This window comes from Opisthocomus hoazin, chromosome 8, assembly GCF_030867145.1.
Source record: "Opisthocomus hoazin isolate bOpiHoa1 chromosome 8, bOpiHoa1.hap1, whole genome shotgun sequence".
In the NCBI taxonomy this organism is placed as follows: Eukaryota; Metazoa; Chordata; class Aves; order Opisthocomiformes; family Opisthocomidae; genus Opisthocomus; species Opisthocomus hoazin.
Genome location: NC_134421.1, coordinates 36,585,179 through 36,729,357, shown reverse-complemented (window position 1 = coordinate 36,729,357; position 144,179 = coordinate 36,585,179). Strand labels below are relative to the sequence as shown.

General features: G+C 38.5%; 2 protein-coding genes and 1 long non-coding RNA gene across 7 annotated transcripts in view; 2 read left to right on the top strand and 1 right to left on the bottom strand.

The window, feature by feature from the left end:
- USP15 (ubiquitin specific peptidase 15) overlaps positions 1–46,469 on the top strand; it is a 71,411-nt gene extending 24,942 nt beyond the window's left edge. For 2 of the 3 annotated variants that reach the window (XM_075427849.1, XM_075427851.1), the window contains 18 exons: positions 4,727–4,872; positions 7,363–7,424; positions 16,282–16,365; positions 23,280–23,424; positions 33,767–33,940; positions 34,285–34,443; positions 35,141–35,365; positions 36,987–37,070; positions 37,161–37,255; positions 37,433–37,621; positions 38,471–38,586; positions 38,705–38,980; positions 39,294–39,364; positions 39,728–39,843; positions 42,898–43,047; positions 43,491–43,594; positions 44,177–44,265; positions 44,566–46,469. In XM_075427849.1, coding sequence (XP_075283964.1) covers positions 4,727–4,872; positions 7,363–7,424; positions 16,282–16,365; positions 23,280–23,424; positions 33,767–33,940; positions 34,285–34,443; positions 35,141–35,365; positions 36,987–37,070; positions 37,161–37,255; positions 37,433–37,621; positions 38,471–38,586; positions 38,705–38,980; positions 39,294–39,364; positions 39,728–39,843; positions 42,898–43,047; positions 43,491–43,594; positions 44,177–44,265; positions 44,566–44,751 — 2,471 coding nt within the window. In that variant the 3' untranslated portion in view covers positions 44,752–46,469. Of the gene's footprint in view, positions 1–4,726; positions 4,873–7,362; positions 7,425–16,281; positions 16,366–17,132; positions 17,761–23,279; positions 23,425–33,766; positions 33,941–34,284; positions 34,444–35,140; positions 35,366–36,986; positions 37,071–37,160; positions 37,256–37,432; positions 37,622–38,470; positions 38,587–38,704; positions 38,981–39,293; positions 39,365–39,727; positions 39,844–42,897; positions 43,048–43,490; positions 43,595–44,176; positions 44,266–44,565 lie in introns of those variants that run through there. The other variant, XM_075427852.1, reaches the window with a different exon arrangement.
- A 13,157-nt stretch (positions 46,470–59,626) lies between these two features.
- Positions 59,627–63,316, bottom strand: LOC142362137 (uncharacterized). Its single transcript, XR_012764699.1, has 2 exons — positions 63,049–63,316; positions 59,627–60,202 (listed from the first exon to the last, which is right to left on the bottom strand). It is a non-coding gene; the product is annotated as an uncharacterized LOC142362137 (long non-coding RNA).
- Positions 63,317–63,406: 90 nt separating this feature from the next.
- MON2 (MON2 regulator of endosome-to-Golgi trafficking) lies at positions 63,407–140,463 on the top strand. Of its 3 annotated transcripts, none has more exons than XM_075427689.1 (35): positions 63,407–63,627; positions 78,978–79,041; positions 83,356–83,483; positions 84,313–84,444; positions 88,731–88,860; positions 89,410–89,507; positions 90,171–90,296; positions 91,050–91,244; positions 91,984–92,108; positions 92,495–92,634; positions 94,660–94,813; positions 97,534–97,766; positions 98,919–99,000; positions 99,698–99,879; positions 101,115–101,227; positions 101,672–101,776; positions 102,031–102,111; positions 102,199–102,272; positions 102,351–102,441; positions 103,754–103,855; positions 106,099–106,209; positions 106,989–107,164; positions 111,786–111,948; positions 112,452–112,745; positions 113,468–113,666; positions 115,334–115,962; positions 120,593–120,736; positions 121,278–121,295; positions 121,561–121,689; positions 123,807–123,997; positions 132,461–132,521; positions 133,825–133,948; positions 134,767–134,974; positions 135,805–135,887; positions 137,954–140,463. In XM_075427689.1, exons 1-35 carry the CDS (start codon positions 63,517–63,519, stop codon positions 137,998–138,000), a joined length of 5,043 nt encoding a protein of 1,680 aa, XP_075283804.1. In that variant the 5' UTR covers positions 63,407–63,516; the 3' UTR covers positions 138,001–140,463. The 3 variants fall into 3 exon arrangements, with proteins under 3 accessions (XP_075283804.1, XP_075283802.1, XP_075283803.1); XM_075427687.1 differs by having other exon boundaries at positions 137,757–140,463; XM_075427688.1 differs by lacking the exon at positions 121,278–121,295 and having other exon boundaries at positions 137,757–140,463.
- The last annotated feature ends 3,716 nt before the right edge of the window (positions 140,464–144,179 follow it).

Sequence of the window (144,179 nt, the reverse complement as noted above, 5' to 3'; positions counted from 1 at the left end):
GCTTTTGGTGTGTAAGAAGTTTTTTTTTTTCACGTTTTTCCATTCATATCTTTCATTAGCCAACACTTCTTAGTCATATATATGAAGAGAAGAGTTTATTACAAAACATAAGAATGAATTGAATTTATATAGTACTGGCTAAAGGTGACCTAAAAAGGCAATATTCTTTGGTTTGTGAAGTGGCAGACCAGGCACAATCTTTTACAGTAATGGAGTCCAGTATTAAACTTTCAGCCTATCTTTATTTGTAGTTATTTTGCCTACTCTTTGAGCATTGTGTCATTGTTTAAAAATGTGTTTTGATAATATATTTGTCTCTGAAAAAAGCAGTCAAAACATATGGAAAGATATTGCTGGTCATATAAAATCAATTTTTGGTATATTCATGAATGTGTGTCTGAGATGTCTTTCAGTCAGCTGCATTTATGCAGTTAGAATTGTACTTTATCTTCTTGGCACTGTGTGCCCAGCCATTATTCTTTGTTTACGTTCTTTAACAGCAGTGTAATTTTTTTCAGGGTTTGCTTCTCTTTACATTATGGATAGTGACTTATATTTGCTACCGTTTAATTCTTTGCAGATTGCTTGCTTTTAAAACAGAATCACTTTGCTTTGTTAAATTTTAATCTTTAAGTTAAACAAGTAATCATCAGCTTATATTAGAATAATAACTTCAAAATTACTAAATTTGTCTTAGAAACAAGGCTTCAGTTTTCTATGTTAACTGGCCTTTTTGAGGTCTGGTTTAACTTGGGAAGACTTACTTCATTATTCTCTAAGTAAACCCAGAAACTTAGAAAAAACAATTTAACATTATCCTTCCCTGAGGACCAAATACAAGCTATTTTGCAGCTATACTGAATTTAATTGCATCATTGGAATTATAGGTGATGGATGAATTTCTGGTATTTGCTTTCTCTAATCAGAAGCAGGGCACTTTGGAATGGCAGTTACTTGGAGATGTATTCATTTTTTCTTAGCAGAGAGAGAATTACAGTTATGAGAAAATTGTCATAAAGGATAATGAGAAATGGTCAGGCTCACTGGCAACCCCTTCCCAGACACTGGCCTTACTTGCTTTCCTAAGATACGGATGATATGCTCTTGAAAGCCTGAAAAACTTTCCCTTTCCAAGGCTGAATTTTCTCATGCAGAGCACCAGGCGGGGACATCCTAGCCAGGACATCCAAAAGAGTTTGTATCTTCTTTTAAGAGTGAAAGACTGACTGATCCCTGAGGTTTTTCTCTTATCATCCATTAATAAGATGATGATTCTTTTTTTTTTTTTTTTTTCTCCCTCCCCTCTCCTTAGCTTAAGTATATTTAAGTTAGTTCTGGAATTCATCCAATATGTAGCAGAGATGCTCGTTATATCAATAAATAATATGCAAGAGGAGTCTTATAGAATCTTGATGATTTTTCATCCTTCATTGTGTATGCCAGTAAGGGATGCATTTTCATTGTGGTTACAGAAGACTTGTAGTACAAAAGGGTCAGTATCCACCCCATTGAAGTGAGTGGACATAAGGTACTGTGGTCTTTTCAAGAAGTTTTAATTTTTCTACCCACCATCATTGATGATGTAATTTACTGCCCTCAAAAGATCAAGACCAGACCTTTCTTAATGCACATAAACAGAGAAAGTTTTGAAACACCTTAAATACTCTTGAGCACAGTATTATATTCAGCTACCAGTCTTCAGGTGTGTGTTATTCCTGGAATACCTTTACTTTTCCATTAAAATACAAACTAAGCTAAGCTGTATGTCAAGAAGTTAGTACAAGGTAGGAAAAAATAATTATAAAGGGCAAACCTAATAATGACAGTCATTTTCTTGTGTTGGTACTAGAAACATCTGTGTTCTTTGGACCTTCTTGGGAATCTCCTACAATTCAGGGCTCTCACCTTGGAGGCAGTGTATATTAACTTTGAGACTGACTGATGACTTACTCTTGTGGGGGGTGTTTTTTAATTCTAAACAGAAAATGAGCTAGACAATAGAGGTAGTTCAGGCAGCATTTCATTCTAGTTACTGTTGCTGATTCTAGAGAACATCGGAGCTTCTGAATGAAAAATGAATTAATGATCCGTTCACGAGTCTTAATCATATGAAAGTATGATAACACTAAGTCATCAGCTAATGTATAGGCCTTTTCTACCTTTATTCAAGAGTTTTACAAACCACAAAATGGCAGAAAGACAGTCTATAGCCTCTGTTATGGACAAATAGGAGTCAGGTTGTGTCTGCAATGCCACAAAACAGTTCCAAAACTGAGCTGATAAACTTTGTAGATTACACCAGTAGCTCTGCATCTAACAGGGTTTTGGACTTTTGTTAGTAAATTATAGTGGCAAATGGCTTTGATTCATCTTTCCCTTTTTGCTGCAGAATAAAAGAATGTAAAACTTGGTGCCCTTGAGGAAAATTTATTCTGAGATCTGTGATTAGCACTTTCCTTCTTTAGGATGCTGGATTACTGTTTCATAGTACAGATTATCATTTTACTACAGTTTCCTTTAGCCAGTATTTGTGATAACCGTGGCTCCTAAAGGCTGGTGCTTACTTGTATGGGGATCCACTGAACTACTCCACCATCTCGTCAAGATTGTTCCATGTAGTCTTGCAAAATAGTACTTAAATCATGCAGCTGTTTTTTTGGAGGACCTATCTGACTTTTAGCGATATAACATATATCACATATGGGATCCGTAACCTTTAACTCTCAAATTGAACTACCTCAGATTGTGGCTGTATATATAGCTGATGGAGTGAGAGGCATCTTTAAAGGGCAGTTCTTCCTGTCTTTTTTAGACATCTTCCTAGTACTAATCATCTCATGCGTGGAATGAGTATAAACCTACTAGAGGAGAATCCAGTACACAATATGCCTCAGACTGTACATATTTGAAAGTAATGTTGTTATTTGTACTGGAACAGGCACTTTTGCTTTATATCAGAAGCCAGCACTTCAGTGATACTTGCTGGGGGGTGGGGGGAGGAATTATAAAGTGTGCATTGGTTACATTCATGGAAATATATAAAAGAACCTTAGTTTCACGGTCTCATAATTAGTATAGTAGTCAAGTGGAACTTTTGCTTTCCCAGAGTATTGAATGTAATGTATAGTCATCTGATAGGATTGATGCTTCCAGTCACATAACAGTTCTGTTAGTGAAGCTGGAATATGTTAAAAATTAACATAACCAACGTTAATGTAGTACTCGTGAAGAATTTGAGCTGCAATGCTCAAGTAATTAACTATCATTGTATTGTCATTGATGAATATGGATTTTTTTAAGATTGTTGCTGAATAGATTCTTACGTTCAAATACAGTTGTTTGAAATAATTAGTTGAGAATTGATTCAGACAGGACATGATTTAAAAAAAAAACGTCAACAAATCCTGTAACAGCCTATTGCCTTGTTTGTAGCACCTAGCTTGCCTACATATCATCTCTATTACAGAAACAGATGATCCAGTCTAACACTTGCTTTTGTACTAAAATGTGTGTTAACTAGCATAGAAGGAAATTATATTCGGTTGCCTACAGTATCTGCAAATACTGTGTTGGCCAGTTGTCATGCATTTCACAAGCCCATGGCTGGATTTTTACAAGGTGCTTTTAAACGTTTTCGCTTTTTATATTTAATATAGTGGTTGATATTAGAAGATAAAATAATGACCTTAAGTAAAAGGCAGGAAAGGGAATTCTAGAGGAGCTAAAACAGTGATGTTTTATCTTGAGACTTCAGGGGAATGTCTCTCAAAGAGCTTACAGTGCCCATTTTTATAATTGTGTTTTCAGTGATCATTAGGAAGAAACTAAGCTGCATTTCTTGACTCCTGTTTTGTTTTCTGAGTTAGCTGTTATGAGACTTGGTTGCCATTGGGCTTTATGAATGTCCCAATTAAAAAAAACCCAAACATGTAAGTTAGGTTGCTATGGTATAGCACTGCACATATTAGTTCAAATTAAAGAACTCTTTAATAAACTCTACTTTTTTGTAAGGAGAATGGTGTTAATGATGAATTTCTTAAATTCCAGTTGTAGACAATAGTTATACTATAAAAGTACATAACACTGATCATATTTCTGTCAGGTGGAGCAGAAGCTGGTAGACCTTTTTAGGTTAATTCTTTCAGAGATGTAAAATCTTTCATTGTCCTTTAAATTTATGCATTTCAGGTTTACAGTCTTTAATTTCTGTGAGCATGTAAATTAAACTTTATGCATGCATATTGTGGTTAGTGCTAATTGCACTGGGAAATGGGTAGTAGAAGAATGAAAACCAAAATTGGTTTGATTTAGGGAGAGGAACAGAATGGCTTGCCCTTCCTGCACCTGGTTTTGCTGCCAGGCTTGCTTCTAATCGTTCTCTACCCACCCATACAAGATGGGTGGGTATACCACACTCTGAGAAATTAATAGATGGGTACCTAGGTACCTCCTGTCATCTGTTATTTATCAGCTCATCTTAATTTGGTCTGCTTTGCGTAGAGATTCAGGAGGGAATAAAATAGTCCTTTGACTGTTTCCATTTTAAAGACAAGCAAACTAGCAACTTCCTGCTTGTCCTACAAAGTGATGTGGTTGCTTGGCAATTTCTACAGTTTCATTCATATTTTGAGTATAAGAAAAGAGTAGGTGATTCTGATGCTGTATGCGGCCTTATACTGTTTGTATAGTGAAATGCTAAACTTGTGTTCTCTCCCTTTCAAAACAGATACAATTGAAAAAGAGATAAGAAAAATCTTCAATATTCCAGGTGAAAAAGAGACCAGATTGTGGAACAAATACATGAGTAATACTTTTGAACCTTTGAATAAACCAGACAGTACCATACAGGATGCTGGCTTATACCAGGGACAGGTACAGTGTAATATAATTTCTTTTTTAATACTTTTTTTTTCTCATGAAAATATAGCTGTACTCAGTGAATTTTCCCTCTTTTTAAATGAAAATTGCCTCCTAATAGATTGTGTTAGAAGTAGAGGATTTTATAAACAACTTCATCAAAATAAAAGTAGTCTTCAGGTGTATTTTCAGGATTAAAGATGATTTTAACTCTTCTGATGAAGTAGAAGTAAATGAATGTAACATTACTGACTTGAATTTGTTAAAACCTGAAATAAAAAAATATTCCTAGGATCTGGGATATGTTCCTATAACAAAACCCAAAATTTAAAGAATTCTTTAGATACTCTAAAAGAATCGTTTCTTCTACTCTAATTCTACTGTCTGGATTTCAGAAAGAAATTAATTAAAAAATTAAAAGATTTCAAATAAGATCTATACAGACAAAAGAACTTGAAAACCTGCTTTAGTGTGAGACTACGGCATCGCTTTATAATGACTTTATGGGAGGATTTCCTGCAAGATAATTTTTTTACCTTTGCAGATGAATATAAAGAAAAATATTGGATGTTAAAGCTACACAAATATAAATGCAAACTGATTGAACAATTTGATCATTCAAATAACTTTTCAGATTATAACATCAATTCTTTAGTCTTCAAGTACAGTTGGATGATTTTTCAACAGCTGTAGTTCGTGCTGTTGTGCTACAAATATGAATAGATGAAATTTGATGGCAGTAATTGTAGGCGAGATTATATTAAAGTCTTTCCTTCTGCCTTGAAATACTTGACTCTGACCTACTCACCAGCAGTATTTATGTTGTGCTTCAGTTTTCTTTTGTGGCATGGTGGGTGAGTAATCAGCGCACCAAAATAACAGCTTGAACTGTTGTGCCCTTTAGCTTCATGCTGCACACTTAAACCCTCACACAGGTAATTTTAACAATGCAGAGGTCCTGCTGAAGAGTCCACATCTCCCATAAAAGATTTGCGTCAAAGAGGTAACTTGCAGATTGCCTCTGTCCCAGTGAAACATTAACTATGAAGCAAGCATGGACTAATATAGCCATAAGAAGATCTCTAGGTGACACGTGTACTTTCAGCAAAACAAATATTGTTCAAAACTGAGTTTAACCATGGTTTCTGAAAATGCTAAATGTTGTGGTAGACCATGTGTGTTTGGTCAGTTGCACTTGCTGACACACAAGGTTATTTTTCTTGCTGAGCCTCCTAATGTAATAATAGTTTTTCTATTACAGTCAATCTGACCTAGTAGTCATTTTTTGCTGTGTAATTCTAAACTATGCATGTGATTGAGTAAATCAATGTTTTGAATTTATCAACTGGATTCTAAAGTGAGCCTTTAGGTGTTCCATTGATCTTTTAAGTCTAAATCTTCCTTTTATTTAGTATTTTTTTAGAGCCAGTGGAAGGAAATATGGCAGAATCTGTCTTACAGCATTCATGACCAAAAATAGAAGACTACTCTTTTCCAGATAGAAAGCAGGTCATGATAGTAACCTGGTTTTCATTGTCATGTCTTAGTGTATTCAGACTGAATATGTGACTACGTCTTCAAGTGCAATGACTTAACATAAAGTTTTGAGCATAAGTACATACATGAATGTATGTGACTCTGTAGATGCATACAGGTGTCGCATGGCAATTATTTAACATCATGAAACGTCAGTGTACAGTTGCACAGAATTAGCTGCATTGGAAATTGAGAGTTAGATTAGTTTAAATACTGGAGTTTAGTTGCCGTTTCAGATGATCTAGGCTGTCCCAGCTGTCAATCGAGGAAGGCATGAGCTTTTTGTAGGTCCTGTGTCATATCTGCCAGCATAGGGCAGATATCTCAAATACCCAAAGGCGTTTCAAATGGCACTTGATGCCTGTGTTTAGGACTGAGTGTTCTGTACTCTCCCTTTTGTACCAATAACAACTTGAATGAAATTAATTCCATTAGCCAACTGTCCCATTGGAAAATATATTATTAGATGAATGCATTTGCAAGAAAATACGGGAGTAACCAGACAGGTATGAATTTAAGAATATCAAGGCAGAAAATGGTGTGGTTTGTGGTTTTTTTCCCTACCAATCTGTGGTGTGTGTGAGGCAAAATTCCTTTAGGAATTTCCCTTCATTAACAGGGCTGTTGTGTAGACATGTGATTTCTGTAGATTCATAGATGCTGTTTAGACATTGCAGGTTGTCTTCTGACCTCTTTGAGAAGGAAGGTCTTGCCATTTTATCCATGGATTGCTGAGGCATAGAAATATTAAGTGTCTTACCCAGAGTTGCACAAGTTAAGGTGTGGGGAGAAGAAAGTGAATAGAGCAAGAGGAACGTGCGATGTAATTGAATGGAATGTTCTTGAACCTCAGGGAATAGTAACTTAAACATCTCAATCACATGTCATCAAATACATGAAAAAGATTGGAACAGAAAGCGGTCTACTGATACTTTAATTTCATTTTTCTTATTACACTTCTTGTGTTAGGTACTGGTGATAGAACAGAAGAATGAGGATGGAACGTGGCCAAGAGGTCCTTCAACTCCTAAGTAAGTTGTGAATTTCAGTCATGTTATTCACTATAGCTCAACTATTTTCATGTGTTATTTTGCTATGGAAAAAGAAAACGTTTTTAACAGTGGCATTTTATTTTGAAAATCAGCCTTCAGACGTTTTAGCTGAAAATACACCAAACAGTGTGTTATAAGCGCTGCACATTGTAGAACATGACATTAGAATGGTGAATTCCTGCATATACATTGCTTAATTTTGTTGATTTCAGCCAGTGGTATACATTATCCTGCTTAAAAATAGAAAAACAAATCCATAGCAGAAAACTGTAAAACTTAGCTATTTTATTGAGATTTCTTTTTCAAAGCATAGCGTGTCTGTTAGGTGAACATAGATATATGTATGTTGTCAGTATTTTTCTTAGATGTAAATGCTTTCATGGACAGCTTGTCCTTTTTATCTCCAGAGCACAATACTTACACATAAACATTATTTAAATTGCAGTCTACATTACCAGCATGTTGATTTTGTTCTTTGTTGAGCTGTCATCAATTAACAGAGTACAAAGTTCTTTTCTGTTCTTCCTGCTGCCATTATCAACAGCACCTTGATAATGGCAAGTGAGTAGAAAGACGTGAAAGAAAGTGTAGTTTTTCTCATTTAGATGGATAAACTTTAAAATATTGTTTCTAGAATCTAAATAATGTTCTATTGGTTTTGAAGAACAGCTGGAACTAGTTACTAGTAAACTAACATGATCTCAGCCTTACAAATAGTTAACTGTTTTTTTCCCTTTGTTGGCTGGTTCTTGAGCATATCTTTCATTAAAGGTTCTTGAAGTTCCTTTTATTCCTTGTGATATTCTTCATTCATGTAATTGAGGTTCATTGTTGTTTTAAAACTTTGTTATAGTATCATTGTTTATCATTTGAAGGACGGAGATTCTTTATCTTTGGTGTTTTATCTCAAGCACTTTTATTAGGGACACTAGCTGCTATGAAGTTGCTTAATGAAGTCTGAATTCAAAGTAAGCCTAGTATGAACAGTATGATCCTGCTTAGCAAGATGTTATGACACAAAGCATTGAGAATGTAGAGCAGCAGAAAGAGTGGGATGCAAAAAACTTGAAGGTTGATCTCTGACCTCAAAAAGCATCAGGTAGAAATACAAATTCTGAGTCACATTTAAAATGTGGATTTTGAAGGTTGAAAGAATTTAGATAACTCAATGTCATGGATTCTTTTGGAGGTTTTGGTAGGAGGATATTCTTCGTGATTGTACCAGCATTTATTCTGCAGAATTTCCATTCCATTTCATGGAAGGCATTCAGGAGCAGTATGTAAATTAAAGAATACCTCCTGGAAGATGTTTGATCTGGGGACAAGTAAAATCATAATTGAGAATACTGGTGGCAGAAGACACTATAAGTAAACCAGCAAATGAGGATGAATAGTTTTCCTGTGAAGCAGGGGTATTTTTTTGAGGTTTGGCACCTATCAGAAAGATTGATTGAAATTTGGTATTCAAATGCATTGTAATGCTGAAAGGTTTGCAAAATTTAGTGGATTCAGATAGAAACTATCAACAAGCAGTAATGGGAGCAGGTTTTTACATCTGTTTAAAACTTTATGAAAAATCTAATAAATGTTTAATAGGGTAGAAATAGTAAACACTTGCTTTTGAGTCTCCTGTGTCAGATGCATTAGGAGTATTAGCTTGTCATCACAAATAGTATACATCCAGATACCTTCCTACAGTACTGTTGTTGGTTGCACACTGGTCTCGCACCAGTTCCTGCTGAGACTGCCTCTTTGTAGTGCTTGTTTTAGAAGAGTACAAGTTATAAACGTAAATTCTGAAGCCAAGGAATAAAATGCTGTATTTAGAAAGGTCAAAAGATAGAATTTTGGAAAGTATGAAAGGCTTGTAATACTCAAAAAGGGCAGGATCATTTCAGAAAATCAGCTAAGCTCTTCACAGAATAGTTGAGGTTGGAAGGCATCTCTGGAGATTCCCTGGTGCAACCCACCTGCTCAGAGAAGGGTCACCTAGAGCAGGTTGCTTGGAACTCCATCCAGTCAGCTTTTGAGCATCTCCACGGACGGAGGTTCCACAGCTACCCTGGAAAACCTATTCCAGTGTTGGATAACCCTCACTGTCAAACAACATTTCTTCTATTTAAATGCAATTGCCTGTGCTTCAGTTTGTGCCCACTGCCTCTTCTCCTTTCACCGGGCACCACTGCGAAGGGTCTTGCTCCACCTTCTTCATTCCCCCCCCCCGGCTGTTTGTACACATTGATCAGATCGCCCTGCAGCCTTCTCCAGGCTGAACAGTCCCAGCTCTCTCGGCCTCTCCGCCTAGGTCAGATGCTGCAATCCCTCAGTCACCTTTGTGGCCTCTTACTGGACTCTCTCCAGTATGTATGTCCCTGTCTCTCTGGTAGCGGGCAGCCCAGAAGCGCACCCAGCTCTCCAGGGCTGTCTGTCTCGCCAGTGCTGAGTGGAAGGGATGGATCACGTCTCTGGACCAGTCAGCAATCCTCTTCTCCACGCAGCCCAGGAGGCTGTTGGCTGTCTTGGCCACGAGGGCACACTGCTGACTCATGTTCAGCTTTTTGTCCACCAGGACCCCGGGTGCTTCTCTGCCGAGCTGCCTCTCATCAGGTCGTCCACCTCCGCCCCTGCCCCAGTGTGTACTGGTGCCTGGGGTTATTCGTCCCCGGGTGCAGGCCTTTGCATTTCCTTTGATGGAACCTCAGGAGGTTCTTGTCTGCCTATTTCTCCAGCCTGTCGAGATCTGTCTGAATGGCAGCACAACCTATGTTGTTACAGTTGAAAATGAGAGATAGTAAGATGCTCTGCGCATTTTCCCTGCCTCTTTGTTGTTAGCAGAAGCATAGCAGCAGTCTTTGTATTGATTGCTTATTTTTTGCAGTTTTTCTTTCTTCCTGCTGCAGGTGATGAACATTGGTATTTTTTTTTATGAGAAACGTGTTAAAGGTTTGAGGATCTTTTTCTACTGCAAGAAAAGAAAATATTTACTTTGAAAGTGACATATTTGGGACCTCAGCTCAGGATAGGAAGGAACACTTTCGATGGTTATAATTCTGTTTCTCTTGAAAGTGTGTTGAATCGGTGAAAAGATCGATTATCAAAATAATTCTCTTCTGATCAAATTAAGAAGAAATTATTTCAAATTTGAGATCCTTTTTATGTACGATTAGAGACACTGCTGTGCAACTTAGAATTTCAGCCCTATGTCCAAACTTGTCAGTGTTTGGATTCCTTTTATGTGTACTGTTCTTGTGACTTCTGAATTTACTTTACTTTGGAAGTAATTGCAACATCTGCTGTAAAAAAACTGCTAAAGTTTAATGATACCTGCTATTGTCTCATATTTTAATGCTGCTTAAAAAGGTGGGGGGTTTTTGTCTGAAAGTATCTGAATATAGTGTACATTCTTAAAACGTACGCAGGGTGAGTCAGGCTTAGGAACAGGTAGATTGTTGGCTCTTTGAGAGGTTCTGTTTGTGTCAACCATTTATATCAGCTGATGGGATGTTTGTTGCTCAGGAGGCTTGGCTTCTGTGAAACTTTTTCTAGGGAGCTCATAGTGACTTCTCCTAGAATGTCTTTACTGTCGTCTGCTCCCAAAATGGATATTACTTAGCATTAATGGGCAGCTCTGCAGAAAATTGTGGTATACTAAATTCTCTGTGAGTAACTGTCTCCTCAGTGTCATACATGTGACAAACTCTAAACATCCAAAAATCCCAGTTGCTTTGGTAACTTAGTTGCTGCTGATTCCAGTGCTTGAGTGAAGACTTGTGATCTGTGTGCAGACAATTTCTTTTTCATACCTGTAACCTTCTGCGGGAGGTTATTCCACAGGCAGAAGAACAACCAACCAACCATAGTTGAATGGTTTATTATCATCAAGAGGATATTTTAAACTAAGCTATAAAAAATCTAGGGTTGTAGTTCAAGTAACTTAACTTTACTACAAAATCAAATTACTTGTGTTCATGAAAAACTGTTAAACAATTAAAACCTTTCACTGAATCTGATTATAAAACTTGAGACAAGGAGAAGGAAGGAGCTTAAGTTTGAAGTTCCACAAATTGCCAAATGAATAGCAGGAACAAGGTTTCTATTAGATTTCTATTAAGAAGTTGTTACCTGTTTATGTGCAAATATAAAAACAAGTTAGAGAAACTTAGAAATAAGCCATTAACTACAAACTTATTTTCTTCTAATTTTAGAAAAGTATTGTTTGCTGTTTTCTCAGAAAACTTAATCAAGTGTTAAATCCGTTGATCCATCATATTCTTAAAAGATGCTTCTTATATGGTAAAAAACTTAATAGTTTTTAGTCTATCAGTATACGTGTGTATATGACAAAAGTAACAGATTTAATTCTGAGGCCTTTTTTTTAGACTTCACTGTGGAATAAATCATCCTAATCAAATAGCTGGCTACTTTGTATAGTTTACAGATGGTCTGCTGTTAACTTAAACAATTTTTGCAGGTAAAAGGGAATACATTGGGTTGGTTTTTTTTACCATACAAAAATTTTAGATTGTGCATATTCATAGTTTTTTCTCCTTGTAAGAGTGATTTTTTTTTTTCTTACAATATTTATCACATGGTAAGTTTTTTTCATGATTTTTTTTCTGGTTCAAAACTGTGTACCTTTTTATCTTGGAAAAAACACTAAAGGCTCTTACTTTCTTACCTGATTCTTTTTTGTTTCTGAGCTGGATCTTGTAATGCTTTTAAGAGAAAAAAAAAAATTAATAGAAGATGCGTAGCTATTCGTTTTGAAATAATTTAATGCTTGTGTATCGAAGTTTTTTAGGAAAAAATATCCATGAGTCTTCAGAAGAAAAACTGTGTGTCTACTGAAATGAAAAGTATTATCTTTAACCAAGAGATTTAAAATCCGTTTTTTTCCCTGGAGCAGTTGATGTGCAGACAAGTGTGCCTTTCTATGGACTTTGCTGTAAGACAAATAATTGTAGAGAATAGAGTTAGCTGCAGATTTACTCTGATATCTTAAATTGTAAAAGCAAGAGCTGTTAGAGCTTGTCTGCCAGTGAAGAGCTGTGCCGTTCACTGAGGCGTAATAACTTGTTAAACTGTGGTAACCGTGTGTCTGAGCCTCTCTGGGTAAACATCAAACATTGGTAATGTACAACAGACATTTTCAAGTTAGTTTAACAAACATGTTCATTAATATCAGTTAATGCGAGGTTGAGAAACTCTTAACAAATGCATGCCCTGAACATTTTTTTTTTTTTTGATGAATGGTAAAATATCAGCCTTTCATGCACACCCCCAAAGAAGCATGACTAGCTGAATTTGTTGGTTTTTTATATGAAGAGAATACTCTAAACTGAAGTAGGTTAAACATTCCAAACCTTGCTTTAAAATACTAAATTGTATGTTAACCTGATTATAACCACACCTTCACAGATCAGAGTCCTTGAGGACGGATGGACCTCTCGAGGTAATCTCATCCAGTCCCCCTACTCAAAGCAGGGGCAGCTGGAGCAGGTTGCCCAGGATCATGTCCAGGCACATTGTTAATGTCTTCAGGGATGGAGACAGGACAGCCATGCTGGTCAACCTGTTCCAGTTTTTGGCCACCCTCACTGTAAAAAAGATTACAGGTTGGTTTTTTGTTTTCTGTTTTTTCCTTTTTTTTTTTTTTTTTTGTGAACATCATCTTATGTTCAGATAGAATTTCACGTATTGTGATTTATACCCATTGCCTCTTCTCCTTGCAGCGGGGACCATTGCAAAGGGTCTTGCTCCACCTTTGTCATTCCCTCCCATGGGGTATTTGTACACATTGAAAAGAATGCCCTGGAGCCTTCTCTTCTCCAGGCTGTCAAGGTCTGTGTGAATGGCAGCACACCCATCTGGTGTACCAGTCCTTCCTTCCAGATTTGTGTCTTCTCTAATCTTGCTGAGGCTGCACTGTGTCGCAGTGTTCTGGTCATTAGTAAAGATGTGATGTTAGAAAGTATAGGACCTAGTACTGAACCCTGGAGTGTACCGCTATTGACTGGACTCCAACTGGACTTTGTGCCACTGATCAAAATTGGCTGGGCCCAACCATTCAGCTGGTTTTAAGTCCATTTCACTGTACACTTACATAACCCGTGCTTCATCTGCTTTTCTGTGAGGATCTTACAGAAGACAGTGTCAGAAGCCTTATGAACTTGAGATGGACAACATCCATTGCTCCCCCCTCATCTGCTAAACTAGTAATCTCATGATAGAAGGCTATCAGGCTGGTTAAGCAACATTTCCATTCCGTAAATCCATGCTTACTAATCCTTGCCACCTTCTTGTCCTTCATATACCTGGAAGTAGTTGCCAGGATTATTTGATACATCACCTGCTGTGGGATTGCGATGAGGCGGACTAGCATGTAGTTCCTGGATCTTCTCTCTTGCCCTCTGGGAGATATGAGTGCCATTTGCTCTCTTCCAGTCTTAAGTAACCTCTCCCAATAGCCGGGACCTTCCAAGAATAAGCAAGAGTGCCATCACAGTAACATCAGCCAGCTCCCTCAGCAGTTGGTGCATCCCATCAGGCCTTATGTCTTCATATCAGGCCATGCCCATCATGGTCTTGTGTATCACTACAGTAAAGGTTATGTTTTAACCTGTCTTTTGCTGGACTGTTAAAACACTAAACTAGAATAAACAATTTTGTGGGTTTTGTTTGTTAGTTCATAAAAAGTTCCCTTTCAGAGTTATCTGTTACATAGTTCCTGCTGTTTTTCCAGCTGTGTTGAGAATTTGGTTTACTCTTCTGCATGTGAGAAACAAGTCCACTTTGTGAATATTGGTTGTTTTACAACCAGAGTTTAAAATTTATTATTTTTGTCAAGCAACTAACTGTATTCTTTGCACTTCTTTCTGTGCTGTTTTAACACCACAGTAATACATACTGAAGTTCGTATACTACTAAGAGAATATATACTTTGTCTTAGAACCTTGCATTTAAAACATAATCAAGTTTTCGTTGCACATTTGATTACTTGTTTTGTCCCAGGAGATTCCCACGTCATTGGAGTTGTTTTACAAGTACATACTTTTGGTCATTCTTTTTGTACAATTTTAGAGGCAGAACAAGTATGACAATACATTCAGCATTAGCACTTAACTGTCTTTTCAGGTTGTGTTTTTTTTTTAATCCTTGTTTTGATCTTACTTTTTTTCTCACAAGTATTGAAATATATTAAAAGCTGTAAGAGCTGTGAATGAATTCTGTTCCTCTCTGTACACAGCATTTAACATTGGATGCAGCTGTAGGCAAGCAGAAAGGCTGCACACCTCAGAGCAGTAGGAATCTCTTACTGTTTTATCATTTTGTATTTGATAACAAATGCTGTCACAGAGTACAACTGTTGATGGTCATCTTCTCTAAGAATGGAATTAACTTAGTTTTAGTTTTCGGTGGAAACCAGACCTTTATTTATGTAGCTTATTGCACTTTGTTGTAATTTTTTAGACAAAAATTATACATTGAGTTTTAATACTGTATTGCATTTGAATTTAGTTTAAATTATATAAAAGCTTCAAATTTTATTTGAAAATGTTAATTTCAGTTCAAAATGACTCAGTTCAAATAGCTGCTTCTAAAATATTTACATGTATTAATATGCATAATTTATCTTTTGTCTTGAATTTGAGTAGGTTTAAACTGACTTCAATTTTATATCTTTTTTGTGGACGCAGTCTGTGCATTTTACTTCTCTGAAGTTGTTCAAAGAGGAGGATTTAGATTGATAAAGGAAATCTACAGGAAAGCTTTATGAATGTTAGTCATAATATTTTAAAAATTAAATAACATTTTCTTCTCATAGTGATGTAGCTTTTCTTTTGGAAAAAGTTTAGTAATAAAAAGTTTAAAATAAATGTTAACATATACTTGGGAAAATTCCCCTTGTAAAAAATGTTTATCTCCTCTCAGAATTTAGTTCATCAAAGGCACTTAAAAAAAATCCTCAGCATGCAGATTTTCTTCTCCTAATTTTGCGATACGTATTTCAAAGCTTTCCAAGGACGGCTGGAGGTTTTTGCATCCCAGTTGGAGTTGCATAGCTCCCACAAAAACATGAGGATGCGTAAATTCCTTTGAGTATTCAGAGCCTTTTGCATGGTTCCCTGTAAGATTTGCTCAGAAAAAGAAAAATACACTGCAAGATAGTTGTATATTGTATTTGTTATATTCAGAGTGTCTTTGTGATTAAAATGATCAGTAGTCTTATATTTCAAAATAGCCTTAAAACAATGGGGATGAGTGATCATGCTATTATGGCAAAGAAGATTTTAAAGGTTATTGAGTATTGTGCATAATGTCCTGAAATTTTTGTAACATATTGATAAGACAATTTTAGTTAAATGATTTCATGCTGCTATTAAACTAACCTTGTAGTATTGTATATCTTAATCATTTTTGTTTCTTGTCTCAACATCTATTTATGATTAAATGAAAAATTCATAAAATTTCCATGTCAAAAACTACATTCTAGGTTTTCGACCATCAAAATATCTATAGTCATATTATAAACTGAAAACAATTTGTAGCAGTGGCCTGTGATTTTGTTTGTTTGTTTGTTTGCTTGCTTTTTGTTTTTGATAGCACTATTTCTTCAACATGATGTGGAAGTTTAAAGTACTGTGAAGCATTTCAAGTTTTAAAAGATGGCTTCTGAGGGCTGCATGCCCTGGGTATTTTTAGTGCTTTGCCCACTTTAAATAAAAATATTTCTTTTCCATGCTTGCTTATATGCATTGTTCATTTGTCACCTTTCTTTCGCAGTTTTTAATATCTCAGCATTTTTATCTAATTTATGATTTTCATATTTTTAAAGGTCCCCAGGTGCATCCAATTTTTCAACTTTACCAAAGATCTCACCATCTCTATCAAATAATTATAACAACATGAACAACAGAAAGTAAGCAATATACCTTAAAACATTATTTAATTTAATCACCCCAGTGTGACATAAACAAATTTTGATGTTTTATAACTCCTAGCTTAAGGATTTAGATTTGTTTTGCAATGTTTGGATTGTGAATTGTTACCAGTCAGTATTTCATAGTGTAGGTATTGTAAAGCATAAGATCAGGAAATGAAATGCAGTTAAAAATGTTTGGTAACTCTTAGTCCTCAGTAGAGCAGACACTAAAAAGAATGTTGAGCATTGTAAGACAATATATAAAGACTTCATTTAGAGTTTGTCATGCTGAAAATACATTGTCGTTGTTATTGTCCAAATGGACAACAAAAAAAGTATGAACTATTTTACATTTATGGCAGTCAGATTTTCCCTTATTTATTGATGCTAAGGTATTATAGCAGCATATGTGATATCACACATTGATTTGAGACCACAACAGCTGAATTGCTTTAGCTATAATGGTTGTCATAGTGATTATAGCCATTGGTTAATTATCAGCAACTTAACTTCTGTGTCTTAGTGATGGAAGATTGGAGAGGGAGAGTCTGATAGGTGTGCTTGAATACTGCAAAGGCTTCTCACTTTTAAGGGTTTTCTCCTTTGTGTTCCAAATCAGAAGTTTAATAAAGAATGTGATAAAACTCTAAAAGAAGAGCTTTCGTATTCCAGTGGCCAACTTTGTGTGTAATCTTTTTTTGTTGTACACAACTGTAAAAAACTTGGTGAATATAGAAAAACATGGAATTATTTCGCTTTAACAGATAATGGAGCATCTTTCAAATGCTTGAAACGAGAGAGCACTCATCTTTAATGCAAGCTGGGGGAAATTGAAGAGGCTTATTCTTACAATTCATTCAAATTTAAAATATTTTTCCAAACATGCATTTTGTGATCAAACATGAAGATGTTAAATATTTAAAAGGTGACATAAATATTAAATATCTTATACAATATCTTCCAGTTAAATACTGCATTTATCAGAAGTGATTTTTCCTAAGGGGTGAACTGTCACTTGTGCTTCTACCAATTGTGAGTAGCCCCAACTCTCACTGTTAAACAGTTGAAATCCATGTATTTAACTGCAGTCTATTGTACTCTGTGTGTGAATGTGTAGTAAATAAAAAGTATATTGTATCTATGATTGTGTGAAAAATTACTTGACCAGAGCTGAGCCTCCAGCTGAGAACTAATCTCTCCTTCCCCCATTGCTTATGCAAAAGACAGTTGTAATGCCAAAACCAGTTAACAGTTATTTTTCCGAGGGAACCACCTTTTTAAATCAAGCCGGCAAGGCTTGCTTTTATTTTTTTCTTCTTTTTTTTGTTGTTCTTTTTTTAATGTTACCTTCTCCCTAGTGATGCTGTAGTTATTTTTAGGAAGCACTTATGAAAGCTGTTGCTAGCTCTTGCAGCTTTTCAAGATAGTTTCTTCATTTGCTTTAGCTGATTTTATTTATTTATTTAGTGGTTTTTTGTTTTGGAACAAAAATGGGAGCTTTTAGAACTTAAGGTAAAATTGTGGGATTTTTTGTTTGTTTTTAATTTGAGGTTTTTCAACAGAAATACATGTTTAAAAGGAAGTGATACAAAACTTAGATTTGATAAGCAGTTGGTCCTTGAACTGTAACTTAAACATCTGTAAATCAGGTAGTAGGTACATGTTCTCTATAGTGTCATGAAATACAAGCCATTTTTCTCTTGTGACTCAAAGCACTGTATATCTGGATGTTACGTAAGGCAGATACTCAGTGCAGAAGTATATGGTTTTCCTTACAATGCAGTAACCCATTTATGATGAGTTTAAATATTTTAAAAAGCACAAATGTATAATTCACTATAGTCTTTAGCAGCATTTCTGTCAGAATACGTTTTAAGATGAACTGGTGCAGTAATAGAGACATCGTATCTGTTAATACACTATGTACTTTAAAGTACATACTGTTGTATTAAGAATTTTTGGCTTCAAAAGGTAAATGGAAAGATATATCTCTGTGTTTAACTGTATTGTAACATTCTGGGTTAAGATCAGTTTCTTCCTATATTCTGCTTTTCTTACAAATACGTCCTTGTCTAAGAAAGTACTTCTTTTCCGTTAATTAATGCTATCTTCTTTTCATTACTTAATTAACTATTTATGTCAGCTTTGCCTGGAATTTATTTTCATGTTTCTGCCTTATTGTCTCTTACATTGCACGTTATCTTTAGTACAGTAGCAAAATTATACATTTGTGGCTTTCCAGGGTCCATTGGCTCCTCCATATGGACATGAGATGCTGTGACTCTAAATGAAATACCAGCGTTTGTTTTGAAGATAATTTTAGCTGACAAAGCTGATTTGTAAGGCATAAAACACAAACAACAGGTTGTGTGTAGTAATAGCCATAAATGCTACTCGTTGCAAGCCTGGTTTTGCAATTATTATAGCTCAGCTATAGAGTACAAATTATGTTAAAACTCTGGAAAGTATCGTGTTTCTTTATATGGTACACATTTCTGTAATACTTGTCTAATCCAGGAAGTTTTCTGAGTAATAGCAAGCCTCAAATTTGTAAATATTTGTGTGTTGAGCTAGTCATACACTGGATAACAGAAATAGCTTGTGCAAATTTTACCAGGTCCAAAGCCTTTGTTTCTGTAAATGTGAGTTTGCATTTGGTGGAATGGAGGGTTCCACATAATTGATCATTGATGTTCTTTTGCCTTCACAGGTGATCTTGTTGAAAGAATAACATAGGAGGATTAGCATAATATGTGTTAGTGGATTCAGAAGCGCAGGGAGAGACACGCATCATTTAGGTCTTACTGGAATTTCTGTTTATTGCTATTATAAAGCAATACATTTCATGTCACATGGTATTTTTTAAATTGTGTGGGGAGGGGATTAAAAACAGTTGAATAGGGCTTTTATTTGGGGAATTAAGAGAAAAGTTGTTTTGTTTTCATCATCTGTAACCATTGTTTCAGGCTCCTAAAATGACTTGCTTCACCATTCAGTAGTGCCAGCTTGTCAGAAGACAGCCAGTTAACAGCTTTGTTGACATTTGGTATATTTCAGTATGCTTATTTCAGGTATAAATGTTAATTACATCACCTGTACAAACAGTTTCTTCATGTTGCACCTGACACATAGGCAAATATTATGAGGATGGTGGGGGGTTTTTTTATACTTTATTTAAATAGATTGTTATCTTTTGCTCTCCAGGTGATGGTCATGAACAGTAACAAAGACAGTACTCTTTTGTGTAGTGACATGGGCCTCCTGCTGCTTCAGGCATCTCTAAAAATTGATGGAACCTAATTACGGGTTTGTTAAAGTGACTGGTCACAAAAAAACATTGGCAGTGCATTAAAGTGGTTGAAATACTGCAGAGCTCAGTAGGTGTTCCAAACTTTTAATTTTCTGGGCTCATTCTTGCAACTCAGATTCCTTTTGCAGGACCTGTTGTTGGTATACGGCACTCCACTGTCAAATTGTGTCCTTTCTAAAGGTAGTGATGCTTTTCCAAACTTCTGTTCCAAATCCAGACTTCCCAGAACTCCAGCTACACAATGAGTGCTCTGGGTTCATCATCATCTGAAAGCTGCTTTGAAATTTAAAGGCAGGGTACAGACAGTACATACAAGTCATTTCAAATATGGCACATGCAACTCAAAATTTATAGATTTACAGGTAATAAAATCTTGTTTGGAAACCTCCCTTGACCATTTTTACTACTTCAAGAACTCTGTCTAGCTGTTCAAGGATCTCAAGACAGTTTCATTTTTTTCAATTCTTGCCTTATTTTTTGAGCAGCAGTTTCTTCTGAGAGCCATCAGTGTTTTCGTTCTGTCATTGCCCTTACTTGACCGCCCCATTCTAATACTGCGCCTTTGCCTTTCTGTGCATTGTTCCTTTGTTAAAGGCAACTTTCGAAAGGTTTTGCAGGAAAAGCAGGTGGAGTGGGGACACGATATCACAAGTTGCTTTTTCTAGGGCATTTCTGTTTGAATGAAGTTTATGTAGACTTGCATCTTTTCTTGCTTTCCGTTGTTAACCATTTACTACTGACTCTCAATAATACTTTATTTTTTGTCTCAAAAGCATGAAAAGCAGAGATACATTGTAATTTAAATAAAAATAGTTCTTACAGGAAAAAATGAAGTTTGCAGACTGATAAAGCTGTAAAGAGGCATCTCCTGCACAGAGCAGGCACTGTATTTTGCTTGATATGTTTTACTAAAATATAACAGAAACCTGGGAGAAAAATATATGAATAGAACTGACTCACAGAATGAGTGTAATAACCATATTCTCTAAACCCATAAAATATATGAGGAGGCTCAGAGGAGACTGTATCCTCCCTACAACTGCCTGAAAGGAGGTTGTAGCGAGATGGGTGTCAGTCTCTGCTCCCAAGTAACAGGTGATAGGAGAAGGGGAAATGGCCTCAAGTTGCACGAGGAGAGGTTTAGATCGCATATTAGGAAAAACTTCTTCACTGAAAGAGTGGTCGGGCATTGGAACAGGCTGCCCAGGGAAGTGGTTGAGTCACCGTCCCTGGATGTATTTAAAAGATGTGTAGATGCGGAGCTTAGGGACATGGTTTAGTGGTGGATTTGGCAGTGTTAGGTTAACGGTTGGATTCGATGATCGTGAAGGTCTCCTCCAACGTAAATATTTCTATGATAGTAGATTTCTGTGGGCCAGTACAGAAGATGAAAGAGCTCAGAAATGGCTTTCCCTTTTGAAAAGTAAACTCTGACAGTTTGTCCCTTAGAGCAAACCAACACTGGAGATCTATCTGCATTACAGTTATCTTGAATTAAATTATCATGGTGTTACCTAATTTGAGGAGATCTTTCACATGAATGCACTATAGCCAAAAGACACCAATTGTATTTCCTAGCTTTCTGGTGTCCCTCCTAAGGTGGCAGCTTTTGAAGGGGGGAAAGTTGCAAAGAAGGAAAAACAAAGGGGTGAAAATCCCTAGGAAAACTACATTCAATCTGTTTGGTACCCCTACATCTCCTAAATTTCCAGAAGATATTTCTCTTCTGTTAACCATGTGAATAGTGTAATGTTTGAGTCAGGTGAGGAAAGCAGTAGGAAGCAAGCAGGCCTGAAAGTAGGAGCGTATTGTGCATCCTGTACATGTGCATTTGTATTGCTGCTGTGCACTGTTGAGCTGGGTTGAGGGATTGGTTGTGTTGTGGAGGCTGCATTAGCACCAATGGCAAGCCTGTGATTTTTCTTCCTGGGGGAACAAAGGCTTGCCAACTTAAGGGAATTGGGATTGATTGCAATAGTTGGACTGCAGCTGCAAAGGGAGATGGAAGGTAATTTTCTTTGGGGATCTCTGATGCATGGACGAACTAGAGAGTAAATAACGATGGGGAAGGGTTGACCACAGAAGCAAACGAATGGTATGTGGGCCCTGGAGTCCAAAAAGTATCGTGTGTAAACCAAGGTGAAGCATTTAAGCTAGGATTAAGCTGAAAGGGCAAAACTAACTTTACAGGGATTTTTCATGGAGAATGACCAGTAAACACAATGCTACTTACTTAGTTTGGGCGCAAGCCAGAGCGCAGAGAAAGTGTGTGTGTATGGAAAAGGGAAGGACTGATAGGGAAGTCAACTATTGAAAAGAAATTATCAGATCTCAAAGTTTGAGAACAGCAGCTTTATGGACAGTGGAGCTATAAACTACGCAGATTTCTGAGGCTGTCAAAAGAGGGAGAAATTTCCTTCCTCTTCTCTTTAAAATTTTCAGTAAATCCTGTGATTAAAACAAAACAACTGTTATTCGTGAAAAGTGAGAAATTGTGCACTGAGCAGACAGTTGGAATTCAGTTGGATGTGGAGAGTGTGATACAGTTCAGGAATAATGGCTGGAGTCTGCCATTGGGCACTGGAATCCTCAGACTTTCATAATTATAAATCTCAATTATTTATCAGGAAGGATTCTTTGCACTGCGTATTTTACTTTGTCATTCTTAGCAATTGACTTTCAGGTTTTTCTTCAAGTTGATTCTAATGTGAGTAATGCTTAGTGACTGCAGAAATAGTCTTGAACTTTAGCCAAACCTACTGTCACACAGATTTCATTATGATCGGTGCCTGAAATAGTTTAAGAAAGAGTTTAACCTTTCTGGTTGGTTGTTTTTTTCTAACATCTGTGATATTACACAGCATTCTCTTACAAAATACTTTCGCCTTTCTAGTGTTCTCAGATATGCTTACTTCACTGTTTGAGGGTTATTCTGTATTTAGTATTCGCATGATCTCATCTGGAAACAAATTGCTTTAAATCTTACCATTTCACCTATTTCAGTCTTCTCCAGTTTCTCCAACAGATGCATCACAGAGATTTGTAATGAAGTTGTTACAAGGCATTTTGCGCATTCTTTTACCTCTCAAGGCTCTCCTGCATGCTGGATTGTGCTGTCCTAGCAGGGGAGCTATAAATAGACACTCTGATGCAGTGAGGCAGTTATGCCACAGTGGCCTTGGAAATCTCAGCTTTCACCTGTAACTCTGCATTCCCAGTCCCGCCGACCTCACTCTTGCAGTAGCAGGATGCAAAAGGGACGTAAATGATTGAGTGCTGCTGGTGGTGTCTAAAGTCTGAGTGTGTTAAATTTGATGGAGCAATGAAGAATAGAGTAAGCTGTGAAGCTGCTCCTATCAAAAAGGGGTAGGGATATAGTAATTACAGTTATTGCAGTGCACTAGATTTTGATTGTTTGCACAGGTGGCTTTTAAATTTAAATTAATGTTATTACCAAAGTGAAATACTTCTTTAAAATCCTTTCTTATTCACAGAAGTTACTGTAATATTTTTGATCATTTAAGTTTATAAAGTAGTTGTATGTACTAAAGTACTATAGAGTACATGTTTACATTGTGAAAGATGTTTTGTTTTTTTACAGCGTGAAAAATTCAAACTATTGTCTCCCATCATATACTGCTTATAAGAATTATGATTATTCAGAGCCGGGAAGACACAATGAGCAGCCAGGCCTGTGTGGCCTGAGTAACTTGGGGAATACATGTTTCATGAATTCAGCAATTCAGGTATGTACTTCAGAATAAAATGAGCTTGTCTTACCACTTGTATCTTGTTATATTTTGTCAAGTTTGGAAACTAATATTAAAACACTCTAGTAGCAGGATAGAATTAAAAGTGAAGAAATAATAGATCTGTATTGGGATACTAGAAAAGTTGATTTACATAGCTGCATTCATTGTTTCCCCTGTTTTTGCATAGTGGTTAGTGTGAGAAAGAGATCTGACCAGCATTCTACAGGAGTGAAACCTTAAGTGGGATTCTTTGCTTTTTGTAATGATTGCCATGCATGCGTGTCGCAAAAAATACTTTTTCATGTTGAGATGCTGTTGAGAACCGATTATAGTGCTGAAGTGATGACCGGTGAATTTCTGGGCCTTTATTTCTAACTAATTTTCATGTGCTTTTAGTGCACAGGTTAACATGCAGAGAACTTTTCAACGTATTTCGCTTTGACCTTTCCCCTTTGAATAGCTGCTATTTCATGGGTGAGATATTTTACAGGAATGTAATAGCTTGTTTCTTTGCTATGATTGCAAGAGACATACTAGTATACCTAGTATTACTCTTACCAAGACAAAAATAACTTAGTCCTTTTACTTGTAAGTGGAAGCTGCAGTGGTAGATTAATTAATGAGCAGAAAGAGCTAGTAGTTTAATTTCGTTTTGTTTAGTTCCTGGAACTTAGTTTTGTCATCAAAGCAATCTTATGTCAAAAAACTGTAAAGTGTATTTAAGTTCTCATTCACGTTTTTTTCCTGCTGAGTATAAAGATACTAGAGCTTAACCAAGCAAACTTCAGAGTTAATCTCCTTTGTCATCACAGGGGTTCCCAGTTTATGTTTGTGATTTCTTTGGGTGAAATTAAAAAAAAAAGAAGTTTAATTCCTTCTTTTCTGTTTGGGGAAAAAAGTAGTTGCAGATACATTTGTAAACTAAGTTTATGAAGTTGTTGAGATTTCTTCAAAAGAAGAAATACTCCAGACTTTCATAGTCTATGCAGTTTTTCTATCCCTTCTTTCTGTATAGAATCAGAGAATAATTTGGTTTAGAAGGGACCCTGGAATGATCATGGGTCCCGCCTCCTGTTTGCATCCATCACACTAGTCCTGTCACTGTGCACTTCTGAGAAGAGTCTGGCTCCTCTTTTCTGTAGCCTCCCAACTAGGTCGCTGCAGACAGCCACGAGCTCTCCTGTTAGTCTTTTCTTCAGATGGCTCTCAACCTTTCCTTGTGTGTTATTCTCTTGCCCCCAAAGCACGACGGTGGCCCTCCTCCACTTTTTCTTACACTGGGGAGGCCCAAACAGGGCAGTGGTCCAGCAGCAGTCTCACAAGTGACAAACAGAGGGAAGGACTTGCTTCCCATTGCCTCTGGCTGCTATTTCTAATACAGCCCAACTTGCGATTGGCCTCCTTTCCCATGGGGATGCACTGCCCACTCTTACACATTTCTACAGAAAAGACCACTGGGTTCATATTATAACCTGATGAAATTCAACAAGGGCAAGTGCAGGGTCCTGCATCTGGGGAGGAACAACCCCATGCATCAGTACAGGCTTGGGGCGGACCTGCTGGAGAGCAGCTCTGCAGAGAGGGACCTGGCAGTATTGGTGGACAACAGGTTGACCATGAGCCAGCAGTGTGCCCTGGCTGCCAAGAAGGCCAATGGGATCCTGGGGTGCATTAAGAAGAGTGTGGCCAGCAGGACGAGGGAGGTTCTCCTTCCCCTCTACACTGCCCTAGTGAGGCCCCATCTGGAGTCCTGTGTCCAGTTCTGGGCACCCCAGGTCAAGAAAGATGAGGAGCTACTGGAGAGAGTCCAGCAAAGGGCTACGAGGATGATGAGGGGACTGGAGCATCTGTCCTGTGAGGGAAGGCTGAGGGAGCTGGACTTGTTCAGCCTGAAGAAGAGAAGGCTGCGAGGGGACCTTATAAATGCTTACAAATATCTGAAGGGTGGGTGTCAGGAGGATGAGGCCAAGCTCTTTTCAGTGGTGCCCAGTGACAGGACAAGGGGCAATGGGCACAAACTGAGGCACAGGAAGTTCCGTCTGACCATGAGGAAGAACTTCTTCCCTCTGACGGTGACAGAGCACTGGAACAGGCTGCCCAGGGAGGTTGTGGAGTCTCCCTCTCTGGAGATATTCAAGACCCACCTGGACAAGGTCCTCTGCAGCCTGCTGTAGGTGACCCTGCTTCAGCAGGGGGGTTGAACTAGATGACCCACAGAGGTCCCTTCCAACCCCTAACATTCTGTGATTCTGTGATATTGTGTAAATCTGCTTTATAGCCAGTCAGCCCCCAGGCTGTAGTGGTATATGGGGTTATTCCATGGATTTATATAAGGCATCCATAAAAATCTATTCTTGTTTCTATAAGTGTTTTTATAAGGCTACTTGAAGAGAAGTTGAACAGTGCAGGACGTAATTAAATTTTTTTTTTTAGCATGCTGCACGAAAGATGGCTGAGCTGAAAGGGGGAGGGACACAAGTTTTGTAGCATCTGTTCTAAATAAAAATGCTGTATGTAACCTCTCTTGATTTCCAAATTGTGTCATTGTGCTTTGTAAAGGGGAAAAAAAAAAGAATATATTTTTGTGTCTAGTGTGTGAACCAGAATTGTGGTTTAAAAGTTGGATTAAAATAATATTCTTAGTACATAGTGAATTTTTTTTTATGATGCTACACTGTTTTTCAGGCTAGACAGATTAAAAACAAGGGTAATTTTCATTACTTATTCAAACCTTTGTTAAACATGAATTTGCATATATGTAGATTTAAAAGTAACCTTTTAGGTGAGAATTATAAGCATGAGTTACTGCCTTTAGAAATCTTGTACAGCTTAAGAAAGTTCACATCAGTGTCCCATTGTGTTAACTGGATTTAATTCTGAGGTCTGCATTCTAAATCATGTCAGTTTCATTACTTTTCAGTTATATCTGGGGAATCAAGTTTTCAAATAAGTTCTGAGAAACTGTAGTGTAAATCAATAGACACAATTTTGCTGATTCACTAGACAGTGCTCTGGGTAAGAAATTTAGGTGTTTATTGAGCAGTGCAGCTTTTAGTTTGGCATGGTACCTTTAGAGTGTCCTTCATGGTGTGTTTCTTCAAATGCATTATTTGGCAGCTTTCTTAGCAAGGAAGTGTAAACCATCTTTCAGCTTCACCGGCTATATTTCTCAGAGAAAGTGTTGTTCGGAGTTAAACGTTATCTAAGAAATCCATGGAGGTGCTGTTTAGGGGGAGTACGGTGTGTTGTTAACACACTAAGGTCTTGCAGACTGCAAGTTCTAGTGTCGTCTTCCTCTTGCCACCGCTTCTGCCTTTTTTCTAATTACACTGAAAGCATACATTTCTCTGCACTAGTTTGGCATTAATTTCACCTCCTAATATTACTGGAGTAACATTGGATTATTCTGGCTAGAAGTGTAATGCCTGTGGCCGAAGCACTCTGAACACATTTGATCTTCTCTAACCTTGAAAGCAACGAAGCGATCAGCCTGGTTAGTATGTGGATGGCAGACTAGGGAATTCTTCTTGGGATTATTGGGTGCTGTAGGCTTTGACCTGGATGATGGAGCGGAGTGCAGCCTCAGCAAGATTAGAGATGACATAAATCTGGAAGGAGAGGCTGCTACACCAGATGGGTGTGCTGCCATTCAGACAGATCTCGACAGGCTGGAGAAATAGGCAGACAGGAACCTCCTGAAGTTCCATCAAAGGAAATGCAAAGGCCTGCACTCGGGGACGAATAACCCCAGGCACCAGTACACACTGGGGCAGGGGCGGAGGAGGACGACCCGATGAGAGGCAGCTCGGCAGAGAAGCACCCGGGGTCCTGGTGGACAAAAAGCTGAACATGAGTCAGCAGTGTGCCCTCGTGGCCAAGACAGCCAACAGCCTCCTGGGCTGCGTGGAGAAGAGGATTGCTGACTGGTCCAGAGACATGATCCATCCCTTCCACTCAGCACTGACGAGACAGACAGCCCTGGAGAGCTGGGTGCGCTTCTGGGCTGCCCGCTACCAGAGAGACAGGGACATATATACTGGAGAGAGTCCAGTAAGAGGCCACAAAGGTGACTGAGGGATTGCAGCATCTGACCTAGGTGGAGAGGCCGAGAGAGCTGGGACTGTTCAGCCTGGAGAAGGCTGCAGGGCGATCTGATCAATGTGTACAAACAGCCGGGGGGGGGGAATGAAGAAGGTGGAGCAAGACCCTTCGCAGTGGTGCCCGGTGAAAGGAGAAGAGGCAGTGGGCACAAACTGAAGCACAGGCAATTGCATTTAAATAGAAGAAATGTTGTTTGACAGTGAGGGTTATCCAACACTGGAATAGGTTTTCCAGGGTAGCTGTGGAACCTCCGTCCGTGGAGATGCTCAAAAGCTGACTGGATGGAGTTCCAAGCAACCTGCTCTAGGTGACCCTTCTCTGAGCAGGTGGGTTGCACCAGGGAATCTCCAGAGATGCCTTCCAAACTCAACTATTCTGTGATTCCCTGATCTGCTTTGGTATGTAGTCTAGCTTATTTACCTTATCAAGATGTCTTCCTTCACAATTATGTCAACACAGGGTTGTTTATCAGGATAAATCTGGGTTTTTTTTAATAAAACAGTTTACTGTAGACTTCTAGACTCTGAAATAGTTTCCAGTTCAATTCATGTTCTGTTCCAAAAGCTCTGCTTTGGTGCCTGCTAGTCAGTCAGTGCTGAGTGGCATCAATGTATATTCGTTCAACAGAAGTGGAGTTTAGTTTAACCACTGTCCTACTGATCCACTTTTCTCAGACCATAAACCTTTCTGGACAGCATGGAGGCCTCTTAGTGTTCCCATAAGAACCATTTCTGCTTCATAAACCAGCTTCTCTTTGCCCTCATCTCATGTACAGTGAAGATGGTTTGCGTCAGAACTGCTATCATAGTTCCTTGAGGAAGAGAGCCAGTTCCCTGCACATCTTGCTCTCCAGAGTCTGACAAATTTGTCTGAAGGTTTTTGCCCTGTAATGATATTAGGTAGAAGTGTGGTAATCCTGGCAGTTTCTTGAATTTTGTTGCAAGTTCATTAATAGCTCTTTAATCTATAGGTAAGGTTAGGCTTGCCCCTTTATCTTCTAAGTGTTTATTGTAAAGACACCTTTGTTTCTCCAAGTAGGGGCTTTCAGTGTTACAAAGCTCAAGACAACTAAAGGAGAGATGGTAAAGGATGTGTTAGATGCTCTGTGGTACCACAGGCAGCTGCAAGCTGAGTAGAAGGCCAAGAAGGTTAAGATACCATTTCATTTCTCCAAGTGCTGTTGTCTTATCACTAGTTCTTATTAAAAAAATACAATAAATATTAGTTCATTGTTTGGTTGTATTGGAACTTTTGTGTAGATTTTTTCAGATTCTTTTGAAGGGGTATTCTATGTATTCAATTTTAATTCACTTCAGTGCTAAAATCCAAGGCTTGATTTTTATTATTAAGGCCTAAATGTCTGCTTTTGCATATTTGAGCATTAAATACAACAGGAAATACAAAAGGGAGCTTGTGGACTTTATGAAAATGTATTATTATGGATGCTTGAACCCATATCAAGCAAAAGAAAAAAGTATTTGGCAAGTAGATGTTTTATTCACATTCACTTATGTACATGGCTATGTTCTAAGCTGAAAAAAAAAAATAGAAAAAATGTGAATCTCCTGAAGCATTGCTGTGCTGCCACCTGTAGATGTTTCTTAAGTATTGCTTTGCATGTTTGGTGGGATACTGGAGATTAGAGCTTTGTGGGAAATGTTTTTTTTTCTTTTGCAGTGAAAACCTGAGGGTTCACAAAGTTTTCATTTTGTGATTCAAAAATAGGAAAAGAATGAAAGCTAATGTTTTAAGTAAAAGCACCTTTTTTTCACATTTTTATGTTTTTTCCATCAGTGTGATGAGAGCTTTGCAATGGCGTATTTCAGCAGTTTTCTTTCTTCAGAAATCTGAGCAACATTTCCACACAGTTACTTATGACTATGAGCTTATCCAGACAAAACATAACATCTTTCACCTAAACCTGAAATGATTAGGTTTTTAGCGCTCTGTTTCAGTTGTCATAGGCATGGGGAGTTTGGGTTAAAGGGTGTGTTAGCTGAGCGCTTTTCACTAGTCTGCCATTAAGCACTTCAGACAAAAGTAGGATAGACAGGGTGTAAAGTAATTCACTTTTTCACATATTACTTGGATCTTTCTTTCAGTCAGTCAGCTGTTGGTCTTTTATTAGAAGGCCAAAGTATGAAATTTCAGTGTCACTTGCATAAAATTGTTATGATGTAGCACATCTGAAGAACCATGATATTTACAGGAACATTCAATTTTTAGCTCAATTTCATGATCTTTTTGTCTGCTTCTCATTTCCCCAGTCCACTGGCATAATAGGTAATGATGTTTTCTTTGCTTTGAATTTTTATTTTTATCATTATTTCTATGTGATATCCCTTATGGGATGTGGGGAAACGTTTCCTCGTTACCTTAGGATCATAGAATAATTCAGGTTAGAAGGAACTTTAGGAGGTTTCGTAGTGCAACCTCCTGCTCAAAGGAAGGTTTATCCAGTTGGGTCTTGAAAACTTCCAAGAAGACTGCACAGCCTCTCAGCTCTACTGCTTCACTATTCTTACAGAGAAAACTTTTTCCCTATATCCTTAACCTCTTGTTTCAACTTATGCCCATTGTTTCTTGTCCTTCATCACTGTGAAGAGCTTGGTTCCATCTTCTCCTTAACTTCCCTGTAGGTACTAGAAGGCTGCTGTTGGGTCTCCCCGAAAAAGTCTGTTCTGCAAGCTGAAAAAGCCGCCATGTTTCAGCCTTTTCTCACAGCACAAGTGCTGCCAAGCCACTGACTGTCTTGGTGGCCCTTTTCATGCATTTTATTTTCTTCTTATCAGTCAATCAGAGACCTTGCAAAGTCTTTTATGAGAGTTTTCCCATACTTAAGTTATGTGGATTTAGAGAAGCATAATGTGCATATTTTCATTTTTATTTTTCCACCTATGTGAAGGTTTCACAGGACAAGTAGACTTACTAACAAGTATTGGAATTACAGTATTCCAGTGAAGCGACAGCATTGAGAGATCTATACGTACAAGGCAATAAAAATAAAGATTATTCATTGTTCATTTTCCTGTGCATCTTGATGCCTCCCACACCCTACTAGTTACAGCTATGCTCTCTAAACAGTAGACTGTATGTGTCTTTACAGGTGATTAGGTCTCCTTTTTGACTCAATAGTTTAGAATTCTTCCAGGGTGATTGTATGCATGTGTGTGTATGGCAACAGTGCATGCAGTGTTGCATAATACAGTTGATGCACAAATTTTGTGAAACATTGTTTTGCCCAGTTGCATTGTTTATGTAATTTTCTTGGAGGTTGAATATGATCCTGTGATACTGATTGCATAAATAGTTGTTATCCACAGATTTCTCTGCTACAGAAAAATCTTTCCTCCCGCCCCCTTTTTCACAAGTAGTTAGTATGTAACATGGAACTATAATTTCAGTGTTAACCTCTGCCATGGTAAAAACCAATCCTTCTCTTCTGTGGTTTGTCTGATAGTTGGTCTTGGAGTTTCTACATTCTGTTCCATCTTTTTCCATGATCATTTAGCTAAATGACCAGTTTGGGTTCAGAGACTGAGCGCTTTGCAGATGTTTTGTTGACTAAAGAAGGGTTGTGAATACTGCAGTACCTGAAATGTGTGGCATTCTGTTACCTTTTTAGTTCACAAATGGTTTTCTGTGGTTTTACCATATTTATTTAGCTTTTTTGTTTCTATTTTTCTTCATCTGTTGGTATGCTTGTTGGTTACCTATGTCTGTGTTTTAAAACAAACAAAAACCACGAAACCACTAGGTTGAACAGGGCACATAAATTTGATGACTTTGCTGTCTAGTAGATTGTCTTGGTTCTAATAGTTCTTCACATCATGAGAAAATAAGACTGTAGGTTTCCTTTCAAATTAACTTCTGTATGCTTTTCCCCCTGTGACTTTAATCATAGTCTTAAATAGTTCTCCGTTGTCACCCGTTTCAAGAAGTAAACATTCTGTGATTATTTAGCTTTCTCAGTTATGTTGAGAAGAGCAGTGGGTACGTGGCCAACTATATTGGTTCCTTTAGCAGCTACTCTTAAAAGAGTTGTGGCATCTGGTATTTTAGTAAAGATGTCAGCTCTGTATCCCAGAAATTACCAAGTTCAGATAGATGCTTGTGCATTCCAGTACTACCATCAGTGTCATCTTATGTTGGAATGTGGAAATTGTTATAAAGAAAAAGGGAAATGATCTGTAGTAATCTTTCTGACTTACACATACAAATATACATTAATATTCTAAGCAAGTGAAAAAAACCTAATTTATCGGTGAAAACTAAACAAAGATAAATTCTTTTTTTTGGTGAAACAACACATTGTCAGCACATTGTGAAGTGCTTGACTGAGAACCTATAGAAAAATTCACTATTTTTGCATTACTTAATTCCTTGTTCTGGACATTCCTCACACTAAGCTGATCAGCTGAACTGATTTGATCTCCTAAACCAGCCCAAAAATAATCCAGAAAAGTGAGGAGGAAGAATAGTTTTTTGACCGGTTAGTGAGATGAATATGTTTGTTGTGCAATCAAATGAGGATCAGCAGAGAAGGGACAGGACTTCTTAGGGCAGTAGGAGTTGTTGTATCACTCAGATTCAATGTGCAATTTTACCTAAAGTGTAGTTCTACTTGTAGTTAGTTTAGTGTGATTTGCCCTGTGTTGTTTCTGGGTATCTGGTGGAACTTGGTAGTCTATCCATTCATTTAGGTTGATGCTAAAAATAATCCTTTGAAAACTCTGACCACTTCTCTATGGAATTGAGAGACCAAGTGTTTGTCAGCTGCATGGATCAGTTCAGAACAACACAGATCTGTGAGGTGGCGGGTTGGGATCACCACTGCTGGGAGTAAAAGCTCTTTGCCATATGGCAAGAGAAAAATAAGCTTGCTTCGACCCTCAGTGTCCAAAAGGGCCTGTAAGATCAGGATTTTTTTGCAGCGTTGACAGCTCATGAAGGCTTTAGATGAGGAGGGAGGGAAAGAAAGGAGTGTGATTTGGGCATGAAACTCAGCTGTCTACAGCATAAGACTGATCTTGCTTTGTAATATCACACAGGTATGGTAGGCAGAAATAGGAATAACATTTTTTGCCCTGCTCAGTAAAGTTGTCATTCTTCCAGTCTCAATTGTTGCATCTTACACAGTAGCATGTGTGGAGCTAAAATTTTTGTTCTTCCTCTTGTTTGCAGAGAGGCAAATGAGACTGATGAAATATTTGACCTTTATTGGAATCTTTAATAGAGGAAAGATTCTATGATGCTAGAATGCAGACAAGATAGTGTTTAGTGAAGGAACTTCGCTAAATCTATATGCTAAGGCATGGCATGGGCATAATTTCCGAGGGATGGGAAAGTCTTTGTTTAAAGGAGTGTGAGGAGTAGCACACAAAAATTCGTAGTGGTTTCCTAAAATTGTAAATCATACTTCAGTGATTACATCCTGCTCTCTCTCAGTGGTGACAGAAGAGACAAACTGGTACAGAGGAGAAGTCATTATCGCTGTCTAAACCAAGGCCCTTGCTTTCCTTGAACCTATTTCAGCTCTAAACAGCTTCACAAAATGTGAAAGAACATAGGAAAGGCTGCACCAATTCTGATTCAAGGTCGAATCTATCTAGCATAAATTGCTGTCTTCAGCAGCATCCATAAGCAGATGCCTAGGAAGAGAAGGAATAGGTCAAGCATCTTCACCTTCCCTTCCCTCCAACCCCTGCCAAAAAAAATCTGTTTTCAACTATTTGCTGCGTACGTGTTGTTCAGAATGTGGCGTAATTTGATTAATAAGTCCTACAGGCTCTCTCTTCCAAGTACCTATGCAGTCTCTCCTTGAGGCTCTGTAAACTTTATGCATCTAGAACAACTTTCAGGAAGGAGTTTCATAAAGCTACGGTGCATGTATCAAGCACCTTCTTTTGTTTGTTTTGAACCTCAATACAAATTGTGTTGTCACGCTGTTGGCTGGACTACTATGTCTAATAAATTCTCTTGTAAAGCTTTTGAAAAATATTATATGTGCGTAGCTTGTAATGATAGCTGCAGCCCGTCTTGGTTTAAAACCATTATCTGTTTCTGGGAAAGTTTGTGAGGTTTGGTGGTTTTTATTTTTTTTTCCTTGCAGGCACTAGGCATTACAGTTTAAAGTATTGTTCATGGCCGCTTTAATAAAGATCAAACATTCTTTGTTTAGAACTAATTCAAATCACTGTTCTAAAAATTCAAAATTCTGTATTTCTGTTTACAGTGTCTGAGCAACACGCCTCCTCTTACAGAATATTTCCTCAATGATAAATACCAAGAAGAGCTGAATTTTGACAATCCTTTAGGAATGCGAGGTGAAATAGCAAAATCTTATGCAGAGCTTATCAAGCAAATGTGGTCAGGAAAATACAGCTATGTTACCCCCAGAGCATTTAAGGTCAGTAGGGAATTTAACCTGAATGTACATTGTCAGTTTTGGTTTTGTAGTTTAAGTATATAAAACTTACTGAAATATGCAAGAATAAGAATTTGAAATAGTATTTATCAGTATGCAGTCCATTCGTTTAACTGTTGAAACACTTGGATATATATTTAAATGTGTCAGCTCTCCATGTGCTTTGGTCTTTGAGAATTAGCTTTGGCTTCCTGTCTCCATTGAAAAGCTTGTCTTTTATAACTTTATAAGTTTTGCCTTTTCAACTTTCTGCTGTAGCATCTGGGAAGTATCTATTCTTTATAACAATTAAAATGCCAGAAGTATTTGTATTTGGCTTTTTTTAGACACAAGTGGGACGATTTGCACCACAGTTTTCTGGTTATCAGCAACAAGATTGTCAAGAGCTACTGGCTTTTCTCTTGGATGGGTTACATGAGGATTTGAATCGAATTAGGAAAAAGCCTTACATTCAGTTGAAGGATGCAGACGGGAGACCAGACAAGGTAGTGTTGTTTGTGTTGATCGTTATAGTCAATGTTATACATTGCAAGATACTTCTACATGATTGTGCACTGAAAGGTTGGAACACTGACCACGTGCTGCTTTTTCTGAACAAGATTTCAGAAAATAAGCCAAGACCTTATAATGGAGATCTTGGTCAAGTACCTGTGTAAATTTGTGTTTATTTGGAAGATAACTGGCAGGGGTGGGAGGGTGTAAAGGCTCTGTTAAGACTTTTGGTTTGGTTCAATGCTGAATTCAGTTGGAAAAAATAATTTCCATTCTGTTGTTCTTTTATTCTTATATCTATAGTGTGCAGTGTTCTGTCTCTCTCCAGTACTCTTACTTAAGGGAAACTCTTCTAGCATTGAGCTACAAGCATATAGATAATTTCTTTTGTTACGTGTATGAGTTACTTCATATGGCATTTTTAGTTTTATTTGCTTTTGTCTTGCCCCAAGCCACTTGAAGTCTCCCTCAGACTAGGTAATACTACTGGCAGAATCTCTGTCCCAGGAAAAGTATACATCTTTTAACCTGTGATCCTGATAGTAGTAACATATCTTACAGGGTCCTTTGGAGTGAGATTTATGTGTTAGGGTGACAACTGAGAATGTTGTATCAAGTACTCTTAGTTAATAATGCTTACTATTCATTTCCCACTACTTGGTCATAACCTAGGTCATGCTTTAATTACAGGTGGTTGCTGAAGAAGCCTGGGAAAACCATTTAAAAAGAAATGATTCCATCATTGTAGATATATTTCATGGCCTTTTTAAATCCACGCTAGTTTGTCCTGAATGTGCTAAGATATCTGTAACCTTTGATCCCTTTTGCTACTTGACACTTCCATTACCCATGAAAAAAGAACGCACTTTGGAAGTTTATTTAGTTAGAATGGATCCACTTGCAAAGCCTATGCAGGTAAGCCTCTTAGTTTGTGTACAGAATTCCTGATTCATGTGACATTAACAATGAAACTGAGTTCCTTTACACTTCATAAGTATAATAAGCATATCCAACAAGCTTTAGTTTTCTGGTATGTGTTCTGAAGTTCCACTTAGAAGACCTGAAGAAGACTATACATACCTTCTTATATTTCTGTCAGTTTCAAGGATGGTTATCAGTTTCAAGGATGATATTGGTAATTTCTTTATGATTGTGTTAATAAGGCTTCTTAGTCTTTAAATGTATGCCGTCCTCATTTTTTGTGTTAGTGTTGCCATAACAAATTTGTATGGTTATAAAAAAAATATTTATACATTTAATCCAGACAAAATTTCTCAGTTTCTTAGCCTCAAAAGGCAAATATTGGTAATAAGCGGTGTAAATATATTAGGTAGTCCTGAATTCTGCTATGCTATTCACTTAATAGTTAAAAAAATTCAGGTGAGATGTCTTTGTGAAGAGTTTGTCTTTTGCCATTTTTAGGAAAGATGGTATTATATACCTTGGAATGGCATGAAACAATGTGCATGGGTTATGGTAACAAAATCATGATGAAATGGTTCTAGCTGTACCTTATGGGGTAAGCGAGGACAGGTGAAATAAATAAGACTCCGGCAGTTAGGCAGACTTGCAAAAAGGCTTTAACACCTGAAATCAGAGTACAATAAGAAGGAAAGTGGATGAAAAGGGAGTGTTCTCAAAGGCAGCAGGAGTTAAGGAAGTCAAAGATAAAGGGACATGTATTGACTAGTGGGTGATGAGCCTGTTAGAAATTTAATTATTTGTGAGAACAGGTTTGCACAAGGGACACACAGTAGTTGAAAATGACCCTGTATGACATGTGAGATGGTTATGTGGGGATTAGTAGAGTTTGGGAAGAGTACAAGTTCAGTAGAGCTTTTGTGAGTCTAAACAACTGTAAGACTTAAGGAGATACCAAACATATGCTGTAGCTGGCAATTAATTACAAAGTTGTAATACCTTATTTCTAATTAATCCTGTCTTTATTTATTATGCAAATAACAGGTAAGAGTCCTGTGTGGAGTTTCATTACAAACTGCAGGTGTACTGCACTAAGGGGAGCCACAGAGAGGTTTTCTTTGATTGTTAATCATCAGGTTCTCTCTCTGCACGTGAAATTAGAATTCAGTCTTTATCCGTTGCCTGCCATTGCTTTTTTCCCCAGTAATACTGTATAAACAACTTGTGTTGTGTTCCAAATGTAAGAATTTAGTCAATAGCATGCATAGTATTTAAATGCTTAAATGAGTAGGTGCTGTTGAAATATAAATCTAAGTAATTGGTGCTGTTAGTCTTCTTACAGAGAAAGTAAAATAACATAAAAAAGCATTGTATTAACCAATAAATGTAGTATTCGAAGTGTGTGTGTTTGTATGAGTAAAGCTGTGAAGGTAACTACTACGTTTTCAGCAGCTTTTGGAATTTGTGTTGTTTGATTTACATATTTTGCACCTTAAGTTCAAGAATCTGAAAAGTATTTGCATTCAGTAGTATGCTGAACGTGATACAAGCTCTTTGTTTTTTTTTCTCATGCGTATTTGTTCTCTTAAGAAATTAAAGTGACTTTTTTTTTTAGTACAAAGTAGTTGTTCCCAAAATTGGAAATATATTGGATCTTTGCACAGCTTTGTCGTCTTTGTCTGGTGTTGCTGCAGATAAGGTAAGAGTGATTTCTTACATGAAGCACAACAATGAACGTTTTAACACAGATTAACCTGATTTCCTGAGATATACTCTGTTTTCTTTTTAGATGATTGTTACTGATATATACAATCACAGGTTCCACAGGATATTTGGCATGGATGAAAATCTAAGTAGTATTATGGAACGTGATGACATTTATGTGTAAGTAACGATAACATGCTTCATGTCTCTTCACAGTTTGTTTAGTTATTTGGAAATGATTAAAACCTAGACATAAGATAAAGATGAATCTTGGGAGGTTTATTATTTTTTATTTTTCCCTTTTGTAACCTTTTAAATTACAGTTGTCCTTTGTATTTCTGATGGTTTTTCTTTCAGATTTGAAATTGCTATCAATAGAACAGAAGATACAGAACAAGTTATAATTCCTGTTTGTTTAAGGGAAAAGTGCAGGCACACTAGCTACAGTCATAGTGGTTCTTCACTGTTTGGTCAACCTTTTCTCATAGCAGTACCTAGAAACAATACTGAAGATAAACTGTATAACCTGCTGCTGCTAAGAATGTGGTAAGGTTGTTGTTTAAAGAAAAATGTGTTTGTTGTGAATAATGCTAATACTTGGAATCAGTAGGCACTTATTTTTACATGCATTGCTAACAGATTGATTAGATATAAGTACTTAATCTTTTATTTGCTTTCTGTTAAATCTGAAATTTTAGCCATTTGAGGTGTGAACTGGTGTGGATTTTAATTTGTTTTTTGTTAGCATGACCACAACCAAAAATTATTTCAGAAGACAGTAGAGTCAGTCTGTATTGCCAGTTCTGGGGAATTAATTCTGCTGTATACATAGCTGTTTGTTAGGGCTTGGTAAAATGAAAATTTTTTGCCGATTATTCTTCTATGTTTATACCTCCTGTACCTACTATACAACTTTATATACTAATTTATGTTGTAAAACTACATTGTAGACGCTTGCTGAAACTAGACTGGAATAAATGTCATTATGTGGCAGAAATCAGAATCTTATAACATTGAATTTAAAGTTATACTTTATTTTCTGTTGATATAACTTTCTTTGTAAGTGAACCATATACTTTTTTGTGTAAAAAATATGGTTAATGAACAGGTAAAGAACATATTTCTGGACAAACAGAGACTAATACCAAGAATCAAGTTGTATAAAATCAAGTAACTGCCAAAAACTAAGATCATAGACAAGCAGAATTTCAGAGGTACCTGTAACAGTAGACATGTTAGGCAATAAAACTTTTCACTCTGAGTAAGTCAGAAAGGAGTGCAGGAATACAGTACCCTAGAAAGGATTTGCTGTAACCATTTAATTATCTGGTTTGAACAATGTAAATATGTAAAAATCCATTGATGCTAACTATTGCTTTCATTTGTAATATTTAGCCGATACGTAAAAACATGTACTGAAAGTGAAGACACTGAAGGATCCCTACATTGCTGTAAGGACCATGGTATCAATGGTAATGGCCCAAATGGAATACATGAAGAAGGATCTCCAAGTAAGACTGGAGTATCTAAACTTGTTTAGTATTTTGTGTTCAATTTGAAACTGAAGTGAATTCTGCAGTGTCTTTCTTCTGCCTCATTTCTTCCTCCTTCTTCTTGTGATTGTTTCAGGTGAAATGGAAACAGATGAACAAGATGATGAATCCAGCCAGGATCAGGAGCTTCCTTCAGAGAATGAAAACAGCCAGTCAGAAGACTCAGTTGGAGGCGACAATGACTCTGAAAATGGATTATGTACTGAGGATACTTGTAAAGGTCAACCACTCACGGGACACAAAAAGCGATTGTTTACATTCCAGTTCAATAATTTAGGCAATACTGACATAAACTACATCAAAGATGATACCAGGCATATTAGATTTGATGACAGGCAACCTAGGCTTGACGGTAAGTCATGGGGAATAGGTTGGTCAACGTTTGATTCTGATACTTTCTTCTGACTCCAATTCCATAAATTGGTGTTTCATTCGGTCTGTGATATTTGATACATCTTTTTTTCCCAATAGTAAATTCTGTATAAATAATTAATTTGTTATTGTAATTAGCTCTTAGAAATGCAGAGATTCTGCGTGCTTCAGTTTTTCATCTTAAACTCATGCTAGCATTGTTTAATTCATTTTGAAGAGTGTTTGCCGAAAGTGAATACAATTTAATGTAAAGCAAGAAATAATATTAAGAGAAAACATATTTTTAATCTTAGAAAGATCTTTCCTTGCTTTGGATTGGGATCCTGAATTGAAGAAGAGATATTTCGATGATAGTGCAGCAGAGGTAAGCTGTTTATGTTTTTCATCTTTTCCAGCACTAATGAAACTTAAACGTGTAAAGTACAACTTAATGTGACATAAGAGATTGTAAGTCTTCAAAAGAAGCAGCTAGTGAAATTTTTTTCACGTTATTCTTAGTAAATATGTCGCCATAAATAAATTTTGTTTACACATCTAACTAATTAGCAAATCTGAGGCTTACTAATTTGGAAGTAAAGCTGAAGCTGTGAAAAGTTTTTGCTTGAATGGTTTCTGATCAGTTTTTCCATATATAGGAGCTTTGTAGTTTCTGTTTATAGTAAGACGACATCACTAAAATGAGTTTTGTTTCATTTGTTCTCTTAACTCAAGAAATACTTCTCTTTAGGATTTTGAGAAACATGAAAGCGTGGAATATAAGCCTCCCAAAAAGCCTTTTGTGAAATTAAAAGATTGCATTGAGCTGTTCACAACAAAAGAAAAACTAGGTGCTGAAGACCCATGGTAAGGACAAAAATTAAAATCATTGTGTTCTATGGTGTATTTCTAAAAATGTAATGAAAAACACATTTGAACATTAAAAGAGATACTTAATTGATTTCTTAGTGTTATTTTGAATCTTGTCATTTTAAGCATAGTTGGGAATTCTAAAAATGTTTTCTATTTTGATCCGCTGCTTGACTAAAATTATCATATATAGAAGGTTATGTTTGTATGGGAGACAACTAATGCATTCAGAATGAGGAGGAAGGGTAGTTCCGTAAGACACTCTCTTCTGTGTACTGCGATCCACAGAATAATATTGTGCCAAATCCAACGCAGTGGTTGAAACAAATATTCCTTTCTGAGATGAGAAAGGTTGGTGCATACTGAAGGGTTTTTTAATGCAAATACATAACTTGTCTTGCATTGGTATATGAGATAGGGAAGTGCTTAAGCAACAGGTTTCATAAAATCATAGAAGGGTTTGGGTTGGAAGGGACCTTAAAGATCATTTCGTTCCAACCCCCCTGCCATGAGCAGGGACATCTTCCACTAGACCAGGTTGCTCAGAGCTCCATCCAACCTGGCCTTGAACACTGCCAGGGAGGGGGCATCCACAGCTTCTCTGGGCAACCTGTTCCTGTGTTTCACCACCCTCATGGTGAAGAATTTCTTCCTGATATGTAATGTAAATCTGCCCTCATTTACTTTAGAGCCGTTCCCCCTTGTCCTGTCACTACACACCCTTGTAAAAAGCCCCTCTCCATCCTTCCTGTAGGCCCCATTCAGGTACTGGAAGGCTGCTAAAAGGCCACCCCAGAGCTTTCTCTTCTGCAGGCTGAACAGCCCCAACTCTCTTAGCCTGTCCTTGTAGGAGAGGTACTCCAGCCCTCTGATCATCTTTGTGGCCCTCCTCTGGACCCGCTCCAACACATCCATGTCCTTCTTATGTTGGGAGCTCCAGAGCTGGACATAGGACTCTAGGTGGGGTCTCAGGAGAGCAGAGTAAAGGGGCAGAATCACCTCCCTCGACCTGCTGGCCACACTTCTCTTGATGCAGCCCGGATACGGTTGGCTTTCTGGGCTGCCAGCACACATTATCGGCTCATGTTGAGCTTCTCATCCACCAGTACCCCCAAGTCCTTCTCCTCAGGACTGCTCTCGAGCCACTCTCTGCCCAGCGTGTACTTGTGATTGGGATTGCCCCAACCCACGTGCAGGACCTTGTACTTGGCCTTGTTGAACTTCATGCGGTTCACGCAGGCCCACTTCTCCAGCCTGTCAGGGTCCCTCTGAATGGCATCCCTTCCCTCCAGCGTGTCAACCACACCACACAGCTTGGTGTCATTGGCAAACTTGCTGAGGGTGCACTGAGTCCCCCTGTCCATGTCACCAACAAAGATATTAAACAGCACCGGCCCCAGTACAGACCCTTGAGGCGCACCACTCATCACTGGTCTCCACCTGGATGTCGAGCCACTGACTGCAACTATTTGAGTGCCTCCATCGAGCCAGTTCCTTACCCAATGAGTGGTCCATTTGTTAAATCCATGTCCTTCCAATTTAGAGACACGGACAGCATGCGGGACAGTGTCGAATGCCTTGCACAAGTCCAGGTAGATGATGTCAGTTGTGGGATGGGGGATGTCTGTAGCTAATAGAACCTTTCAAATTCATGTTCCAACCATTAAGTTTTTGTCAGAGACTTTTATTCTGATTCATGTTTCTTCCAAATTATGATTGGGAATCATATCTGAATATTCACAATTATAGGATGTTCCCATAAAATCCTTCTTCTCCAGGATTTTTCTAGCAGATAAGAATCCTTTGTCAACACCTGAAGCTCAGAATGAAGTTTGAAAAGACAGTCTGCCACTTTTTATTTTGTGGATGCTTACAAGTTTTGGAGACTTCCAAACTTTGTCACCAGAGATCTTCCTTTATTTGCTCAGGGAAGGGGGATGACTTACAAATTCTCTTTTTTCTGGATTGGCTAGATTATACAACACTGGATAGACTATCTGGGATACCGTATAACTCAAGTATGGTGAAGCGCTTCCATTTTTTGCTGCACATTTTAAGCAGAGTTTTTAAACTACAAAATACAACTACTGCTGAAGTCAAGCAATTGCTACTAGATGTATCTCACCAGAGGTCATTAATCACATTCTTTCTTCATTTGTCAGTTCTTCACAGGTCTAATCTACGAGAGCTCATCATCCTTAGTCCAGCGCTATTTGTATTCCAGATGTTCTAAGCCAGCTGGGAAAACGCTTCTTCAATTGCAGCCTGCCCTTACAGTTCTCCTAATTACTTATCTTTATCTGATGTTCCTTTGGAAAGACACTTGTGCAGTCTTTTTTACTTAAGGCTCATCTCTTTCTTTCCTAGATCCTTACTTGTTAGATACCGAGATGTAGAATATGCACAGGCCACTTCACAGAAAAGTTGGTTCCACGCATTGTTCTTACTTTCCTCCCTGAGCCTTAGTTCTTGAAAGATGCAAGTATGCATTGCAGGGAACAGAAATTTGGAAGTCATGGCCTGTTTAGTACTTGACTACTAAGGAGGCGGGGTTTTTTAGTAAGGAGTTTTTTCAGGTTCCAGTAGTCATTGTTACCTGGTTTTAGTGGTAGGTGAGATGGGGTGGGAGATGGATGAGTTCAAAAATTGAAACTTGGAAGAACCACAGTTGTCTGTTGTTTATAGGTTTTCATAAAGTCAGTTTTCCTGAAGTATTTTCATAACCCTTTGTCTTTTTTTATAAAACATGAGATCTGTTTCTTAACTAAAGATACAGGGACTACTACAGGAGACAAGAATCCTGTATTGGGGGTGCTACTTTTGTGTTTAAGATGCCGTCGAGCTTCACTGTGAGCACGCTTGCACACTAGCACCTCACGTTTTCAACTGGAAGGGATATCAGTGGCATTAGTAACAGAAGATGGAACATGTGTGTGTTTCAGCTTTTGCTCATTCAGTTCCTCCCATGTTACTGGCTTTCTCTGTGGTAGTGTATTTTAACATACACATGAACTGCAGTTATTTAAAATTGATATTTTTTTTTTCTTTTAGGTATTGTCCAAACTGTAAAGAACATCAGCAAGCTACCAAGAAGTTAGACCTGTGGTCACTGCCCCCTGTATTGGTAGTTCATCTAAAGCGCTTTTCCTACAGCAGATATATGAGGGACAAGTTGGATACGTTGGTTGAATTTCCAACAAAGTAAGAAACCTGAATATGTTGGTGCTAGAAGTGTAAAAGGTGGCATGACTGGGACACATGCTTAATCCAGCAATTAGGTAAAATGGTTTTGTTCTTGGTTTCCATGTGTGGATCCAGTAAACACTGATGACAAAATGCTTGTAGGTGAAAAGTATGAACTTGGAAAAATAAGAATAGTAAAGTATGGAAGAACTCTATCAATAGTTTTGGCTAAGATTACTGGTTCCTATTCCACTGCTTACAGAGTGAAAGAGATGCACTGTCAGCATGGTCTGGCATATGTGTTTTTTGTGGGGAATATAAAGTAAAGGGCTCAAAGACCACCAGAATGTGAAATCATTAAAAATATTATTAACATGACCTTCTTTTGGTTGTTTTTTTTTGTTTGTTTTGTGTTTTTTGGGTTTTTGTTTTTTTGTGTTTTTTGTTTTTTTTTTTAACAGTGACTTGGACATGTCAGAGTTCCTTATTAATCCCAATGCAGGGCCTTGCCGCTACAATTTGATTGCTGTCTCCAACCACTATGGAGGAATGGGAGGAGGGCATTGTAAGTTGATTTCAAGTATCATCATTCTACATGTCAGCTTTCTTTCCATGTTTATTTTGATTTAAGTACTGATTGCTTCGAATCAATGGCATTTTTTAATGGTTGAGGGACAATTTTTTTCATCACCTTGAAATGCTCTCACAAGTATTCTAACACAAAAATGTGTATGAAATGAGCTTTCAAGGAAAATTGTAGGTTCTTCTGTACTTCTAGCTATGCATATTTTGCAAAGAGAAAACGTAAGAACTCCGTAAGAGCTACTGTACTCTTAGAACTGATTTTTTCTTGTCTGTCGTTGTACATTGTGCATCTCCTTTAAAGAAGAGAAAAAATCAAATGAAAAATGAGAAAGTGACTGAGGGATTTTATTTTGACTGTCCTTTCTGACTCTACATTTTCTTTAGAATGGGAACGTTTTTGGTTAAGCTTTCTTGGCTTTAAAAAAAAAGTGTGACTATGCCTCATAGTGGTAATAGGGTTTGGTTGGTTACATGTCAAGTGTTTGTCAGTAACAGACTCTAGCAGCTGATTGCGTTACACCTATGAAGATACAAAGTCCTTAGATGTATTTTTTTGTCCTAGATACTGCCTTTGCAAAAAATAAGGATGATGGAAAATGGTACTACTTTGACGACAGTAGTGTGTCCACTGCATGTGAGGACCAAATAGTGGCAAGTACCTTTCGTGTTTCTAAAACTGGGACTGTTGATGATGTTTTCTGCTTGAGGGTGGAAAAATGAAGAGTAAATCATGAACCTTGCAGTAAATTTGTACGTAGCAGTTTGCATTCTTTCAAAGGACAGTACAAAACAAACGTGGGTTGCTCTGACATGCAAAAAGAACTTTATGAAAGCTTCGGATTTCTTTGTAATTTTACCTTGTAGACTTGTAAGAAAAAAAATTTATAACTTGGATTGTAAATGTTTTGTCTGGAGCCTCATGAGCATATATTACACTTCTCTCCTTTCCAGTCCAAAGCAGCATATGTGCTTTTCTACCAGAGACAGGACACGATCAGTGGAACTGGCTTTTTCCCTCTTGACCGGGAAACTAAACAAGGTGCTTCAGCTGCCACAGGCATCCCACTAGAAAGTGATGAAGACAGCAATGAAAATGACAATGATATAGAAAATGAAAATTGTATGCACACTAACTAATGGAAGAACCAGAAGCCATAAAAGAGACTTTCTAACTGGGGATACCTATGGAAAGAGTGAAAATGCCCACCAAATTAAGAATAAAAATCTGAGATGGGGAATTTCAGATAACGGAATGTAAATCTTTATGACATTTTAACATGTGCAGTACTTGAAGTGAAACAATAAAAACTTAAACAGAAATTGTCTCTAATGCATTTACAGTCTTGTATTCACAAGCTATATATAGGAAATCACAAATAAACCCCTTTTAAGTTTTCTGCTGCAGTTCTGATGGATTATGTTTTCTTTTGTTTTGGATGTGAGTTAATAACTAAAATGTTAAATCTGTGGACTTCTGACATTTATTTTCTTAGTACTGCAAGAATACTACTGCCAGGTCTGGTTTCTGGATGAATATATACATGTTCCTTAGGCTGTCACACAGACTATTAAGTAAAAATGTCATAAATATGTAAGCAGTAGTTTTCTTGAAACAGCAGATTTTTGTTTCTCCCTAAATTTTTTTTTTTTTTTAATTCGGTCACAATAGAAGAAATAGCTTGAAAAGGTGTTTTAACCTTTTGTGATATAGTTGAGCATCCAGAATATTATGTTCATCTTACTGCTGCTGTGGAACAGGTTCTGGATTTCATGCTGCATTAACAAAAAAGTTTTTCAATTAAATGTAAGTATCCTTTGTTGCTTGTTGGAATCTACTCTGCAGACATAATTCCTGTTATCTTGCTTATAAGACATGCATAATTCTAATCTGGTGTCAGTCCAAAATTTGAAATTGTGCTGTAAGATCTCTCTCCCCATTTTTTGTAGTTTGACGGCTTGCAAACTACTCAGTAGTAGGGTCCGAGTTAATAGTATTCTGTATCCATAGTAAGGACTGCGTATCAGGCTTAGAGGAGAATTTTTTCAGTATGACCTGCCTTTAAATTGTTAACAAACAAAATGACTTTAAAGGTAGGCCTGTTCATTTTCTTTGTGTGTTCCTGATGGAATTCACCACAGCCTTACAGCATATCTGAAAAGGTAACTCGTTGTAAGAGAATTGGCATTTGCATGTTCAAGTCAGAACCTGTACAGTATGTAAGGCGTACAAACTTTGAATTGGATTTTAGTTATGTTCGGGGGTCCAGGATGCCAAAAGAAGTGTGACAGTTTGAAACATTATTTTAAGTTGCTGCTTTCCCTTTGATCTAGTTGGAAGAATGTATTGTTGATCTGTATACAATACTGCCTTTGAGAGGGGCTCTGAAGTGCGGGGGCACACTTCACATATCTACTACCTGGAGAGTTGCTCTGTGTCCCGCTGCTTAAACAAATAATTTAAAAAAGAAAAAAGCAAAAAGTATGATGTTCTTCACTTGAACTAATCAAATACAATAGGTTATAAATTGTGTATTGTAAATAAAAGTTCACTCTGTGAGTGCACATTTTGGTAAATTATTTATTTATGTTAGCATTAAAAAGTTTTAAAAATTGCATTTGACCAGGATATAAATGAGGTATGTTGGACATGGCTTTGCTTTATACCTTGATATTAAAACTGGTGTTTCATCCTGGTATTTTAAAGCTGCTTTGAGGTTTTTGGTTTTTTTTTAATGTAAACTAACCTCCTGCATGACAGAGGTTAAAATTTTGTCTGCACTTGAGTTCACTTGGGTTTACATTTGAAATGCGCATGTTTATTTATACAGATTTCAATAAAGCTATTCAAGGCCTTATTTAGTCCTCCATTTTCTTACGAATTCTTCTCCCACAGTGTTTGTGTAATGGATGGTCTTTCTCTAAGACTTAGATTATCATTACGAAAATTAAATATGACCAACATGGAATGAGATTAATAGCACTTCCAGAAGACAGTGTATTTAAAAGGGATTCTATCCTGTCATTGGCTCTAAAAAATTTGTAAGGTTGAAAAAAAATGGTTTAATACCATGAAAAGCTATTATATATTTTTAAAAGTAATACGATAACAATAATTAATCAAATGTGAAGATACAAACTCCGAGATGGTTGGTGAAGTGAGGCAATAGATTTAAGATTAGACAAACCATAAGGGGCGGGGTGGGGGGTGATACAAACTTTTGGCTTAAAACTTTGTGTCTAGGTGTGGAATACAGTAACCCAGTACAAAGCTATGCACTAAATAGCTTGGGAGTTTAACTTGCTTATTTTAATCATAGCACTTGAGAGATGAGATTTATCTGTGGAGTAGAAGAAGTAATTGAAGAGACGTGATTATCTGTTTGAAGAACACACACAAAGGTCCCCTTACGTTCATATTCCAGTGGTTTTCCTATATCACGTTAGCCTAGAACTTGCTGGGAAGAACCACGAAGGAGCAAAGGATCTGATTTGACTCATCAAAGTCTCACTTCAGAGTTTGTAGATCGGAGCTTTAATATCTGATAACTCGGGCTCCTAACGCACTTCATACTCCCTTTGAAAATGCAGATATATAGACATATATGGGATCTCATATTTGAAGGAATGTACTTACTTACCTAGTCACAGTTAGATTGTCCAGATAGAGTTTAAAAGGATATTGAGCAAAGTTAACATTTCATTAACCTAGCAAAATCTGTTCCTTGTCTAAAACAGAGACTGATGACGTGTTTAGACTATCTACATTTCTGTAGTGATAATTCAGTATATTAACAGAAAACAAGGAATCTCAAAAAGAAAAACCAGCAAAATTCCTGACCAAGTTTGTTTGTTGGTTGTTTTTTAATAACTTTCTTCTTGGAACAGTGTTACCTGATTCAAAACTTACGTTTGGGGCCTGTTACCAGTAAGAGTTCTCCAGAATGCTGCTTCCATACCTTGGGAGAGAAGGCAAAATTTAATGAGGTCTCTTGTGTTCTGGGACCTTTCGTAAAATGTGGAAATTCTTGAAAAATGGCAGTTAGGAAAAAATTACATAGTTTCTAATTTTTTTTTGTTTTTATTGTTAATTTGGCTTCCAAGATGACACACACTGGGTTTGCAAGCTTCCTAATCAGATGTAAAAATCTGTAAGAGTTCTATATGGCTGTTGCAAAGGTTTCTGGGAAGTCAGCCAAGTTGTGAGTTTCATAAAACTATTATGCATTCACACATAAGATACGACAATTCACCCAGTGTAGACATGCTTAAAATTAAAACTACAGAAAGCATATTATTCTTCACGATGTCTATCAACAGTTATTGTCACTCAACTAGTCATTTATATAGAGAAGAAAGAGTGTCCTGACATCTCCCTATCAGTCACCGCTGATAAAAATCTACAGTATGACTTCTTTTTTCAATTACACGACAGCAAGCTTTTTGATGGCTCTAAGTATCAGCATAAGCCCCAAAACATTAGGATACAGTTAACCTTGTTAATGTGAGAGTTACAGAAATGAAACAGTCGGTGGCAGAAGACAGCCTGCAATTCCCAGTTACTCCACTTTTGTGACAGCAATACATCAAGACCTGGCTGGGAGGGAAGGGGGGGTGAAGAGATACTGCCCAGGACCTCTTGTGTCACTTGGCTTCAGACAGCGTTCTGGATGCTCCGGTGCAGATCATTCCCCTGGTCTCTTCTCAAGTTGGAGTCCTACCTGCCTTCCTTGCACACTGAAGCAAAGTTTGCATCTTACGGTTGAGATGACAGATGAGAAAAACTGTCGGATATTACCCTGCCAGATGATGTAGGAACACCTCCCACATCTACAGCTAGTTGGTAGTGGGGAGGCCATGGTGACCCCTTCTAGTTTTCCCAGCAAGTTTGTGCTGTGTGATGGAGTGCAAAGTATTTTTTAAGTGTTTTGAATTCTTTAAGGGGAGGTTGGTATGGCAGGCAAAGAAATTAATTGGCAAACCCACCAGTTTTCTTCAAAAATGATGCCGCCTTCTTTGATGTCAGACTCTGTAATTTCAGAGTATGGTTTCTCATTGTTTCTAAGTACTAGTTACTTTGACAAAGCAAATCAATATAAACGTAGCGAAACACAATTCAAATGAAAGCTACATTCTGAATCTGCAGGCAAATTGCATTCTCCCCTTCGTGTTTTTTAGTGCTTTTCCCTTGGGGGGCAAACAAATTCTGAAAACACTTCCACTTTCTTCGTTCCAACATTGCGTGCTCCTGAGGCAGGCAGAGAGACCTGTCTTACTGAAAAGAAGTTAGCATGGAAACCCTAGAAGAGTCCAAATGTGACAAATTTGTGAATAATTATCCCATTAACTAGGGAATGAACTGGGCAGCATTAACAGTCATCCTGGGCCAGATAATGCAAAAGCTGATACAGGACTCCAGTGATAAAGAATTCCCATCAGTCAGTATGGTTTTAGGAAAAGTAAGTTCCGGTTTTTGTTATTTTGGGGTGGATTTTTATTATTTTGCTATTGTAGGGGTTCAAAATTCAAAAAGATAATTGATAAATATTATATATGGTGCATCTAGAATTATTCAAGTGCTTGGCACTTAATTATCACATGAAGTATCACACTGTAGCATGATGTGTGAGCACGTTGTGTGAGTGTAGTGCAGGTCACTCAACACGAAGATTAGGAGCTGACCAACAGTCTCAAAATAGTTTCCATTAGGAACAGGCTGCCCTGAGGGGTTGTGGAGTCTCCCTTTCTGGAGATATGCAAGACCCGCCTGGACAAAGTCCTCTGCAGCCTTCTGTAGGCGACCCTGCTTCGGCAGGGGGGTTGGACTAGATGACCCACAGAGGTCCCTTCCAACCCCTACCATTCTGTGATTCTGTAACAGGGGAGCTGTTGGAGAAGTTGTTGGCACTTGGTCTTAAATTAATGTTTTTATTCAGTCTATAAAATATTCGGATCATAGCTACAGAAGGTGTGTTATATCCCAGAAAGTAGCAAGTACCCTGAAATCCTCTGCAGCCCTGGTGGACAAGCAATTCGGCATGAGCTCCCCATGGGAAACACTGGCATAAGAACTTGTCCCTGCATGCATGAGCAGAAATAAAAAGTTAGTTTAATCTTCTAGGTCTGTGGTAAAGATCATGGGAAAATACACCTTTAGAGTTACTACCTGTTAAAAGCTCAGACTGTAATCTGGGAGATATTATGGAAAAAAAGTGACAACGCCAGGGTAAATAAATATGGACTGACAGATGTAAAGAAGTGTTTTATCAGGAAGACTACTCAGAAGAGCCTCAGGGTGTGGGCGGTACCTTACAGGGGAAAAATAACTGTGCAGGGGGTATTGGAGTGGAGAGAAACGCTCAAAGAACTAATGGTTCCAAAACTAATGGTTCAAAACTAATGGTTCAGACAATCTGAAAATGGAGGTAAGCGTGCAAGTCTTTTATGCAAGTCCTCTTTAACCAGGAGAAGGCGGGTACCAGCAGCAGAAGCGGCAGAGGCAGGTGGCGGGACTCTGGGCTGGACGCCAGCCCTGGGCTGAGGGAGGCAGCCAAGAGCTCTGCCTCAGCTTCGACATCTACAAATCTGTAAATACCATGTTCTTCTCAGAGGAACGTTCCTGCCTTTTCAGACCAAATGACACCACTCAAAAATCACTTAAAAGTTTTGAATGGAGGCCTGAATCTGCAGGTATTTGCTCTGAGCTCAGCATGGTTTGAGGGAAGGCCCTCACTCACTTGTGTTATAAGAATTTGCTAACATGGGAATAAAACCCATGCTCTTGTTTTGGGGTAGAAAACGGTGTGGTTCTTCTTCCCTTCCTGTGCCATTGCTACTAACTTAAATCAAACTCATAAAGCCCCACCAAATCCTGTCCAAGCGACCTCTTCGATGTATTGTCATTTCCTCAAAGTGACTCTTCCCCACCCCAGGTTGCTGCCTGAACTGAAACACGCACCTCCCTTTTCCTTCTTTCCTTGCAATGCTGGAAGAGCATCCCTGCTTTTCCATAACTATTTCTGTTAAAACACAATGACCAGTTTCAGACATGTCCCTGTTGAAAAATGCACGGTTCCTCAAAAATGAAAATCAAAACCTACAAATCATGCAATTGAAACAAGGTCTGCAGCTGGCTCTGGGGGCACAAAGTTGTTTTGCAGAACACAATGAAGGGTGTCTGGAAATAATTCAGATGACCTATGCTTGCTTTCAACATCTGTCAATGTTATAAAACGCGTACTGCGCCGTGGGTGGTGTGAAAATGTGCGTGTGTCTCCCAGATGAGGAGGAAGTCTGCAAACAGAAGGGACAGTAGTTACTAACTCTGTGTATCACCTGTACCCATTAAAAGCAAATACGAAGAACATCCCTTCTGCCTACTCAGATGTATGGTTCTCAGTGATACGAAATGCACAGTTTAGGCCTGCTTGTACAGGACTGGCTTCCCTGGGCAATTTGCTCACTAAGAGGAAAAGGGGTTTGGATCCTGTTTGAGTTCTGCTCCCCTCATTCCGGTGGGGAAACAGCAGCTGCCATAAACCCTGATATGATCGGTTACAAGTGAGCAGGTCAATAAAAGTTACACAGAATTGCTACTCTATAGTTGCATTTGCCAAATCCTATAAAACATGTGAGTCACGTTGACTAATTTTGCATTACCTAATAGCTGCTTGATGAATTAAGTGCAGTGTCTAAATAACCTATTTAGTCGGTGAGACTGATGTCCTGAATAACTTTGCCATGTATGACGTGGATCCTGAATGCAACTTGTAGAGCTGAGACCTAAATTCAACACATTTTTCAAAAGTGTACTAGTACTGTCGATAACGGCAGTTTGATTTTCACATCTTTTACTTTAAAAAAATTCTCTGCCACCAATGAGTTTCTGGCCTCTCACACTATGTGAATATTTTTGGGTTTTACTGTAAAATAAAATCATTTAGATAGTAAAATTTTTTTGGTATCCAAAATCTCAATTTAAAAAATATTGTGAATATTTTAGATTAATGAACTACAGTTGGGCAATAAAGACAAAATGGAAATGTTTTGATCAAGCATAACAAAAATATTCAGATTTCTGGTGCCTATAGTACATAATAATCACAATCAACTGATGGGATGGAGACAATAGAACTTTCTTCATAACATATCCTGAATCATTGAATTAACTTCTTTCTAAACAATTGGAGGAACTTAGATGTACATGTTGATTTTTGGTATAGGAAATAATGCCTTAGAAGTTGTCTTCAGGAAAGGTAACCTTAGACATGTCTGTAACATTTTTCAGATAAGGTGGCAAAGATTAAATCAAAAAAGATTGTAGAACTACTTCCTATGGAAAGCATTTGGTTATCCTTTCTCTCTAATCTTGGGATTTCTGTTTGGTTAACATTATGCTCGGTCTGAGATTGTAATTTAGAAAGCTCATTTTTATGATGTAAATTTCTCCCTTAATATCAGGTGTGATGGATTATAATGTCCCTGTTTTCAGTAGCATTTGCCAATATTATTAGAATTTCACAGACATGATATTCTTTCCATGAAATAAAAAGCCCACATAGACATACCGACTTAATTTACTTAACAAATAAAAATCTTTACAAAACTTCTGTGAATTAATGTGCAGTTAAAAGGAAACAAACTAGATTTAAGATTTAAATTTCCATACTCCATTCCAGAACAAACGTATCAAGTAATCCAGTGTGACTCTACACCAGCAGGAGACAAAAGCAAAAGAAGTCATGGCAAAGAGAAAGAAATTGTGCAGACCTGTGAATGTATATAAAAATTATGAATCACAGCTAAGACAAGGGGAGGAGAACGGAAAAGCCCATACCACATGAACAGGAAAGATCACAGAATCACAGAATGTTAGGGGTTGGAAGGGACCTCATGACACCAAACTGGGAGGTGTGGTAGATACACCGGAAGGCTGTGCTGCCATTCAGCGTGACCTGGATAGGCTGGAAAGCTGGGCAGACAGGAACCTGATGAGGTTCAACAAGGGCAAGTGCAGGGTCCTGCACCTGGGGAGGAACAACCCCATGCATCAGTACAGGCTTGGGGCAGACTTGCTGGAGTGCAGCTCTGCGGAGAGGGACCTGGGTGTCCTGGTGGACGACAGGTTAACCATGAGCCAGCAGTGTGCCCTGGCTGCCAAGAAGGCCAATGGCATCCTGGGGTGCATCAAGAAGAGTGTGGCCAGCAGAACGAGGGAGGTTCTCCTTCCCCTCTACACTGCCCTGGTGAGGCCTCATCTGGAGTACTGTGTCCAGTTCTGGGCTCCCCAGGTCAAGAAAAGTGAGGAGCTACTGGAGAGAGTCCAGCGGAGGGCTACAAGGATGGTGAGGGGACTGGAGCATCTGTCCTACGAGGAGAGGCTGAGGGAGCTGGGCTTCTTCAGCCTGAAGAAGACAAGGCTGCGAGGGGACCTTATAAATGCTTACAAATATCTGAAGGGTGGGTGTCAGGAGGATGGGGCCAACCTCTTTTCAGTGGCGCCCAGCGACAGGACAAGGGGCAACAGGCACAAACTGAGGCACAGGAAGTTCCGTCTGAACATGAGGAAGAACTTCTTCCCTCTGAGGGTGACGGAGCACTGGAACAGGCTGCCCAGGGAGGTGGTGGAGTCTCTTTCTCCGGAGATATTTAAGACCCGCCTGGACAAGGTCCTCTGCAGCCTGCTCTGGGTGACCTGCTTCAGCAGGAGGGTTGGACTAGATGACCCACAGAGGTCCCTTCCAACCCCTACTATTCTGTGATTCTGTGATTCTATGATTCTGTGACCTGGTGCATGGGGTTGTTCCTTCCCAGGTGCAGGACCCTGCACTTGCCCTTGTTGAACCTCATCAGGTTCCTCTCTGCCCAGCTTTCCAGCCTGTCGAGCTCACGCTGAATGGCAGCACAGCCTTCTGGTGTATCTACCACACCTCCCAGTTTGGTGTCATCAGCAAACTTGCTGAGCGTACATTCTGACTCTTCATCCAGGTCGTTGATGAAGAAGATGAACAAGACTGGGCCCAGTACTGAGCCCTGGAGGACACCACTAGTTACCAGCCTCCAACTAGACTCAGCGCCGCTGACGAGAACCCTCTGAGTTCTGCCATTCAGCCAGTTCTCAATCCACCTCACCGACCACCCGTCTAGCCCACACTCCATGAGCTTCCCTAGGAGGATGTTATGGGAGACTGTGTCAAAAGCCTTGCTGAAGTCGAGGTAGACAACATCCACGGCTCTCCCCTCATCTTCCCAGCCAGTCATTCCATCGTAGAAAGCTATCAGATTGGTCAGGCATGATTTCCCCTTGATGAATCCATGCTGACTACTCCTGATAACCTTCTTTTCCTCCACTTGCTTTTTGATAACATCCAGGATAAGCTGCTCCATCACCTTTCCCGGGATGGAGGTGAGGCTGATCGGCCTGTAGTTTCCTGGGTCCTCCTTCTTGCCCTTTTTGAAGACTGGAGTGACATTGGCCTTTCTCCAATCCTCGGGCACCTCTCCTGTCCTCCAGGACTTCTCAAAGATGATGGAGAGTGGCTCAGCAATGACATCCGCCAGCTCCCTCAGCACTCGTGGGTGCATTCCATCGGGGCCCATGGATTTGTGGGCGTCCAGATTGCTTAAGCGATCCCTCACACAGTCCTCCTCGACCAAGGGAAAGTCATCCTCTCTGTAGGCTTCTTCTCTTACCTCCGGGACCTGGGATTCCTGAGGGCCTGCCTTGGCACTGAAGACTGAAGCAAAGAAGACATTCATTAGCTCTGCCTTCTCCGCATCCTCCGTCACCAGGACACCCGCCTCATTCAGCAGCGGCCCCACATTGTCCCTAGCCTTCCTTTTACTACTGATGTAGCTGAAGAAGCCCTTCTTGTTGTTTTTTACATCCCTTGCCAGCTTCAATTCCAGGTGGGCTTTGGCCTTCCTCGTCGCATCCCTGCACGCTCTGACCACATTCCTGTATTCTTCCCAAGTGGCCTGCCCCTCTTTCCACATTCCATGGACCCTTCTCTTCCACCTGATCTCTGCTAGAAGCTCCTTGTTCAACCATGCAGGTCTCCTGCCTCCTTTGCTCGATTTCTTTCTCAGGGGGATGCACCGCTCCTGAGCATGGAGGAAGTGATATCTGAAGAGCGACCAGCACTCTTGGACCCCCCTGCCTTCGAGAGCCCTGGCCCACGGGATTCCTCCCAGTAGCTCCTTGAAGAGGCCAAAGTTAGCCCTCCTGAGGTCCAAGGTTTTGATTGTGCTTATCGCCCTGCTTCCTCCATGCAGGATCCTGAACTCGACCATTTCATGGTCCCTGCAGCCGAGTCTACCTCCAGCCTTCACATCCTCAACCAGTCCCTCCTTGTTTGTTAATACAAGGTCCAGCACAGCGCCTTTCCTTGTTGGTTCGTCCACCACTTGCATCAGAAAGTTATCATCGATGCTCTGTAGGAACCTCCTGGATTGCGCTTGCCTAGCTGTATGGTCTTCCCAGCTGATGTCAGGGTGGTTGAAGTCCCCCATGAGAACCAGGGCCTGTGGCTGCTTGCAGCTGCCTGTAGAAGGCCTCATCAACTTCCTCCTCCTGCTCAGGTGGCCTGTAGTACACACCCACCGTAATGTCCCCTCACCATCCTCGTAGCCCTCCGCTGGACTCTCTCCAGTAGGTCTCATGAATGTAATGAGAAAGTAGCTGTAGGATACTAATAAGGAGATGACAGGAGATTTCAAATACATTCTAAAAAAAAGCAGAGTCCTACGACTGAAAAAAAAGCAAATAGTGCAAAAGTCATTAACAGGCGAATGAGAATTAAAATCTTTGATAGATGCGGGTTGCCTTGTAGGGAAAGAAAAAAATACTTTGATTCCTAGCAATGGATTTAATTTCTCAGTGAAAGATGCAGAAAACCACTAGAAAAGAACAATCTAGATGTGATTCTAGCACATTATGAGGACATTTTGAAATAAGACAGTAATAGAAGAGCGATACTATTTTTTTGACAAGTCCTGGAATCTATGTGCCTAAGTATTGAATAATGTCTTGAAAGCAGGAGCTGTGTTAATAATTTTGAGGAACAGGTTTACAAAGGAAGGCTCCAAATGTCCTGAAGAGGAAAAAAAATGAAGTGTCAAGTTCGTTGAAACCTTGCTTTACCTCTGTCAGTAGGGCTGGTCCTGGCCTTCTATGATCTTGCCTGCAACAAAATACGACATTGAAGCCTACTAGACATTTGTATTCCCCATACCTAAGTGTGGCTGAGCTGGTCAGGAGCACAGCCGTTTGGGAAAGAGTTTGTCAATACTCAATACAAGTTGTTCATCAAATCTTCTTAGATCATGGCATGGTTTTGTTAGTTAAGACTGGAGCAGGGAAGTACGGCCCCTAGAAATAAACAGCCATAGGAATCTACTGAGGACCACGCTGCCAAAGGGAAATAAGCTCTCAGACTGGCTGAACAAGTTTCACATGAGCTTCTTAGACATACCACTTAATGATCCATTCAGCAGCTCCAGGGCTTGGCTCTCAGCTGGAAGAGCAAGTGTTCAGAGCTGGAATTTCCTATGCTCCAGCCAACAGTCAGCTGGGAGCGCTTCCATGCACCAGTGTGCAGAGATGGACAAGTTCATCCACCGTGCGCTGGGAGCGGGTTCCGGAAAGGCGCTCCCATTTGTGAAATGCTCCCAAAATGCCAGTCATGGCTATGAAATTGCCACATGTATGCATCCTTGGATACGGACGTACCTACTTGCACCTGACCCAGGATGTAGATACATGCTGTGGTATAGCCCTGCTCTGTTGGGAACACATATTCACACGTGGAGGTGAGCTGTACAGCGCGTTTTACTACAAAGGAAAGCATTTGGCTCTTTATGATTGGATTTCTTTGGATGTCTGCCAGATTCCTTGAGAAGTATGTTCATTCTGTTTACCTGTTTTGACTCAACCTGAGCAACAAAATCTCTTTCAGACTGCTGCTTATAAACACAGTCACACATGCAGCCATACAAATACTTATATCAAGAGCAAAGTCCTTTGAATGAAATGAGGTCTATAATCTTCATAAAGCAGCAAAGATGAGCATAACATGTAACATAAATCAAGGCCTCTGTACCACACAGCAAGCATTTCTTCATCAGGATGTCTTCCATAAGAAATCTCTAGTCCATATGGTTTATAAAAAGCACTGCCTGTAAAATAACAGAGTGGTGACACTTCAGTTATCTTTGTGAACAGTAGTGCGGGCGGCTCTCAGAAGTACACGGCCATACCGAGTCCCTTCTTGGCTGGTCTGAGTTAGCTATAAATTAAGCTGGTCACACCGGCAGTGTAGCCGTGGCAGTGTGAGAAACGAAGAATACCCATGTAGTGGGCTGGCTACTTATGTGAGTGCAGTGGGTATATCTATTTTTATAGATATTTTCTGCAATGCTGGCTACGTAGACAGAGGCCACCACTAATGCACAGGATGTGACATCTGCTCAGTGGATGGAAACTCTCCTGCAGTAACAGTACGGCTCAGCAGCCCCAGGGCTGCAATCTGGAACGATTATCTTGAAGAAGCATTCACCAGAGCCTGGAGAAAGCATCCAGTGGCTTCTCCTCTCTGCTGCAGCAGTTGAAAAGAACTATTTTTACACAGGGGAACACCCTTCTCCTCTCCAGTGTTGTTTTGTGATTAGTAGATTGCCTGTAGGCTACTAGGTGTCTGGAAATATTTCTATCATTCTCATACAAACTGAAGAAGAGGTAAAAAGGAAACGATTAAAAAGATGTAGGCAGGTTTTTGGCAAACAGACGAGAGAGCAGCAAAATAAACAGACTGCAGCACAACACATATTTCTGACATTCTTGACGGGCTTTTTTACGTTACACATCCTGCAGTCAGAAGGGGATACTCGGGAAAAGACTTCTCCCAAGAGTGCAGCTGATCCACCATCCACTGCAAAAGCTCTGGATCGAGTAACACTGCCTAGAACCACAATTACGTTGCTTCAACACATCTCTGCCTTTATTTCTAAACCAAAATCCTTCATAGCAGACATGAAGATTGCAGTAAATTCTCAAAAATGCAGCATCGCTGAAGCTTCTTCACCCTCTGACCGCGACCTCAGGCTGTGCTGATTGTTAAGGCAGTAGCAGGGACAGTCAGTATGGGGTTTTTCAATGGAAGCAAATGCCAAGTAAAATCTCCGTCACGGTTTTGGCATTTCCTATGCTTGGCAGAAAAAATACTATCATGAATGCAGCACATTACACACCATGCAGGTGAAAATCACAGGTGCTGCCTGAATAGATAATAATTCCCTTATCTAATAAATACTATTTATTGTGTAAGGGAATGAAAGACAGATTCAGTCTAACACACAGAGTAAGGTTTGTTTCCCAGGCCAGCCACGCTCTTCCTGTGTGAGCTGGGAAAGTTATTTCCTCCATCCTGCCTCACGCTCAGTTGTAAGCATGAAGGATATGGGAGCTGCTGATAAGATTTTGTGAATATCACGTGTCTGTCTGGTGTTACACTGCTAGCTCTAAGACAGCAATAAATTAATTCAAGCAGTGGACAGCAGTCCTCTCTCAAAAAAGACGCTAAAAGGTTCAGCCAATTCAATTACCAGTACTCAAAATGGCAATGCAAAAAAAACCCCACTGCTTTGAGAATCTGTTTGGACAAGATTCAAGCAGGAAAAATTGGAAAACCAGCTTTGCTGGCTGGTTACACAGGAGTGACAGAAGCATCTGAGCCTCCGGCTGAGAGGTTGGTGTGTCAGCCCTGAAGTGATCGTACTGCAACTCAACAGGGAATCATTGTGAAGTATCTAACACGTGTCATAGGTCTGACATTTTGGACATTGCTACTCAGCATTTTTGTCAGTGACCCTAAAGATAATGTGACATAACTACTGATAGTTTGCTAATGACGAAGAGGATGACTCACTGACAGACAGCAGCTGTGACTGCTTTTTTAGTTGACTAAACAACATAAAATGTGTATTAACTTTAAACATACAAACAAAACGTGTACCAACATGTAAATACTTGCTCACACCTCAACAGAAAGGAACACAGGCTAAACTCACCAGGAATTCACACTGGAAAACAAAGTGTCTTTCCATCTGCTGATAGATCTAACTGCCTCATACAGCCACGTCCTAAAGCAACAAGGGCTTTGCTTCTATTCCAAAAAAATAAGAATACCACGTACTAGAGGGAAGGTTATCGCTTCTGCTTTTAATCCATTTGTGGCCACAACAGAAATACTTTCTTACCCTATTTCTCGTGTCCATATTTTAAGAAGGAGCTTTTGAAGTGTTCACATAGTCAAGTATGTGCGTAGGGCTTCTTTGTGCTTACATACACCAGTAAAATGCACAGGTTTTTATAAAGGACTGCAGGAAGTATTTGGTCTTATTCTGTCTCTCACTCTCTTTTAATTTAAAATTTAACTTTGCCTTTTGATATCACTATCTATGTTCATTCTACTATGAGGCAAAATTTTCTCCATCTCTGAGTCATCTCCATGACTCTCAACTCTGCAGTACAAAAACCCATCAGAGATGTCTGCAAACACCTTTACTTGACCACACAATTGATGATATTTCATATCCCCAAGTTTGTTTAGTACTGTTACTATGTATAGATTCATATCAGTTACAAAAGTATACAGGAGCATCAGTAAAGTGAACTCGGAGGAAAAGCCACGATTCTTCCCATCAGCATGAAACCAGTTCATTGCCACAGTGAAATCTCATCGTTTTGCCTCTGTGTGACGCGGTGACAGAACCCTGTTCTCATAGTCAAAGCTTGCATCTGCATACATCTATCAGGATGGACGACACCTGAAATTAATACAGCCGAGTGCTATCCCATGTTTAATCAAATCAAAAGGACGGACGCACATCATTTGGAATGAACACGAACACTGGTTCCAAGAGGTAATTTAATGAATCACAATAGGTCTCATGAGTATTTTTGTTGGTAATTAGGGCCATAAAGCTACAGGGAATGATTTCAATCACTCACTGCCCATCACAAAATAACACATAATTTAATAACAAAGCAAACAACAATACAATAATTGCAGTGCAATACAAAGTCAGCTTAACAGCATTTTTAGCTTGCTAGTCAAAAAAGTGCCCTCAGAGACGTCCACATACGCTGCTCCACTTTCTGACTGGAAAGCGACTTGAATTGAAACCGAGGCATTTAAAACATACCAAAAGAGGGGTAAGCACTTTTACTCAGGGTTAGGAATACGTGCAATAGTACCTATTGCAATAAAATGCAACTACAGGAAGTCACAGTCACAATCAAACCCGTGTCACTTAACAGGAACCCGGCTAGCTTGAATAGTTTAACTGCTCTGGTTTAGTCTACCTAATAGATCTCCTGAATTTACAAAAGGCGTATATCAAAACAGTGAGAAAGATTATTTTATGTTTAAGAGATGCACCTAAGATTCAGGCACGTGTATAATTTCCAGTTCTTGTATTCGGCAGATCTGAAAGTTTTCAATTCTGCAACCACCTGTATGATTCTTTTCCAAACCCACAAGCAATCTTGCTATTGTTTGGCTGGCAATGCTGAGCAGACCGAGTGTCAAACCTGGGAGTTGAAAAGATATACATGATAAATGTAAATGATAAAAAGTGAAGCATGCAAATATAACACATTTTATCACTGAGATTTAAGTATGAAACACAGAATGGCCTTCAGAGAAGATGGAGACCCCACCTAAAAAAAAGCCTTTTAATTAATAGACATGTTGCTTATTAAAGTAATTCTACACCTAGTTTCATAAGATCCTGAATTACAGCAAATTTCACCAAATTCACAAGTGCTCTGCTTGGTTCAAAACACATCACAATGTATAAAACAGAAATCATGTGATACTAAAAAGTCACAATAATCTCAATTTTAAAAGCAGATGACATTCCCCAGAATACATTGTTACAATATTCTAAGATTAATTTTGCATTCCAGTACCACGAATTGGGTACTACTACAATTATGTATTCAGTTTTGTCTGACAGTTCAAGGAAGGTGCTGTTAATCTGTGGAGAGGACAGTGGATGACTGAAAGCTGAACACCGGGCATCGTAACAGACAACTAAAGAGCTGCAGTATTTTTTTTTATGCATCTCAGCAGACTAATAAATCTAAGATTCTCTAACATAGTAAGAAGAGAAAATTATTTTAAGAACCAAGAACATTAATATCTTTTGCTTATGAGAGGAGTAGTATACAGTCCTTTTCTTCCTGACCTACACAACAGAGCATTGAGCAAACTGAGATTAAAACTGAGTGAAAAGGGTGGAACGCTAGGCAGAAAAGCTTTAAAAAAAATTCTATATGTTACACTTTATGGAGGTGGCAGGCCTGCCACCAAGCTCTTACAAATACAGGAAGCCTGTAGCATGCTCCCCATTCTATGCCACTACACACCTGCAATAAGAAAAGACAGATAATCAGCAGGTACAAGCTAATATGATAAAAATAATTAACATTATGAAATAATGTGCTTTTTATCAATAAACCATCATTTTAAACAAACAGTATAAATTACAACACAAACAATACAGAAAACATTTCTTCCTAAGAGATGATTAGTTTATATTCCATAATATTCATCACTACTCTTCTTAAATACTTGTACAATTTTTTACACAATCCTTAACAAAAAAGTCATACAGCAACAAGTTGTCAATTCTACTCAAATGCAGTAATCATCTGTTCCCTCAGTACTTTGCCTTCAGAAGTCGGCATTACTCCGTGAGGAAGGGTGGACAAATGTACCGCTATGGCTTTGATTAAAAATAGCATCATCTGTCTTTCATACAAGTTAACTTACCAGGCATTCACAACGCAAGGGTAGTGTGCCCCCTCCCCCCCCATCTAAACTTGAATGTTTGCAGTAGTCCTGTTTGGTTAAACAGCAAGATTTCCAGTAAATTTGTACGCACATACAATCTGATACATACTAATTTCCTTGTTTTAAATGCAATTAAACTCTGTTCTTCTTATTTGTCTCACCATCGTGAACAGGGAAATAAGGCCATATGACAGTTTTCCTCATCTTCCTCATTTCGACTACAGGGATAATAATGACAGCGGGATGCTTTAACTCCAGATGTCACATTCAGACAAATTCTACCCAAAATACTTGCTCCCTTTTCGTAAGAAAGGCAGTATTGGAGAACAGTTTACTGACCCGCGTTCCACCAGACGTTTCAGTCATTTCAGCTGAGGCAGACAAGTAAGTGCAGGGAATACCACCAATATGCCCACAGCTCACCACGTACAGTAAACAGGTGGGAAGGTCCAAACAACAAAAAGGAAGTAAACCATTAAAGCTTACCTAGGAAACACCTATGCGTAGTCAATAATTAATTGACTCATTGTGCTAGCAAATCATCCACTTTTCGTATTAAGGTATTTGGGCTGGTCTGTGAATTGCCATCCGGGTTGAAGCCCAGAATGGAAGAACCTGGATGGGAAAATCCCTAGGAAATTGCTTATCGGTTCAGCATGTACAGAGTTCTACTGAAGACAACAGTCTTGGGTTTTGTTTTTTTTTAAGTATGTAAAAATGAAAGCTTTAGAGAATACTCAGACCGATGCATTCTGAAAACGTCACCATGTTGCAGAATCATGGGTCTGATTTTACTGGACACACCAGTGAAATCCTAAAGCCTTCTCTGAAGGCACATAAAGTTTGACCACCTAATTCAATTGTGCAATTTGAAAATGATGTTAAAAATAAAGACCTTAAAATAATAAATGACTTAGAAAGCACTCCTGCACATTTTGCCTCCAAAGCACATGTAAAGACTGCTCACAGGTACAGCGCACGATGCTGTGCCAGCGGGAGCCTTTCACTACCCAACTCGCAATGTGTCTCACAGTAACTGAATCCCAACCTACAAGGAGGGACACTCAAATTTACCAGTAGTTCCTTCCCCTTTTCCATTGCAGGATACACACAAAAAGAAGGTAAAAAGAAATCATAGAATCATAGAAAGTTTTGGGTTGGAAGGGACCCCTAGAGGTCATCTAGTCCGACCCCCCCGCAGCGAGCAGGGACACCGCTAACTAGATCAGGTTGCTCTAGTTAGTGGTGTCTGAGAACACTCTCTGAACAAGAGTGAAGACTTTCACGAAAGTCTGAAGCGAGGCCGTTATTTAAAATAAAAATGGTTTAGATAGTAAGGCAATAAAAATTTTTTCGTCATTCTGATTCTTTGCAATTTTTTTTCCAAGACTCCCAAGTTTAAAAACCACAGACGGTAGAAACTCCAGAATGCTTTCCAGCTCCCCGGGGTTACGCAGGGGCAACGGAACCACGCTGGGATTTACAGCCACAACAACGGGGAAAAAAACAAACCATAATTATTTCCGAGGCCGAGACCCCTGAGAGGCGTCCCGCCGGAGCCGGCCCCCAGCAGAGTTACCTCAGGCGACGGGCACCGGGCTCAGCGCTCAGGCTCCTCCCGGCGCCCCGTTTCGGGTCAAACCCCGTCCCCTCCGTTCCGCCCTGCCTGTGCTCAGCTTCTCAGCGAAGAGGCTTCGCCTGGGGACAGCCGCGCACGGGCCTTCGCTCCCGCAGGAGAACTCCACCACCCGGTGACGCGGGGTGGAGCGGCATCGCTCCGAGCCCCGGCCCCGTCTGCGTCCGGGCGCCGCCTCCCGCGCGCCGCCGCTCTCCCCGCCCCCGGGCCGTGTGTGCGGAAGCGGCCTGACGCGCGGCGCCGGCGGCGCCCGGGATTGTGGGAGCGGGGGGGGCCGCGGCGGCAGCGAGGGGAAGGGGCCGGGGCCGCGGCTGACGGGTTCCGGTGTCGGGCGCAGACGTGTCGGCCGGGGCCGCGGAGCGGGAGGCGCTGCCCCTGCCCGCTCGGAACAGCGCCCGGCCCGGCGGCGCCATGTCCGGGACCAGCAGCCCCGAAGCCGTGAAGAAGCTGCTGGAAAACATGCAGGGAGACCTGCGGGGCCTGAGCCTGGAGTGCCGGAAAAAATTCCCCCCCGTCAAGGAGGTGAGGGGCGGGCTGGGCTGAGGCGGGCCGGGCCGGGCGGGCCTCCCTGGCCGCGGCGCCCGGCCGGAGCGGAGGCTGCCGGCGTGCCCCTGCCCCCAGCCCGCTGCGTCCTCCGTGGCCGCGGGCTGCCGAGCGCCGTCTGTGCCGAGACGCGGCTCTGCCGGTCGCGTTTGCCTGCGGTTTGGCGCTTTTCGTGCGTGGTCGAGGCGGGCGGGGGGCGCGGGCCGGGCTGGCCCGCCTCAGGGAGCGGGGCTGGGGAGGCGAGATCGGCCGTCGGCAGGGGCAAAACGGGGGCAGCCCCGCTTCACCCCCGGGAGAGAAGGCAAAGTTTGGCGTGGCTGTCTCGGCGCCGCGCCGCGAAGCTGGCCCGGAGCGGGCTGGGTGCCGCGGGCCCGGGCGCAGCGGCGGGCGGGCGTCGAGCCAGGCGGGCCGGGCCGGGCCCCCTCGCAGGACTCGGCTCGGGTCGGTGCCCGGCCCGTGTGGCGAGCCCGTGTGGGATTTCCCGCTGTCGGTGTCTGCCGGCGGTCCCTGTGTGGGTCGCCGGTCAGCCCCGGGGTTGTGGGGTTACGTGGCTTTCCCGCGGCAGGGTTCCAGCCGAGGAAGCTCGGGAGACGCAGAAGTTCGGGTTACTTTCTTCTCTTTTTTGAAAAATTTCGTTAATAAGCTCACGCGAGTGGGACTGTAATGTTTCCTTTTCAAACCGGAGTTTGCTCTGTGCGCAGCTGGAGGCTTCACTGAGCTTGACGAGCAGGACTACTTTAACTGAAGGGCAATCACAATTTTTCTCTCTAATTTGAAGTATACATTTTAACCGTGTGTTTCTCTAGCATGACTACACAGTCCATTAACTTTTTCCATGTCAGTAGTATGCCACTTGCCATTTTAAAAAATACTTTTTCTGTACAATAGTAGGAGGAAAAATACTAATATATTAACTCAGATTAAGCTGCAGAACCAGAGACATATCTGGGAAAACACAGTAAGGACTCTGTCAGTTTGGAAGAAAGGAGTTAACGTATGTAATGTGACTTTAGTTCCAGTTAAGTGGTAGCATGTTTAATGTTGTATGAAGTATTGTACACTTCAACAGATGAATTTAAGCTAATGACTTGTTTGGAAGGGTATGAAACATCATGCTGTAGCAGAGCAGGTTATATATGGTTACAGGTTGCAGAGGAGTGCCAGTGTGTGTGAGGAACAGTGTGTGGTCACACTAAAAGAAGAGAAAGTTGTGATCAGTTCTGAGAAGTTGTGTGCGGTCACATGTAAATAAGAAAAAGTTGTGGTCCGTGGAACAGAAATCTGTGTGTGTGTTGTGGAGAGGGGCGGGGGTGCTGCTTCCACTTGCTCTTGTATATTACTCTGTGCCTCTCGGGTAGGTTGTTTGGTCTCTGAACAAGTTTTCCTGCTGTGTTAATGTTTACTTTCTTCAAGATCTGCAAAGGAGATGTGCGATGTAATTCTTAAGCTAGTATTTTTAGTAATGTTTTATTATATTTGGCGTGCTGAAGGTTAGAGTAAGTACTGCATGTGCAGTTCTTGATACTTGTGCAGCATGTTTATCATATTCTCTTGCAAGTACGATTGTTGTGTTGTTGCCTTTTACATCTCAATAGCTATTTGCATAGCTTCATTAAAAACACTTAACAAAGTTTTTCAGTCTTCTGGAGTTCAAGTAGGTTTCTGGAATAGTACTGGAAGGTGTATGTGCAGAGGTGGGACTCTTTCGGCTCTGAGTTGTGGGCTGTTAACAGAGAGGTCTGCAGTGAGAGCAGTCCTACAGTAGGATATATGATACAGTCACAGGAAAAGAGCCTACTTCCTCACTTCTGGAAGCCTTTTTTTTTTTTTGGTTCTAGTTTTAAAGGAAACCGGTGTCCTTTTCTGCCAAACAGCTATTTTAATTGCATGCATTTAGTTTGATCATGATTGAATTTGGCTAGAGTGATCACAGGAATGGCAAGTTCTTCTTGCTGAATTGGAACAGCACCAACTTTTAAAACTGCATTTAAACACAGGCTTTTAAAAACAAATTCCTACTACTAATAATCTCAGATTTTTACTTGCCATGTAGCTCATCACTCCCACATGCAATATAATTTATGAGTTTATCTTGCAGCTGATGTGTATGCTCCCATGTCACTGTACTGTGATAAAGCTATTGAAAAACTCCTAGTCCAATATTAATAGTTATAAGCTGTATCGTGGTTTTTAGATTTGATAGGTACTTTATGAAGGTAAACTGCTTCTAACAATCTTTTCCATTTCTGATCTAATCTAAAATCTTGTTCACAGCCGTTTGTTATCATCAGCTGTTTCTGAAATGATTTGTCTATTCTGTTCTGTTGGTTTTTATATTAAGGCTGTTAAAACTCTGCAAAATGAGTTTAGCTGATAGGTTTGCTGCTGATAAAAGTAGTAGTGTAGTTCTCAGTTCTACTGGTTGCTCAAATGATTAATTTGAGTGAATCCTTTTTTAAGCAATACTGTATGGAGTCAGAAAGTGATACGATCAGAAAAATAGAGCCTGTTTTTTGTGGGTTTTTTTAAAATAGGGTTTTAATTTTCACTTTTTAAAAGTCTTTCTGATCCATACGTTATTGCAAACTAATGCCATACCTATTAGGTACAGCAAGACCAAAACAATAGTACATGATTCTTTGAACAGGTAGGTAGATGACACAGCTGAAGAGCTTTATAGGATTTTTTTTGTGAGGGGTGTGTGGGGTATGGGTGTGTGTGGATGCAGCAGAAAAGGGGATGGCCAGCTGTGGGATCCCACAGACTGTGGTTTTAGACATTATCCTCAGTTAGGAGCTGGAAGCAAGGTCTTAAACCCTTATTGGAAATGGAACTTGAGCTCTTCACTGTTTTAAACACCTTCATCTCATGTTTTTCTGTTACTCCCAAGTCTGTGAGGTTTTCTTAGTAGGTCACATTTATGTGGAAATAGTGTAGTTGTAAGTCCAGTCACTTACAAGAGTGGATTCAGAGGTTTCTGCTGTCTCTTTGATAATCTGTTAAGAAGCATTGAAATTACTGAGTTTTTTCCAATGTTAAGCTTATGATACAAATATGTGGCAAACTTCCTTCCTCTTAGTTAGAGCTTTTAACTAAGAAATAACAGAATGTATTGTTGCCACCAGAGCAATCCACACCTCGTCCTAGCGCTGTGTGGTGAATGCTACCCGAGTAGGATTTTCCTAGGTGGTGCCGCTTAGTACGTTGAGAATGGGAGCAGCAGAAAGAATCTGTGGGTTTGGAATTGTGGTGCTGATGATGTTTGGGGATTAACTGACATCCTAGACTTATTTTTCTTAAGGGTGTGGAGAATAGCAGTTACTGTTAGACTTCAGACCCATGTCTGTTTGTTGCTAGGTGGTTTTTCTGTTTGATACTTCCTCAGATCAGCACCAACTACAGAAGCATACTAAGTGTGAAAGCTATATGCTATGACCAAGGAGTGATTTGGTGGTTATGTCTATGATATGCCAAAACTGTTTATATTGGCAGATGTACAAATAATGACATTGCTGGAAAATGTATTGGTGTTTTAACAATGTGTTTCCATTTCCCCAGTTAGAAAAATACACACCAGCCACGGATGTCGAAGCTCTGAGGGCAAATATAAATTAAACAGTATCGCTTGGAGCTTGAAATGACAGAGGATGAAGCAATCTTTTGATACAGGCATCAGTCGTGCTCATGTTATCTGAAGTAATCTGGCATTTCACCTGGAAAACAATACTACTTGGTCATTATTCTGTTTGTTTTAGTACAGTGGACTCTAAGCTTTGCTCTGTACTAAAGAGCATTGTAATGACTGAATTGTGTGGCGCACGCATAGGGCTTTATAAACTATTTTAACCTGCTAGGAACTGGAGTTCCAATATCCTGTACTGGGTGTGTGGGAAGCTGGCAGTGCTGTCTTTAGTGAACTGGAGTTAAGAATTTTGTCTTACCACAAAACTGAAAATAGTTTAGTGTGCTAAATAGATTACCTGCTGTTTCTTACTACTGAATGAAAATATTGTTTTGTAAGTTGCAGCTGATTTGGTTAGATAATTTCACTGTGTAAGAAACCTTAGAAAGACAAAGGGAGAATATTTATGATTAGAAGAAAGCAGTCAAAAAGGGAAAGAATGTATACCCAAAAAGTTCTTGTCAGCCTGAATTCCAGTCGGATGTAACTTGTTGTTTACACAGATCCAGTCCACCAGTCTCACTTTGTAGTAGGCTTGTAGTCTCTACGTTGACTCAGGTTTTTTCTTTTAAATAGCAGTAAAAGCAAAATGAGCTTAAAACAAGAAAACACATGGAAAAAATCGACACTTGTGCTGGTCCCTGTACAGTTACAGGCACGTTCCTGCTGGTGGGAGAAGGGAAGGGAGAGGGCTGCCAGGGCTGGGGCGGGCAGGGGCTGCATCCTCCCATGGCAGGCCCGGCTTGGCCTGACTGAGACCCATCGTGGGATGGGGTCTGCCCTCTGCTCAGCAGATGTATGATGGATGGCAGGTGTCTGTGTGCTTTGGGATGTTTTGTTGCTGTGGTAATTTGGAATAGTAGGGCTGGAAAAGAAGCAGTGGTCAACTTCCCTCAGCCTGGAAGAGCAGCACGGTTTTAGCTTTGAATACTTTGGTAAGTTGAAGTGCTGTCTTAGACTCCTGAAAGATACCTTTTTGATAGCCTCTCTGTACCGTTTCTTTTCCAAACCTTTGTCTGAAACAGCAGCATCGCTTTTGTTTAACTGTTTAGTGAGTTGTGTATGCCTTTGGCATACAGAAATATTTTTGAAACTGTATTGTAGATTAATTTGCTGTATCTGGGAAGAGTAATAGAATCCAATTTTGCAACGTTATTTTCCCTTTTTTTATAAGTAACTCTACTTGCAGGCATATAACCTTACAAAATTCTTTGGGTAGAAGTTAGAGATTTGAGTGACTTCTGGATAAAGCAAACTTTGAATCATTTCATTCCAGTAGAAGTGGTGTGGCCTAGCTGAGTCAAGAAATGGGATTTGCCCTTTCTGAGGGGCTCTCTGTTGTGTTCTGTGAACACAGTTTTTGTTTATGCATTTCTTCCTTTGGAGTCCACTCCTGGCTGCACTGAGTGACATACATGACTATGACTGAGTTTCATCCCCTGCATTAAATCATTCTCGTTTTGAAATGATATGCTGATCCTGAACACATCTTAGAGCTAATGCCAAAAAATTAGTTGGGAAGCTTGTCCTTTTAGGGCACCTCTCTGATGTCATTGGGCAGCCATATGAAACTAAATATGAGGATGTGTTGCAAAATTTAAACATATGTTAAAAAGATATGGATTAGTTAATTAGGTTTATAATGTTGAAGTGATCATTAGCATTCCTAATGCCACTGGAAGGAACAGTTAGAAAAATTATGTGTGAATGTTAGCTGTTTGTTCTGTAACAGTATTTCAGAAAATCTGTTGAATGTAGTGCAGTACATAAATCTGAGAAGGCTAAGAAACAAAATGAGATGCTGAAATGCCTTGTGATTTGGGTCACTTGATGTGCTGCTGGCATTGAAGAGTTTGAGAGCTCTGCATTCATGCTACTGTTGTAGTAAAAAGATGAGCGGGATGGATCTGGCAAAGAACAGACCTTTGTACATAGACCATTTTCTTAGGAGTAACCAAGTTTTTGGGTTTCCTCCTTTGTTTTTTTTGAGTAAAATGGATTAAATCTGACGCTGTAGCCTACAGGGAACTTAACCTACACTGAAAATTAACCAACCTGGAAAGTTCAGATCTTGACAACGTTAGCTCAGAAGGATGCAAATACTGTAGAGTGGGTTTTTTGTTTGCTGTAGGGGGTATTCACTTAACTGATATTTTGAATGTTCCTTTGAAATAGAGAAACTATGCTCTAAAAAATACATATTGTCATAATTAGGCAGCTTGCACTCAAGCATGTGTTTTGTGGATGTGACTGGAGATTATCCTGTAGCATTATTCAGCTGCCAGCCTGTAGCAGAGCTGGTAACGTGAAGTAGGTGATCCCTAGTATTTCCTGCAGTTCCTTTTATAATTCCTGATCTTTACCAATTGCCATGTCCGTTACCTGCATCTTTGCCATCCATTAATTTGCAGTGGTTTTTATTCAGTGTTGATCTGTGTAGAGTAGTATTTTTTTCAAAATTACATTTCTAAAATTGTACTGTTAGGTTTCTAGGTGACAGTCATCTGTTCAAATGTGTTCTAAGTTTTAAGACTTACTATAAATCCTAAATTTCATGTCATCATTTTAGTCTTTAATAAGAAATGTCACGTCTTCAAGAATGGTTCACATCATGCGTATAGACCTAATTTCTCCATCACGTAATAACTTACAATTTAATGAATGATAAAATTAACAACATTTTAAGTATCTCAGTGTATCTGTAAACTTCAGTTGCAGAATTAAGGTGTCCAACTTTGGGTGTCTAAGCTCCCTTCATTGATCAGGCACACTTGGTTTATTATGGAAATACAGTCAATGGAGCCAAATAGCTATTCGGAGGATCCTGTAGCCAGGGGATTGATTCAGTCTGTCACCTACATATTAGGTATCTTTGCCACTTGAGATACATTAATGTTTCTTCCTTGGCTTCCAGCAGCTGCCTGTATGTGGTTGTCTTGGCTTAAGCTTAGACCTCTGTATTGAGCCCCTACTAGTGGGTCAGCTGAATTAGTTTAAGGAGAGTCTTTAAGAATTAAGAAGTGTTCAGTAAAGACTTAATCTCCTTTGTAATGGGAGTCTAAATATTTAAGTTTGTGCATCTTAATCTCTGATTTAATCCCCAGCTCCCTCCTACGTCTTCCCAAAGATGATACGGGAAACCTGTAGCAGAAGTTGAAAATTCTAGGTGACTCCAGTTCTCAGCTAGTACCCAAAATGTCAACTGTTGTTTCTTTTTACCAGCTGCCAGGCAAACGGGCATTGCTGCCTCTGACTGGGTGACACTGAGTATAGTATTTGTGGCAAAGCCTCAGGAGTTTCCTGGTCCCATCTGTTCTGATTGACAAGCTGAAGGCAAAATTAGTTTCAGCTTCAGGTGTAAACCTCTTAAAGCCCTGAAACAGGGTGGTTTGTTTGGTTTTGGCGGTTTGTTTTTTTAATGTAGAATGATGATTGTTGTGGTAGAAGTGTGTAATAAAAATTCAAGTGCTCTGTTTGTGATATATAATCAGTTGTGTTGTACTTGATGGATCACTTGGAAATCTAGGTAGACATGGGCTCTCTCAAGATATCCATATACTACATATATAAATAGATATTGAGAATATAGTTATATATAATATTTATATATAATTTATATATAATATAATACAAAATATAGGGTACATCCTGATTCTGTCTGACTGGGAGAAGTGTAACTTGAGAATTTGTTGCTAATTGTGTTTCATGTATAAAGTCTTGGTTAGCTTTTTTTCTTATGTCTACATTGGTGCTCTTTAGTAATGAGCTGTTTTATGTTATTCATTCTGGTTTGTTCTGTTGATTTATAGGTGTGATGTTTTTTCCAGCTGAGGTGTAGTATTTTGATTGTCAAATGAATACTCCTTATATTAAATACTTGTATTTCATCATCTTTACCTCCACATTCATGTCAAGTGAGGTACCTCCAGTGGCAACAGCTCTGAAGCAATTTAGTTAACACTGGCACCTTTCCTGGAATTATCGACGATTAACCTTCAGGATTCTGAATTGGCTGCTGATACTGCAAAGTGACAGTTTCAGAAGAATAGTGGACCAGAGGAGTAGTCACTCCTGTCAAGTGAAAGAGCACTTTTAATGTGAGGGCAACTAATGTAGTTGCACTAAAGCTGGAAATAAACAAGGTTGTGTGTTTTTAAAGAACAAAACCCCAAAACTGCAGTATCATAAATCTTGAATTGGTGGAGAAATCATATAATAGAATCAATCAATGTTTTTATTTTTGCTGAAAGCATTGTAGGACTGGTAATTGAGAATGGCATCATCTTTGAGTAGAATCAAGTCTAGCAGAAATTAGAGTTTGGTATCTTTAACTGTTGTTGTGACTGTTGTTAAGAACAGAAATGTACACTATTTATTTCCTTTGTTGAGCACAAGTAGATCATGATGTGGAAGAAACCAGTGCAATTTTGCTTCTGTCTCCGGTCAAGTGTGAACAGCTGAAGAGGCTACTTTGTATCCAAATAGAGACTAGTGGTCTGTTTGTGCTTTCTTGTCTTTATAGGCTAAATAAATAGCATGCAAAAAAACCCAGCAAATGTATTAATTTGTGGATTTTTTTTTTTAAAGTTACTCAGACTGTTCCACAGTTCATCTAAATCACACATTCCAAACTTAAGAAATTGGAAAACTGTAGCTGTTTTTTTGTTGAAGGTTTTGTGATAGTGAAAGTGGTTTACCAAAATGCAATTTTCAATTTTTAGGAAAACTAATAGTACTTTACCATGATTGCTAAGATTTTGTGGAAGAAAAATTGGAGTGAGAAACTTGGGCAGGAATTGTAGAATATCAAGTGATTTGAAAGGAGTATTATTGCTCTTGGAGTTCCCTGCTTGCTTTCTCTACTTGTACATATATCCAGGATGGAGCACACATCTGAACAGCAATTGCAAACTGCTTCGTGTTCACTACAGCCTCCCTTTAGGAAGCAGTGGACATTAACAAGCTCTCCCCTTAATCTTGTCTTCTTCAGGCTGAACAAGCGCAGCTCTCACAGCATCTCCTTATCTATTGTTCTCAGTCCCCCAGCTGTTGTGGTAGACCTCCAGTGAACTTGCCCCATCATGTGAATAGCTTTCTTGCACTGGGGAGGGTAAAGCTGGTCATGTTACTCCAGCTGCAGTCCCTCAAGAGCCAAAGAGAGGGAAGGACTTCCTTCCCTCGACCTGCTGCTGCTGTTCTTGCTAATACAGCCCAGCGTGCAGTTGGCCACCTTTGTTGCAAGGGCTCACTGCTGGCTCTTGGTTCCACTTTGCAATCCACCAGGACCCTGGGTTATTTGCTGCAAAGCCAGCCCCCAGCCTGTACTAGTGTACGGGGCTGGACTTCACTTTGGTCTTTGAACGTCATGAGGTTCATACCAGCCCATTTCTCAGACTATCTGGGTTTCTCTGAATACGCCCCTGCCAAATGTTGAACATTGCAGATGAATACAAAATTCAGGGTAGACTCTATGCCATTATCCAGGCTGCTAATAAAGATCTTAAATGGTATTACTAGTAGTGGTATCCATCCCTGAGGAGCACCACTAGTAACTGGTTACTGGCTGTACTTTAGACTGTAATGACCTTTTCAGCCAATCTTCCACCCATTTTACTGGCCACTTGTCCATATTTCACCGTAAGGATACAAATGGAGATGGCATTAAAGACTTTGCTGTAGTCGAGATATAAATTATGTAGTGCTCTTCCCTTACCCATGCACCCCATCATCTCGCTGTAGAAGGCAGTCAGGTTGGTGAGGCTCATGCTACGTTCATGTTAGCTAGTCATAGAATCACAGAATGACAGAATGGTAGGGGTTGGAAGGGACCTCTGTGGGTCATCTAGTCCAACCCTCCTGCCGAAGCAGGGTCACCTACAGGTCCTGCATGTGCCTTCCAGGAGGATTTGTTCTATAACCTTCCCAGGGTGTGATGTGAAGCTGACTGGCCTGTAGTGCCCTGAATGCTCTTCCATGCCCTCCCTTGTTGAGATGTGTGTGGTGTTTACCTCTCCCCAGTCATCAATAACCTTCCCCAGTCACTGTGATATAGGGTCTCCTTTCAATGATGTTGGCCCTCAGGTACATGGACTTCTGTGTGTCCAGATGACGTAAGTTCTTGGTTCATGTACTCCCTGCCTGTATCTGCCTTAACAGCAGGTGGTGCTCTGTCCCTGGAGACTCTGCTGGTAGGCTTTGCTCCAAGGCAATAGAATGTGAGCAAGCTGTAATCCAAATGCATTAAATCATTCAATATAATAAATCCCTAGGAGTGCACAGTGCTGTCAGATCAGAACTGGCATTTCTCCAGTTTAAATCACAGGTAGAATGCGCATATATAAAAGAGAAGGTGTGCATAGGGATTGTACTCTTGGGGAGGAAGGTAAAAATACAGAAGGCAAGTACAGTCCTTTTTCACACAAACATGGTATACTCTAGTGCTTTCATGAGGTTGATTTAGTGTGGAGCTTTTTGTGAGTGTGTCCTTTTCCAAATAACAGCTTTGCAGTACAGTAATGGTCCAGAATGTGCTTTTGCAAAGCGAGCCAGAATAACAATGAAGTGAAACTGTACTTTAGACAGGAGGATCTCTTATCTAAACTACTGGATATTGGGTTAGTGTCCCTTCTGGAAAGGCAGATAATGATGAATAGAAAAAAATTGCTCTTTTTATTTCACATAATAGATGTGGAAGTGAGCATAGATGACCTCTGTTACTCTCATCCAATCTTAGTAAAAGGTTGGCGAACAATGTAGTGTAAATACCAACACAAACCATCATTCCTGAAAGCATTCCTAAATTCTTTTCTTTTTAGAAGAGAGAAATCAAAAGCTTGGGTAGTGAGAGCTGAGCTGCAAACCTTGCAGCAATTTTGGTATCTCTGGAGACAGCAATTTGCTTTAAACATAAGATCAAAACATAAATGGTGATTCAAAGCATTAGTGGTGAAAATTCTTTATTATGTTACTTTTTAGTAACAATACTATGATATTTAGAAGTTCATACAAACATGTGTTTAACTTTAGATCAGTCCTTAGCAGAAATTAGCGCATGCCTGGTTGGTACATTAAGTATCTTCAAGTGTGTATATGATTTTTGGTTAAAAAAAAAAAAGGTGCTCACTTCTGGTCCTAATTGTGAGATACTGATTTATTTGCAGATCAGCAAGTTGATTGTTTTTAAAGCCTTTTTTAAAAACTCCTTTTGAAACTTTTGAAAAATTGCTGATACGGTAGAGACAGCGGATGTTCTTTTCACTTTCTGAAAAGGATCACTGGTAAGAGAGAGATTTGAGATTAGTATTTTGTATCATCTTTCCCTGATGAAAAGTTAACTATGTTATTATTTTTCAATGAAGGAAGGGTGTCTTTTTCACGTTTAGCCCAGAGTAAGGGCAAATCCGTAGGGATTGCTGTGGAGCAACTGTTGTGCTGTGGGATCACATCCCAGCTGACCCTCTGGTACGTTGCTTGCCCGTCTGTATGCATTGCCGTGTTGCAGTAAGGCTCCATGATGCCTTTGCCTGTGAGAAGTAAACCACTAAGTAGTTACATGATAGGTGTTCAAGCGTACGCCATGTCGTTATTCCTTGGGGCCATTCTTGGACTGCCAGGCAACACTATCATCATCATGGAGTTTGCTATAGCAGTATCTTTCAGTTACATAGACCGATGCGCTGCAGTTGGGTTTGCAAGCCTTCACAGTGTCCCCAAAAGACGGATTTGAGGAACCGGTGCCTTCCAGATGCACTTACTGCTCTGCTGCTGCTATGGGTGGCTTGCCTTTACATTGTCCTGACCAGTAGCTGGTAGAATTGCATACCTTGATTATCCCAATATCTCCATATACTATTTATGAGTTATAGATCTTTGTAGTCTATGAGCACATGTTTTACGTAGAGGAATTTAGCTCTGGGACTTAAATATTACCTGGTTGTTGGAAAATGTTGATTCTGCTTGAGGGTGAGTCAGCAAGTCTTTGCTTGCTGAGTGCCTGAGCAGAAATTGCCTGTCTGTGTTACCTAGTTGGTGATTTTAGCCCTACACAAGGGTTAAAATTTCTGAAAAGTTGGAAGATGCACACCACACATCTAGTGACAGGAAAGCTGAGGTTCTTCCCTGTTTGAAGTGAGGACTGAGAAATCTGTGAGGAGGGGAAAAGTTTTGGATCTGAGAAACTCTTAAACCTGGGTTTGAAAGCCTCTGTGAATTTTCACATCCCGGTGTCTCTCGTGCAGGGAGCCTCTGTCTATAAGGTTGCTTTAGGAGGATGTTCTCGGAGAGCTATGGATGTTGTTGCCAGACTGTACCTTGGGAGAGGAACTTCAAGGCCAGGAGGCAGATGTTATGCTTGGGCATCTTCTCAGTTGCAACAGCACTATGTGTGTTTTGATTTTTTTTTTTATACATAAATTCTTCATTTGCTTTAATTTGGTTTCTGTGAAGGGTGATTTCCATGTGATCAGCAAATACTTGGTAAGTTCCAAGGAAGCAGAAAGATGATGGGGCAAGTGCTTGAGCCTGGGGGATCCTGTTGAATTTTGCTGTGAGATTATTGACTGTTTGATTAAATGCAAATCGAAGTATCCAGAAGGGATTGCCTTGAATATGTGCTATCACTAAGAGTCAATTTCTGTTCTTCATCAATATTTCCCTTCCCCAAGCTGGGTGCTGTAGTTGCTTCAGGAGAAACATGAAACAAACCCCAATAATGGCAAGTGTGCGTTTTGAGACATTTTATTTCAGTCCTTTAATAAAGTAGCGGAATAGGAAATCTAATTGACTGAACGTTTCAGGTACACTTGAGCTTTGCTGTGTTACAGGAATTATGTGTATTTGCTTCTTTTTAAAATTAAAGAGAGAACTAACTTGCTCATTAGAGTACTATTAACTGCGGTGCTAAGGGAAACTCAGATAATGCCACTTTTAAAAGTGGTCACTGCTCTAAAGCCATGGTGCCTTATGCTTGTGTGAAAGTAAATTACCGTATTTGTACACATAAATACATAGTATGATGCTGGCCATCTCCTTGATTAGTATTTTTACAAGATCCTTTTCTAATGGGGCAGTGTCCTGGAGAGTGTGTTATTGATGTAAATTTGTAAACTTAAGATCTATTTATATCTCTTTTACCTTGCGAAGTGAAATTGATGCAATCCAAATATACTTTTATATTTATATATCCAGAATAGCCAGAGAATGGTTTATGGTCTCATTTTTTTCTGCTGCTTATTTGTGATTAACTGAGATAATTTTTTGTAAATGTTAATATGTGGTCTTTTTTACATATATAGGCATGTATTGCGTTTGTTTTGCTAGGATGTGTGCAGTGTAATTAGTTTTTAATTATAAACATTGTGAATTGTGATTCTAAATAGAAACCGAAGCATAACACAGATCATCATAGACCTTCCTGTATCTCATGGAGAAAAACAACCTGCTATATTCAGAGCAGTAGTAAAAAGTCCAATAGTTGTTGGTTTGTTTTACCTTAGTTTTTAAAACATGCTATTTTATATAAAGCTAGCATGGAAATAACTAACTGGGAGACATTAGGTTGGAAATATTTTTTTCTTTCTTCATGCAGATTGCACGGTGTTTGCGAATGTCACGTGTGTGGGCAGCCTTAATATTTCTTTGATTCAGAGTGAGTTTGTCACTCCTGGCAAGAAAGAAATCGATTGCTAGTAGATGTGATGAAGTTTAGTTTGAAGGTAGTTGAAGTTGGACTGTGACAAATCTTTCATATTAATTAATGGGAACAATTTGTTGTGACAAGACACCCCTCCCCCCAGTTAGCTGACAATTTATAACTGAAGAAGAACAGGGATTGACTTAAAATTTAGACACTTTAACACATGAAGTTAACGTAATTAAATTAAATGAGAACTGCATTTGGCTCTCCTCATTTTAATTGTCTGAAAGATATATTTGCATGTCAGTTTGTGCTCATTTGAGCATCTTGTGTGTTAGTTCAGGCGCTGTGAATATTATTCTGTGTATATTTTTAGAGTAAAAACACTGTGCTCAACAAAGCTTAAATAATTCCCCAGAATTTCATGAATCTCTTCAGTGATGGTAAGGCAGTGTTTAGTCTTTCTATGTTTGTGTTGGGGAGAAAAAAAAAAAGTTGAAAATTTCAGTTCCACATTTCCCATTTAGGTATTTGGAGAAAGAAGTTTATGAAATCTTATTTTAAATATTTTTTTTTTTAATTTGTATGGTCATCTTAACCTGACTTTCTGGGAAGTCTTGTTGGAGTGGTGTTTTGATGGAGGGGGAATATTACTGCCTGGTAGAACTTCATGTACTGTTGCTTTCGTATTTCTGCTGTCACAGCTTGACTGCTTCTCTAAGCTGTGACAGCACAATTCTTTAAATAGTAATATCAGAGGGAAAATGGAAGTGTTTAGTGTGGGAAGTACGCAGAAATATGAAGCTGCAGTAAAAGGGGAAATGTTCTTTCAAATTTGGCAGAACAATATTTTCTAGCAATTTGTGCCCTGTCATTTGGGAAAACTTGTTGTGCTTATTTTGGTGCACAGTGTATTGAACACGATTTCTTTAATTATTTCTAGAGATTTAGAACGTGTTAATGAAATTCTAAAAACGGAAAGGCGCCATTTGCAATCTATTTTTGTGTTTTGTACACAAAACTTGTTGGAAATCGTAATTTTGAAATGCACATTGTCAGTGTTACCTTTTCAGTTAGGCTTGAAGTTATAATACACGACTTGAGTGATGTATGCTGGGAAGCGTGCGTGGACAGTTGAGGAGAGAATTGCTGTTTCTCGCAGCGGTGCGGGATCTCCTGGGTGGGCTGCTCAGCTCTGCAGCGTTGGGCTGGCGTGTGGCCCCTCTGTGCCCATGCCCTTCCACCTGCAGCCCCCGGTCCTGGTGCAGGGTGCGAGAGGGAGAGGAGGGTGCTTGGTCTGCCGGGTCGCACTTACGGGGAAAGGGGAGGAACTGCTTGTTTGGGCTGTGTGGCGTGCTGGGAAGAATGGAGAGCATAGTTAGGAAGGCTTCTTTGCAGTGCTGCCCTGGGGTAATTCGTGTACGGCGTTCAGGATGCAAAATCCGTGGGAAAATGGTTTTCATTCTGCTACTCCTTGTTAGTGGAAGTGTTAGCTTTCAAGTGGAAAACACTGCTACCCAACTGGAAGAACAGTAATAATATTCAAGTGTCGTGTACCACGTGCAGTTTATTAACTGGATTTCGTTGCTTAAGTGTTAAGCATTGATAGAATTAGTGACATTCTCAGTTTCTTCAGCATTTCAACCCAATGAATGTGACGGATTATATATCATGGTAATTGTTTCACAGTTTGAAACTATGCAGAGACACTGTAACAGTTTTTTTGTTTACTGGTTATTTTTCTTTGCATTCGTAGGACTAGAAAGTAGTACAATGGGAATCGTGATTTCTAAAAATTCTGAACCATAGAATATACCCCTTCCTGTGGAATTCTGGAAGGGAATTCCAGAAGCTACAAAATTTCACTTCTGCCTTAGCTCTGTTTACTGAAAACACTACAAAAATATTTTTGCTCTGAGACTGTACATTTGTATTTATCTTCAATATTCTTATTTCTTTCCAGATCTTGATGTATGAAATAGCATGTAAACTACTTGTTTTCTTCTCCTCCAGGCTGCTGAATCAGGAATAATAAAAGTGAAAACAATAGCTGCACGAAACACTGATGTTTTGGCAGGTAATTATTTGCCATGCAATGAGTTACAGACCAAAATGTTAAAAAGATGTCGTGGATATTGTAATAATTCTACATGTCTTTTAGTGTGTGCTGTATCAGTGATGCTTTACTTTCAGGCACCTAGCAAAATATCCAGTAGCATGGGAATTTTTTAATACTACTTCTGTTTCATGTTGGTGCTATACTCATGGTGAGGAAGGTCCCCATTTTCAGTTGTGGCTCTGCAAAAGTAATCATCCACTTAGAAAAACAGCAAGAAGTGCTTAGACTCCAAATTCTCCATGTTTTATTCACTGCCTGTGTTCACCACAGCTGCTGTTGAGTGCTCTTTGTGGAGTTCTGCAGTATGATCCTCATCTCTGTGTTTAGTGTGAGAGTCTAGCCTTTTGAGACTTGTACCTGACAGGCAAAAATCTGTCTTAACCTGGGACAAGGTCATTCAATTTAAGATGTACCATTGCCATGAGGGACAGGAGATATCTTGTGAGTTCCAGCTTTGCAAGTGCTTAACAGTATCTCTGACTTTCTTCAGTTTTATTAAATAGCATGTAAATTGATGGCTTCTTGCCACTTGGTGGTAAAGTCCTTGGCCAGCTTTGAATGTCCTTGTATTAGTACTTGAGTGTCTACCCCATCTGTAGTCAAAAACCTTAAAATGCTAAGTTAATTGAAAGGTCCAAATGAAATAGATACAAAACTATTTCTTGTTTTGAGGTATGTAAATCAGATATTGGTAAGGAGGCACTTCCTAGAATTATCTCAAGTTGCAGTCCCACCCCTTAATATTTCACTTTAATGCCTCTTTTTTATTTGTTTTTCTTTGCTTTTACTGCTGTCATGAATGCTGACATAAGTGGGAAAACTATGCCAGGTAATGTCAGCTATATCAAAATACACAAATGAACAAGAGAAATCCCTAGTTAGCCATTTGGGAAGCTGTCAACATTCTTTGGCATATTGCTGTGTAAAGAACTTTATGTTCTAGAAAGCTAGTTTGTAATCCTGCAAAATTCTTCGGTTTTCAATCTTCATTTCAAAATGATGTGAAAGGTCATTGGTTTTGGCCATGGATAGGCAGTCTTTTATCTTTTTGAGGGAACACTTTCTGGTAGTTGGTCAGATTTTGTGAGTACTTTTCCTTTGGAAGGGTTAAACTAGAATGTAGTTAATATTTATTTCATTCATCAAAAAAAATCCGCACAGATTTGTTGTTACGAGGTTGAGAAACCAGTAGGTCCTAAAAGTTATTTTTATTAGTTAATCTTTGCTAGTAGGATAAAACCTTTTTCCCCCAGTAAGAAACAGTGGAACAGAGGGGAGCATATACTTTGCCTGCACATTATCCTAACATTTCAAATTTTAAACATCATGCTATTAAACAGTCTTTATGTAGTGTTGTATTTTTTCAGGTATCAGTTGTAACCTAATCTTGTAGGTAAGTTAATGTCAAGATCTCTGTTGTCTCCTATCTGCTATTTAAAAATTTTTTGGAGGAAGGTAGTACGTATACTTTAGTAGCAATAACGCTGCGAAAGGCTACTGTAGTTCTGATATCTAGTGAAGTAGATATTTTTTGACTGCTAGATGATTTAGGGACATCTACTAGAGATTCTAGTATTCCCAATAAATATTTTGATCAGGATATGATTTTTCTTTATATTTTGATGTAAACTGTCATTGCACTAAAATATGAGAACAACTCTATTAGATTGTTTTTGAATAAGCTGACCTGATGCTTTCTTGAAGCATTACACTGTGTAGGATTAGAAGTATTAGGAAAATAGATGCAATCTTATAACAACAAATACACAGAGGTAATACTATGTCTGGTGAGATGTGTTTAACTTGTCAGAACTCTGAGGTCATTGATCTAACTTCTTTCTTTCTCTTGGAAAAGTTAAGTTGAGCAGTTTCAAAGTCTTCATTCTTGGCAGTCTGTACGTGTTTTATAATTGATTTATGAGGTTATGAGTAATTCTGAAAGAGAAATCGGCTTGTGCGTTATATCACAGGAGATAAATGTGAGAAGTTATTTCCCTGTGGCTCTGTGACGTGCAATTCATTCTTTTGTTTCAGAAGTTCTTTTGAAAAAATAGAATTATAATCTTGCTGATGAAATGAAGTAGTAAGTTTTACTTTCCCCAAACTTCTTTTTTGATGTGGTTCATTACAGATTTCTTTTTTAATATATTTTAACATAGTTTTGGTAGCAAAATGTACGCAGACCTGGATATAAGAAAATTTTTGTGTGTTTGAAGACTGTGGCTAATGTAATGATCACAACCAAACCAAATTTATGAAACATTGATTTTTCAACTTCATAAAGTGAAAATCCTTGTATAGATCCTGTTGTGAGATTATTATATTGAATGGATTATTGGAAAAATACTATAAAAGGTTTAAATTTTTCTTTATCTTGTTATTTATTAACTCTCATGCTATTTTTGCTGTTCAGAACTTTATCATGAGTCTTATGTTAAGGATAAATGTTTTATGGTGTCTTTTTAAAAAAAATTACTTTCTTCTCTGCATGATGGTTAGGATTTAATGGAAATTCAGAAATTTATGAGTGAAAAAACATTTGTGGTAATATTAGAGTGAGCTCTCTAAGCTCTGTTGGGCATGTGTTGTAGGTGTTCATAGACTGTAAAGGCAGCTTAGACATACAGCTCATGTGTAGACACTGACAATTAGATGCCTAAATTGTATGTCTTAACTGGGGACAAACTTCCATTTTTGATGAAGTAGCCAATGTTTTGTTTTTAATTTGAAAATCGTAGGGTGTTTCCTAAGAGAATGTTATTGGTGGATATAATTTATCATGTATATTTAAAAAGGTTTGTTTGCTTCATAGTTAAGTTTAAAAACCTGTGGATATCAAAGCAGATTGTTAAACAGGCAGTGAACCTATGTGTTCATTCACATTTACGCTGACAGTTGTTTTGGATCAGGCATTTGGTGCACGGTCAGCCTCTGTCAAGTGGACATGGAGCCTGTACTGGCTCTGAATATCACCCTGTAAGAACTATCACCTTACAGAAAGTTGACATTTGTAATTTATAGTACTCGATTCTTTTCCTAGAAATTTGTTAGCCATGTTAGTTAGTGCTCCAGTTGAAAAATATCAATAAAATACATTTTTGTAGTTTTTACCTTGATGTTTCTTTTTTTCCCCAAATTAGTTGTAGTGATACTTAATAATAAACCTTCTTGTGAGCCAAACTTCAAATAGCTCAGTAGAATAAACAAAATAGATCATGTTTGCATTTTTATGTGAGAATGTATTTTTTGTTTTTTGGTAAGATCTGTGCTCTGAAAATGTGTGTGAAACTTTTTCATGAACACATTTCTCTTATTACACAGACACTAAAACACGGTGTATGACATTCAGTGTAAGAACACACACTGAACTTTCAACTGTGAGGAAATTTTTAGTATCTGAAATGGTGGTGAGCAGCTAACATCTCAAAAATTTGGATGAGTGAGCAACCATGCCTGCAAACAGAAAAGCACCCATCAGAGTGATGCTTTGCTTTCACCTTTCAGAAATGTTTTTTCTCCTCTTTTAATTTTATGAAGTTTTTCCTGGATTTCTAGAATTACTTTTGTGGGGAAAACCTTTTTAACATGTCATTGTGGAATGTTGTATTCATTGTGAAGTTTTTTCTTCTGAAAAAAAAATAATAAAAGACAAGTTCATGAAACTTGTGGTTTCTCCTGACAAAGCTTCATTTGAAGAAGCTGCCCTTTCTCACTGAAACACTGGTTGAAAAATTCACGGCCAGGTGTACGTATCCAGGATACAAACAGTCCAGTCTCTTTCTCTTCCTGTTGCGTTGGTGACATTTTGCTGTTCCCCTTCATGCCACGTGCTTTGATACCTCTCTCTCTGTGCCACACTTTGCGTTGCTGTTGAAGTCGATGCCAAGGGGAAGCAAAGCAGAAGGAGAGGGCTGCTAGCCTGAGGCTGGTCACTGCTGCAAGGCCAGAGAAAGCCCTGTGGTGGGCAGAACCTTTACAGCTTCTTCCTACCCAAATGGGCTGGAAATGGCCATTTCAGATTTGGAAAGAGAAAGTCACTTGAGTGTGGAAGGGAGAAGGTGCTTGGGATTTGAGCCTCAGCCAGGGCAATTGGGGAAGTGAGCTGTGGCAGCCCAGGGTCTGTCTTCACTTGGCTTTTCCCTGTGGTGCCAGGGTAAATCCCAAATTTCCAAGACTGGAGATTGCTTTTTGTTAATAGGTATGATAAACAAATTTTGTGTTGTATTCTTCAAAGTATTAAATATTGACTACTTCCATATCTCTTTTTGAAAGCACTGAAAGAGAACAGCTCAGAGGTGGTTCAGCCTTTTCTAATGGGTTGTGGAACAAAGGAACCAAAGATCACTCAGCTGTGTCTAGCAGCCATACAGAGGCTCATGTCCCACGAAGTTGTTTCAGAGGTAAGATCAATCTTTATATAAATACATAAATATTGCACTGTGAGAAATACAGGCCTCAAACTGAAGGTGAATGGTTTTTTTAGGAGGCGGTTTATGTTATAATGAATATAGTCTGCAAAATATTTTACTCATATCTGTTTTTAAAAAATTGTGATTTAATAGAAAACCTTTTTGACCATGAAAAATGAAAAAGAAAAAAAGAGATGAGGAAACGTTAGTAACTTCTAGAAGGAAATTAATGAAAATTCAAACCAGTTCATTTAGTTTGCATTCTTACACTGCAGGAACAGAACATGTAAATATAACTCTTAAGGTGGCATCCACAAAATTTACCCTGTGTGAAATCATTATGTAGTGTTTTTGTTACATGTTATGTTTAAAGAGAAGATAAAAAGGATGCACGTTTTCTGCAACTGTAAATGTCATGATACATTATGGGACTGCATATATCGTCTGTAATACTGTTAAAATATACATTCAGTTTTGCTCCATAATGTAAAATTACACTGTGTTTTTCTCTGATATGAATGAATTTTGAGGGTATAGTGTCTTTGTACTGTCTCTTCTATATTTCCAAGTAGAAAATGACATATGCACTTTAATTTGGTCTGCACATCAGGAGATTTTTACTGTCAATTCTTTAAATATATTTTGGGAAGCTTGTGACAATGAAATTGTCTTTCTGTTCTCAATGTAGTCCTATGGTATAGTCAAACAGGCAAATTCAGTTATGATGTGAATTTATGAGAGTGCTATTCTTACATGTGTACACATGATACACCAGTATGTAAACATCTTAATTGTTGGCAAAAAAATTATTTTTTTGTAGGGTGCAGCAGGAAACATTATTAATATGCTTTGGCAACTGATGGAAAATAGTCTTGAAGAACTTAAGTTACTTCAGACAGTTCTTGTACTTCTAACAACCAATACAGTTGTGCATGATGAAGCACTGTCCAAGGTAAGAATTTGTGAGTGCCCACTGTAGTGCTTACAATATTCAAGAGGATAAACAGGGAGAGATTTTACATATGAAGAATTTGGATATGATGGAAGAGGAGGGGACTTTTTTGATTCCTTTGTCTCCCCATTTTCTTTATATCTAGACTCTGAAAACAGTATTTCTTTTAGCTTCCTTTTCAATCTGTTTTGTAATTCCTCCACAGTAGTACATTTCTGACTTAATGGAAACTTTAAATAAAAACATTGGGCTAATGTCTGCCCTTCTCATCTGGTACATGTGTTTTATGCGTGTTTTCTGACTGAAATTGGAGCACATGGAATCACAGAATGGTAGGGTTTAGAAGGGACCTCTGTGGATCATCTAGTCCAACTGCCCTGCCAAAGCAGGGTCACCTAGAGCAGGTTGCACAGGACCTCATCCAGGTGGGTTTGGAATATCTCCAGAGAAGGAGACTCCACAACCTCCCTGGGCAACCTCTTCCAGTGCTCCGTCACCCTCGGAGTAAAGAAGTTCTTCCTCATGTTCTGCTGGAACTTCTCGTGTTTCAGTTTGTGCCCGTTGCCCCCTGTCCTGTAGCTGGGCACCACTGAAAAGAGTCTGGCCTCATCCTCCTGACACCCACCTTTGAGATATTCATAGGCATTTATAAGGTCCCCTCTCAGCTTTGTCTTCCTCAGGCTAAACAAGCCCAGCTCCTTCCGCCTTAGGAAGAGATGCTCGAGTCCCCTAAGCATCTTCATAGCCCTCCGCTGGACCCTCTCCAGTAGCTCCTCATCTTTCTTGAACTGGCAAGCCCAGAACTGGATGCAGTACTCCAGATGGGGCCTCACTAGTCAAGGGGGAGCAGAACCTCCCTCGACCTGCTGGCCACACTCCTCTTGATGCATCCCAGGATCGCATTGGCCTTCTTGGCAGCCAGGGCACACTGCTGGCTCATGGTTAACCTGTTGTCCACCAGCACTCCCAGGTCCCTCTCCACAGAGCTGCTCTCCAGCAGGTCAGTCCCAAGCCTGTACTGATGCATGGGGTTGTTCCTCCCCAGGTGCAGGACCCTGCATTTGCCTTTGTTGAACTTCATCAGGTTCCTCTTTGCCCAACTCTCCAGCCTGTCCAGGTCACGCTGAATGGCAGCACAGCCTTCTGGTGTACCCACCACTCCTCCCAGTTTTGTGTCATCAGCAAACTTGCTGAGGGTACACTCTGTCCCTTCATCCAGGTCATTGGTGAAGAAATTGAACAAGACTGGGCTGACTACTGATCTCTGGGGAGCCCCACTAGCTACAGGCCTCCAACTAGACTCTGTGCCACTGACAACCCTCCTGAGTTCTGCCATTCAGCCAGTTCTCAGTCCACCTCACTGTCCACTTGTCTATCCCACACTTCACGAGCTTGCCTATGAGGATGTTACGGGAGACAGTGTCAAAAGCCTTGCTGAAGTCGAGGTAGACAACATCTGCTCTCCCCTCATCTACCCAGCCAGTCATGCCATCGTAGAAAGCTATCAGATTGGTCAGGCATGATTTCCCCTTGATGAATCCATGCTGACTACTCCTGATAACCTTCTTTTCCTCCACTTGCTTGTTGATGACCTCCAGAATGAGCTGCTCCATTATCTTTCCTGGGATGGAGGTGAGGTTGACCGGCCTGTAGTTCCCTGGGTCCTCCTTCTTGCCCTTTTTGAAGACATATCTCGGTGTAAGCTCTCACTAATAAAGCAAATACTGGAAGACGCTGCCTGCCACCCTGCCTTAAATATCTTTCAAAAGCAGTCCAGTTAATGCTCTTTCAGTCAGAACTGAAATAACTTTATTGCATAGTTTTAAATATGTACCATTTTAGATGTTAATTTTCAACTAGGCCCAAAAATAAGGATTCTGATCCATTTTAATCTTAAGTTACAAAATACTTCTTTTGAAGGAGCGACATTGTTTACCCATCTGTGAATTGTGAAGTTCTATTTAAAGTTCCTCTCTAGATTACATTTTATCATTTTTTCTCTTTAACCTAAGAAAGATTTTTTATTTTTAAACAAATCATTCTATACTGCTGTCTTTATTATGTTCTGTCTTCAGTGTATTGGTTTAATATCAGAGCAATTTGTTTGTTTGTTTGGAGTTGTTTTTTTTGTTTTGTTGAGAGAGAATAGAATTGAAGAAGTTTTTTAAGGCATTCTGTTCTGATGGAAGGTTTTCAATTTTTCTTCCCTTCTGGTTTTAATGAAGTAAATTCATAGCTGGTTAAATATGTGGATATTAAAATCATTATTAATCGATTTAACCAAAGGAAGGAAAAACATGAAAGAAAAACAAAGCTACAAAGGTCTGCTGAAGGCAGGAATATAATGGAAAATTTACAAAATCTATAAATGGCGGAATAGAAACTTGCTAAGGATTGAATGGTTTGTCAGAAGGTTCCTTTTTGACTCCAGTAGTCAAATTATGTCAAAGTCTCTTCAGCACTGTCTTGTCTTTTTTGTTCCAAATAACGCTCATTTTCCAAATGAGGTGCTATGTTCTTGGGCAGAAGCATGATTGTCGAAAATGGAAATACTTTAGGAAGTGGAATTGTCAGTCATTAACTGGATAGCAGATGTTCTTTAACAACCAGCAGTGGTGTTTGATCAAGTTTGAATCTGGCCTCTAGAAGGAGACAATTGCTGTTTATGTGCACTGTACCTTTCCCTTATGCTTCTCATCACTTCCCTGATTTTTCTTCTTCCCCTGCCTCCATACACCTTCTCTTTCCCTTCCCCCTTTATTCTTAGGTTCTTCCTGTCTATGTCCTATTTCACTTACCTTTTTTGTGTGTGTCTTCCAAATGCATTTTTCAATGTCCTTTATTTGTTCATCTCTCTGATGTCTAGAAACTTTCTACTTTTGGACAGCAGCCACAAGAGCATGTGGGCACAGCAGTGTCAACTAAGTAGGGAAGGTCTTTCCCAGCATGTCTTTTTCTTGTCTTGGGTCCTGATCCAGAAATAGGCTTACAGAATACAATTACTGGAGAATCTAATTGCTGTTTTTTCAAACAGTTTCCTTAGTGCATGTTAAAATCTAGTACATTTAGAAATGTATAGTCAAATTTGGACAGGCTCTGACAGGGGTAATAAAAAACCATTCCTGACAGAGTAATATCCTGTAAAATATCTTGGTATTGTCCAAGGTCTGAAATTACTAGAGTTTCTCAGTTAACCAAATATGAGCATTACTTGGCATAGTTAAATGGTGCAATGGTTTGTTTGGTTTTTTCCCCCCAAGATTGTTTTGAGAAATAGCTGAAAGTTGGGGTTTTTTCCATGTTGAAAGGTTCTTAGAGAACGTCAGACTGACCCAGACATATATTGCATATTCATGTTTCAGCTTGACTGATTTAAATTGAGAAAATTACTGATAGAACCATATTGAAAAGCCCTTTAATACAGGCACTGCTGTTAGATTAACCCAGAGAATCAAGAATTGCCTTCTGAAAGTCTGAAGGTGTATGATTGCGTTGTAAAATTTCAGACTAACATGGGGTTACCATCTCAGCAGAGTCCACAAATGATTTACAAGAAAAAAAAAGCAAAAGAAAATTCTGAATCTTGTATGGCTTAGAGCACGTAGCACTATGGCAGGTGTGGTTGAAGTTCATGCAAGTGTAAGAACACAGAATAAGGACAAAAGAACAAGAAATACAGGTTTCACTACACATACAGATGTTAATTTTCAAAACTCATTATAAAATAAATAAGTATTAAATTATGTGTTAGAGGTAATATGAAATCCAATGGTAAACACTATTCAGGTCACTGCCAGCACAATGACACGTTAAAATACGCACCTTAGAGAGGAAGAATAGCAGTTGCGGCAACATGGTTGTGAAAGTATTGTGATTAAATGTGGGAGGGGAATGGCGTTCTAGCTTTGGAGTTGACTGACCTTTCTGTGATTAACCGTATAATCCTAATGTCCTTTTGGCATTAGTATTCATACAGGTTGTTTTATGTGGTTGATTACTGTGCATTCTCTGTGTGATGATTGTAGTTTTATTGGCACATCGTAATGGCTTCAGTTAATACCACTTCTAGATTACCTTTGGAGAGGATTACTAAAGAGGTTTTTGGCTAGGGTAATCCATAAAACTTATTCTGATTCTTCAGATTTTAAATGATTAAAGCAATTTTTTTTCAGGCAACCTCTTGACAAACTGTAGCAGAAAGCATTTCTCAATCAGCTGTCTTGACTTTTAGCTGAAAGATGAACATATATTGTTGTAAAGTGATTTTTTTTTTTTTTTCCTTTCAGGCAATTGTACTTTGTTTTCGATTGCACTTCACAAAAGATAATATCACAAATAACACTGCGGCAGCTACAGTGCGACAAGTAGTTACTGTTGTATTTGAGAGAGTGGTTGCTGAAGATGAACGATACAAAGGTGGGCATACTTGTTACACTGCTTGCTTGTATTAACCTGTTTCTTGGACGCTCATCAATGGTTTATCTGTTTTCCGTTAAAACAGTAACAAAAAGTCTATAAATGTTATTTAAAAAAAAATCACAGACATTGTTAATTTTTACTGCCTTTAATAATTTTACTTGCATTCAAAGGAGATTAAATCCTTAGCCGTTGTGTCAGTCCAAGTCTGTGTAGCAATATATAAAACCTAGATTTTTTCAAACTGTGAGAACTGGTCTTCAGGTTAGTATTGTGAAAGAATTTGAGGTGAGGGTGTCATTTAAGATGAAAGTAACTTAGATTACTGAGTGTGAAATACATGGCAGTAGTAGTTTTGAAGAGAACATTTATTGCAAAGTGCTTTGTGTTGATGATCTCTGGTATTCAATCTAACGTTTATTTCTGGAGACATGATAAGTTGCAGAAGAATTACCTGGTCATTCTGGAAACTTTTTGTAAGAACACTTAGTGTATACTTGATTTTCAACAGTTCCTTTGTTCACAAGACTGGTTTTTGCTTTTACACAGATATTATTGACCAGCCAGTTGCAGTTCAAGGAAACAGTAACAGAAGATCTGTCAGTACACTGAAGCCATGTGCTAAAGATGCATATATGCTTTTTCAGGTAGTTGGGGAGCATATATTTATACATTTGCGGTTATTATTGGATGCTTCTACATCTCTATAACAAATTTCAAAAATTTGCGGTTGGCGTAGTGACAAAGTCCTAAACCAGAGCCTCAGTCTTTCTTGTATGCGTTTATTGTAATTTCCAATGATATGCTGTTTCCTGGGGGAGTGATTGGAAAATGGAGGCAAAGTGGCCTAGGAAAATGTTTTACTATAAATCTTCAATAATAGCTAAGTATGCACGTCTGCGATAAATTCGAGAGTCTTTTTTCCACGAGCCAAATGCTGCAACTGTAGTTCAGCCTTGCTTCTTGTATTTGGTATTGTAGAAGATCAATGTCAAGTATATAATGAAAAGTAGTAGCTGTATTCATCACACCAATCAAAATCTTTTTGACTTAGCAAATTCACTGGTCTTGAGATATTTTAGAATGCAGGAATGAACACAATCGCTACAAGGACACCAGAACAGTTTAAAATCTCTTTTAAACAGTTTTTCCTTAATTATTAATGTAAAAGAAGTATGTGAGGAAAAATTATGTAGAAAATTACTCATTACAAAGGAGGGAGAGAGTATGTATTTTGTTGTAGACTCAAAAAACTTGTGCCAGTACAGGACTGTGCAGAGAATGTAAATGTTATTGTATTTCTTTTTAAGGATCTTTGTCAGTTAGTTAATGCTGATGCTCCCTACTGGCTCGTGGGTATGACGGAAATGACCCGGACATTTGGCCTTGAACTTCTTGAGTCAGTCCTCAATGACTTTCCACAAGTGTTTTTACAAGTGAGTAGTTCTTGAAGAGAAAATACAAGACTTTTGTTCACATCTGTAGTTAAATTTACATTTCATTAACTCCTCTTTAATTTAGTGTGAGTGCTGCTTTGTAAAAGCACGTGTAGCTTTTACACGTTGGGTTTTTTATGATTAAAAAGTACTGTGGGCTTTCTGTACACTTTTTTCTATTTCCATAGGCTTTATTTGTGTATGTGCGTTTTGTAGAGCATGTTGTACTCTGTTTCACCTTCTGTTTTGCCGTTTATATCTCCTCCAAAGATGCATTTTCTTATCTTGCACGATTTATAATGGTTGTGTAACTTAGTTTGTGGCATTGTTATTTCTGTAAAAATGTTAACTTCACCTCACTTGCAAAGCAGCAGGAGTCATGACTATGCATTGTGTGGATCTATTGCATATAAGTACACCATGATCCTATCGTAACACATTTTAATAGACAGTAGCTAAATTGAAAAATTAATTATATAATAATTGATGTATTAGCAGCCTATTTCAATTTGCCAAATACAAGAAGGGTGCATGCTATGAACCTGACCATGTTGTTTCGTCATGCTTGTTTGTAGCTTTACAGTGGTGTCTGCCATTCTTCCTTTCATTTTCCTGAGTGTGTAATTTATACCAAGATTTACATGATTTCAGAGTGCTTGATCATAACAGTAAATGTAAATAAGATGCATAATCAGAGCTACTGGTAGCAACTGAAGAATATCTGCTCATAATTTGTTCTTTTCTCTTTTTCAGCATCAGGAATTCAGTTTTCTTCTTAAAGAAAGGGTATGCCCTCTTGTTATAAAGCTCTTCTCCCCGAATATCAAATTCAGGCAAGGTTCCAGCACGTCGTCTTCCCCAGCACCAGTGGAAAAACCATACTTCCCCATCTGTATGCGTTTGTTAAGAGTAGTTTCTGTTTTGATTAAGCAGTTTTACAGTTTGTTGGTAAGAATATGTTCATATTTTCTTCATGCAACTTTGTTTTTCTATGTGTATACCAGTACTGTGATCAGTAATAGTATTAATTAGTTCTTGAGAGCTGTTGACGTATACTGAGGGAAGAAAAGGCTAAAAATTCTTTTCCCCTTATGTGTATTTGTGTTTGCATGTATTCTACGTGTATGATTTTATTAAATGTGGACATGTGTAAATTCTCACAGTAGATTAACTGTTGTCTTTTCTGTACTTGACTGCCTTTCAGTTAAGGTTTTGGGAACCTTTTGATATTCTTACATCGTTTCCTGGCTGTAGATAGTGTTGACTGCTGTGCCTTGTTAATAATTGCTAAGAGGCTTTTGACATGTGTTGCTAAAGCTGTTGACAGAGTGTGCTTAAAAAACATGTGTTCAGCTGTTCTTACCTCCTGAATTTTAGATACTTACTAAAAAAGATTTTTTTTTTCCCCGTTTCATTTTTTTATGGTAGCACATGTAAGAACTTTACTGCAATGTCTGTGAAGAATTTAACTCCTTCAGTACAATTGCATATGTGATGTTCGCGTGGCAAAAATATTATGATAATTAGATATGGTTTTTATATAATTTTGAGTAAATGCTTCTTGAAGGGGTATTTAGATCCTGTGCAAAACTTGCTGAGGTAGGACTGCTAAGATGAAACAAGTTTTTTTTGACAAAATATTTAGTAGGAGGCTTTTTCTGTAATGGCTATAAACTATATCTTTTAGGTAACAGAATGTGAAATCTTTCTGTCATTGCTGGTGAAGTTTCTGGATGCAGACAAACCACAGTGGCTAAGAGCTGTTGCAGTAGAATCTATTCACAGGCTTTGTGTGCAGCCTCAGCTATTAAGGTATTAAATATGTTGAGTTTCACTTTTAAATAAAATTTAAGAAATCTTTTTATTTCTCTTTGGTGGAAAATGCTTCCTAAAACGTTATAAATATGCAGAAACTTAAATGTAATAAACTTTTCAAGAGACTTTTTATAAAGCATTAGACAATGCTTATTATCCAGGAAGGGCTGAATGATAGTTATTGGAGTATTCCAAACCCTCTCTGTCTTACAAGTGTCAAAGGAGCATTTACTAAAACTGAGGTTTATTATTCACCTAAATATATGCAATTAAAATGTGCTTTTAGTCTACAGTTGAAGGAAGGGGGGAGAAGTTACTGCTAAAATATGCTTTTACTTCTGGATTTGTCAAATACTTATTCTATTTTATAAAATACTTCCCAGGTCCTTTTGTCAATCATACGATATGAAGCAACATTCCACTAAAGTTTTCCGTGATATTGTGAATGCACTGGGGTCCTTCATCCAGTCACTGTTTCTTGTACCAAGCACAGGAAACACATCAGCGACACCAAGCCAAACTGGTAAAGCCTTGTCCTTACTATCATTGTAATTTTCCAGCATCTTCTTGTAATAATAAATTCTGATTTGATTCAGTATATGCATTTGGCTTGGCACAGTTCTGTATTTCTGTGTTCGTTGAGGTGAAAAGCTACCTTGAGACAAACCAGTGTTTTCATGTCTGGTACAACAGGTGATTTTATTTACCTGTGTTGTGGGGAGGACGTAGCCCCCAGTCAGCAGAGCAGTGCTTCTGCATTTGTATCCTCTTCTACAGCGACCAAGCTCCTTAGTTCACAGCTTCCCTGAGGGAAATTCTGAGGGTATTATTTTTGATTTCTGACTACAACGAATTTGTCTGATTTCTGTCTCCTTGTGCGGGAATGTCATTTACAGCAGTGTGCAATTGAAGTAGTAAGACTGTGTGTATTTGCTTCCTTCTGGGAGGCAATAGCTAGTTCTTCTGGGTGTTCAGGGACAAAACTGGACGGAGGAAGCCAAGAGGCAGACAGAAGGATCTGTGTTTTACAGATGATCCTTGCTTTTTCTGTAAACTGAAAACAGTCACTTACTGAAACTAAACTTTGTTGTCTTTTCTTGCAGTCGGGGTTTTGGCGTTTCACTAGGTATATTTTTATTTCTGTAAGAAGAAGTGGTCCTCCTGTTCATGTCTTTGCAGGTGTTTACAACCAAGTTAAGGCTCTCTGCTTCTTGCTATGTTCTGGAAGCAGAGGCCTCAGCAACAAACAACATAAAAATAATTTCTAAAGGTGTGTTTCGACAAGCCTTCTAAAAAGAGATAATAAACAGATAGTCAAAGTATAATTATTATCATATGTACTGTTAATAAACATTAAAAAGTCTGTTTTTAGACTGACGCCTTCCAGGGTTCACTTATGAAGTCTGAATTCCAAGTTGGTGTTAGCATTGATAACGTGAAGAAATTTGTGTCAGCAGCTGTTGTTCAATAGCTGTCTGTATGGAAGCTGATAGGGCACTTCTGTTAGTATTATTTCTGCGTTAGTTTAATCCACTTTAGGTAAATCAGAAAAGCACTTTTCATTGTGTAATATGCACAGATGAAAAGCCGTTCTAAAATACTCGTTCTCCTGAAAACTGTAGTTTTGCCTTAATGTGAAACAGCACTGCAGTAGGGTCATACTCTTCAGTGCTGTTGCTGTTTCTCTGGCTTATTGTTCCAGTTTTTCTCCTTTACCTTTTCACTTCTTTCTGTCTGTTTCTCATGTCTCTCTCGTGCATTTCTGTTTCTGCGTCTTTTCCTCCTATGGCCATGTCTAATACACAAAGAACAGATCAATGCAACCTAATTCTTGTGGTACCTACTCCTAGTAAGTATAGACTTCCTTCTATATGTAGGAAGTGTGTATATACAGAATTCCTTGTCTTTTTATCTGCTTTTTTTGGCTTCTTAAATTGGAACCAAAATTTATTCACTCCTGGCTGTTGGTTGGCACGTTGTCAGCTCTTCCCTGATGTGATTTTGTTTTCCACCTTGGCATGGAACAGATTCAAAAGTTGCAGTTCTCCGAGTTTCTTCTTGTGGCTTTTGCATTTCTGAAATCTTTAAAGTTTGTGATGATCTTTGTTCTTAGAAAGATTAACCTCTCTTTCCTACTACAGAGTTCTATCTGGATGCAACTATTCAAATAATACTTAACTTTTAAATATCTGTATGACCCTTCACTAATGTATATATTGTTTTATCTGGACTATGCAAGTTTAGCCGGTTCACAGAGTGTTATAAATGCTGCTCTACCTTTCACAGAAACATTTTATTCTGACTGATAACAGGCAGTTGCTATCAATCAACTGTGCCATTTAAACTAATTACTTTTCACATAAGATCGTGTTTTAGACAACAGAAGGAGCTCAAAATAGTTTTTTGTATTTGTGGTGGTTTTTGTTATCGAGCAGGGCATCGCATATTAATTGATGTATCTCAACTTAAAAATTAAATATAGAAAAAGGATGCTTGCTGATCACTAAAATTAGATTGGTTGATTTTATCACTTTGTTTTTCTGAACAGGAAGCAATGCATCGGGGAGTACTGGCTCAGCACAAACTAACCCTGGAGTGCTTGGAATGGGAGGAGGTGCAACTGTATTGCCTGCCTTTGAGTACAGAGGCACTTGGATACCTATCCTGAATGTAACAGTACAAGGCAGTGCGAAAGCTACCTAGTAAGTACCTCTATCTTTTTGAAAATTCATATAACAAATATTTTTATTTCCAAATTGATGGTCTGAGGATTTTTTTGGTAGTGAATGTTTAGGTCTTCATTTCACTGGCATTGAGGTATATTATGCATTCTCTTATTGTCAGTGCCATGAGGTGTTCTGATTTCTTGCTATTTTGTCCGAATGCTCTGGATTCTAATCCAAATATCCCCTATGGCTTTAGCATCTGTTGGATTGATTTTTTTTTTTTTTTTTTTCCTGCGATACTGTTGCTGTATTAGCTCTTCACTTCTAGGCCTCGCTGCAGCATATAACAATTTTAGAATATCTTTTGCTGGGTTGTGTAATGGCAAACATTAGGGGCATTAGGCAAATGGGACATCAGTGGGACTGAAAAATAGCTTTATTACACCAGCTTTACTGTATTTACATTTTTCTATTGAACAGAATATTGTGGTATATGACCTATATGCGAAGGTTAGACTGTGAATGCTTCTTAGAATGACCAGTTGTTTTGTCATGCCTTTGTTTAATGGAGGTTGTGTTCTCAGTTTAAATCTGTGAATGCTGTTACTTTCAAAATAGTGAAAGTTTTTTCATGTCAGTTGGGTCATGTCAATCTCTTCGGAATTGGAAGTTATTTGTAAAGCCCATGGAATTTTGGCATAGTAATACTCAATGAAATCAGCAAATGGCCTGGTTCTCAATACTTTTTTAAGGTAGAAACTCCTTTGTCTGCCTTTGAGATGCGGAAGGACAAATTCATCCTCAGATTTCAGTAGTTCAACATGTATGTGTTGACTTGACTTTTTGTTCTGGCAGTGGTCATGAACGTTACTTTAGGTTACCTGACTCTTCTCAGGAAATGCAGTTTTTTTAACAAGAGAGTATGAAAGCTGGTTCATGCTTTGGTCAGCTGCTAGATCCTCCTGCTTTTTTTCTTTTTTTTTCTTTTTTTCTTGCTTTCTGTTCTTAACTGGCTCAAGAACATTGCAGCCACCATCGTAGTCTCCTGTGCTACTGTGAACTCCCTTGTGTCTTAACTTTTGGACCCCTCCAGTGACTCCGTGATTCCCTGAGTAATTTTTACATTCTTTTTTTTTCTTCTGTGTAAGATTACGAATTGTTGCTAGCATGTCTTGTCAGCAGTTTTTCTCACGTCTTGTACTTTTGTCTGTAGTCTCTGCCTGTAAGGAGATAACTGACTGTAACTGTAGATTGGGGTCACATCCCAGCATTGATTCTCTCCTACTGCTGCCATTAGATTTTCGTACAATGGCCACATCTTGTACTTTTACACAGTGATTTAACTGGAGACAGGAACTGTGAACAGAGCTAGCAGAGGTCTTTTTGCCAGTGTGGGCCTGTCTCTTCCCAGACCACTACACCTTGTCTTCCTCTTGACATGAGGAAGTAAGCGTTTTTAAGAGGAACAGACAAAGACTATGCAAGATTTTTCATGGCCATTCCCATGTAGCTGTAACAACTCACTTCATTTATTCTGTAGTTTGCTTTCCCATCTTTGAAAGTAAGAGTATGTGACCTCTACCTCACAGGTACATTATAACTATAAAATCCATTAATAATTTTAATTAGAGCCATATATATATATACGCACTTACTTGTAGATAGTTGACCGTAGTTGACCATTTGATTTACCTATACTGCGTATGCCCCCAGATATCCAAGACAGAATCACAGAATCACAGAATAGTAGGGGTTGGAAGGGACCTCTGTGGGTCATCTAGTCCAACCCCGCCGCCGAAGCAGGGTCACCTACAGCAGGCTGCACAGGACCTGAAGAGTTACATGGTTGGGCACAAGGAACATCCTTTGTGCAGAAGAGTGGTGACACTACAGTATGTAAGTGTCTTTGGTATAGTGTAGCTGGCATGCCTAGCCATTTTAGGAGTAGTTTGTAGAGCAAATGATGAAATAGTGGCTGTTGGGGTAGCAGGTAGTTTTTGTAACAGACTGTCTTTCCTTGTGTAGATGCTGCTGCTGTGGCAGCTACAGTCTGTTCCTGTTGGATTTGTTACACAGCAAATGCTTTATGTGCTTTTGAGGTAAAATACAAAGAAAAGTGGCAGTGAGGCTGCAGTTCCAGCATAGTGATGTTTTAATTGCATGATTTTCAGCAGTGAATCACATGGACATTTCCTCTATGTACAAATAACTTCTATTGTTTACCTGTACGTGTAGGTGATGAATATTTTGTCATGTATTATCTAGCTATGACAGGCTTTTCCGGTCATGTGGGCTCAGAGATAACGATAATGGAATGTCTGACTTGTTCTCAGTTTGTTATATTCACACTGTCATGACTTTCTGACCTATTTCCTCTGTTATTCCTATGTACTTGTGTTCTTCTGAACAGGTTCTGTTGCAGTGGCTTTAAGGAAAATAATAATAAAATTAGAACAATTCCTTCAGTGGTGCTTGCTTGTGTGTGTTAATTTTTTTAAATATTTGTTTGCAGATCTAAATACTGTACTCGGGTTTTGTACCCTTTGATTTACTATTTTATTTAGTGACTCATTTACTCTTCTACTTAATTATTTGATTAATCAAGAAGGTTATTTTCTTGAGCTGCTATAAATCTTGAAGGATGGTATCTGGGGCCTGTTTGTACTTAACGTCTGTTTGGAATTTTGTTTTTTAGTATCATTTTTAATTACAGTGGTACTGTTAGACACTTACTGGTCATGCTTTCAATTTTTTAGTTTGGAAATGCTGGACAAAGTAGAGCCACCGACGATTCCTGAAGGCTATGCCATGTCAGTGGCGTTTCACTGTTTACTGGACCTCGTCCGTGGTATCACTACCATGATTGAAGGAGAGCTGGGAGAGGCAGAAACAGTCAGTCAAACTACAATGGAGACAACTTCATTACCAGCACAGTCTTCAGAGCAGCAAGACTCGCAGTCTGTATCTGACCAGTCAGAGAAGGAGCTAGGTATATAAAATATAGCAGTTTTACATGAAGCGGGATTGAAATAGTTCATGCTTTGTTGCTTGAATTTGTTGTTTCTCAATCGTATATAAAAGCTTTTAATGAAGTGATTTTGGGGGGATTTTTTTGTAGCAGAACAGCAGTGGTGTCAAAAAAAATATACTTGATGTACTGCTTCCGCCCTATAGCACCTTAGCCATGGACTCCTTATGGTGTATTAATACTGTTTTACATGTACATATGGGGAATGTGAGGGAGGGGTAGCAGCATTCTGTTCTCCAGAACTACTGTTTTGCCTTCCTGTGTCCTTAATTTTGCTTAACGCTGAGATCCAAGGTGACAGGAGACAACCTGACTGAGAGAAATGTGGCGGTTGTGACCATGTTAAAAGAAAAATGTATTTCTAGTAACAAGAGAAAAGGGTGTTTTAATGGAGAAATTTAGAACAAGATGGAAGGAGCTAGGGAAGGACTTGTTTAAAAGCCGAAGCGACAGGAACTGAGGCCTGTGTTTGTGTGAGGTGTGAGGAGTCTGCATCTGTACGTGCAGAAGGACTTGGCACTCGAGCGGTTCCGGCCTGTGTGGCGGGGAGCTGGGGAAGGAAATGGCGGGCCTGGTCCCGGGCCCTCTGTGGGCTGGGGGCGGGAGCTCTCCGTGGTGCTGCTGGCCGCGCCCCGCGGTGTGGCGTCGGCAGGTGACAGGTCTGTCAGGCCTGTGTTGGTTTTTTTTTCCTATTAAATTAAAGAAGTAAAAGAAGTATGGAGAATTATAAATATCAGGAAAGAGTGTTTCTCCTTCGCTGCAGAATTTCAGTGAGTTTCTTGTCCCACATTTATGCACTTCTGAATGTTTATTTTTACAGACAAAGATTAAAAATAGAGGTACATACACATTTGTAAGATTTTTGGGTGCAATTTAGAGTAAGTATTGCCTTGGTGATGTTTTTTACTTAAGCAATGTTACTTTAAATGCGACTGTTTATACGGTACTGATATGAGTGTGTTTGTGTATACACATATATGTGTCTGTGTAAACATACATGTAAAGACACACTTTAAAAGATACAGTTGCAAGCATTTTGTTTGCGGTATAGTTGAAAGTTACTAAGTAGAATATTGTGTTTCTGCTATAACAAATATATGTATTTATTTCAAGTTAGCAGAGCTGTCTGGGAAGAAATGGTGAATGCTTGTTGGTGTGGTCTTCTGGCTGCTTTATCCCTCCTGCTTGATGCAAGGTATTTGGTCTTTCATTTCTTTTGATTTTTCAAGGATGAAGTTCCCAGCTGTATTTTGAACTGATTTTTGATACCGGTCAAGTTGACAGTTGTATGAGAGCACTGTTCATGGCACCTGAGCAGACAGATTTGTGGATTAGCAATGGCTAGACTGAGTGAGGATCTGTTAAGAGTAAGCAACACCGAAGTCTCCAGAAGTCTAGCATCAACCTTTAATGTATTTCTGTATAGAACAATTAATGACATTTTCGCAGGCTTGCATTTAAATTATTTAAATGACTTTTACTCCTTTTTACTTTAATGTGTTGAAACATTCAGTCAGTGATCTGCCCATGTCCTGATTACTGTTGAGAAGAGACTAAATAATGTCTCAGGACTTGTTATGAAGTGGAAAAGCTACTTACTAGGTAATAACTTTGATAACTTAATTGTCTCTTTGAAAGAGTCTTTTGTTATCAAACACCATTTTCTGAAATTAGTGTTAAATACCTCCTCATAATCTCCTTTGCCAAGTCATTCAGAACACCAATTTTATAGTAAATGCTTCTGAAGAATTTTGTTGATTCGTTATGCTTGCTCTTCATTATTTATAGTGTTGACAGGTTTAAAGTATATGTTCTCATTGCTTTCAGTTTTGGTTAGCTGCCTGCCTCTGTGCCGTGGATTAATTCTTACTAAGCGATGTGTACTCTTTCAGCACTGATGAAGCTGCCACTGAAAATATTCTAAAAGCAGAATTGACCATGGCTGCACTTTGTGGAAGACTTGGTCTTGTAACATCAAGAGATGCCTTTATCACTGCCATTTGCAAAGGTTCCTTGCCTCCTCACTATGCCCTTACTGTATTAAACAGCACAACTGCAGCTCTGTCCAGCAAATGTAAGTATATAGGTTTTCCTTAGCTATGTTTCCATGTATTGTCCACTAAATCCAAATTTTCTCAGGATGAAATTGCAAAGATATGCTACTGTAGTATTTGGCTATACTAAATTATGTTAGAATCCTCAAATGGGGATCTAGACCGCCTGCTTTTTAGAACTGGTTAGTCTTGCAGCATCTGCTGGGTGTCATTCTAGTCAACCTAAAACCTACCGAATGTTTAGCATGTGTCAGAAGTCCATATTCTAAGGAAATCTGTCTATCATTCAAAAGATCTGTTAGGAAGTGTAATTAAGGCATTCAAATTCTGAAAAGGTCTCTGGGCAACTCGGATACATAGGAATTGGCTAGAACATCCTGCATTTGTGGTCTACTACAGTCTTTGCTACAGTTGTCTAGTGATGGTAGTACTTACTGCGTAAATGGAAGATCTAAAGTTCAGGGCTCTGTTCAGCTTACAAGAAGTTGAATTAATGCTTCCCACATCCTGAGAGGATGTTATAATTCATGAGATATGCTAGTTGAGGATGTACTCTGTTTCTAATTTTGAAAATGAATTACTGTGTACCAAGAAATGCAAGTACCTGGAGAATACGCAGATGGATCTAAGGTTAGACCTCTTAATATAAAACAAAAATACCTTAATCTGGGAGCAAGGACCAGCGCCTTTAGTCCAGCTCACAAGCTAAAGTTATTAGATTGTAAGTCCGTGAAGCGGTATGCATGACTGAGCTACACAGATCTCTATGGAAATAAAGCAGTGAAGTTAAGTTATTTTATATAGGTTACTCTTCTTTTTATAAGTGAGTTATAAAATGAGTGTCCTGAAGTCCTGCATTGGAAAAACATCACGACATAGCATTGACAACACCTTCATTGTCTGAGTTCACTGTACAATGGCAGCACACAGTGATACCATTTACACACAATTACCACAGGTAACTGAGTTGAGACAGTCTAGTGCTTGTATCTTAGCACAAATATTTCAGTCTCAACAGAAGTATATTAATGTATTGCAGGCAGTATCTAATAGTGAGAGGGAGTAGTTACTGGCTCCTTTAACTCCAGAAGGCAATGACAGAATAATCTAAATACAACTAAAGGTCTCAAAGGGAACTACCTTAAAGCTAATACTGTGAAAAAACTCTGGAGTGTGTTTGCCAGAAGGTGGTTGTTACTACAAGTAAGTACTGGATTTTAAATTTAGATTTCTTTTCTTTTCAATTTTCCCCTAGCATATTCCATTCAAGGACAGAATGTTCAAATGATCAGTCCCTCAAGCGAGTCTCATCAGCAGGTTGTAGCAGTAGGGCAACCTTTAGCTCTTCAGCCACAGGGAACAGTAATGGTAAGTACAACTTGTAAGTGATCTCATCCTGCTTAACTCCTCCTTTCTGCATCTCAGTGTGTCTCAAAAATAGGCGACAGACATACACCATTCTTATAAATAAAGATTATCTGAAATATTATCCGAAGCTTTTAATCTGGAACAGCCCTGGACAGCTAAGTTCTCTTAACTGTAAAGAATAAAGAAGACTTACTCTTGTTTTTTATCTTACTGTTAGCTCAGCGGCTTCTGTCCATTCTTTTGAAAAACCCTAGGTGTCAGCTCTGTTACATGCCTGTGTGTGAAGGTTCACTTATATGGGTTTTTTTGAGATAGACTCTGATTTTGTGCAAACAAAATGTGATTTTTAAGCGATTTACTAAACAATTGCAAGTTTCCTAGAAACACTGTTATTCTCGATGAATAAAAATTGTGTAGTCATTTGGTTGTTTGTTTTTTTTTTAGCTGACTTCAAAAAATATTCAGTGTATGAGGACGTTACTCAACTTAGCTCACTGCCACGGAGCCGTTCTCGGTACATCATGGCAACTTGTCCTGGCTACTCTTCAGGTATAGTAGGAAATGTTTATGCCTTGCTTTTATGTCTTGCTTTTTTGCTGTAATTTGGTTTTGAGTTTTTATGTGAGCAACAGAAGAAGCTTTGATGCCACTTACAGTGTACTTTGAATTGCCTTGAGTAAGTACTGTAGCACTTCCCTTGAATTCTGCTTGGCTGGAAGGCTGCCGGCTAGCTTGAGTACAATGTTAGTTTCCTCTCTGCCTGAAAAGGCTTTTCTGCTGAAAATGAGCCTTTTGTGTTTCAGCATCTTGTGTGGATTCTGGGACTGAAGCCTGGTGTTGGGGGTGCATTAAAACCTGGAAGAGCTGTAGAAGGGCCCAGCACAGTAAGCGTTATTGTTCGTTTTACAGTGAATGATTATGCGGTATTTTCTATTGCAATCTATAAGACACATTTCTGTCTCTTTTTCAAGGTTCTGACTACAGCAGTTATGACTGATCTGCCGGTTATATCCAACATACTTTCAAGGCTTTTTGAAAGCTCGCAGTAAGAAACCTTATCTTGTAATTAAAATAACGTGTGTGTATCAAACCTGGCTGTGTTTTGATAGCTGTTATTTTTCAGGTACCTTGACGATGTGTCTTTACATCACTTAATAAACGCCCTGTGCTCCTTGTCTCTGGAAGCCATGGATATGGCCTATGGAAACAATAAGGTATAAAAAGAGTTATTTTGTTTTTAGATGTTTTTGTGAAACGGGCAGAGGACTTGTACATTTATCCTGTAAGCGTAGTATTTCTAATATTAAGACAGTAATGCATTCAATACTCTAAGAGTAAAAAAATAAGTTATGAACCGTTAATGTCCTGTTTATGATGGTTCATGCGGTTACTAAATTCTCTGAACATTCTCATTGTGTTCCTGCTATGTTTTTGTTAGCTAAGGAATGTCATGTGTTTCCATTAATCAGATTGTGCATGGATAAAACTTCTAAAAGCCCTTTGAAATTAGGAGGTTAGTGACTTTGAATAGCACAGTATGTTATGTGAGGTGCTCATTTTCATTTCAATTTTCGTTTACAATATACTTCAGAAAGTAGCCTGACAATTTAGATGTTAAAAAACCCCAGATAATTCACATTAACTTGGGAAAATTACAGTATTCCTGTCAGCCTCAGTTAACAAACTTTAGCCCAGAAAGGTTAAAGACCCTGTGATTGAATAATATTGAGTATATATTCTCCTAGTCATAATCTAATTCCACAGGAGAGCTGCTGAAAGTTTTTCCTTGATCTGTTACACTAGAGATAATGATGACAGAAAATATGCTTTATAATATTTGACAATTATGGCAGCAGAGAATGAGTTAAAAACAAATCTTGTGTTTAAAATCAGTTGAAAATGAGAACAAAAAATCAGCAGAAATGGGAACAGTGAATAATTCCAGCACAACAGTAATTTTGACTATATCTTGATTTAAAAAATTAAAAGAAGCTTATCACAAATATTTGTGTAAGTTTTTGATGAATGGGAAATACATCATATTGTTTCAGGGCATTTATGAAGCGGATGGAAGATAAAGCATAAGGGGATTCTTAAATGAAATAGTCTATATTGTTTGTTCATAAATAATTTTAACTTTAAAAGTTGTGATGGGCAAAAGGCTACTTTGCTGGTAAAATATGTTATAAAACTGGTTGGAGGGAGGACTATGTGAAAATGAGAAAGGAATATCAAAAAGGAATTTGGTTGTTGTCAAACTTGGAGAAAACTATGAAAAATTATGAAAGAAGTATTCTTCATGGTATGCTGTTGCTACCCCCTTGTGGCTTCTCATGAAGTACTGCAGATGCTGTGGAAACTTCCCAGCCATGCTACCTAAGCTGTTGTGACAGCGTTCCCAGCCTATGAAACACAGTACTTCAATGAGATTAATTGCACCTTAATTTGTAAATTACAATGTAGCAAAATGCTCTGACATTATCTGAGTTACCTCAAAGTCATGTGTTCAAATTCCATTTTGTTAAGGAACCATCGCTTTTTGCTGTTGCTAAACTACTGGAAACGGGACTAGTTAACATGCACAGAATTGAGATTCTTTGGAGACCTCTGACTGGTCATCTTCTGGAGGTAACTAATTGCTTTGGTCAGTTGTACTAGAACTTAATTTGTAGTAGTAAAGATCTTGTGGAAATGCATTTTTAAAGTGTAATTTTTTTAAAAAAATATAAATTACATTTACATGTTTTAGTTTATGCATTTTGGTTTTGCAATTTGAATGCATCACAATTTGAATTTAATAATGAAATTATATATTTAAATTTCAGCATTTTAATATCTGTTATTGACTTTGTCTTTAAGGTGCCGTAAGCCTTTATACGTTTTAAACTCAACAATGTTTAAAATGATCAATTTATTATACTTCATGTATGTGTTGCTATTCACATGACACAAACGGGTTCCACTTTGGATTCACATAGTAAAAATGTCTAGGAAGACTTTAAGATAATGTTTTTGTGTCCTTACCAGATAGACTGAAGCCATTAGATTTACTAACAAAGGGTTTGTTTGTTTTAAAAATGTTTAAGCTAACATTTTGAAGGTCTCTTCAAGAGAATACTGTACAAATATAAAAATAGGTGTCATAATCCTATTTCAATTTATAAAGTTTTTTAACTTCAACATGAAAAATGTGTTCCAACAAGGAAACAAAAAGCTTAGATCTTGCATTTGAAACTAAAAACAAGTGACGGAATGTAATTGTACAATTTTAATTCTCTACGCAGATATGTAGAAAAGTGAAATGCAGGAATAGGGATCGATTTAAAGTGGGTAAAGGACAAAGCTTTTCTTCCTCATTTTCCAGAAAATATCACACACTTCCTTAGAATCCATGCACTATTCCAAACAGCATTAAGGATTGGCCATCTCTAAACTTATTTATGGAGATCATCTCCACATTATCTTTTGTCTGGGAGAGGAAATTTGGACACTTGGGGGTTTAAAGGCTTAAAGCATGGGCGTATGTCTTTCTTATGTTTTTTTTCCCCTCAAAGACAACAAGGTTCACCATCCAAATCTTGAGATGCTATGTTTTCATCTAGTAAGCAGTCTGTGTCAGTCTGTTACCCATTGTGGGTATTTGCCAGTGTTCTGTAGGAAATACACAGTCTATTTCAGTTTCTTTTCAAGTACGGCCTTATTTTCTTTTAAAACTAAGTTGCTGAGCTACAATAAGGAAGGAGAAAACACCAGCTGCAAATTCAGTTGAACACAACCTGAGGGAAGAATTTGTTCCCTGTCTCTGGAACTGAGTATCTGGTCAGATTTAGAGCATCATGAAGTACAAATTCTTTCTTTTTTTATATAACAAAAATATCAGTAATTCAGGAGAGTAGCCATTTCTTGTCTGCATTTTTTAATGTTAAGCTAGCTTTTCTGCATCGTCCTCCTTTTCAGTTTGGCTAGTGGCTGATAAGGGAATGGTCCACCAACAAAAACCATCAGCCTGGCTTATGATCCTGCCTTGGACTTTGATTCTGGATTCTCACACCATCTGAGCTAGCATGGAAATAATTATGTACAGGTCAATGAAACTGTACACTTACCTTGTGTGAGGGTAATGTATCAAGATAGGGGAGTACAGTTCATACTAGGTATCGATGCAGTGGATTTGCACAATGTTTTAAATTTTTTGTTCTAAAAAAAGCAATCAGCAAAACTATTAGGTTTAGATAATTAAGAGGCACAGAAAATGACGACATGTGTTTGAAACTTAAGCCGGAAGTACTGTTTGCTATTGTTTTGTCAAGTTTTTGAAATAATGGAGTGTAAGGCTTATTTTACATTCACTGTGTGGTTACTTTTGTATTTGAGAATTTAGAAGAACAGACACTTTCTGTGTTGGCAACTGTCATGCTTCCTCACTTGATTATGTTAAATAATGCGTGAAAGATGAAACTTTGAATTTTGTAGTAGCTTAAGGCTAAGTTAAACCTGACAGTTTCAGGCATTTGTTGAAGAGTTGTTTGGTGCTTTTTAATCAATCATTATCTGAGTTAGCAGTTAGTATATTCGTTTTGAAAGTGTATTGGCTTGAACTGCTCTGGTTTTCATTATGTTTCCTTCTGTGTCTTTCACTGCTTCCTATTGCTTCCTTATTCAGAAGGTATGTCTGTCCAAAAGATAATTTTTTTTTTTACTGTTAAACCTAATTTCATCATCTAGAGATTTATTGTACTGTTGTAAAAAAAAATTGTAAAAATGTATGTAAATTCTCATATAATTAAAATATCAAATTTTTACTATATTACATATATTCAAATCTTGGTTAAATAAAAGTGACTTTAAACAAACCGTTGCTGTGTTTTCAGGTCTGTCAGCATCCAAACTCCAGAATGAGAGAATGGGGAGCAGAAGCTTTAACTTCTCTCATTAAAGCAGGACTGACATTCAGCCATGATCCTCCATTATCTCAAAATCAGGTAAAGAAAGTTTAAGACCAGCTGCTTTCCTCCTTTTCTGGAACTAAAATGAACATGAAATCAAAATCTTCCCTAGAGGAAGTTTTCTACAGTTCAATGAATAGGAGGCATTCATAAAGCAACTTTACTGTTGAGTTTATAAAGCCTACAGTTGTAACATTTGGATGTAACTACTGAGAATCACCTCATGCATTCTAATGAACCACCCTCCTTCCTTTTTCAAATGCCTAGCAAACAGTGGTGGTGTTTGCATATTATGTCCATTTGTTATAACAAATTATGGATCACCCTCCTGAGTGCAAAACAATTCCAGAACGTATAGAAGTATATATGTGGTGTGGTAGCAGGTAAAAAATGTCTTGCCTAACCTTCTAAATCACAGCTATTCAGTCCATGATTAATAAAACATTCTAATATTTTTACTGAGGTTCAATGGGTAATTTTTTCAAGGTCTCTTTAGCAGGAAGCTAAGCCTAGCCCTGCTGGGTGAGCGTGAAGTTGCATGATGGTTTTTATGCAGCTGTGACAGCATGCTGTAGCTACTTCCTGAGGGACCTGGAGAATGGGGAGGGGGGAAGAAAAATCACAGATTTCCTGCTGAGATCCTGTATAAACAGTTTTTTAGAAAGGCCAGTGTGACACTGAATTTGAGCATTTAATGAATGAGTTACTGAATTCATACAATGAATCTTCAATTGGGACTGTGTGTTCTCACTTTAAAGTAATTAAGGATCAGTTAAATTTCAGCATCCATAATGTGCTTTTTTGTTTACTTTTAGAGACTGCAGTTGCTTTTATTGAATCCACTAAAGGAACTGTCAAACATTAGTCATCCTGATATCAGGATCAAGCAGTTGGAGTGCGTGCTACAGATTTTGCAAAGTCAGGGTGACAGCTTAGGACCTGGTTGGCCATTGGTGCTTGGAGTCATGGGGGCAATCCGAAGTGATCAGGGGTAAGTGCTGGAAATGAAATTTTAAAATCATGTAAGATAAGAACAGTTCAAAGAATTCTGCTTTTATTTTCTTACTTTAATAACTGCTTTGATAATAGCCAGAATTTTCATTGTCATTTTTAGCTTATGAACAATTTTACTCAACAAAAATAGTTTTTAATTTTTCCTGTAGCACGCTTGTATTTTACTGAATTGGTCTTTCAGAAGACCAGGGTATTGTTTCACTCTGCCCTCTTCCTGTGGTCAGCATGCAGTATACACTGAGCGGTACTCCTTGTGCCAATTCATTTGATCTTAACCATCTGCTGGAAACATCTCTGGTGCTTGCAGATAATTGTGTATGACTTAGCTGTTGCTCACAGTTCCTTTATTGTTTCTTTTTCTGCTAAAATCTTTGGGTAGTCTCTAGTGTGTGTCATCTTCTGAACTCTCTCTCTTTTTGTTGAAGTCTTCCTCTAAATGGCTGTTCACAGAATCACAGAATCACAGAATAGTAGGGGTTGGAAGGGACCTCTGTGGGTCATCTAGTCCAACCCCCCTGCCGAAGCAGGGTCACCTACAGCAGGCTGCACAGGATCTTGTCCAGGCGGGTCTTGAATATCTCCAGAGAAGGAGACTCCACAACCTCCCTGGGCAGCCTGTTCCAGTGCTCCGTCACCCTCAGAGGGAAGAAGTTCTTCCTCATGTTCAGACGGAACTTCCTGTGCCTCAGTTTGTGCCCATTGCCCCTTGTCCTGTCACTGGGCACCACTGAAAAGAGGTTGGCCCCATCCTCCTGACACCCACCCTTCAGGTATTTGTAAGCATTTATAAGGTCCCCTCGCAGCCTTCTCTTCTTCAGGCTGAAGAAGCCCAGTTCCCTCAACCTCTCCTTGTAGGGGAGATGCTCCAGTCCCCTCACCATCCTTGTAGCCCTCCGCTGGACTCTCTCCAGTAGCTCTTCATCTTTCTTGAACTGGGGAGCCCAGAACTGGACACAGTAGTCCAGATGAGGCCTCACCAGGGCAGTGTAGAGGGGGAGGAGAACCTCCCTCGTCCTGCTGGCCACACTCTTCTTGATGCACCCCAGGATCCCATTGGCTTTCTTGGCATCCAGGGCACACTGTTGGCTCATGGTTAACCTGTCGTCCACCAGGACGCCCAGGTCCCTCTCTGCAGAGCTGCTCTCCAGCAGGTCCACCCCAAGCCTGTACTGGTGCATGAGGTTGTTCCTCCCCAGGTGCAGGACCCTGCATTTGCCTTTGTTGAACCTCATCAGGTTCCTCTCTGCCCAGCTTTCCAGCCTGTCCAGGTCACGCTGAATGGCAGCACAGCCTTCTGGTGTATCTACCACACCTCCCAGTTTGGTGTCGTCAGCAAACTTGCTGAGGGTACATTCTAACTCTTCATCCAGGTCGTTGATGAAGAAGTTAAACAAGACTGGGCCCAGTACTGACCCCTGAGGGACACCACTTGTCACCAGCCTCCAACTAGACTCAGCGCCGCTGATGACAACCTTCTGAGTTCTGCCATTCAGCCAGTTCTCTATCCACTTCACCGACCACTCATCCAGCCCACACTTCCTGAGCTTCCCTAGGAAGCTGTTGGCAGCACAAGGATGGAAGATTATTTACTTGCTGTGGGTGAATCCCTTAACTGACAAACACAGCTGACTGTTGCCAACAGAGAGAGAATTCTACTGGACTGGTCCTGTTGCCCACAAGGGAAAGTGAGAGATGAAGTTGCAAGGAGTTTTTTTGAAATGAATGGTGAAATTAACATCTGGCGCTGGAACTGTGGGTGTCAAGAGGATGGGGCCAAACTCTTTTCAGTAGTGGCCAGCAACAGGACAAGGGGCAATGGGCACAAACTGAAGCACAGGAAGTTCCGTCTGAACATGAGAAAGATCTTCTTCCCTCTGAGGGTGACGGAGCACTGGAACAGGCTGCCCAGGGAGATTGTGGAGTCTCCTTCTCTGGAGATACTCAGGACCCGCCTGGACAAGGTCCTGTGCAGCCTGCTGTAGGTGACCCTGCTTCGGCAGGAGGGTTGGACTAGATGACCCACAGAGGTCCCTTCCAACCCCTGCCATTCTGTGATTCTGTGAACTGGAGGCACCAAGAACTATACCCACACCTTTAGACCAGATTATTTCTTTTTTGGTGCTCTTCTTGTCTAGCACCAGGATAGGTCAGCAAAGAACTCTAATGTCGGAAGAATTAACCTTGGCTTATCTCTCCTTTTGTCCCAGCTTAGCTTCTGTCTTCTGGCCATATAAAGAACTCCTGAAGCCCCTTCAAGTGCTTGAAGGATTTTGTTCTTGTACCAGTATTGCTTGCTCTGGCAGTAGTACTCACCAAAATTCTCAAGAATATTGGCATTTTTGGTTGTGAGCATCCTCTTTTTGGTAACCATGCTTTCTTTGGTACCTGCTGTTCCCACACTTGGTGCAGTGTATTCTGTGGTTCCTACATGCCTTTTGATCTTCACTGTAGTTGTTGATGGATGAGAACCAACACAGATTCCTTCTCAAGACAGTCTTCAAATCCTTTTACATCCCAAACCCATAATTCACTGACAGATATCTAAAGATGTTACTAAGTTCTTGTGTTATGTCTTAGTCTCCTCCTACAAAGCATATAGAATAATCTACTTTTCTTCAACTACATAGCACTGTTTGCCCATGCCCTCTTAATTGCAGTAGGAAAAAAAAAATGAAGCAAGCCTCCTTCTCCTTGGGAAACAACTGAAATTCCTGCCTCACTTATATCTGTGAGCACTATTGTACTTTAAATGTAAACTTACTGACCATGAGACTTTCTTCACAAGTGTCTTCCATCTGGTCAGTGAACATCCTGGATTCCAGGACAGAAATCCATTTACCTTCCAGAACTTCTTACCAGGCTGGTATAAATACAGAAGATGCTGTTTTGAGAGCTAGTGATACTTTGGTCACTTCCTGACTGTATGGTACCAGCCTGCCAAACAAAAGGAAGTCTTTCTTTGAAGAATTTTTCAATTGGATGCCCCCGTTTATTTTAAGAATGGATAAAGCCCTATATGATCTTAAATTTTCAAGCTAAGCTTCAGTTTCTTGCATTTATATTTACCTTTTTGGTGGCCACCTATAGCATTAATGACAGTTTTACACTTTGAAGAGCTGTATTGCTGTTGCCACTTGCATGAAAGACTTTGAAGCCTTTCTCCAAACACATAGTAGTGTGTTACTACTATTAATTGGGAAATTAATTGCTTTGAATTAGTTCTAGCAGCCTCACATTTGAAGATTAGAAGGAGAGGTTACTTTCCCATTAACTCAGCTCTTCAAAATGAGTAGTGTAGCTATACTTTCATTTCCTGCCTCCTTCGCTTCTCTCTTAGAGTCCTTGAAGGTCATGTACCTGTGGAGAGGGAACTGCAGCAGTTTTGGGTGTGTTTCACTTCATCGAGTCCTGTAACGAATATGGGGGAAAATAGTGTGTGAGCATTTCCTCCATGAGTATAGCAATGGTAAATCTTTAGATATTATGTGGTAGGATGGATGTGGCTCTGCAGTATGCACCATATTAGAGAATGATTAGTTACACTGTTATTGTCCATGTGAAGTTTCTTGTGTATTCCTCTGGCTTCCATATCACATTGGCTGTTATGATACAGTGGAAATGGCCCACCTATGATTTTCATTTTTAATTAATTGAAAAATTTATTGTTTTATTTAGGATATTGAAATAGGTAACTGACATACCATATTCTGAATTTTTTCCTAGGATCTATATTCTGAAGGGCACTAAGTTTCTGTATTACAAACCTTTGGAATTTTTTCTTTTGTACATGAAACATTAAAATAACCCCAACTCTATAGTGAAATTTAAATGCAGCTTTCCTCTTTTGTATTATCTACGCTCCACCACTCCTTTTGATTCCTTCATTTTGTCTCTCACTGAACAAGGTTTTAGTTATAGATGACCTTGCTGCTTCTGAGACCTCCTTCTCACAAACCTTTTCTATACTACATTTTAATTTTATGTTTGTATTCAGAATTTAATTCTGAAGGCAAACTATTTATAAAATATTTATTTAATGGAAGATATTTCTAAAAATTTTGTCCAACATAATATAGTATTGAAGCAAGTAAGACTACCATTATGTTAGCATGCATAAAAATACCTTTTGCCCACCTGTTTGGCTTGCTTTAAGTAATTTGTAACTGCTGATACAAGAAATTGTTGATAACAGCTTACGCTTTGGAAGATTATGATGCTCAAACTTAAGCTTTGTCTTGTCTGTTCATGCTTTTTTAGAGTGTTTTAGCTGATGCATTTGAATTAACAAGTACTAGAATTCTAGAACAGAGAAATGGACTTTATAAAACTAGCTGAGGACCACTGGAGACTCTAAACTTCAACTTCACTAGCTAGTTAACATGGACTTCATCAGAATTTGAAGCTTCAGCTTAATCTTATACCTCAAAAAACCCACTAGTTGAAACATTTAAAATGTTGCAAATTCATCTCAAAAACATTTGTTTTAAATAATGCTATCTCCTGAGGTATTTATTTTATTCAAAAAATTCCTCTGCTCTTAAAGAAATTTGAAATGAGTGTGTGTGTGTGTGTTTTGTTTTTTGTTTTGTTTTTTCAAGAGAGTCCTTAATACGGACTGCATTCCAGTGTCTTCAGTTGGTTGTGACAGACTTTCTTCCAACAATGCCATGTACTTGTCTACAGATAGTTGTTGAAGTTGCAGGAAGCTTTGGACTTCACAATCAAGAGCTAAATATTAGCTTAACTTCAATTGGTTTGTTGGTGAGTTTTATATTAACCTACAGTGATGCTGTGTCTGGCTTTCATTTTCTTTTTTTTTTAATGAAAATTAATATGTAGTTAATTCTGCAAATGAAAGCCAAAACCTGTTTTTTGAGTTCTTCTGAAATTCCATGCTGTCATTTGGAATCATATGTAAATTGAGTGGGCACAATTTACCTTTAATCTGAATGACTTCAGGGTTAGGTAAAGAAATAGTATTGTGTTGTAACCATGTTCATCAATATCTTATTTTTAATACATTGTTTCCCTTTCTAGTACTTCGTGTGTAACTGGGGCCTAAAAGCTGAGGCTAAGAAAAATAATTTCTGCACCTTGCGTTATTTTTATGCTGATCTTCTTCCATCAGTGTCGGGAAATTAATATCTTGATGGACTTCTCAAAATACTTTTAAATGTGAAAATGAGAAATCATTTATTTCATTATCATTAAGAGCATTATAATATTTTTATTGTACAACAACATGTGTCTTATTTATTTTGTAGTGGAATATTTCGGATTATTTTTTCCAAAGAGGTGAAATAATTGAGAAGGAGCTAAACAAAGAAGAAGCAGTGTTGCAGAAACAGGCAGAAGAAAGGGGGGTGATGCTGAATAGACCTTTTCATCCTGCACCACCATTTGACTGTCTTTGGTTATGCCTGTATGCCAAACTTGGAGAACTGTGCGTGGATCCCCGACCTGCAGTTAGAAAGAGTGCTGGGCAGACGTTGTTTTCTACTATTGGTGCTCATGGAACTTTATTGCAACATCCAACATGGCACACAGTAATATGGAAGGTATGACGTGTAAGCTTCCACTGAAGGTTTTTTTAAATTGCATTCACATTTTGTTAACCATTGACATGCTATTTTAATGTCAGTTAACTAGTTTATTAAGACTTTTTAAAGATAAGTTATGATGGCAGAAGTCCGATACCATCTTTTGGTTGGGTTTTTTTGTCATGCGTTCTTTTCTCTGGCCCTTAAAGACTCTTACGAAAGGTAATTTTTGTATCTTGGCCATTTCTTTCTTACTCAGGAGTTGTATAAAAAGGCTGCTCCCTTCCAATGAAGGTGACTGACTCACTTGTGTGAAAATATGGTGGTGTTTGGGGGTCATGTGATTGGATTGACCTGATACTAGATTGAGCTTTACTTTGCGCTCTGTTTTGGCGCTCTCATTTGAAGGGTTCCGTCAAATGGCCTGTTCTAGATCACAGTCACGTTGGTTGTGCCTTATGGAAAAAAGTCAGGCTGTAGTTGAGTCTGTTGCCCATGGTACCTGTGAGGTACCTGTGATCCATTGGTTTTAGCCTTCTGTTCTTAGTGGGTTTGATCATGTTGTTTCTAACTCTTCTCAACTCTTAGCTGTTGCAGAGACTGCTTAGAATAAGGGAATTCTCAAGGTGATGCAGTGACAGAAAGGAGAATGTAAAATTTACTGTTTTTTGTTGTTTTACCATGAATACAACTATGTTATTTGAAAAGATGCTTTTTTCCTCTTTTTCTGACTATTGCAGGTTTTATTTCACTTGTTGGATAGGGTTCGAGAATCTTCTACCACAGCTGACAAAGAGAAGATTGAATCAGGAGGAGGCAACATTCTCATCCATCATTCACGGGATACAGCTGAGAAACAGTGGGCTGAGACATGGGTATTAACGCTGGCTGGAGTTGCAAGAATATTTAACACCAGGAGATACTTACTGCAGCCTTTAGGTAAAATTTATAGTTTAAAGTTATTGAAAGATATGGTAATAAACTTTTCTGCTTTTGTGTATTTTTTCAGTTAAAATACTGGGCAAGAATCTTAATCTTAGCTGAAAAGTATTCTGTTGTGTTATACCTCAAATGTGATGAAAGTGATGGAGTTTTCGTGCTCCTTAGAGCCAAAAATTCTGAGTACTGATTTCAGTCATTTAAATCTCACTAGTCACAATTCTGGGTGCTACATGGCTTTAATTTATAGTAGCCCAATAGCAATAATAATTTTTCTGTTCTTTTGCTTGTCAGAACATATTTTTCCTCTTGTCTTCCTAAGGTTATGCAACACTTGCCTAGAACTCTTCCATGGCATCAGTGTGTCAAGTTTAACAGTGCTCTTACAGTGTAAAGAGAACTCACTTGTAAAGTCAGCGAAGTATATAGCATAGAAAAGAAGAAATGGAATTTTTTAATGAAAATACTCAACTTGTCATGACATGAAAGATGTTGAGATTACCCACTATTTCAAGTGATTCTTTTTCTCCCCTCATGATACTACTCCACTGTTGTCTTGTACAGAGATGTCAGTTTGAGTTACTTTACTGTTGTCCCTAATGCAGCTAATGGAAGTGAGTTCCTCTTTTCCTCTTCCTTAAAATCTTACCTATCCCATTTTGAGGTTTTTTATTTTTCTTCTACAGCTCCTTGCTATCTTTATTTCTTCCTCTTCTTTTTTCTCAGGCTCTGATTTTTCCATGTTTCTTTTTTACTTTCTCCTTATAGAAATTAAACATTATGTCATTTACCAAGCTATTGTAAAATGTGAAATATTACTGCATACAACTAAGCAATATAAATGTATTGAACTAGATAACATAATTCAGCATTCATGCCTGTTTTGTACAGCTAAAATGTTTTGTTTCTGTTTAGGCCTCTAAACAGACGTATTCTGATACAATTTCAAAACAGCTTTCATTTCTAGTTTGGTTAAATAGAATTTCTTAAATACATTAATTTCAAAACCAAAAATGTGATATAAAGAATGTATAGCTTGCAAAGAAAATTCCCCAATACATTAGTATACCTTCACCATCCCATAGTATGCAATTAATATATATATAACTATCGGTAAGTTGTGCTTTAGTTCATTTTGTTTATTTGTGATATAGATATCACAAAATGAAACACTCAAACTTCAAAAATTAATTATTTCTCCACAGTACAATTATCAGAGCATTTTAAAATCAATTCTTTATAAATGCATTGCATGACTGTAGATTTGACCCTTAATTTCTTGTGCATGGTTAACACTTTTTGAAATCAACAGGCATCTGATATGTATAAGAACAAGTCTGTTTCACTGTCCTGAGTAAAGAAAACTTATTTTTTGGGTATGGGATGTGGTGTGTGATCTTTTGCTGGCAAAGTCAACATAAACACTGATATATTTTTTCATGCTGCATATTTGTGTGTTTCTCTGTCACATACATTCTTTCTGATTATGGTTGAACTTGCATATTCTGAAAGTCATTCAAGCCATTGCTTAAGCTCATGAAATTTCTTTGTATTAGAGTAACAAGCACATGAACAGCCTTTCAGAGACAAGGTGGGTGGGAAGGGGAATAGGAAGCCAGTTCCAAGTTGATTTTTTTATATCTCTCTCTCTATTTTTTTTGAAACAGGGGACTTTTCCCAAGCCTGGGATGTTCTTCTTGATCACATCCAATCAGCAGCACTCAGCAAAAATAATGAAGTTTCCTTGGCTGCTCTGAAAAGCTTCCAGGAGATCTTACAAATTGTTTCTCCTGTCCGAGACTCAGAGAAGCCTGACACACCACCTGCTATCAACGTTTCTGTACCTGTGGTGGTGGGGACAACAACTGCCACTAGTCTTGGCAGATCATTCATGAGAACTGACTCCATAGGAGAAAGAATAGGAAGATACAGTGGATCTGAACCACCTGTAATAACAGATGAGATTGAAGATTTGAATCTTTGGTGGGCAGCATGGAACAGCTGGTATAGGATTGGTTCAGAAAGTACAAGGCCTCCAATTACTTGTGATAAATTGACTTTCATTCCAAGCCAGCCTTTTCTTACAGCTTTAATTCAAATATTCCCTGCTCTTTACCAACACATCAAAACTGGTTTCAGCATGGATGATCTCCAAAAGCTGGGTGTCATTTTGCACGGTGCTGTTTCAGTTCCAATCAGTTCTGATGCTTCCCCGTTCATCCTTCCGTCTTACACCGAAGCAGTTTTGACAAGTTTACAGGAAGCGGTGCTTACAGCTTTAGATGTTTTACAAAAGGTAATAATGTGACTTCAAATGTGTGGTGAAAGGTGAACTACACTGTGTCTCAGGTCTTATTCTCAGACATATAGTGTGGTGACTTAAACGTGGTTTTTTAATTTATTTATAATTGCACAGCATACTGTATTGGAACAATTAGATTTCCATTCCTGGTGCAACCCAGGTGCTCTGCATTTGAAAGGAATGGTGTAATCTTTATGAAATGCACTTTTGCTTGATTGCAGAAATAACTTAAGTGTGGTGCTGTGTAGCCATTCACTTATCTAATATTACAGTACTGTACTATTATGAGAGCTGAGGTTATAGTCCCACAAACAGTATTCCTTACGTTGCCAAGGTGCTGCCATAAACCAAGTCTAGAAGAATAGCGATCATGAGAACTTTGAGTTCATGCAGACCACGTTTTTACCTCTTGTTAATCAGTTGTTTAAGGACAGTGCTGCATCTTTACTTGACAAATTCTTACTGTAGAACTCATCCTCAGAGTTCGTTGCACCCTTTGTGCAATTGAATCTGTAAACAGCAGTTGGCGTGCCCTTTTACTGGATAGTTTAAAAAAAAAGAAAAGAGGTATTGCTTCTTTGTTTCTGGACCTGTGAAAAATCTCCATGCAAAATACATTGTTCATGTAGAAAACTTACTTATTTGAAAGAAGCAAAGTTGATAATGAATATGATCATGTATTTATATTAAGTATGCCTTTAAAAAAACCCAAACGCTAAGACCCCAAAAAAATCTACTCAGGAAAAGCCAGAATTAAAACTATCCATGTGACTTGACTTCATTCCCTTTGGACTTTCATGTTATGACTTTGCTTAACTATGTGATCATACTTTCCTGCCACCCCCGACAGGATCCTGCCTCATCTAGCTCATAGAATGCATGGTGCCCACTTAATGAGCAGCAGTTTAGAATCTTGTTTTATTTTTGTTTGGTGTGGGTTGACTTATCTCATAGTTCTTTAAACCCCACAAGCGAGGCAGAGTCATTACCTTGCAGTCGTTCTTTTAGTTTATGGGTTTAACAAATATTCATTAATGTATTTTGAGAACAAAGGTATAAGATTAGAAATTGGTATTAAATCTCAGGTTTGTATGTGGGGATATAAATAACGTGAAGTTTTAACACCAATCATCACCATTACATTTTCATCCTTTTCCAGTCAGGCCTGACCCTTTTGTACCCTTCCCTTTCCAGCAGCTCACCCCTGCCCAAGTCCTGTTTTCCCCACGTAATCACTCCATATATTAATTTCTCAGATTGTTCTGTTTCTTTGCTGGTCTCCTTATCCAGATATTCTTAGCTCCCAAAGGCTGCAGGCATTAGCGCTTTTCAGAGAAGGACCTACCAGAGTTTTCAGCATGGCATTTACAAACCTTTGTAAATACAGACTTACACAGGAAGGAACGTCAGTTTATACGTTACCTCCCACCCCATCTATCGTCATATTAGTAACAGAAAAACACCGAAATCACTGAAAAAAACAAGTTAAAGTATATTTGGACATTAGTAAGTTCTATGAAGTTGCATGATTGCTCCTCTTGGCTATATAACACAGTACAATTCACATGACAAGGCAACCAGCCAGTGCTGATGTGGAGCAAAGGCTATCCGTCAGATGGTTTTGATGGAGGCCACAGTATCTCATTCCTCTGTTGAAATGAATTAATACTCTTGGGACTACACACAGGAGCTAGTGGAACAGTTAAAGAAGAGTATGTAAATATTTGCTGCCTTCTTTTAAACAAAATGTTTCCTACATGTTTGCATTGCAGGATCAGATTAAGTTTTGTTCTTTGCTGATACAGGAAGATTTGGGTCCGTTCTGATTTTCTAAGAAGTTCTGGAACAACCTTGTAATTGGAATGGCATGAGAAAATGCTGACATTTTTAAGACTGAGCCCCTGATTTGTTTATTAAAGAGATTTAGTGATGTGCTTGCACTAGCAAAGAACATTGCAACTCAGGAACATAGGACTGGACCAGGGACCTTGGTTCTCCTTTCAGGCATACATGTGTTGAGCCTGTTTTACACCCTTTGTTTTGTTCTTAGTTTTCTTTTTATTCCACTTTAGAATTTGTTTTCTAGTCTTTCACTGCTGTAGTATAAGTGCCTGCTTCATTACTGTAGCTCAGCTGAAGTTTGTACTCCAGCCCAAATTCCCTGATTATTCTCCCTGCCTCCCTACATTGACTGTGGGTCAACTCTTCAGTGAGCCAGCTGGCTCATCAGACAGGAACACAGATACATACTTTGGCATCAGATACAGCTGACTTCTGCCTCTGCGGGCAGCATGGATGCAAAGCTCTTGACCTCTGAGTGTGGTGAACTCAAGGCTGTATGTACATACACTGGCAGAGACTTAGCGATGGAGAGCTGTAAAAAAAAAACAAAACAAAAAAACCCAACAGTAGTCCATGACAGCAGTTGCACTGAGAGTTGTTAGATAAATCTGAACTATTAAAAAAAAGTGAAGGTTAGTAGCAGAATGCTTTAAAGCATAAATTTCTGAAACTAAAGTACTATGTCAATTTTTACAACAAACAGTGATCTGCGGGAATATTTTATTTCAGGGTTGTTTGTGTTTTGTTGTTGCCTGACCATTACTTTTTTACATTACATGTCTCTTTACTGAAGTATGTAAATAAGCGTACTTAATGCAGTAAGCACTACTCTGTTTTACAAGCAGCTCTTAAAGATACTTTCAACATCCTTTGTTGCACCCTTCGCTAGGCTACTTTTGAGTTTTTCATACGCTTAGATAAAGTTACCTGGTGTCAGGAGCATAAATCTCTTTGAAAAGCAATTCTAGTTACATGAATTTTCAAAACTAGTGACCTAATCCTCCTTTTTTTTAATATTATATGGATAATTTTTAGAGTCAAAAATACCCCAGTAGTCTGGATAGAAAATGCTTCTATATGTAAAACAAAAATTTTATAAGAGTTTCATAAAATATGAAGAATAAAAGCTACCTATTCATAGATTTCAGATAGGAAGTAGTTATTGTTTTTGTTCACCAGTGCAGAAAAAGCAGTGTCTGAAATTATTTTCCACTGATCCTGAAATGAATAATAATAATAATCTAACAATGGGGAGTGAATGGCAAATGTGTTTTGAAGTTTTGCCGTTATAGATGTTAAGATAGTCTTTTGTGGGTAATATAAGTTGCATCTCTACAAAAGTTATCCAGGGGGTTGTGGATGCTCTCTTTCCCTTTCTAATCCATGTGTTGGTACATAAAATCATTTTTTATACCTTTTTCTAATACATATATAATCTTGCTTTAACCTATTAAAATTTAGTGCAGTGACTTCAGTGCAGCAGTGTATCGGCTGGAATTGTTTTACAGAACACTGAGTCCTTTTAGATCAGCAATTAACCCTTTAGTCTTCTGCCACACAGGTGAGTCTTTAGCATCAAAGCATCTTTTTCAGAGTTCAGTAGTCTTGAACTTGAGCACCAGAATAGGAATATGCCTTTTTAGAAGGAATGCTGCACTATATTTATAATGTTGATTAAGCTTTTTGAGCATTAGACATGCATTTTGAATTGCAGGAAGCTGAGGAAAAAGGAAGGGCCATTGATGATTCATGGAGTGCTCTGCTGCAAGTTGTAGATTGCCTAAAGGTGCATCTAGGTCTTGGGGTGATCTAGTGATGACAGTGCCTGTAGTCCCTGTTGACTTGCTCTCATGGCTGGGGACTCGGGATATTTGCTGGCCTGTTGGCTGCCACAGCTCATGACACAGCCCCAGCGTGGAGGCTGCACTTGAAAAGCTTCAGAACTGTTAGCACCTTGAGCGAGTTCAGCCAGAGCTCTTCACGGATGATCTGTGGTTAATGAAAAGGGGATTTGATTCCTCCCCAGAGAAACATGACAGTACAAGCACAAGGTCTTTTTGTGGAGCAATAAATAGACTATTTCTTGAACCTTTGAGAGGAGAGACTTTGGGAGGAAAAGCAAGACATTTAAAATGACAGAAAATAATTGGAGTAACTTCACAGAATCATTGTATCTGGCTTTGAAAATAAAAGCCCTAAAATTGCCTAGGGGTTTATACTGCAACAGGAAATCATTAGCCTATGACAACATGATATTTCATTCACGTCTTCTAAGTACACCTTTCCTGAAATATTTTCCATTTTAAAGCAAGATTATGAGTTTCAGCTATACCAAAATCATATCATTCTCATTTTATTTAGACACAATTTTAACTACTTATGAAAACTTTGTATGAAATACTTCTGAGATTTAAATGTTCCTTGAAGAAGAACTTAAAGATGATGTGGCTGAGATCAACAGACAAGACTTCTATAAGACTTATATTTTGCTGTCATGTCAAAGCAGAGTTTGTAAAGAAAGATACTTTTTACTGGACGAAAGGAGATAGCTGTATTTAGTAAACTATATAAGCCCAGGTATCTTGCCACTTAATTTACTTCAATAAAATAAAAAAACTCACTTTCCTTGAACTGGTAGAACTGTACACTGTCTTTTATACAGCATGACTCTTGCATAGGCTTATATGGGAATTTTTCTCTGGGAGTTCCTTGTACTGATGTAGCTTTTTGAATGTGGAAGCTCAAGATACATGTTAACCGTTTGGATTTTCTTTTGGTGTAGGCTATATGTGTGGGCTCAGAAAGTATGCAGATAATGTATCCTGCAATCTTCGACCAGCTGTTGGCCTTTGTAGAATTTTCCTGCAAGCCTCCACAGTATGGACAGCTGGAAACAAAGCACATTGCAAACGCAAAGTATAATCAGGTAATTAATTAGAAATGTCGCTTGTTTCGCTTGACTGGTGAACCAATTCAGCACAGATATAGGTTGTTTAGCAAGATGCATTTATTCCATCTGTAAAAACTTCACTGTGCATGTTGTGTAATAAGTTAATTTACTAGTATTTTTTTACATGCTTTTGTTATCTTTCTTTGCTCCCCTTGAATTCTGCTTTGCTTTTATATATTGTATTCCTCTGTGTAGGAAAGGTCTTGCCTGGACACCAGACATAGTGAATGTGTGAATTTTTCCAGTGAATTAATCTAAAATAAGTTGTCCTACATGTGATACCAAATTTAATAGAAAGACATGATAATTTTGAATGGAGAAAATTCCCTCAGGCTGCAAATTTTTGAATTGCACGTGCTGTAGAGAAATGGAACGTGTTCAGTAGTTCTTTTTATCTGTGTACCCTGCTGTTCACTAAGCATGAGCATCTGATTCAGTGTAATCAAAGAGGTAACTATTATATATGTATTAATTCTTCTTATTCTGTTTGTCCTGCAACACAATGGATTCACACTAGATACAACTATTTGCACCGGTGAGTTATATTTCCTTAAAGATTGTCCTAATGTAGTTGTCTTGCCTAGACTGCAACATTTCTCCTACTTAAATGTACTTTACTTCAGTGTAGAGTACATTTTCATAGTCAGGCTACATTGTATTTGCAGTTTTATTGCTTGGCCATATTCTTACCAAACCTTGCATGCATTAAACTGAGAGTTCAGTGCAAAACATACTTTTTCTGTTCCTTAATTAATATGTTTTCACATATGATTCAGTAATTTACTAATTTCTTTTCCTAGGCGGAATGGGTAGCATTGAATTACGTACCATTTGCTGAGAGATCGTTGGAAGTTGTTGTGGACTTATACCAAAAGACAGCTTGCCATAAGGCTGTGGTAACAGAGAAAGTTCTTCAGAACATTATTAAGGTAAAGGCTTGTCCTGCATATGCTCTGAATTTAATGAGCTTATATGGAAAATACGGAGTTTTATTTTGAGCTAGTGTTGATAAACATTTTCTGGGAAGGGTAAAGCTTTAGTAAATAAATTGATATTTTATGAAGATTAGCAGAAAGTAGTAATTTATTTTGAAGCTGCAAGGCTGTTGATTAGGCTGTATGTATTGTCCTGGAGCTGGATAATGTCAGTATCAGTATTTCAGTATTAAGGTAAAAATTAAGAAATGTGTTAGGCCACAGAATACTAATCTTTGAAAGTGTTATGCACCTGAATCTGGTCAGCAGGCCTCTTGGTAAATGGGGCATTGAAGGCCAAAGACCAATTTCTGTAGACTGGCATATATATTTCAGGGACGTGTGCTTTAGCTGTTACTTTTGATAGAATCATAGATTGGAAAGACCTCTAAGATCATCAAGTCCAACCGTCACCCCAGCACCACCATGCCTGCTAAACCATGTCCAGAAGTGCCTCATCTACACATTTTTTGAACCCTTCCAGGATGGAGACTCAACCACCGCCTTGGGCAGCTTGTTTCAATGCCCGACCACTCTTTCAGTAAAGAAATTTTTCCGAATATACAATCTAAACCTCCCCTGATTTTGTTTTCAATTTGCTTTTAATGGCTTTGTGTGTTATTGATGTAGCTATGAAATGTTATGGGTGCACAAACATGCCTTTAAGGTGAAATTGCGAAACTCTTAACTTTTTTTGACCTTGTTTCCATTTTAGCAAATAATTTTGGTAAATAATAAAAGTAGTAGTAAATGTCTGGAAAAAAATGTATGCAACCGAGGTTTGTTTGTAATGACTTGGCTGACATCAGGTTGTTCCTGTATAGAAATTTAGAAACCTGAATGTGTTTAAAACAGTTATGTGGTATTACCTGGAATCTGTTATGAATTAAATATTTGTATTTCAAAATTAATGCAGTTGTTTTCCACTTCTGTTTTACTGGGGTAGGTGAAACTGACATAAACACCACTTTTCTCTGATGTTCACAGTTGATGATAATGTGATCCTACTGCAGTAGATGAAAATGGGTTTTAAATTATTTTTCATGTCTCTAAAGCTCATATTGATACTGGAATTATATTTGGTCCCTATGAACAGTACCAGCAGAAGAAAATACTGTTTATCTCTAGGGTTAGATCCTAGCTCTCATAATTTTTGGCAAAAGAGAATTAATTACAATTCACTCACTCTTAAGGGCGAGTCTCTCCTCTTTCCTCCCTTTGTTTTCCTCAAATCAGAGACTTCACTAAAAGCATTGGGGACATATGTGTAATACTGGAATTTAGTCACTATGTATTTGAAATGTAAATTGAATAGTTTTCCAGGGTAACTTGGTGTCAGGTTCTAGTTAGTTCGACTAACAATGCTAAAAGGAATACATACGGTGTAAGTAGTACATATGCTTAATGTTTTAAAACTAAGTAATGACTTTCTTTTATAGATATTGAAGCTGTGTTTCTATCTAAAAGACTTAAAATTTGCTGTGTTTTCATCTGCTATACATTTGAGTTGCATTGCAGCCTTTATTTTAGAATTTCGCTAACTTTTTTGTTTGTTTGTTTTTGAACTTCGTATGGTTTAACAGTTAGCAATAACGAGGTGTCTTGCAGTGGTTATGTACACAGTTCAACTTTTGCGTATTGGGAAAAGTTTAACTTTAATGAGGCTTTTTTTCTTTACTGTGGAAGCACTTGGGACAGCTTTCTAGGAATGGAACTAACTCACCAGAATACACTCATGATAACGAACTGCCTGCAATCTGTTAGTTGTTAGGGAAGCCCATTTGTCAGGCTTAGCAGAAACAGTGGATGGCAATACAGAAAAAGCAATTAGTCTGTAATTTCGTAGTGTAATTGGTAATGGATCAACTCTGACTTCTAACCTTGTACATGGCAGCAGGCGTGTGCTGTAGCCAGCTGGTATATTTTTCAATATAATCTCATACACCAGCAGAAAAGGTAGGGTTGTGTACTATCGTCTGTGACAGTGTCTGCGAAGATCTTCTGCAGAAACCAGCTGTATTCTTAGATTTGTCTGAGCAACTATAAATTTTGTTTTAACTTCCATTTTGCAGACACTAAGAATACCTCTTAGTCTGAAATATTCCTGTCCTTCTGAAAGCACATGGAAGCTAGCTGTTTCCTCTCTTCTCAAAGTTCTCTCTATCGGACTACCTGTTGCAAGGCAGCATGCATCTTCTGGAAAATTTGACAGTATGTGGCCAGAGCTAGCAAATACGTTTGAAGACTTTTTATTCACCAAAAGGTAAACACAATTCCTCCCCCGCCTTTTTTTTGTTTTAAACTGGAAAATATTTGTAAGCAATTTGTTCAGTAAATGTGTCAGTACAGTTCAGTAAAAATAACCTTATCTTTAGAGATATTCGATATCTGAAAATTATTTTAGTGAATGAAGGAAACAAGATAACCAGTCTGTCTATTTCAAAAAAGCATACTTCTAGAAAGTAATAGAAAAAACTTCATCCAACATGTGAAATGTCAGAGCAAGAAAGAGCTCAATGGACCTCTGAATACAAGGCATAGCCTTCTGACCAGGCCAAGGAATTCTATATGGACTCCCAAGGACATTTACTATAGATTTGATACAGAGTTACTGATGTGTACTCAATTTGTTCCTTTTTTCACTTTGAACAGAATTGCAACAATAATTTTTTTTTTATTTAAGGTGAACGTTATTAACTGTATGTATTCCTCTTGAGTTCAGTCTTGAAATATTCCACTTACTATGGATTTTGGAAAATTGTTTCTATGGATTTTTGAAAATTATTTCTTAGTTGCTGTTCACTTAGAAGACCATAGTTATCTTGCATTTGTTTCTACCCAAGAATTGGCTGCACCTTAATAATTAACCACGCTTTATTTATACTATTTTGTGAAAAGTGTAGCTAAATAGACAGATTTATAACTAGACAGGCATATGTGTAAGTACATGCATAGTCTCTCAAGAATGGAACACTTTAGATGTTAGCATGTTGAGAGAAGTGAAAAATAATGAAGATCAGAGACTTGGACAACGTGATCTATTAGTTTGTTCAACCAAAAGAATGTATCATTAGGAAGACATGATAAGTATTCAGAATATGGTAAAAGATTTCTCCAGAGAAGAATTCTTATTGTCCCTTGAGAATGGGTAAAAATGGATTTCAGTACAGCAAAGATTGTCTAGGTTAGATACTAAGGAAAACTTTTACTCTAAGGAAGGTTAGGAATTGTAGAAGATAGCTTAGGAGCGGTATGGAATTTCCATCTTCTGTGAACATCTGTGGGTAAGCATCTTTTAGGAATAGTTTAAGTATATCTAATAGTGTCTTAGATTAAAGGACAATGTGGAATATGAAAAATTCCCTGATTTTCTGTGTGTATGCTGATTTCAGTAACAAATTAATCTTGCTTTTTAATAGAAAACGGTAGGATTCTTCTGTACCTAACACTAATATGCTGTGTATTTGTGTGTGTGTAGTTTTCAAACACACAAAAATCAGCAACCAAACACAGCTGTGAATAAATAGCAGCTTGTCCAAAACAGACAAAAAATAAATGCCAGTAAAACTTAATTTTAGAGACACATCTGTTACTGAAAATGTTTGTAATAATGAATGGTTTTGGAATTTCATCAATAGGGTTACATGACAATTGAATGAAAAACCTTTCTTTTGTTTTTGCATTTACTTCAGAGAAATAATATTATTAAATAGGAGGACCTTAAAATAAAAAAAAGCTCATCAAGACTACATAAAAGACTCTTTAATCATCCAGGTTTTTGTTTGATGCTTCACTGTTTCTTTAATTTTAAAAATCTTTGCAGTATCTTGTTTGGTTTTGTTTTCAGCTGCAGTTAGTAGTCCTGCTTCCATTCTGAGACAGGCAGTCCGGATCAGTTAACATCCTATAATCAGTGTCATTTTGGGGTTTACAAAATTAAAGTGAAGGCTTTTCAGGTTATTGTAGAGGAATGTATGTTCACTTAGAAGTTACTCTGGGAATACGTACTACTGTTTGCTGTAAAGGAATTACTCCTAAATATCTGCAAAACAGATGAAACATACCCATTTTTGCATGTTTTTAGCTGACCCAGACTGGTACTTCTACAGTTTTGGGGTATTAATCATTCATAAATCCAGGAAATTAACATTATCACAGATCTTCAATGTAATTCAAGATAATCCAGTGTCATCTGCATGACCTTTTTGGCCAGATATGTTGTCTGTTTTTCTTAATTTACAGTGAGCGACTTGTAGTTTTCTTGAAAGTTGTTCCAACCACAGAAATTCCATCTTAACATGTTGCTTGCTAGAAACAATCTCTGTTGGCATTAATTCTAATAGCTTTTGCCAGCTGTCATACATAGGCAAATATTCTCTGGAGGTAAAGGACAAATAGTACTTCTGTGAATATTTATGAAGCCCTAAAAGTTGTCTGTCTTAGCTTAAGTCTGATTTTGCCTCTTTAGAGACCAGACTGTATTCTGTAAGTGTACACACAAAATGCGACCAGCATTTTCATCAGAATTAAAGATGTTCCAGAAAAGTTATATAAAACTTTTCTGTTCTCTCACTTAGAAGCTTTAAGGTTCAAAATAATTAAAAATATTAAAAATAGTCTGGTGGTTTATAAACCATATGGCTACAGCAGGATAATTTGGCCTATTGTTATAATCAATGGCCATTATCATTACTTTTTCCTGGCTTGTTATGTGTAGATAATTTTGGCTTACATAGTTGTATGTTGTATGGCTATTGAACGTCTGGTTTGGGGTTGGGGTTTTTGCCCTCCTAATGTCCATCTTTTTCTAATTAGCAGTTTGTTTTCCCAAGTACATGGTTCTCCTGCTTACGGTTAGAGCCCTGTCCCTTAGCATCTATAGGGTAGGCAGCCTTTCTGTTTCCTCTATCAGCCTGAGCCTTGTGGTCCTAAAAAAAGTTAGTTAAGAAAGGAGTACATCTGCCTTAACGCCAGTAGTCAGGACAATTAGTAATAGCAGTCATTTCTCCTTTTCTTCACCTCTTTGTCCTCCTCCTCCTCCTCCCCACAATGCTCCTGAAGCGTGCTTCTCTCGCTGGGATGCAAGGAGGGCTCTAGAGGTAGCTGTGGAAGTTCCCCACGTTGAGGTAATTCTCTTCTGATTTCTTTTGGTTAAGTCCTTCTGCACTTCTGTGCAAGATGCTGTGAAGCTAGCCTTGGCAAATAGGGCAACCTGCCCATTTTGTGTTAGAATTTTCTAAATTGTGGCTTTTAGCGGATTGTAATTTCAGCATAGTCACTGTCTTACATTTGTAGTTGTTCCATTTCTAAGTAAATTGAATTCAGAATTTTCAAATTTACTGTGTTTTTTTTCAATTTTTTTCTTTGTTATAGTTCCAATGGAAAATATATGTTAATCATAGTGATGTCTTGTTCCAGAGTAATTTGGGAGAATCTATTCACTGTTTTGAAAGTAACAGCTAAAATTTATTGCTGAGTTGAGGTACTTAATCAGCCTTTAGATTATAGGAAAAGGCAATGGGCATGTACTTTCGTTTCCAACTGTCTGTGTTGGTCCTTTATTTTAGGCCAGCTAGGTGGTATAAAAGCTGTTTTTCAGTGTGTTCCCTGATTTATTTATGTTAATAGTGAGTTGTGTTTTTTAAAACTTTTGGTAGTACTTGGGATTTTTGTCTGTATCACCAAAACCAATTAACGAAGCCACAAACAAGAAGATGAGAGCACCTTGTGCTCTCAGGTAGATTAGTGACTTGTAAACTTGACTTGGTTTTAGTGACCCTGCTGATCGTATCTGTGGCTTACTGTGACTGTGAGTCAGTCATACCTGGTGGCTTTCCAACTTGCAGATACACCATGCAGGACAGGGGATTTATTAAGTCAGGTGCAGAAGTGTACAAATCTGTCTGCACCGCTAAAGACCAGCGTGGATTGCAAAGGTTCTGGATGGTAAAGAGTTTGGAAAACGCAATTCAGAAACAGCTCAGGAGGCTATCGGTGAGACAGAGTAACAGCGTTACTGCATTATCTGGGTTTTTACCATTATCCAACATGTCACCCCTTGTCAGCGGAATACAGTTAGATATATTCAGTTAGACCTGAATAAAGTTAGAACTCAAAATTTACTTGCTTATTCTGGCATTCTGTAATTTTTCCTAAGCATTTGTCTTCAAGGAGACGGGAATCTTTTGTCACAAACTTATTTTTCTTCCTTCACTCCTGTATGCTTTTTCATACTGCATGCTTTCTGCTATTTAACGTTCTACCTGTTCTGTGCTGTTATCTGTCCAGGCTTCATGCAAATATCTTCCTTTAGTACGTGCTCTTCAAACCCTTATTCTTTAAAGCTGACTCAGCACTGCAGAGATGGTTCTAAATATGAAATACCTGCAACTCTGTAAAACTTGGAAATGTCTTATTGCAGTCAGTCCTCCTAGCAACACTGCACAACAGATCTGGCTAGTTTTTCCCTTTAGCATTGTTCATTAAAATATCCTAGTGCCTCATTTTTGTACGCACATTCTCCGAGTCTCTACCTGGCTGAGAACAGAGTAGAAATATAGAACTCTTTCTTATTTCACTGGTGTTCTACATTTTTGATCAATATTTTAAACGTTTTTCTAACTCATAATTCTTCTAATTATTGTGGTCCTAGAAATCGCATGTATAGGTGGCCTAATATTGCTTGCACCATTGAAACTGAGTTGGCATTGGTTAGGCAAGAGGTCACTGTGGTTAGAAACCTTAAATTAAAGCTCTGTGAATCTCTGTGTTTAAAATAGTGAGCCTCCTCTCCATGGTCTTGCCTCTGTCTTTTGGACGGCAACAGGTTTTCAAGCCAGCTATGGGGCTGAATGAGAGGAGATACTCATTGATGTTTAAAAAGTACAAAGCACAGCAGAAATGGTCTCTGCAGCTTTGTACATCAAGAAATTTTAAATATAGCCAAAAGAGACCAAGTAGATGAAAAGGAAAATGTTACTGTCATAGAGAATTAACAGCTTCCAAGCAATAAGCTTCAGCTTTTTTTTTTTAAAGCAAGCTACAGCTGAGGAGGCTCCATAATCTTGATTTTTGTTATAAATCAAAATGACATGTAAAAATTAATACATTTCATGTAACTTAATTTACACAGAATTGTCTTCTAGCAAGAGCCTGGTCTGTTTATTATTTCATAACATTCTTCTTTCCCAGAGGCTTTCATGGAAGCATGTCAAGCCATTATATAAGATAAAATTCAACAAACACGTGTATGTGTATATAATTCACTAGAGCAGAAGTCTGTGCTCACATGAGGGAATTAAATCAATACTCCCCAAAAAGATGCTTCAGAGCAGAGTGCTGCTGTGCACAGCAGGACTCTGGGTGGCTGTTAGCTCTTTGTTTTTACGCTCTGAAGCCCTCCCTAGACACTGACTGGGCAGCGACTGGGAGCTCTGTACCTAGGAAGGCCTGCACATAGCAACAGTCTGCATCGCACTACCTCTGATCTTCCCCAGCTCTTGACCCTTCTGCTACAGTTTGGCTGTATTGCATCAGACCAGAAAAGCTTTGGCCCCTAGATAGGTGTTTCATATACACATCTGTCTTATAAAAACCTATTTACTTGGGAGTAATTTACTACATGAACAAGTATATAGTGTAATCTGTAGCATATAGATCAGATATGGATGACTGGACAGAAAGGTCTTAACACCTCTTTAAAGTAAAGCTCAGCTCGGAAAGTCAGTCAGTCATAAATTACGAAGCGTCAAAACGAAAGCCTCCCAGGTATTTCAACATGACCTGCGCCTGTGTGCGTCATAATAGGTTACATTACTATTTAAAGGTTTGCATAGTTAAATTCTTTATATGTTACAAAAGGTACTGACTGAACAGCTTCTTAATATTTTATTTTATTCTTTGTTTTAAACATGTAACTCCAAACTTCCTGACTGCCTAACACAGAAACCAATAATAAATACAGTATTTCGTATTTTCTTGTTTGGGTTTTTTCTAGTCATAGAAGTAACTCTTGAGTGTTTCACACACAGTGGTGAAGTTACCTACAAAAAGTCCCTTTAGGGAAGGGAGATAAATTTATTTGTCAAGCAGGAACATTGGTACCTACTGTCATAATTGTCAAAACGGAAAATTAGCTGTAGGTGTGCAGGCTGAACTTCAGGTGTCTCATGATAAGCACCCAGAAGATGAGGGGAAAAAAAAGCCTATCTTGGAAAAATCTTATTTGACTTGGTCGGCATCATGTAGGAGCACTGGGGGCAAAAACCCAAACTTGTTAGCTAAACTAACCATATTAGAATGAGATTCAGAAGCCTCTGAAGTTCTTAAACCTTTCATTAAAATTGCCAGTGGGATGGAGAAAACAAGCCCAGACGAGTACCCTTCTGCGGATAAGGCTGGCATGGGTCCACAACCGTATATTTGGCAGCTGCCTAGCCCGTGAGCACGTGCTTCGCTCTGAGCTACCCACCACACGTCTGTGCTATCCTGGGGAGGGACGTGGGGTGGGGGAAAAGCTGGGAGCTGGGGAGGGAGCTTGGAAGCAAGCCACAGGATACCAGTCTGCTTGTCACTGTAGTACTGCGCCGACTCCTCTGCTTACGGAGCAGCTTGGTTCTTTGTTCAGTCCAGAGCTCTCTTTTCTTTGCCTGTTCTGCCATAAATTAGGGGGTGCTGTGGCAGACTGACCCTATCATTTTCCTACTTTCTCAGTAGTGACTATCCTGTGTACTTAATCAGATGGTTTCTCTGAAGGGGGGGGGGAAAGCATCATCTTGTTTAAGATGCATTATAACACACAATCATACACAATAGCAGCAAGTCGAAGTACCACAGGCAATCTTAATTCCAATATTTCTAACCATTCCTTTCAAGCGGTCAAATTTCCAAACTGTTCCTCAGCTTGAAGATGTTATGTGGTTATTTTAAAAACACAGAAAGCAAAATTATGTGAAAAGGAGATAATTTAATATATGAAATTATATTTAGCTTATGTAGTGCCTTGTCTCTGATTTTTGTTGCGAATGCTACTGGTTATTCCATTAGCTCTATGTTATGGGTTTGCATGGCAAGGTTTTGGTAGCAGGGGGACTATAGGGGTGGCTTCTGTGAGAAGCCGCGAGAAGCTTTCCCCATGTCTGATAAAGCCAGTGTCAGCCGGCTCTGAGATGGACCCGATGCTGGCCAAGGCCAAGCCAGTCAGCAGCAGTGGTAGCACTTCTGTGATAACGTAGTTAAGAAGGGGAAGAAAACTGTGGAGAAATGGCAGTCAAGAGAGAGGAGTGAGGTGATGTGAAAGAAACAACTCTGCAGACACCAAGGCCAGTGAAGAAGGAGGGGGAGAAGGTGCTCGAGACACTGGAGCAAAGAGTTTTCCCTTGCAGCCCGTGATGAACACCATGGTGAGGCAGGCTGTCCCCCTGCAGCCCATGGAGGTCCACGGTGGAGCAGATATCCACCTGTAGCCTGTGGAAGGGACCCCATGCCTGTTCTGCCCCAAAGTGCAGTAGAAGTACATCTGTAAAGCAAAACAGTTCATGATGAGGACCCATTACCCCCAGAGTGCTCACTTTAGGTGTTTTATCTCAGAGTAGCTCTAGTCTGGCTTCCTGTCATGCAAGCATCTGGTTTAGTTTCATCAAAAATGAATCCAGTTCTGTGCATTCTAAGACCAGATGTGAACTGAGGTTTATAAATGGGGATGTGTAGAAGTTTAACTTGAAAAGTCTGATCCAAACTGAAACACTGATGTAGCCACGTCAGCTGAGAGAGTTGATTGCTGTGTAAGTAGGAGGCCTTTTCTCTTTCTGTCCTGCTGAGGAACTTGGCCCAATAACTCAGCAGAAGCATAATCCAGCAAAGGAAAGGAATTTTAACTCACTGAACAAGTAGCCCAGTAAGTACAAGGAAGGACTCAATAAATGAGATAAAACTTCACCAGAGAAAACTGCATGAGTGATGGTTGGCATAAAATTTCCAATCTAATGATACAAGATTTCCAAGTTTACAAGCAGCTGTAAGGTAGGATCTTGTGAAGTACTGGGTAATTACAAACGTGGTTGAATCATTTCTGGACATTTCATCTGTAAATAATTTTTATATACAATGGAAGAACTGCAGAAAGTTCTGAATTTCTTCAAAATTGTTGTTTGTAAAATGGGTTTGTCCCTTCATAAAATTCATTAAGAATGAGAACAAATACATCATTTCAGTTATCACGGAAAAAGACAAAGTAATGTCCCATTTAATGAAAAGTGTGTTTCATTAATGCAGAAGAAAATGTAGAATTAAAATTAAGTGGTTTTACAAATGTACTGCTCAAAATCAAAAGTTTCTTATCTTGCAAAGTGAGAGAAAAAGTAAAATGTGTAATACAGTGTTCCCCTGATGATACCTTCACAAACTTATCTAAACAGATATTGTGACTTTTATATATGTAAGACAAGAGAGATTACTTTGAGATGCATATGAAAAATGGTGTTGGTGATGCAAGTGCTTAATCAGGTCCATTGGTTGTACTCTTCAGTTTTAGTGGTTTACTCCTTTTTTCCTTTGAATCATTTTTATCATCATTACTCATATGATTTTATTCTGAAATGTTAATCATTACCATATAATAGTACTAACTTGATGCATGTAATAACATTAAATAGAATGCATTTTCCCATACTTATCTCCTTACACATGTTGTGAATTTTGAAGTATAATGTAGTGTGTTTATTTTTAGTGCACCTCCTGATAATCTCTCAATTCAAGAGTTTCAGAAGAATGAGAGTATTGATGTTGAGGTAAGGAGACTATAACAAATATACTGTTGGACACAAGAAGACAGTGACATTCACAGATTGCATTTGGTTCTGAAATACTTTTTAAAAAAGTTACCCATTCATTGTTTTTTCTGTGATACTGTTCTCCGTTTTGAAAACAAAGGGAATTCATAGGCTCAGAATTCAGCTGCTTCACTTATGCAAAAGGTAGGAAGCGGCGTGCCAAACACTGCTTCTTGTCCACTCAAGTTCAGAACAGCGTAGAACTGGCTAAACCAGAACGCGTTTCTGCCTCTACCCCATTATCTGATTCTTACTTATTATGTTATTGCCAAGCAATTACACAGGTAATTGTAAACCACAGAGGAAGCTGACAATTAAACCAGGAGTGCTTTCTGTGTTGATGGGGGGCATTCAGTCCACAATGACATCATTGCCCTCCAGATGTGTTCTCAATACTGAAAAGCTTGTGCATAAATGAAGAAATGATGACTTGTTTGTGCAGTGCGGAGACCTCTGTAGTTGTAAAAGAGATCGTGTTTGGTTGGATAAGGCCGAAGAAAATTAAGTGATGATGGTACTTGGAATGAAAAGGGACTGGTCCCCTTTCACTACAGGAGGACAAAGAGATGTGGCAGACCAGGGATTCGGGGTACAAAGGAAAAGGAGTTGCAGAGAAGACATGAAAGTATCTGTGGGTTTGATCGCCTGTCATCTCTCCAGAGTGGCAGCTGGAACACAGAGATTTCTGGATGAAAAGCGGGAGCGGTTCTGTCTGCAGTAAGCAGAGCTCTGAGATCTCATGCATTAATTTATGGAGATCTAAACCTACTTTGTTCCTGAATGGGAGCATCAAGACCAACCATAGAAAGCATTTCAGTTAATGTGCATTGCCTTAAGCTCGTTTAGATAATTAATTCACTTGTTCTCCTTTGCAGATGTCACATTGTAAGCATGTGTTAATGTCATAGTGAGGATATTGAATTGGGTGGAGGGAGAGGGAGATTCCTAATATTAGTCAGCTCTTCTCTTCTCCAAACCATAAATTCGATTTGAAGAATATACTTCAAATGTCAGTGGAAATCTGAGTGATAACTGCTTCAGAAACTCTGACAGCAGTGGTGGTGGTGGGGAAAGTTCATTATTTCAAGTTTAATGTTACATGCAAGACCACAGTTTTTGGACACAAATTTTAAAAGCTAGCATTGGAACATTTTGTGAAGTTTCATTGGGCATGTATATTTTGATATTTCTGTCGTCTTCTTACTAGAATTACAACTTTAATATTCAGAAAACCAATATAAATATATCTAATTTATTTTAGGTGGTGCAGCTCATCAGCACAGAGATACTGCCATATGCTAATTTTATTCCTAAGGAATTTGTTGGTCAAATAATGACTATGCTCAATAAAGGCTCAATACATTCTCAGTCATCCTCCTTTACAGGTATGGTACCCAAATGACAAAAGATACGGTGTTTAAATCTACTAGAAAGTAATGAAAATGTTGAGAGTACTTTTTCTGATAAAGACTTGAAGTTCTATGGTATGTATTCAGTATAGATTGTTTGATATCCAGCTTGTTTTTATAAACTATATTTTATTTCATGGAAGTTGCCGAGCATTCCTTGCAATTTTTAAAAAATTATTTCCTTACCTCTTGGTCAGTAGCATATATAATATTGTATTACTTTATACTTTCTACATAGTTTGTTTTGCATTGTGCCAACTGAAATAGATCTAACAATAATTTCAGCCAATTGTAAGACATACATAATATCCTGTTCTTAAAAACTAGATCACCTTAGCGTAACTATATGGTGTACCAAACCAGATACCTTCACTGCCATTAAGAAAACACATTTATAGTTTTTTGGGAAAGATGAAAAGAATGGATATAAGCTATTACAGAGAAAAATACTTGGATTGTACAGTACCAAATATTAGTACTTATGATGTAGAACTGGTGTTGCTGGGGTTATTTTAAATTGATTTCATATGTTTTATTATTAAAGCAATATCAAGTAGGTGACACATTACTGTGTTGCATATATTAGCTTTTATTTTTGGAACTACTGTGATTTTTGCACAGTCACCTTTTCTTAGAATGTATTCTTAATGTTTGTTCTTATCGCTGTTAATCTTTTTTAATACTGGAGGACTGATAACCTTTTTGCAAAATATAATAATATACTGATTGAAATGCAACATTTAGTGTATTGGCATGGGCACTGCACAATTAAATATGACATTTTACTTTGACAGAAGCCGAAATAGATATTCGAATGAGAGAGGAGTTTTCTAAGGTGTGTTTTGAAACACTGCTCCAGTTTTCATTCAGTAATAAAGTCACAACTCCTCAGGAAGGCTACATCTCTAGAATGGCACTTTCTGTGCTCTTGAAAAGGTCACAGGATGTACTGCATCGCTACATAGAAGATGAGAGATTGAGTGGCAAATGTCCTCTTCCACGGTACGTACGTTGTCTTTAGGAAGTGAAAGGTATTACCAGTACCTTATGAGAAGAAGGTTGCATTCAAAATATCAGTCAGTCATTTAAAAAATCTTGGGGGTGGGCAGGGTGAAATTTAAAGCCAGGGAAATATTTGTGGGGAAGACATTTCAAAGAAAATGTTGATACCAATTTTTTGTTGAAAAAGCTGTTGAAAAAACATAATAATGGTTGTATTCAGTGCTGTTACATAGACAACAGGAATGTGACTTGGTAACGACTATTTTCAGTTGTTTCTGAGAACTATAACATAATATTTCTGAAATCTGATTTCCCTTTATTCCTGATGAAGCTATGTATAGTTTCTAAATTGAGAGATGGAGTCTCCTCAAAAATAAGATAAAATATCCAAGCTGCAATATTGTGAATCATTACCGAATCAATACTGTAATTGTTCTTGAAACAGAAAAATTGAGCAAAGTACCAGGAAATTCTTTAAAATGGGAACTTATTTAAATTTCACTTAACTTTGGAAGGTTTTGATCATGAATGATGAAATTGATTATTTTCATGTTACAGTTAATCACGTACACAAGTACTTTCAGACTGAGATGTGTATACTGTTACTGTTTCCAGTGTCAAATTTAAAGTTATACTAGCTGAGACAACAGCAATGATGGTGGGAAAGTTAAAGACAAATAATAACCTTAATCTCTAAGTATCCGTTTTTTGGTAGGCTTCATGGCAGCTGTTTCCATTATGTGTTTTTTAATGTTAAGTAAGTTTCAAAGAAAATTTGTATTCTTGAGACAAAAATGAGTAGCTGACTGTTTGCTTTTTTCCCTTTGTAGGCAACAAGTAACAGAAATCATATTTGTTTTAAAAGCTGTCAGTACTCTCATAGATTCACTTAAAAAAACTCAACCTGAAAATGGTAAGTTATTGTTAAACAGCATGGTTCTAAACAAAATAGTACTGTATCTGCCACAAAGAGATATTTATTCTTTTCTGTAGTAATTTTCACACAAATCTGAAAGAAAAGTATAATCTGTAAGATTCAGTATTTTGTAACTCCATGTATATGTAGGTGGCAGGTAGACCAAAAAAAAACCCCACAAAGTTTTTCCAGTATACCTAAAAGTGTAAGGTCCTAAGATCTGTTTAATAAAATAGGAAACTTCAATTTATGATGTCCTTCATCAGACAGAGCTTGGTGTCTTCTAAAAACAAACAAACAAAACCCCTTCTATAAAATAAAATGTTAATAGAATTTTTAAATATTTGTAGTCTTGCTAGATCCTTTTTCTTCTTGTGATACCTTTATAGGTCGCTGTGGAGCCCATTCACATAGGTGCACTCTGCAATTAAAGGGGTGTACAAGTTAAACACCTGGGCAGGCTGTTGGATACTTAAACTTGCGATCTTGCTTTCCCTCCCTTTCTGCTCTAGTACCTCCTGTCCCCCGTATTCAGAAAGCTGTCTTAGCTCACTGATGCCCAAGTAAATGGTTGACAGATGTATTTAAAGTGCTGAATGAAATGGAAGACCTCAACTTCACCTATAATCATGCATCCTGTTCCTCCTGTAAGCTGCACCTACTGTACATGTAGAGAGTTCCCACCAGAAAACTTAGTCAGGAGTCTTAGTTAAACCAGCTGTATTGGACTCTGCAACTCTGACAGAATTGCATATACAACACTTCCCACTACCTCCCTGCTTTTGCTGTTATGAGGAACAGAAAAAATCCTTTTCGGCCTCTCCAGAAAAACACAGGCAGGTGGGTTTCCTGAAAGAGGCAGTGCCTTACAGCATCAGCAAGCAGCCAGGTTTATGGTGCTGTGGTTTCCAAGGCTGATGGCAAAAGGCTGAGGGTGGAACTGTGTCAGGATACACAAAGCCTTTTGGCGAGCCCTGAAGGCAACTACAGTACTGCTTTGTTGGGCCTTTCTCTTGGAGGGTTAGAGTGCCAGCGCAGGTGGACGGCTCCCCACATCCCTCTTCCTGCCCTGAGAGAAATTCTTCACCTCGTCCATGTATGGCAGTGATTGCCAAACCTCCTGCATACTATGTTATGAAGAGAACCGCTGGACAAATTAGACAGTCGTTTTACTCTCACTTCTTCTAGCTTTTAGTAATTTTCTTTCTTTTAAGAAAATTTGTAATGTTGTCTGAAATCAGGGTTTTGTTCTCTTTTGCAAACAAAGCTAAAGCAGAGATGAGCAAGGAAGTGACAATAAATGAGACTCAGGCTACAATGTTTGATTTTGCTTGTTGGACTAATGAACTTTACCAGGAATATTTTTGTGTCTTGGTCCAGTGTTTCTCCGTCTGCTTTCTAATAGCTCTTGTAATCTGGAATGATTTGAAATTAATAGAAGGCCTCATTGCTGACAAATCTCTGAAAGTTAAATGTGTGTCCAATTCAATTCTCTGTCAATAGCTGAGAAAAGTAGGCAGAAAATGCACGTGTGCTATGGATTTAATTAAAGTAGCGTCTTCAGTTTGTCAGTTCTTCATCCAGAAAACACAGTGAATGACTCATATGTAAAAACACAGGTGTGTAGCACTGTTTTATGGATATCCCATCTGGCTTCCAGCTGCTGCTGCAAAAGAGAGTACGGCTCTCCTGCAAAAATCCTACATCATATCTGAGAGCCCGATACTGATTTTGTAGTGTCTGTGTAGCACTAGGTACCTATGCGTAGGCACCTGAATGTGCCCTGTTTATACAGGTGTTTAAGAAATCTTTTGCAAGAATTAGGACAGTAGTAAGTGATTCAGCCTGTTCTTTTCTTTCTTGCAGTTGATGCTAACACGTGGGCACAAGTTATTGCCTTGTACCCAACTCTAGTAGAATGTATCACTTGCTCATCCTCGGAAGTGTGCTCTGCTCTGAAAGAGGCACTGGTTCCCTTTAAGGACTTCATGCACCCACCAGCATCCAAGGTACAGAATGGAGAGTCTTGACCCCATAAAACTTTTTTTTTTTTATTTCTGAAGGAAAAAAAGTATCCAAAAATGTTTGTTCCTGGCTGAAGCTTCTCTGAGAGGACATCTCTTGTGACTAGTACTTTGGCAACCTGTGCTGACTGCCTTTTAACTGTACTAACAAGAGCTCAGTAATTCATGAATACAGGCTATATCTCAAAGGTTCCAGAGTGAGTAGCAGTGCAAACCTTTAATAAATTTAACTGAATAGTTGGAATCATTTATAATCTAATGTACTTGCTACAGTATCTTGAAGTGGTGATTGAAAAGTGGGCTTATGTACAGCTTGTTGTGTATGTGTTAATGATGTAATTAAAAATATTTCAATTCAGTCAGATTTATTAGGCTGGTGTTTTGCACCCTTTTTTTGAAGTACGAATTGTACTAAAATTTTATGCAAGATGGTACTGTAACATTCCATATATCTGTAACCAGCCTTTGTAAACAAAGGGAACTGATATACTTGTGTGTATAATAAATGGTACAGTTCTGTATAAAAGTTGCATTTATTATTTAATTCTTTTTAAAATATTGATAATGTTAAATGCTTGAAAATGTATTTATTATGAATAAGTTGTATGCTTGCATTTTTACTTACAGTTTGCCTTCTAAATTGCCAGATATGCTCATTCATATCTGATCATGTTGTTAGTTTTTGCTTAATTGAATGTATCTTCTCTGTGGCCATTGGACATCTAAGAAAGGGTCGTATGAAAAAAGATTGCAGGAAGCAGTCAGTAGTCTGCTGATCTCAAACTTCAAAGTAGTTGACCTGAAATAAGTTTGAATATGCAGAAATCCACTGTAGCACTTCAACACTACCATACCTCACTTCATAATATATTTGTTTCAAGATGTTTGTTTTTCTCAGCTCTATACATTTTTGTAGTTGCAGCCTTGCTTTAAAAAAAGATACACATTTGAGGGTTGGTAGCCTTTTTTGACCTTCTTGGCAGGTATTACAGTCTTTGAATCATGACCCAAGAAAGGTGATTTCAAATATGTGAAATATTTGGCTGTAATACTTCGTTCAGTAATTTTAAGTGCTCTGTTTTGTAATGTCTTTTCAACCCAAACAAATTGTTCTAATATTTTAATTATAAACTGTGTCTGATATAAAACCATGAGAAGTGTATTTTTGAAGATACTCCTTTAGAAGTGCAGTAGTTTGTCATTAAATGTGAATTTGTTTCACTTTCACGTAATACACAAAGAAAAACACTTTTAATAGTATTGTTTTTAAAGTTTGTGACTTAGCACTTACTCATATTATTAAATCGTCAATTATTATTTCAATAATGTTTCACCTGTATTCACATACTTTTAACCTGTGATGTGAAAGCACAAAGGCCAAATGTTAAAAAAAGAGAGAGAGACAGGTGCCTTTCTATGGATTTAAGAATTTAAAAGTTTACCTTTAGATTTTTGTTCCTTAAAGTCTTTTGCAGATATTAAAAGAGATTATCATGCACAAGAAATGGTATTATATCTGTTTGCTTTACACTTTCGTGGCTAAAGGGACATTGATTGGTAATGTGAACCGATGTAGAAGTTGTAGGAGCTTGAAGTTGAAGGTGTGGTGAACTGGCCAGGGTTAGAAATACCTTGCATGAATAATGTTATACAAGCACAGCTTTGAACAGCTTGCTCCGATAAGCCTCCAGTTCATGGTCCTTTTTAAAAGCTTTCTGTTTCAAAGTACAGTAAATATTAAATAGGCTTCAAGATCTTGCACATTTCCCTGGGACCAAAGCTGCGTGGAACTTAATTGTCAAGCGTGGATAGTTTTTAGAGAACACACAATTTACATTAAGGAAACAAATGCTTCCCATTAATACAATTTATATCAAAATAGCTTCTTTGGAGGAGCTGTTCCAGTATAATGCAGAACTGGGTCCCACATACAGGTAACAACATTATCCGTACTCTGAAAATGAAAACCTGGCAACTGCTTTCCTAATTAGTGGAAGATAAGTCAAGGTCTATAAGGTCATTAAAGAAACGAAGTGTACAGGAAAGAAGGGTATTAATTTGGTTTAGAATATATTATCTTAACCAGAATTTCTGGAAAGCTGTGTGCAGACCAAACTGTGTGTGAGTTTGTTTCTAATTAGTTTCTGATTGGTTTTTCAGTGATAAAACACATGCATTCTGTCCAATGAAGCAAATCTTCAGCTTTATCTGTATTTTAAAAAGGGGGTGTGTAAGTCTTTCCTGACTCTGGAGCTTAGAATACTTTACCACCTATGGACCTTAATCTTCAAAAGGTTTTGAAATAAACAACCAATGGTCTAACTTTCCTTCCGTTCCTCTTAATTACAAAATGAATATCTGTGCTATTTGAGGCATGTTTTGGACATGGTTGACCATATTCAGACTGCTTTCTTGTATTTTGTATAAATAGTTTGAGAACTAAAAACAAAGCTACTTAGTTTAGAAAAGAAGCTTTTTGTTGACTAATTTTGTCTGTGAATAAGAATTATTTCCTTCACTGCGCCTTCTTGTCCAGCACCGAAATATTTCTTCGAACTTGAAGTATCAGTTTCTTTTTTCTATTTGTACTTTTTGCTAAATATTCTCAGGGCTTCTTTGATGCAAACAGCATTTTTTCATATTTAAATCTCACATTTTTACATGTTTCTAGCAAGCTAAATCTTGTTCCTGAAGAAATTTAATTTTAATTTAATGTTACCTGTTGAGCAGACCCATGTCCAAGTTCTTCTCAGGTCTGGAGGGTTGCTTAGTCATGAGAAGTAAAACAAGTGGACATTTTCAGGATGGTGGTCTGCGTTGTATTGCTGAAATCAGCTGGAAGAGGGGTACAGCTGACTGTATATGTCAGCTGGAAGTCAGAAGATAAGCATTAATTGCTTATTCAATGTAACCACGATCTTCACCTTATTCTTCTTCTCCCTAACTTTAAAAAAGTCATGGATTGGGAATCCAAAGAGAAAATGTGAGGGTCTTACAGATTAGTAGAAGGTTCATATCAAGATTTTTGATTACTTGAGAAAACTTGTATGTCTCAATGCCATGACCACTGCCTTAATGCACACAAGGATTTAAGATTACATAGTAACTCTGATTAAGGAACACATGCCTCAAGCTGGGAACTTCTTATAAAAAGTCTTACTCTTAGAAGTAACCTACAGTAGTTATTTGTTTATCATCAGAGATGCTTATCTAACTGGACATGGTTTTGTTCCCTTGTACATGTGCCTGCTTCCCTACCTGTTTTATTGGTGAACTGTGGAACGTTACTGGACATTAAGCCACATGAAATATATGGTCACTGTTAGTTATTTACAAGAGCAAGTAGGAGTACATCTGTGAAACTTCAGTAGTTTATCACCATATTCTGCAGATGGGGTGTTTTTTTCACCCAGGATGAGTTGTTTCTTCATGCCAAATGGCAAACCTTCTCATAGCTGGCCTTGAACTCTTCAGGCAAGATATCTTTAGTGAGGTTAATGCCTTTCTTTTTCCAGCACATGGCAAACACAAGTAGTAATCATCAATGTATTCCACAGAAATTCATTTAGAAGTTCACGATACTACTGTTCTGGGGGGAGGAGGGGGAGCATGTTTTTTTCTCACCTGATTCTGTACAGCTCAGTTCTGTGTCTTTCACTAGTTGTTCACCTCAAAATTGCAGCTTGCTACTCATTTCCTATGTCGGCAGGCATCTTCTATAACATCTTCTAAATTATTGTTAGCAGAAATGCCCCTAGTTTCCAGGGATACAGAAATTTCAGAAAATAAAATATACTATGTGTCTTTTGTGTCCACCTATTCTGATCTTCCATTCTGTCATTACTCTGCGTGTCACTTTTCAAGGGGTAAGGGGAGTATCACAAAACATTATCATTTGTGTACATGTGCAGAGTATGTGTATAGTGTTGTGAAGGACTCAGCTATGACAATGTGATTTGTGTAGTACCAATGAATAACATTTTTCTTCCCCCTTCACCTTAGTGAACTGAAATTGTGTTGCTTTAAGAATTCTCAGGAATGTCTTCCAGTTTTATTGATAAAATATTCTATGATAATGTATCATGCTTATCATGAGCTTGGTTTGGTACAAAAAACCATTCTTAATGATTAGTGTTTGCACATGCAGGTGAGATTCAGAATTTTCACCTCTAGCATCTTTAGGTAAAAATGCTTAGGTAGGAATAGAAACTGTGTGAGACTTCACTGATTCTTGCAGCTTACTAAATAACAATGTCTATTACGAGGCTAACAGGATATGGACAGTTTTTCCTGGCTGCAGGTTATAAATAAATTTAGTGAGTGAGGTCTGTGCAGTATTTAGTTTATCTCAAGTCTCAGGAAAGAACTTCTCAGAGCTTCAGTAGGACTTGTGCACCAGCATATGAGCATGTTTGCTGGATAAAAATACTCTCCTCACATGAAGGTTGCGTCATATTTTAAGGACTCATCAAATGTAAATCTTGTTTCATAGCTGAGTTGTAGTGTTCAGATTTATGTCATCTTCAAAGTATCTGCTGTCTAATGTAGGACAGACAATGTTACACTCTCTAGGAACCAGTTGCTGGGGTCAAGAATGACTACGTCAGCAAGTGAGGAAAAAAATTTGATGGTTTAAGACAATTGTGTAAGATAGTGAAATTAAATATCCATGATTCTTAGGGTGGAGGGAGAACATCAAAATAAAAATGACTGGACTTCAAGAAGGCAGACTTCAGAAAATTGATAGGTAACATCGTACAGAAGACAAGTCAGAGTTAAGAGAGCAACTGAGGAGACAAGACAGTTCCTTGGAGAGGAACGACCTTGGCTAAGGTCGTGACTGAAAGTATATCCCAGTGCAGGGGACAGAGACCAGCTGTATTAAGAGACCAATTCAGTTAAATGAGGAATTAAATGGACTTCAAACACAAAGGAGGGGATGCCTACAGAAGGTGAAAATTCAGATAGCACTAAAGAACAGTGTTCACAGATAGGGATGAAAGTAGATGAGATACAAATGTCAACTGACAAGAGAATAAATACATAAGTCGTAAAAAATTGGCACTAACAAAAGTGCTGACTATTGAAAAGACAATGGCTATTGACATATGCAGTCATCAGGTGTTTGGTTCAGATTTGCAGTTTCTGTGTGGAATTTTTTGGTTTGTTAAAGTCGTGACTGATCCAAAAAGTCAAAAATTGACTGCCAGTGTATTGCTCGTGCAATTGATATGAGTGACAAAGATTGAAGAAGCTTACCTAGAAAAAGCAAAACAGGATAGAAAATAGTTACATGTTGTCAAATTGACTGGGTCTGTAGAATTTCTTCCTGGTATTTAAAAAAACTAATCGGAGAAACTTCAGTGTTTTTCATCTTTGAAAACTAATGTAAAGTAAGAGAAGTACCAGATGACTGAAAAAAAGCAAAAACAATGCTTTAACTTTTTAAGGACAAAGTGGAGGAGAAAATGAAAATTATATATCAACTGGCCTGCCACTGATTCTTTTTTTTTTTTCTGACAAGTAAAAATTAAAATCTGTTGTTAGCATCAGCAAGATATCCATGACGTGCATAACAACTGCTTAGTATTCGCTATGATTAAGTCACATAAACCCTGTCTGATTTCTTTCTTTGAAAAAGTGACTGATGTTGTGGATGGGGATAAGAACTGGTTGCTAAATCTTGATTTTAGTCAGGTTTTGGATGCTGTTTCACATGACTCTTTCATAAGCAAACCAGGGAAACAAGGTCTAGCCAAGCAGACCGGACCCTAAAAGCAAATGTGAGTTCATCAGGATCATAGTGTGCCGATTGGGATTCTACATGTAGCTTCTCTGAATACAATGTAAAGATAAGAGAGCGTGCTTAGTAAATCAGTAGCAAATTGACAGATGTATTACAAGTATGCTAGAAAATAGGATTATAACTCAGTGTCTCAGTTGGGGAAATGGTCTTCCCAAAAAACAGGATGCAGTTCATCAACGTGACTGTAAGATGCTGCTGTTAGGCAGCAGTCAGCTTTTTCCATTTAATTTTGCCAGCTTTCTTGAATAGGAGACTTGAATTTCAAAACAGTTTTGATGGTTTTCTTTAGAAAATTGCTCCAGTGTTAAAATGGTTGTCAGTGCAAACAGCTGTCGTTAACACCATCAAGAAGTACATCTGAAAACATGTTTTGCAACAGTTTCTAATAATAGAAATATAAAACAAGTCTTAACATCTTTTAAGCAATTAAAATTGAAAATTTTATATCAGCTTTTTAAA

Excerpts from the sequence above, each read along its gene's own strand:
- MON2 (XM_075427687.1), top strand. The coding sequence starts at position 63,517 with ATGTCCGGGACCAGCAGCCCCGAAGCCGTGAAGAAGCTGCTGGAAAAC. Across the intron at positions 97,767-98,918 it reads CCAGTCAGAGAAGGAGCTAG|TTAGCAGAGCTGTCTGGGAA; the intron begins GTATATAAAATA and ends ATTTATTTCAAG. Across the intron at positions 102,112-102,198 it reads CTGTAGAAGGGCCCAGCACA|GTTCTGACTACAGCAGTTAT; the intron begins GTAAGCGTTATT and ends CTCTTTTTCAAG.